Source organism: Callospermophilus lateralis, chromosome 12, assembly GCF_048772815.1.
Source record: "Callospermophilus lateralis isolate mCalLat2 chromosome 12, mCalLat2.hap1, whole genome shotgun sequence".
In the NCBI taxonomy this organism is placed as follows: Eukaryota; Metazoa; Chordata; class Mammalia; order Rodentia; family Sciuridae; genus Callospermophilus; species Callospermophilus lateralis.
The window spans coordinates 70,085,576-70,229,754 of record NC_135316.1 but is presented as its reverse complement, the minus strand read 5'-3'; the positions used below and the strand labels follow the sequence as shown (position 1 = coordinate 70,229,754).

The window sequence follows — 144,179 nt, the reverse complement described above, 5'->3', positions numbered from 1 at the left end:
CCTTCTACCTCTCCCTCATCACACACACACACACATACACACACACACACACACACACACACACACACAAACACACACCCCTAGGGGAAGGTTATGGTTTATTTGGAATCATTTTATACATACTTCACATTTTTGCTTTTCTTATTCTTTTCCCTTTTTTTTTTTCTTTTCTAAATACTCAAAATATCTCAGAAATATTTCCAAATCAGCCAGTGTGGCTGCGATTCACTCTTCATGAGGGTCACTCAAGATAGATACTGTGGCATGGCCCATTCACTCTCCATTCAGTTCTCTTCCCAGTAAGAGAAGTTGAAAAGCAGGAGTCTTTGTTTCCTTGGTGTTCGCCTGTTAACCTAACTATGGGTTAATCAAGAAAGTTAAGTCAAGCTAACTCCATTCTGCCCAGACACTCCCCCTGCTCCCCCTCCCCTTCCTCCTTCCTGTTGGAGTCCACGCACCCAGAGGCTGACACCCTCACCCCCTTGCGCCCTGACCACAGCACTCACAGACTTTCTGAATATGTTCAGGGGTCTGCCACTTCCGGGAGCTGGTGGCAATGTGCCTGCTCCTCCTGCCCCCTCCCCTTTGAGGTTCCTGAGGTTTGAAGCTTGTTCTCCACCTGCCTGGCAAGGGCTAAGCCCACCCCCAATGCATAACCCAGGCTCTGACTTAATAAGAGTTTACTTCAGAGGAGTCTGCTGCTGTTCTCTCTGCGCAGAGGCAGCCTTGTCCAAGTTCCCGACAATAAACTTGCTGCTGCTTAGCTTCCGTGTGTTCGAGTGATTTAGTCCCATGGCACTTTGCTCATGCGTGGTGTTAGGGTTCCTGATGCAGGTAGATTCCCCCCATTCACATCAGGTTAGAAAGGCAAAGGCAAGGTAGAGCCCATTTTCCTGCCCCTTTGCCCAATGCCAGACAAGATCATGCAAATAATGATTCTCCTTTTGGAGTACCCTGGTGTCCCTTATCCAGCCTCCCAGGTCCCAGGAAGCGTTCATAGTGGGACAGTAGAAGCCACATGCTGGATGGCAGCTGTGACTTATCTCGACCTTCCTGGTGTCCAAAGATGATCACAGCAATGACAGTACCAGTGGGTTCTTGACCCCCTCGTCACCTCAGGGATGGGCTCAGATGGGGCTCCCTCCCTGTCGGGTCCTTCCTGGTGTTGCTGGGCTGCTAAATGAACACCTGGAACCCTTGCTTAACTCCACGTTTCTTGTTTCAATTTCAATCAAGTTTTCTGTTATTTCAGCCAGGCACATTATTGACTTAAATCAGAAAGAACTTATTTTAAAATAAGGGAGAAACTAAAAACCAACAGCAGACGTAATTCCAGATAATAAAACACAGAAGCTATTCCAATTAAAATCAAGCAAGACCCACTTAAGGACGCACCCTCCTGCCATTATTACCCAACAGCCTTCTGGAAGGCTCTAGGGAATGCAAAAAGGCAAATTGGAAACAGCAAACAAACAAAAAAATCCCCACGCATACAAAACAACGTAAAGCAGGACAAAACTAGTAAGACCCTGTCATAATATAATCAACAAAGCCCCACAGATTCACCGTCTCAGCCCTCCCACGATTGTGTGAGCTCATGTTTGCTTGTATTAAATCCCTTCCTGCTTAAAATACATGGAATACTTTCTATTTCCTCTACTGAATCCTGACTGATACACTGATAAATTCAACCCGTCCTGTACCAATGTGTATGCATTTTGCCTCACATTTTTCAATATGAACACAAATCATAAACATCCTTGACTAAAACCCTTCATCTGTACATAGGACACTCCTAGGCGATTGAATTTTGAAGAGGCCAGTTTTGAAAGGCGGGCATGTTTTATTAGAACGCTTTCTAAAAAGGCAATAACAATTCCTATTTCTAGCAGCAATTCAGATTTCCTTGCATACCTGCCAATAATAGGTGTTATTATCGTTTTCCATTTTTTTGTCACTCTAACATAGGATTAAAATAGTATCTAAAGTGGAATTTGTGTGCTAGCAATTCCTTTTCCTAGTGAATTTAAGCACATTTTTATGTCTCTGAATATCAGTGTTTGCTCCTCCAAAATACTGACTTACATCTTTTGCCTATTTTTTTTATTCTGAGCTTTTGTTTCTTTATGCTTTTTGTCAAATTTGTAAGAGGTCTTTGTACATATAGGTCTGAACACATTGTCAAATGCATTTTTAATCTATATTTTCTCTGTTCTATATATCAAACATACCCCCTTTCCTTTTATACATTCTGGGTTCTCAATCTTAATTAAGGAAGTTTCCCCCACCAAATCCTGCATTGTATTTACAGTTTCTCAAATTCCTTTTATAATTTGTATTGTTCTTGCTGGGCATGGTGGTGCACACTAACTTGGTAGCCTGAGGCAGGAGGATCACAAGTCCAAAGTCAGCCTCAGCAATTTAGAGAGAGACCCTGTCTCAAAATAAAAGATAAAAAAGCCTGGGGATGTGGCTCAGCAGGTAAGCATCTCTGGGTTTAATCCCAAGTACCCCCCTCAATTTGTTTTTGATTGCTCTCTTGTTATATCAATTTTTAGTCCACTTGGAACTTCATTCTAGACCATGATATAAATGGGAAACCAACTTGGTTTTCCTCCAGTTGTGCCTTTGATTAATATTTGATTAAATAAATCTAGCTTTACCTACTTAGCAAAAATCCATTTCCAGTTCTCTTCTTTGCTCCACTTTCTCTATATCATCCTGCTTATATCAGGTGGGTTTTATTAATGTGGCTTTAAAGTGTGTTCTGAAATCTAGTTGTGGAAAGACCTCCTCACTATTATTTCTCCTATTTTTTAGCAACCTGAGATATGATTATTCTCCCAAATAAGTTTTAAGATCGCATTACCCAATTCCAAACCAGCAAATTAACCAACATGGTACTTGAGGCTTCTAAATGAACTTGCATTAAATTCATATTAACTTAGGGGAACTGACTTTTCATTTGTTCAAATGACATTCTTTCCTCACAGGTGCTGTATCTTCTGCTAACTTTTCTCACAGTTATGCTGTAGTCTTTACATCCAAGGTCAATGAAAGTTTTCAGCCCTACCTAGTATTGCTAAAATGGAGAAAAGCTATGTTTAGACTATATTTAGCTGATATCCAAATACTTTAGCAAATTTTCTATGGTCCTAGTAGTTTTTTACTAGAGACACTTAGATTTCTGAGAAGTCACAGGGTAAACAAAAAAAAAGTTTTATCCTTTGTCTTTTTTTAAAAAAAACCTAGTCCTTTTTAGGCATTTAAAATTTTTTAAACTGATGCATAATAACTATATATAATAGTTGGTTTCACTGTATTTTTCTTGTTGTTTATATTGATTATTAAAATATTGTACTCTCTGACAATGCAAATTCTGCTGTAGGACAATCACAGCTAAGCTCAAGTGAGACTAAGAAATGGATGGCAGACCCCATATCCTCATTATCTTCCTGGGCCAATCTCACAAGCAAAATGGGAACTAAATAACTCAGAAATTCTCAGATTTCTGTATTTAAACTGGAGCTGACAGGTTCTGCTGAATAGCACCAGAATTGGTTTAGACAGCATAGTCCAAATCCCAAATTCCCAGCTGGTTATACAACTGATCTTTTTCCATTAACTTACAAAAATTCAACTCCACCTTCTGCCCAGCTGAATTTGAGGGGCTTTGTTTATTATATTATGACAGGGTCTTACTAGTTTTGTCTTGCTTTACGTTGTTTTGTATGCATGGGGATTTTTGTTTGTTTGCTATTTCCAATTTGTCTTTTTGCATTCCCTAGAGCCTTCAAGAAAATTGTTGGATAATAATGGCAAGAGGGTGCTTCCCTGTGTCAGTCTTGCTTGATTTTAATTGGAATAGCTTTTGTGTTTTATTACATAGAATAATGTGTGCTGTTTTGTTATTAGTTATGGGTCTGCCTCGTTTTAAAATAAGTTCTTTCTGACTTAAGTCAATAATGTGCCTGGCTGAAATAACAGAATATTTGATTGAAATTGAAACAAGAAATGATGAGTTAAACAAGGATTCCAGGTGTTCATTTAGCAACTCAGCAAAGTCAGAAATGAAATATTTGTGACTGGTTTGGTCTTTCTCTACTTGTTGCCTCATAGTTACAGAATGGCTGTACCAGCTCCAGGCATCACATCCACGTTCAAGGTAGAAAGAAGAAAGACAAAGACAACACCAACTATGTTGATCCCTTTTTATCATATTAGCAACAGCTCTATCAGAAAACCCACAGCAGATTCCAGATAGTATGAATCACATGACAAGCCCTAACTGCCAGAAGCAGTAACTTGACTTATCCAGTCTCAGTAATGGAAGCAGTCAATGCAAGGAAGATTAGAAATGAGTTAGCATTAATCAACCTACTGCATCTGCCAGATATTCTAAACCAATTATACTTCATTTTAACCCAGAATTAGCTGCTAAATCTATCAGAGGACTTTTCAACATTACTGGATATGATCCTGTAGGGTTGATAAACTTCCCCATAGTTTACTATCTTTGTGCACTTTAACTAAACTTTACTTGGTGATAGTTATTAGTTATTTTTTTCCACGGCTGGATTACATTTGCTAATGTATACTTAGAATGTTTGCATATATATTAAGTAAAAGTAGTCTACAGTTTTCTCTATGTATCACCACCCATTTTTAACATTTAAATTACATTGGGTTCACATAATGAAGTGAGAATTTTTCCATCTTTCCTCTTGATTTGAAATTACATAGTATTGAAATTACCTGGTCTTTAAGAATTGGATAGAATTCACCAGTAAACTTATCCTGGTACTTTCCTAGTTTCTCCCATGATCATTAACTGGTCTGATCAAGTTTCCAACTTTCTTAGTTAATTTTAGTAACTTAAATTTTGACTACGTTTGTGCCACAGTTGTGAAGTCTAGAATATACCCTCAATCTCCCCCTTTCCTATGCCCCCAGTATTTTATTGATTGTTTAATAGAATCACATTTGGAGGTGTTCTGTTTCATTAATTTCCATTATCTCTCTGTATTCTAGATGGTTTTATTGTTGCTTTTTTTTTAAAAAAAGAGAACTCTTAAGATGAAACTAAAATCCTTTATCTGTCTCCTTTAATAATAAATATTCTTTTTTTCTTTGTCTTTTAAATAATTTGATTTCTAGAAGACAAAGAAAATCATTTTGATTTCTTCCTTATTTCAAACTTATCTAGAAAAGTCTTGATTTACAAGTAATTACATTTTGGGGGAAGAGGCAGTGGTGAGAAGAATCTCTATCATAAATATTAATGTTATTGGATTGTGACCTGTAATATCTCTACTTTCTTCAATTTGGAAGGGCTTCTTTATAGTCAAATACATGATTGATTTTTTTCCTCCATGGACAAACAAAAACTGTGTATTTGCTTCTTGAGAAAGAGAGGGTTCCGGATAAATCTATTAAAATAATTATGTTGATTATACTATTCAATTCTTTGGTTTCCTTATTCATATTTGTCTACTGTGCCTGTTCACTGGTTTTGAAAAGAAATGTGAAAATAGAATTCCTGCTCTACTTGCTTTTCCTGAATTTCTAATAGATCGTACTTTGTAGCTGATGTATTATTTTTTTGTGTGTTTTCTAGTGTAAAAATTGAGACTTCATTCATTCCCAAAAGCCCCTATGTGTCTTGCTTAATGCTTTAACCTTATATTCTACTTGGGCTAAAGTTGATACTCCTCTTTGTTTACCTCTGTCTTCTTTCTCTTTGCTTATTCCTTTATTTTTTTATTTGTTCTTTTTTGATGTACATGACAGTGGTATGTATTTTGACATATCCATGTAGGACATGTCAAAATGCATACATGGAGTATAACTTCCTATTCTTGTGGTGGTACGTGATGTGGAGTTACACTGGTCAGGTGTTCATGTATGAACACAGAAAGGTGGTGTCCTATCCATTCTACTGTCTTTCCCATTCCCATCTCCCCTCCCTTCCCTTCATTCCCCTTAGTCTAATCCAATGAACTTCTATTCTTCCCTTCCCACCTTTCCTTGTTGTAGGTCAGCATCTGCATATCAGAGAGAACATTTGGCCCCTGCTTTGGGGGGATTGTCTTATTTTACTTCGCAGGATAGTCTCCAACTCCATTCATTTACCAGCAAATGCCATGATTTCATTCTTCTTTATGGCTGAGTCATATTTCCTTTATTTTTTCACTTTTATCTTCTTAAGTGTGTTTTTAATAAACATCATAGGACTGAGTGTTCTATACAAAGGCATTTTGTAATGCCCTTTACTATCCCTTCCTGTCCTCATTCCAATTTCTAGATTTTCACAGGATGATTTAGCACTTTATTTTTTTCAGAAAATTATTAGAATTTTCTTTGCAATATCTCTCTTATTTTAACATACCCCCAATCTGGCACTCTTCAGGAATTTCCAACTATATAGTAGGTCAGGTGAAGCTGCTGTAACAGACAAACCTTGAGATCCAAGAAGCCCAAGTCAGCATAAGCTTATTTCACACTGACACAAAGTGAAGTCTAAGGCAGGAGGCTCTGTCCTGTGCAAACCCTCAGAAACCTAGGCTGATGGGAACCCTTTCGCCATCAACTGCTGGCTTCCGAGTCTCCCCGAGTATCAGCATGTGACGGCAAGTAGAGGAAGAGACACAGGGACCAGCCTGAGAGGGGCTAATGTTCCTTCCAGCTATATCCCAGTGGTAAGAACTCACTCACGTGGCTCCATCAAACTTCGAAAGAGATAGAGAGATGTTGTTTTTCTATGTCCTCAGGGAGAAATAGATTTAGCAAACAAATTCTGGTCATTCGATGTCCAGATGATTAAATAACCAAGTGACACTCAACAACTCTCCGGGAAATGCAGCCCCAAGTCACCTAGTCATTGCAATCAGCTCTAACCCTAGAACCTCCCCCAGTGATGCTCAGCCTTATCCATCGGGAGCAGCTGAGACCCTGAGTGGCAGTTACTTAAATTAAAAGACAAGGTAACTGTCCCCACACACATACATATCCAATCTGGAATGTTCCCAATAAAAACAGAATAATCCCAAAAAAACTCCCTTGAAGACCAAGAAAGCAACAGAAGTCACATGGTAACCGACCACAGAGGTTGTGGAGGCCTGCTTCACGGGAATAGTGAGGTTCAGCCCTGGGTTGGGGAAGTTACTAGTGGGTGCCCTGATTCGGTTCCCTGAACTTCCTGTTCTTATTTTCCACAGCCCTTGGCCTCCATGTCTCTCTGTCAACATCTCTGAAGTAGTAAGTGGAAAAGCCATCCCCTCAGTCTAATCTTTTCCAAAGGATTGAATTTTAATGATAATTAGTTGTTCAAAGTTTATGTAAAAGTCTAGAAACAGATTGTGTTTTCAACTTTGCAAGTTTTCCAGTTCCTGGACTCTTCCTGTCTTGCTGACTGGATATCACGGGCAATATTGGGAGAGAGAAATTGAAGATGGAAGAGGCTCCATAGCCCAGCCCCTGTTGGAACAGCATGCCCCCCACCCCCACCCCCACACCATCACCATCACCATCACCACAGTGCATGGGTACACCTCTGAGGTTTACCATGTCACCAGGAGCCGTGTTTCCCTAACTGCACATGGAAACGTTCACGGCTAATCGTTGTTTTTCTTTCTTCATTCTCTTCCATCTTTCCATTCTGACTTTTGGGCTTGCTTTTTCTTTTTTCAGATATTCCCTTTGGATGTGCGTTATACATTCCCTGGGTCATTGCATTCATGTAAAATATCTTTCCTTCCACTTGAAGTATGAAATGTATTTCCTTAAAGCTGAGATTCCACCTATTATAAGATCTACCATCACTTGGATTACCACTGAGAAAGCAAAGACACTTCAAATCAAGTTGTAACATCATGCTTTCTTATAATTTAAGCTTTATTTTATCATCATTGAAAGAAATTTTTCAGGCTTAGTTAGACAAAGATTTTTATCATAAGAATGAAATTATGTCATTTGCTGGTAAATGGAAGGAACTGGAGACTATCATATTAAGTGAAAGAAGCCAATCTCAGAAAACCAAAGACTGAATGTACTCTCTCATATTTGGATGCTGACACACAGTAAGGGGTCAGGGGTGAGGGGAGGAATAGAAGTTCATGGGATTAGATGAAGGGGAATGAAGGGAAGGGATATAGAACGGGAATGGGAAGGACAGTAGAATGAATAGGACATAATTTTTCATTGACCCATGTAACTCCACATCATATATAACCACAAAGATAGGAAGTTATATTCCATGTATGCATGATATGTCAAAATATATATTACTGTCATCATATCTAAAAAGAACAAATAAAAAATCTGATAAATGATCAATATGGTTAAAATATTTGAAGTATTATCCAAGGGTCCTGTTCATATTTATTTTTTCATCTGAAAGTTTACTAAACCTTTAGTTCTTTAATATGTTCAGATGATCTATTTCATTTATTAAATGTTCTCTTGAAAAAATGAAAAAAAAATTATCATATTTTATGCTTGTGCATTAACTAAAGGGAGAACTGAACACAATAAATTGGATAAGGCACTTTAAAGCTTCTTCACAGAATCCTACAGTACTCTTCAATTCAGAGTTATAATATCATGTTTTAATCTCTACCATTGAGGGAGTCCTTGGGAGAGTGCTCCATTATTATCTCCAAGATTCTCATCCCAGCCTCTCACCCTTGCTCTGCAAGCTTTGAGGCCACTATTTTTTTTTAAGAAATCTTTTCAGAAGATGCCAGCAGAGTTTCACACGCCCAGGACTCCTATTCCTTCCTGGTCATTAAATGGTTTGTCCTAAGATGTTGCTCCAGTCAAAAGTGGGCCATGGAGTTCTGTGGTCACCAGCTGAGGACTCACTTGCAGCTCCAAACCTGTCCCATCAGAAGGGGCCGAAGAGCTACAGATGGAAATGGAAGGAACTTAGGATGCAGTGCACTCTCCAGCTGCCCCTTGACTTTTCCTGTATGTTAATTATAAAAGGAGGAGGTGATCTAAGTGAAATATAAAGCAACGGTCAAGCTACACTCCCCCTCCATGCATTCCTACCACTGCAACACCTTCTATCCCACGTGGCAAGAAATAGTTCTGCATCTAAACAGCTCTCTGCCTATGGGAAGCCCCTGTCAGGTAAAAACAGAAGACCCGGAACAAGAGAGGATTAGCAGTTCGCGCCTAGGACTGGTTTGGGAACCAACACTCTCCACCTGAGTAGACTTTCACATAAGAGCAACAAAATGGCAATCCCAACTTCTCAGGGAGTCCATCCAGAAGGAGGTCAGGCCAGCCTGGTCTAGACAGTGGCGACAGAGCTGTGGGTGAAAATGTGATCTCAGCTTAAGTGTGGACAAAAATTCTCATATTTCAGGAACAAATGAATATAACCTGTGAGCCTTGCCACCGGAGATCTAGAAATAAATACCCCCCACACACACACACACACACTCTCTCTTTCCCTTCTTCCCTCTTATTTTTTGTTCAGTTTTCTTTCTGGGTACTAGAAATTGAACTCAGGAGCTTTTTAGCACTCTATATCTCCAGCTCCTTTTATTTTATTTATTTGCTTGTTTGTTTGTTTATGTCTTTATTTATTTTGAGGCAGGGTCTCCCTATGTAGCTTAAGGCTTCCCTGAGTTGCCAGGCTGGTCTCAAACTTGCAATCCTCCTGCCTCAGCCTCCAGAATCAATGAGACTACAGGCATGTGACCCAGCAAAATTAAGGTTCTCTAAGATTGGCAGCACCAGATCCAAACAGGCCTGGAGCAGAAACGAGTCTTCATTCAGAGCCCTCTGCAGTGGTTTCCCCAGACTTTCACCAGCATAAGCTGCCATCTTTCTAACAAGATGAGGGAGCTGGCCCCTGGGGCTTCCAAATGAAGTCTCGGCTTGCCCGGGATCCCAGCACACTCAGGATTTATGCTCAGCATTAAATGCCTCATGCAAAGATCATGACCTTAACTCCTGGGGCTTCTGCTCCCTCAGAAGCAACTCAAGCCAAAGTTCCAGGTCACTCATGCTACCACCAAAAGGGGACGCAGATTAGTACACCCGGAAGCAAACCATTTCTGCAACTTCAAGTTCTCTTTCATTTAATCAGCATGGCTGGTATGCGCTGAGTCATTTAGAATTCTTTATAGCCTCCTAATGGAAAAGTTAGATCCTTAGAAAACAAAGCCCAGACGTCTTGAAGCTGAACCTTGGATTGAAATAAAATACAGGCTCTGATTTGTCCTAGGAATATCATCTTCCCAGCTGCAGCCAGAACTACTCTCTGACTTGCGTAGCACCCTTTGAAGTGTTATGTGCAGGACTCATAAGAGCTAATGATTCCTTTGTGAACTATGAAAGAAATCTATCATTGAAGACTTTGTGGTCAGGAACACAGATTTAGGGGGTCAAAACACCAAGCATTCCCATTCATGACCCTTCCACATGAACCCTTAATTAATTAGAGGTGTCCTCATGTGAAAAACACTTTCATAACTGAAGGGTGACCCGTTCCCATCCATAAGCAGACCACAAATCAGTCATAATTCCCTAAACACTACAAAAGAGCAGCTCGATTTGTATCTATGTTGAACTTCAAGTGTTGCATAATTTATATCTAAAATCCACTCTCATACATCTACTAAAATACCCACTCTGACCTTCGCTCCCAATCCCAGCTGCATTAAAAGGAACTATAAATCACTGGAGCACAGGCGCCCAGTCACAGCCCGGCTCTCTCAATGCCTGGCAACTTCTCCCCTTGATGAGTTCATCATCCCCTAGTACAGGTTATAAAAAATTGTTCACATTTTGAGATAATAATTCAAATAACAGCTCTTCATTTTATGCTGAGGCTCGTTGTCCACCCGGCTGAACCCAGTGAACGTGCAGACAGACGTGCATCCAAGTTCCGTAGAACCTTCCATTTATCCCTGCCTGAGAACACCACCCTCGGATCCAGGCTCACACCCAGCCATGGCCTGTCCTCATGTTAGCAGAGCTATGCTTTTGTCACAGAGCTGGGGCCTTTCGAGAAACTAAGGCGCCGTGAAGAACACCCCAGTTTCAAACCCTGATTCTCACGACCACATCAGAAAGATCCCAGATGTATTGCTCAGAGGAATAGGAATGAGTTTATTAAAGGGATAGGAAAAGGGAAAGGGGACACTCTCAATGGGGAAAGTGGGTCCTCTCGGAAAAGGGACAATATGCCCCTCCTGCACTCCAGTTTTATTGGGGATCCCAAAGAAGTTTCCAGAGAGTCTTGCCCAGGTCCACGTCTTCACTTTTGTCTGACAGCAAGGTGACACCAGACTTTTAATCTCCCTCTGCCATGACCACTCTAGGTCATGTTGGCCCATGCTGACCAGTTCTAACTGAATTCTTACCCATACATTTTTTACAGATTTTATGGTTAGGAGGAATTATTCTGATCTCTCAGATTTTCAGGATCTGGTCACCAGAGTCTCCTGAGTTCCTCCCATTGACATTATCTTGGGTCTGCATTTCTCCTGCAGCTAACAGGCAGTTTGCTGAGGAATATACAGATCCTGTCCACTGAGGCCAAGCAGGGCTGTGGGTAAGTTACCTCTTGAAGAGAAGCACGTGGGGGTCAGCACAGTGGGCCCATTTTATAGAATTATTCTTTAACTTTGTGTTCTCAGTATCATAGTAAGAGACTCTCACCTCCTTTCTTTTCTCTCTTCCTCTCTCTCTCTCTCTTATTTTCAAGGGATGACTTTTTTCCTTGTGACATTCTCAACTGCGGCCCAGGCCTCTCTCCACGAGAATCAAGTCAGCAATGTGCCAATTTGTTTGTTCCTTCTCCATTTCTGGGCCTCGAGATCATGCCTGGCCTCTTCACCTTGGAGGACAATTCTTTGCTGCCTGGGCAGGGTCAAGAGCCAGGCAATGCACAAACACACTACTCAGGGTCAAAGGTGTTCTTCCAGTCTTCAATTTCAGAACCAAAAGGAAGGAAAAGCTGAATACATGAAAGGCCCCCCTGTCTTCCTTCAGGAAGAAAATCCTCTGAGTCCTGATCGTCAGGACCAGATGCCCTTGGAACAGGAAGGTGGGAATCCAGATGAGAATAAGAATCAGGAAGCTCTCGGCAGAACCTGTGCACAGAGGCCAGGAATGAGTAAGACCCTGGCAAGGGTTAAAGCAAAGCCGCTTGCTAGATCCTAAAGGAGGATAAAGGTGGTGCCCAGCTTTGTAAAGAGAAAAGGCGCCTGTGGCAATGGCAGAGTGCTCTGTCAAAACTATAATCTCTGAAAGATGTTAAAATGGATTCTCCCTGAGTCCATTTACAGTCACCTGGAACAATATGCAGTAAAGGGAAGCCACCCGCATGGGTTTATGAAAACAAACTGTTATCAGCCTCACCTCATTTGGCTCTATGCTGGAGTGACAGGCAGGTGCTGGAAAGCAATAGATGTTATCTCTGGAGACTTCTGTTAGGCTCTGGGTTCGCTTATTGCCACCAGCAACCTAAAGAATTGGCCTTTGATTGAGTAATGTGCAGCCAACAAAGAACAGAAAGCCCTGTTTGGGAAAGAAAGGGGGACAGAAGGCAGGGAAAAAGTAAGGTCCACTCACTCTGTCCAGCTTCAGGGGCATGCAAACAGTGTCAGGCTCAGAGTGCCTGGAAATTTGAGGTGGAGGGACCCATTGTCATTCTGTGCCCATGGTGGCTCACAGCGGCTTTTGTTCATCCTGGTAATGAAATCCACTTCACAATTATGATTACTTTTCTGAACTTGTGTCTAATGAGTGATTTTTTTTTTTTAGAGATTCTGTCCTGAGTTGCTAACAAATCCTGAACAAGTTTTGTTAATGTGAAAATCTAAATAGACTCAACTCTGGGTCAAAAGTGATAATGCATTTTTACTCTTTTTGATAAATATTAACCTTTGCTAAAGTGAATATTTGTCCTAGTTTACCAGGGAAGCTTCCACTGCACGCCTATTATCTGAACAAAATCATTCCTGTCTCTTCTCTAGCTGCCATCGGGGACCCAGGCTAGTGACAAATCATATGCTTATCCCAGCCATGGATCACATATAAGGCTTCTTTCCCCACCAGGCTCCTGTCTCCCAATAACCCTTCTGCCTTCTCTAGCCCATTACTTTTCTATTGCTCCAAAGATCATTAACAATTCATTATTCATATCCCACTTACTTCCAAAAGGAATTAAAATTGTATACAAGGCATTCACTTGACAAATATTTACCAGGCGTCAAAAGTTTCCATGAAGGCCACCTGAGGATATACCTACCTATGCACAAACTTGTTCAAATAAAAGTTTAAGAGGCAACAAAATCCATCCAGAAGTGGAAGATTATTGGATTAGAGACAATGAGTGAGACAGTAATTAGAACTCCTTCTATATTTGCCTTTAAACTTCCTGGCAGTGAAACCAAAAAGTAAATTATACAGTGTGGAACACTGGTCATGTTGCCAGAGGACATGAAAGACACTGAGTCCTAGAGAATGCAATCACGTATTCATTAAATATGTACGGAGTACCCACTGTGTCCTAGGGATTGTTCTGTGTATCAGGATATGAAACAGAACAAAGAGACAAAAATCCCTGCCTGCCGGGAGCTTATATTCCTGCAGAGTTAGAAAATAGATAGAGACTGTGCCAGATAGTGGTGGTGCTATGGAGAAAAATGAAGCCCAAACTACAGAGAGCTTGGAGAAGGGCTGCAGTTTCAATAGGATGGCTAGGAAGTCCCTCACTGAGAAGGTAGCTTTTCAGGAGAAGTGCGAAGAGGGAGTGGTCATGGGGATTTCTTGGGAAGAGTCTTCCAGACAGAAAACAGCAAGAGCATTGACACAGCTGGGTGTGGTGGTGCACGCCTGTAATCTCAGCAACTCGGGAGCTGAGACAGGAGGATCACAAGTTCAAAGCCAGCCTCAGCAAAAGTGAGGCACTAAGCAACTCAGTGAAGCCCTGTTTCTAAATAAAATCCAAAATAGGGCTGGGGATGTGGCTCAGTGGTGAAGTGCCCCTGAATTCAATTCCTGGTGCCCACTTCCCCCTCAAAAAAAGCATTGACACATAAGACCAGAATGATTCCAGAACACAATCAGGAGCAGATTGTGAGGACATCAAGTCAGGAGTGAGGCAGAAAGGGACACAAAGTGGAAGTTTTTTCCTCCCTAAAGATGGAAAGCCACAGGAAGATTCTTGTTGGAGAAATATCATGACCTGACATGTTTCACAGGCTCATTCTGGCTGCTCTGTTAAGAATAGATGCAAAGGAACAAAGGACAGAAGTAGACCAGTTAAGAGACCAGTTAAGGACCAGGTGAAATTATCCAAGCAAGAGAAATTGTTGAGCAATGGTCAGGTCCTGGGTGTCAAGGTAGAGGCGACAGTATTTGTTAGCAGATTGCACATGAAGTGAGAGAGAAAGAGAGGATCAAGATGGGCCTGGCACTGTGGGGAAAGAGCGGGAGTGTGGTTCGAGCCATGTTGGGTGGGACATACCTATTGGACATACGCAGAAATGTCAAGTCGAGCAGGTGGTCAGATAGGAGTCTGGGGTTCTTGAGAGTCCTTACAAAAGGACATGGAATGGTAAAGTGGACAACATCTTTAATAGATATTTATGCCAAAATACAGAAACATTTGTTTTATAGCCATTCTCCTATCAGCCTGCAATAAAAATCAAGGAATATTTTTCAACCATAGCTAAGTGAGTGTACTGAACCCAGAGGAATGGGCAATTCGTGCAGATCTCGGCCTGCCTCTCATCACTATGATTTCGAGGTTGCCTTGGGCAAGAGTGAGTGCTTTGATTGGACTTATTCTCTGGGGCTGGTGGTCAGGCAGCAGAGCTGACACTTTGCTATGAAAGGAAGAGAGTCGGATGAATTCTCACCCAGCTCAAAGCCTGTCTCACCCTTACTTGAAGGCTGGTCACTGGGATACCTGAAAGACATAGCTGCATTTTCCTTTAAAAAGATCCATGAACTTATAAAAATGGGCAGATGAATCTAAAACTGAAAGCCCAGAATGAAAAGCCAGCACTCAGCAACAATCTGGAATTATCCAGATTGGGTAAATCTTTTCTGGCAAAAGTTGGGATCTCAGCCAGTGATTAGCATAGACATTATAAGTTCATTCCTTCTCCAGACAGTAACTGAAGAGTCCAAACCACACCAGTCTAGAGGAAAAAAAAGAAGTGTGCAATTGTCAGAAATGTAACAGAACTATCAAGAGTACATATCAGTAACATAAACTGGGAAACATATCCATGTTTGGTTTTGCCTCTGAGAGTGTAAAAATCACATTTTTAAAATAACTTGAAACCAGGGATTTAATTTGTCCTGCTAAGTCTGTATCCCCAACATCTCCCAGAAAAAGATTAGCATTTAGTAGGTGTTCAATAAAACATTGGCCAAGGATTCAATCAACATAAACTTCTAAAAAAACAAAACCTGCGAGCGCCATCTTGTGGAAAGCAACATGGCAACATCCCAGATTCCAGTCACCAGTCTGGGGGTGGACACTGGCACTTACTTATGTGACAAAGTGCTAAAAGGCCAGGAACTGCTGGAAGTGGGAGTCTAAGAAACTTGTCTTGAAACTGTATTTGCATACCAAGTACCAAGTTTGTCTTGGATTTGGGTGAAGTCCGTGGAGATTGTAGGGGGCTACGTAATCTCCCACAAGTCAGCTCTTGACACTGCCCCCTGAGTATAATTGAGAATGTCCATCTCAGAAAATGTCTTTAACCAGTTCCCCCTTCTGCTCCCAGCAGTCTGTAATAACCCAACCTTGCATTCTTCCTGGGTGCTTCAAGAGACCCCTGGGATGTGCTCCAAAGAGCTCTCTGGACGCTTCAGAGCATCTTCTGTCTTCTGGCTGCTCCTCCACTGGGCCCTGCACCCATAGGCTGGTTTAAATTTGCCTCTCTTCTGATTTCCCCATACAAGTGTGGGGAGGGGCAGGAATAGTCATCTGGTCATCATCCACTTGCTGATCTCAGGAGACCCCCAGACCCAGCACCCTTGAGCTCTGCGTGTCCTCTCTGTCCCACTGGGCTTCTCTCTTGTGTCATGCCCACCCTATTCCCAAGAGCCAGGCACAGGCCACCAAAGGACGATGTGAAAAATCCAGTAACACACATGGTACACCCGAGTTCTTTAGGTTTTGTGGCTAAACTGGAGCTCTGGTGGAACCTCTTCAAAAGGGTAAAGAATAGTAATTACAAATTTAGGTTCAAACGTGATTATTTATTTAGACTGGAAAATCACAGCAGATTACAGGCACTTCAAAGATGCAGCTCCTTTTCCTCTGAATCCTCTGACAGCTGACCAGAAATGCCTAGGTAGTAATGGATGGCGGGCTGGCACCCTCTTCCGCGGAGGGTCAGTCTGCAATTTCAGCAAGTCCATTCACAGTGGCCAGAGCATGTGAACGTCACTGGCTTCCCCCAGCCATGAACCCACACGTGTGATCTGTCCCCTTCAGGGCCGCTCCTTGCCCACCTGGAACAGTGCTCAAGAGGGTGAAAGGGGAGGTCATCCGGGCAGTTTAGGGGTCTTTGTCCTGGGGAGCAGCATAGATACTTGGGATGCTTTGGGAGCCACGTGTCCCAACTCTTCAACTTAGCAGCCACCCACAGACTCGGCGCTGGGCCTCGAGATTCTGCAAGGATGTGTACAGTCCCCACAATCCACAGGGCTGCAACTTCCACCTGACACAAGCAATGACAAAATCTTCCTGGCCAGTCCCCTCCGCTAGGAGACGGGCTGGGAAAAGGAGGTGGAGGCAGGTGCAGAGTCTCAGAACCCCGGCGACCGCGCAGGTGGGGTGAGGCTGCGGTGAGGGGCGGGGCGCTGTCTCCATGGTAACAGGGCTCCAACAAACGCCCCGCGAGAGCGCCGCGGACGAGCGCGCGCCTGGCTCGGGTAAGGGCTGCGGACCTGGCTCCCTGCGCTCTTGGGGAGACCGGCCCGGGTGCCTCCAGCCTTCGAGGCTTGGCAGATCCCGAAGGAGGAAGGAAGGAGCACTGTGGAGGGTCAGGGTAACAAAGAAGCGTCAACTCGACAGACTCCTTTGTTTCTCTCTCCCCTTCTCTGCGCCGCCTCCGCCTTGCCCTCTGTTTTCCTCTCACCCCATCTCTCACCTTTATGACGGGCAGTGTTCAGTTTTGATACTTGTACCAATAAAGGAAGACCCAGTCCCTTGCACTCCAGAACACTGGCCTTGGGTTGAAAGGAAAAGTGTAGACGGTGGTGCATCTTCCTTACCCCCTGCAAAGTCCCGAAGATCCACCAGGAAAAAAATCCCAGACCTGAAATCTCAGGCTTGCCCAACCCTATTCCTGTCACCCAAAGCAAGTCACTAAGTTTCCCCGTGTTCCTTCCTCCCAACCTCTGTAAAAAGGGAGGGAAACAGCGGTCCTCACTAGCCTTCAGGGACATGGTGAGCATTGGTGTTTTACAAGTATTCTATGCCATGTGTGGGCTCCAAGTCTCTCTGCTTGAAAGTTCAAACCCGAATACATTTGAAGTTTTATATATATATCTCCATCCCTAGGAAGTTACATTTTAATGAGAGCACTGGGTGTCTATACTACTAACAACTGCAGTGATTGGTCCAAGGGAGTTCAACAGAACTTTTTGACCTTCATATTTGCCCCTCCCCATATTTTAAAGTGGATCCAGATAAGCCCAGGCGTGGCACAATGGAACTTTCACAATAGGTCATCTTGTCCCCCCTCAAGAGGGAAAGCAGCTGCTTTCCTAGAGAATCCTGGCAGGAAGTTAAAGGGCTTAGTAACAGCCACGGAAGATAACAGCAACAAACATGGCTTGCTTTGCAGAGCACTTGTAGGGTTCCCTGGGATCCTTTACAGAAATGAGATTCCTCTCCTTGCTCCAACTAGGATTTCTAAAATCTTCTGGAAGAAACCCAGTGTCCCACAAGAGCCCCATGACCCACCCCGATCTCTTCTCTAGCTCCTCTTTGCTGTCTGAGCCCACCCAGCACTCGCCCCTTGGGTTTACACAATGAAGGAGGGTAGGTTAAACACATGGGAACTGAAATATCCAAGGCAGAAATCTGATTTGCAGTCAGTCTCCTGTGGATCATCCATTTGGTCTCCTGAAATCCCCCTATGTGCCAGGCATTGTAGTAGGCTACCATCTTATGGATGAGGCAGACATAGAAGCAAATAAGTGGACCAGTGGCAGCGCAGAGAGAGCTGGGGGAGGAGACAGACTTTTTCTGCAAGATCCTGCATGTCTTCCCAGTAGAAGTGAATTTGACTTGAGTTTTGAAGAATAGTTGCTGCTTTAAAGGGATAGGAAATTCAAAAGCAAGGCTGGGACTCCAAAAGAAATCTCACTGTGGAAGAGTCAGCAGAAATATATACGCATCCTCCAGAAAACAAGCAAGATGATGAATATTTTGGAGCAGAAAAGCGAGAGCCTGGAAACCCCAGTGTTATGGATGTGCAGGCAGGGCGACTCCTGCACTGGCTCCAGAGACACAGCGCCCATACCATCCAAGCTAAGGCACGACCAGCCCAAAGGCCTGGCCTTTCTAGGCTGACTCTTAATGTTACAAAATGTAACATTGTTAATAGGCACATCAGGAACTGATAGGAAGTGGGCATGGTGGCATACACACTTAATCCCAGCAGCTAGGGAGGCTGAGACAGGAGGATTGCAAGTTCAATTTTAAGGAGAGCACTGGGTGTCTATACTACTAACAACTGCAGTGATTGGTCCAAGGGTGTTCAACAGAACTTTTTGAATGAGCTTTTCAGTCCTGAAAATTTAGCCTCAGCAATTTAGCAAGGCCCTAAGCAATTCAGTGAGACCCTGTATATAAATAAAATATTTTAAAAATGGCTAGGGATGTGGCTCAGTGGTTTAAGCACCCCTTGATAAAATCTCCAGTACAAAAAAAAAAAAAGAGAGAGAGAGAGACATGAAAGATACATGCAGAGTTTTGAATAAACTGATCTGTCCTAGAACCAAATCTCTCTAGTCTCCTCCTGGAAGTTCCCCCCACTACTCTCCACCAAAGCCAGAGGCTTGTCTTGCACCATGAGACAGGGTGTGAAGCCCTGCCCTCCCATTTCTCCTGTTGGAGACAGAACCAAGGTGTCCTGTTAAGAAGGGAACTCAGATGAAGATTCCCCCCACACACACACCCAGAACTTAGCCAGTGATCTGCATTCATGCATCCTCAGCCCACCCCTGCTGGTCTCCTTGATCTTGCTGGTTTGTTTGGCCTCTTCACTATCAGGACATGCAGCTCAGAATCTTTCAGCCTAGAAGCATCTGCCTAGGTTCTTTCTGTTCTACCAAAAAAAGAGATGCTGGCTTAATAATGGAGTTTACTCCACTTAATCCCACTGTGGTGGTTAATTTGGGTAGTCAACTTGCCTGGATTGAGGATGCCTAGAAAACTGAACTGGTAAATAGGCTGTGTCTGTGAGGATATTTCCAGAGAAAACTGGCATGGGCGACCGTGAGCTGAGTGGGTAGACCTGCCCCGACTGGACGGCACCATCCTATAGATTAGAGTTCTGGAATGAAAAGGCCGAAGAGAGAAGCTAGTCCTGCTCCCGCTCTCCCTTTATGAAAGGTGTGCTTTCCTGCTGCTGATACCCACGGACATCAGACTCTAGGTTCTTCAGCCTTTGAACAGGATACACAGCCGCTCTCCAGGGAGGCTTTTAGGACTTGGGCCTCTGACCGAATCGGTCAGGTCTGCACCTTCTTCCCCTCCCCCCCCCCCCCACCACCACCACCTCTTTCTCATCCTGAGGCTCCACCTTCTTGGACTGAGCAACTACTGGTTTCCCCAGCTCTTCAGTCTACAGATGGCCATTGTGGGACTATTCAGCCTCTGATTGTGTAAGCCAATCTAATAAATCCCTTCTTAGAACTACATATGTTCTATTGGTTCTGCTTCTCTGGAGAACACTAATACAGCCTGTACATTCCAAAAGTGAGACCAAGAATCTGTGCCCCGCCATGATGCTTTGGAGAAAGGGATGGGTAGGCAGCCCAGCCCAAGTCCTGAGCTGCTTCTCAACTCCAGGATGAGCTTTTCAGTCCTGTCCTGATGGGGGTTGCGACACACTTCAGCTTTAGGCTGGTTTGCAGCTTCTAGCCATCTTTCAGAGCTGATGTACGTGTTCCCAAGGCTGGGAACTTATTGCCCCAGGAGCGAAGCCTGAATGGTTCATGGAAAAGACCTAAGGAGACAAACACCAGTACTTCCCACCCAGGGCTGAGCTCTCACTTTTCTGAACTCCTGAAAACAGGCGGAGCTCAGCAGCTCTCAGCAAATCAGTCTGTGAAACCAGTTTTCCATAGGGTCTCAGGGATCCTAGGAAGCACTGGGGAGAGATTCAGGGACAGCACCCAGTGACATGAGGCACTGGCCCAGAAGCCACTAGATCCCAGAACTCTGGAGCCTCTTGGCTGCAGACATTTGTTTCTTTAGAAAGGACTTACTGCCACAAGGCTCTCCCTCAATGAACAAGGATATGGGTCAACGTGGGTTAATAGGTCTAGCAAGGTCACCCATTCTCTATTCTGCAAAATTCCTAACTTCTGGAAACGTGCAGGCTGCTAACACGATCCTGGGCCCTATGGCATGTGCAAACTAACCATCTCACCTGGACTTCAGAGGATTCCAGTCTTCACATTGAGGATGACTTCTAATTGACCTGAGTAATTAGGCTTGGGTAGTTACCTGCTCTGGTTTGGGGCAATCATACCCCTCCCTAAAAAAGTCCCCTTTTACTTGATCCTACAGCCTTCCCCAAAACCATTTTCAAGTCATAAAAGATGCCTTCCTCTCCTGATCTCTTGATTCGGTCCTTTCAAGTCCATTGTGTGGAAACTTGAACCCTCCAGCCAATGCTGCTGCCCTTAATTGTTTAGGGAGGCGGGCAGGTAGAGGAACAGCCTACTATACCACTAAGGGAGGGATGGGGAAAGGCTATGACACTGGGCAGTAACAGCAGAGCCTCTTCCCATAAATAAGCTCCACTGGAACTGCCTCTGGCTAGCTTTTAATTAAGTGGGGACTGTCCAGCCTCTTCCCAGGCTCAGTGCTCCAGGAGCACTGAGTGTCCTACACTGGTTTCCTACAGGTCCCCCATTGCCTCCTCTTACAGATAATTACTCTTCCAACTCATGTTAAAACTCTCCTCTTTTTTCATTCATTACATAATCACACTATATTGTAGTTTTATTCCTCTCTGCTTAAGCAAGACACTTTCTTGAAATGCTTAGGTATGCCTTATGCAAACTGCTACCCAGTGCCTGACATAGCATCTGGCACATAAAAATGTCTGCAAGAAATGTTTATGGGAAGAAAGAGAAAGGAAGCAAAGAAAAAAGAATAGAAGGTTTATCATTTTCAGAAGGACTTTCATTACTGTCTGGTTAATACACTGAATGATAAAAATCAGGATTCACAAATGTTTGAGCGGCCTCGGAGGGTGAGACGAAACCAGCAAAGTAATGGCAAATCCATGTAAATACCAGTTTTAGGTTCAAAAAAGTAAACACAAGTTTAGCAGAGAAAGAAAACACACATAAAGGACACAAAAGCTGCCTTCAAATATTTGCAGCTCACTATGGAGCAAATCTGTTGTGTATAACTTCAAAGAGCAGACCCAGGAAGGCTGGCTGGAAGCTCAAGGAAAGAAGATAGTAGTAGAAGTTCTTCCCATTTGCTAAGTACAGTGCCTGGCACATAGAGATTGCAGTTGCGATCTTAGTTATCACTATTATTACCAGCGTTGTAGTCATTATTGTTTGTTAGAGCTGCCCAACTGTCTGCCTCAGTTGGAAATCCAAGGTTATCCCCTGGAGTGACCTGTCTGGGCTATTTGCAGTCCTGATCCCTAACCCACTTGTGGCTACTCCTTTTGCATAACCCTGAGATTCTAGGAACAACGCCCTCTATGTCCTGGGTAGTAAAAGCCACAGATGCAATTCCTGCCTGAGGAACCCATTTTCCCACTCCCAGCATTCCTTGCAGTGTCCCTCCTACCCACTCCTCTGCAGCATCTTTGAGGTTGGAAAATAAAACTGCTTTGTGTGAAAGCTCTTTCAATCTCATATAGATACAAGTGCCTTGGATCTTTGGGGATATGCCAAACTGCTCTTAGTATTTCAGAATTAATCTTATTAGAGAAAGCTCTGTTTAATCCCTACTGCTGTTTACCAGAGAGGTTCAATAATTCTGCACCTGTTCCTATGGCTGCTTTACCACAGACCCTTCTCTGATTCACTACTGGGAGGAAAATGAATCTGCAGACCTGGACAATGGGAATCTCGCCTTTGGTTTAATGACGGTGGTGTATACAGTGGTGTTTAAGTCTTTATCTGAATCTCTTAGGAAAAGAAAAGAAAAGTAAAGGGCAAGGGGAGTGTGCCAATTGTGAATCATAACCAACGATATAATGAAGTCACTTCATGAACTATCCAACTCAATGTGATCATTTATGATAGCTATCAGTATTGCTCAGAAAAAATGGAGTCCACTAGAATATCTGCTGTGTCTTCCCAAAGAATACAGGAAACTGCTGTCCTTGACCAAATTACTTAGTTCATAAAATATACTTTGTATATAAATGAATATGTGTGTGTGTGTGTGTGCATGTGTGTGTGTGTGATTTTTCAAATGAAATTACTGGTTCTCTCACTCCCAACACACTTCTGGACCTTGTCCATTTGGAACCATCCATGAATCATCCAAACACCCAACCATACAAGATACTCGTTCATTCTTTTTGACAAATATTTTTGGGGAGCTCCTACTAGGCACCAGGCACTATTCTAGGTAGTATAAATACAATGGTGAACAAGAAAGCAAAGTTTCTATTCCTAAATATACAGAACCATGGACCTGATACCTTAAGGACTGACAAAGTCAGGAGGAAAATAAAACAATGGGAAGAGATGTATGGTGGCCAGCTGGAGAGGGGGCAGAGGAGATCAACAGCTCAGGGAGGCCTCAGTGGACAGGTGACATTTGAGCTGGAACTGGAGGAGCAGGAGCCAAGTGTTTGAAGATATTCAAGAGGATGAAGACCTTCCCAGACAGTGGGAAAGGCTAACAGAAGATGCCTCGGGTGGGAACAGGCTATATCCAGCAAGGGGAGGGAGCAGGGCCAGTGTGGGTGACCTTGGAGGTCTTTCAAGGTGAAGTGCGGAGGTGTGTTTAAGCAAGAGAGCAACACAATCTGTTTGATGCTTTCACAAGATCACCTCTGAAGAGTGGATTGTTAGAGCACAAGAGCCAAAGCAGGGGAACCATTATAGGAAAAAACGGTGATGAACACACGGTGATGGAAAGAAAAATGGGGAGACAAACCAAGACGACTTAAAGATTTAAAATATACTGTGGCATCCCTGTGAGTTCGCCATAGGGATGACTTATTCATGAATGTTTGGGAGGATGAAAGAGAAAAGGCTGCAGGTTTCTTCATTTTAGCATTGGGAGAATTACATAAGAGGTTCCCAAACTTTCTCAGTTCTTGGTATCTTCAGTTTCTGAGTTTTTCATGGTGCCAGAAGTCCAAAGGAAATCTTTAACCATCATTCCATTCTAAATAGTTTACCCAAATAAATAAATATTTGTGGCTCATCCAGATGTCACATTTATTTTTTGGCAGTACCAGGGATGGAACCCAGGGGTGCTCTACCACTGAGCTGCATCCCCAGTTCTTTTTATTTTTTTATTTTGAGGCATGGTCTCACTAAGTCACCCATGCTTGCCTTGAACTTGCAATCCTCCTGCCTCAGTCTTCTGAGTCATGGGGATTATAGGCCTGTACCACCATACCCAACCTTTGGTCACATATTTATGTCCCAACTCAATACATAGAAAATGAAGGAAGAATTAATGCTTTTATTTCATTCTTAAATAGCCACAACAGCTTATAATGGAGAATAACTGAGAGATGTGCAATCTCGGATCTTGGAATCACATGGGGGCATGGCCAACCTTGTTTCCTCTTCCACATAGATTTTTGCACATACTTGGCTTTTGATCTCAACAACTGCCAAAGACTCAGCTTTGCAAAATATGCCATCATCAAAAAGAATATAGCATAACCTAAAGTTGATAGTTCCCATGATGTTCAACAAATGTTGAGTATGTTTCATGTCCTTCAAAGACTTAGAATATACTGTGGCATCCCTGTGAGTTCTCCATAGGGAAACTGGGTGCACAGATTGGTCATACTATTTAGTAGTGGAGAAGGAGGGCTGGCAAGGCAGATACTGTAAGAGAGGGCTGCTTAGATTTGATTTGCCTGTTGGACATTCAAGGAGAGTTACTGACCAAGGGGTTAAGGAAGCATAGGCATTACAAAATAAATCTTATCCAATGGTAGTATAGAAAAAGTATCTATTGTCCAGTATTATTAGGAAGTATAGTGTTCTCTGCCTAATTTTTTGGACAACTAACCAGAAAACTCTTTTCTTTCAGCTGTTGTTACTGAGAAATCTCTTGGCTTGGACTCAAGTCACTCCCTGACATTGTAAGTACTGAACCCCAATAACATGATAATGACCTCAAATAATTCTTAAATTGTTCTCACTGTGAGTCACACTGTGATCCCAGAGAGAGCAGTGTCAGAATGCATCTCCATGAAGTAGATTTTATGTTCCTGAAGAAAAAGCATTTTAAATGCTTCACATTTCCTGGTTTTTAATTGATTTAAAAAATAAGTGACAGTGGAATGCATTACAATTCTTATTACACATATATACCACAATTTTTCATATCTCTGTTTGTATATAAAGTGTGTTGACACCCAATTCCTGTCTTCATACATGTACTTTGGATAATGATGTCTATCATCCACCATCCACGCTAATCCCTTGCCCCTCCCTTTCCTGCCCACCCCTCTTCCCTATCTAGAATTCATCTATTCCTCCCATGCCCCCTCTCCCTACCCCACTATGAGTCAGCCTCCTTATGTCAGAGAAAACATTCAGCATTTGTTTTTTGGGGGGATTGGCTAACTTCACTTAGCTTAAACGCATCACATTTCCCATCGAGTCGGCGACATTGGGTAAATCTTGCATGCTCCCACCAACGGGGCATCCAAGGAAATGTTCCTACAGGATTCTAAGCCCTGGTCTGCAAATTTTGAAATCCAAAAAGGTTTTAAGGCTGAAAACTTTTTTGATGAATTGGTGGCAAACTTATTTGGCCCTAAAACCTGACTCACCTGTTTCAACACTGACATCTTAATCCACTGGTGTTGTGGGTGGGGTGCACCCCCAAAACAACTGACTCAGAGCTCAACTAGAAGGGTAATAGAGGAAAGAGGGCCAGTGTGGGTGGTCCCTGGAGGGCTTTCAAAGTGAAGTGGAAACCATCAGGGGACTTTAACCAACTTAAACCTATGTGGGACTATTTTAAGTTTTTCTTTATCCCATTTACTGTGAAATTTTACATGTTTGCTGCATAAACGCTATGAATATTCATCATGGAATGTTTCTCTGTAGGGTTGTTCTATATCTACAATATATCTGGTGTATTTGAATTCCACAACACAACTGGCCCCAAGGATTTTGAATAAAGTAGTCTTAGAAACCTAGGGTAGGAAGGCACCTAGAGATCATTTAAGTCATCTATTAATATAATAAATGAGAAAAGAAACCTATAGACTTATATGGCAAAAGGGAATGTGTTCAAAATCATTACTGGGTTTGGAACAGAGCCAAGACAGGGTGATTTTTACAGCTGTCCCCAACTCCTTCAGGTGGCCTATACAACTACTTGCAACTGTTTCAACACTGACATCTTAGTCTACTGGTGTTGTGAATGAGGTGCACCCCCAAAACAACCTTCTAGTGAAATAAGAAATCAAGCTGTCTAAAACCAAATATGCCAATCCCCCGAAATCCAATCCCCCAAAATCCAAAGGCCAAATGTTCTATGCTGTCTGATTTAATAGTTACCAATAATCCTGCCTTGTTGACAATACTTTCAAATACATTTGAATATTTGAAGGAGGTTAATTAAAAAGCTCTCTGTAGAACCTTGAAAATCAGTGCAGTAAACTTTTAACTAGAGATGTGTTTTCATCTAAATGAATTTCCTTTTAGCAAGTAGGAACTCTAAATATTATTTCTATGTTCTTTTAAATAATTGCCATGAAAGCCTCTAAATATTTGAAAAAAAAATCTCTCTAAGATGTTGAATTGTAAAGATTAGAAAAAAGATATAGTTTGCTTATCTCCTCTTGCAGAGTGGTTGATTTAGACTAATCAGACATAACTAATTTGAAATCCCAACTATGGTGCTTAGTAGCTATGGCCTAAGGCCAGTTACCTAACATCAGTGAGCCCTGGTTTTCTTAGTTGGCTAATAGGATAATCACACTTTGCCAGATTGCTGTGAATCTTTAAATAGAAAGGAACCCTCCCCCAAACCAAAATACTTTATTCTGTCCTAGGCACACAGAAAGTGCTCAGTAAAGGACAGAACCTCAACTGCTCCCTCCTCTCCTCTTCTTATCCTCTGTACTTTCTTCATCAAGGAGGATTATTGTTTAGCTGGAGCAGGTAGAATAGGCTTTGGGACAACAGAGGCCAGCAACCAGGAGGGAGCCCTAAAGAGGACCCCTAGGTGCCCTCCCCCACCTCTCTCAGCCTCCATGAGAGCAGACCTGGGTCCACACCCTGGTGGGGCCACTTGTGACTTGTCTACGCTTGGAGGGGTCATTTGACTTTTCTGAATCTCACTGCTGTCACTGTAAAACGGAGATGATAGCGTTCCCTGCACAAGGCTGCCGTGATGACCAGAGGGCAGGTGAAACCCAGCAGCTCAGAACACTGGACAAATACTTGCAGCCTGGCGGAGCACGGCAGCAGCGCCCGATGGGGAAACATCAGCCCAGTCAGTTGGCATTGATGCTGGACAGAGTTGGAGGACAGTTTAGGGTGGTGGCCTGGGAGCCGTTGAGAAAGGTAGCAGCAGAGACTGGACCTCTCTGACCACCTCTTAAAGAAAGGGGAAACCCTGAAGGGCAGGAGTCCTTCTGGAGTAGAAGGGGAGAGGCCTCGGGGACCCAAGAGGAAGGGTTGAAAGGGTGGAGAGGGAGGGGCCTCCGAGATTCTGAGAGGAGCCGAGGCAGTCACCCGAGCCCTAGAGGTTCTAGGAGGAGGGGCCTAAGAGATTCCGGGGGAGGGACCTCGGAGGTGGGATCTCAGGGGTGAGGGGTCAAGGGGAGGGGCTTACTATTTTGATTCAACCCCCCGGTGTTAGAACTGGGTTCATCCTGACTTTTTTTTTTTTCTTCTTCTTCTTTAACACAAAGTATTTATAGTAAAATCCTCTTCCTCCCCACTTTGGTTCATTTTTGATGCTCAGGAAGAAATCCGTATTTTTCCTCAGATGACTTTTTTGACACCTGTAAAATCTGGGCTCCGTTTCCCATCTGTCAAATGGGAATAAATAGCCTGCATCAGGACCTGCTGTGAAGGTTAAAGGGCCCATACTGTGGCCCACGCCATGGAAAGGTCAGACCCTTCCCACAGCCTCTCCTGACTGCGGACAGTCAGACTCTTGGGGGTCTAGAGCCAGGGTCCTCAGAGAGCTGACATTTGTGTGGATGAGATATTTGGATGAGGACACAAGATGCGTTGAAGATGGAAGGACAGAAAATGGCTGGCAGACCAATGAAAAGTTCTTTGGACAAGCTGGAGAGAATGAAATGCCTCGATCTGAGGGGAAAGGAACACCATGGCCCTTTGGGAGTGGGCACTGTGAGCTCAGTAACTAAGTTGGCAGGGTCCGTTGTTCCCAGACCACCACAGGGTGTGGAACACAACACAGTGTCATCTCATCTCTGCACAGTTGCCTGGGCCTAGGTTTTGTTCTGGTCCTGCTTCTATTAGGAAGCCCTTGACCCAGGACAGTGTCCCCAGAGGGCAGCCAAAATGTGGGGAAGGCCCTGGAAAGTCCACCATCTACTGAAGAGTAGAGGAACTGCGAAGGGGAGGAATCACAGTCCACACATTCACTCAGTAACTATCACCCGCTTTGTGCTGGGAAGGGTTCCGGGTTCCAGGCACTCGGGTCACATCAGTGAAGGAAACAAAGACCCCTGCCCTCAGGGAACTTACCTTTTAAATGAGGAGACCGAAAACACACACCGTAAATGAATAACATCCTTGGTACGTTCAAGACATGCTCTGAGAAGAGAGCAGGGCAGGTTAAGGAGGATCCGATGTGCACAGCAGAGCAGGTGACAGGGAACAGGGCACCAAGGACACCTTTCATTAGGTTGGCAGAGTGCAGGAGGTGTGGAAGTGAGCCAGGCAGCGATCTGGGGGAAAGGGCCCTGGGGACAGCAGAGCAAAGGCAGAGCATGGTAGTGACAAAGAGCCACCTCTTTGTTCCAAGGAAACTTGGTTCAAATGAAGTCCTTGGGCTGCTTCCCCAGAAGAACATAGGTTCTTGTGGTCAGAAAGGTAGAAGAGACCCAGGGGACGCATGAGAGAAATACAGCTATGTCGACCAGGCCAGCAACCACATCCCTGTCTGTCTCACTATTCCTCTTAGCCCAGAACGAGCGCCTAAGGACCACAAGAGTTGCTCAGAGGATACCTGCTCGTCCTTAGGGTGCAGTCTGCTCTCTTGCCTCTTTCCCTCACCCCAAAGACCTTGTTCTCACCCAGCTTCATTTGGTTTCTGGAGCATGATTCCTTTCAGTAGGGCCACAGCTCCTGGGAGAGATGTGAAGAACGGAGGACAGCACTGCCCTCCATTCACAGAAACCAGAGGAGAGAGACAGGCCCCGGTAGCTCCTTTGCCTTAATAACCACAACCAGAACATGGAGTCCTTCTGTAGGCTACTCAGCTGGAACCTATTATCCTTCCTCTTCTCATTTGCAGAAGGAGTGTTCTGTTCTGTTTGTTTACTTGTCAGCTACTTCTGTCTTCCTCATTTATTTCAACTAAGCATGTTCACCTTAGAATAAAAAATGAGATCTAGAAATAAACCTCACCTTGTGGAAACCTGTCAACCTCTCATTTACTAATGCAGTGTGGAAGGTTTCTGGAAGTATGTTGACCTTGACATAAAGCTTTACCCACTTCACTAAATAAGCATATACACATCATCAGTAAGTAAGCTTGGCAAAGCCCAAAGCACATGATTAATACTCTCTTTATTTGTTCATTTATTCTTTTGGCAGATTTTAATGAGAACCTGTTACATACCCAGCACTATACTACTGAGAGCAGGAAATAGAAACGCGTTAGGCAGACAGGGTTAAGGGCCCCTCCTTAGGTGGCATTTTGCTTCCGCACTTCTGCCATTGATCACAAATGGAGTAGACAGCTCATGGCCAGTGACTCCATCGGAGCCTGAACATATGTGCCAAAACCCTGAGGCGAAGTGGCATGAAATCAACATCCTGATTGGACAGGAGGTGCATAAACACCAGGTACCCTGGTGTGACTGGACTTAAAGACCTACTTCTTTAAAAATCTCTAAGCCTGTGGTCTTCAAGTTCACCTAACTCCCCTCCAAGGTTATCAATATAAGCCCCTAGATGATAGACACCTAGTCTTCTTGGGACCCCTCCCCCTATGGGAGCCCTGTTTTCTTGCTGTTACTTTAATAAATCCTGTTACTTTGCTCTCACCCTTCATGTCCATGGATTTCTTTTCACAAGACAAAGAACCTGCACGTCTTCGTGTCTCACAGTGACCATGGGTAGGTATTTGGTGGTGAGTATATGAACGTGGCACTTACCACCACCAAACCAACAGCCTAGAGCAAAGGTCCCACCTCCCGACAGGGGCCGGAAAGAGAAGCCAATGCATGCGTAAGTAAAAAAAGAATCCGACCTCTTCATGTGTCTTTTGTTTCCTCACCTTTGATAGAGATTTGGGAACAGAGAACTATTGCTCTACCATAAGAAACACAACAGGACTGTGTGATAATAAGCCTGCCTGCTAACTGGCCAACCAAGGCCGTGGCAGGGCAGAGGCAGAAATGGAAAGAGTACCCACCATTCAAAGACCTCGTCTTTCATCCAGCATCAGTGTTTCCCTATGGGGAACTAGCCCAGAGTTGATGCCTATCTCCACGACCTCAAGACTTCGTGAATGCTTCCAGTTTTTAGAAAAGCATTATTTAAACTGAATAAAAATATCTGCCAGCCTGATTGGATGGAGGCAGCCATCTTGGGAAGCTGGTCAAAAAAATGAATGAGCTGCAGTTATTCAACATAAAGTTGCTTTTCCTGTTGTAACCACAGAAATTAACCTGCAATCTGCCAGAAACTATGATCAAAATGGATCAAGATCTGAATCACAAGTCAGAGCAATAATGTTTGCCTCAGACCCTGGGTATCAGGTTGCTCTTACTATTTATTTCTGCCTATAGGCTTTTTGTAGAAATTTCTAGAAGAGTTAAAGGGAAAGTGTCTAGAAGGGAGTTTGTTTTCTGATCTTTGATATGAGAATGAAGCTGACTAGATCCTCTTTTACAAGGCCTGAGGAGAATATGGAAAGAAAAGGCTTCTAACCCTGAATGACGGCATGCTGCCGACAGGCAATCTGGGCTGTCTAGAAGAACAGCTGAGTCTGATCTCTTAAGCAACTAAAATATCTGAAAGGTGAGAAGCCCTGAAATGTAAACCTTTGATGGAATGGAGGTGCCTATGTATGATCCTCTCGCATCCCAGAGTGTGGCCATCAAAGAAAACCAAACTGAACAGCCACTAAAGCAGTAGGAGAAAGGAGACCTCAGTACAGAACTGGACTCAGTTCTAAATGCAGCAAGAGCGAGTAGGAATTTGTAGCCAAGGAGCTGAGTGGGACCCCTGAGTAAAAATGTACATCAAGATGCCAGGAGAATTGGGGCTGGGGCTGGGGCTCAGCAGTAGAGCTCGCCTCGCACGTGTGAGACCCTGGGTTCCATCCTCAGCACCACATAAAAATAAACAAACAAAATAAAGATATTGTGTCTATGTATAAGTAAAAAAAAAAAATTTAAAAGATGCCAGGAGAATGGATGGAAAATTAAGAAGGGGCATCAAGAGAGGGAATTCTAGTTAAACTTACCTGACAGCATTTTTCTTCCTTTCCTTCCTTCCTTTTTTTTTTTTTTTTTTTAAATCATACTAGGGCTTGAACTCATGGCTGTTTTACCACTGAGCTACATCCCAGCCCTTTTTTACTTTTTTTTTTTTTTGAGAGGGGGTTTCCATAAATTACCCAGGCTTGCCTCAAACTTGCCATCCTCCTGCCTCAGCCTCCAGAGTAGCTTGGATTACAGGCAGGTGCCTCTGCATGAGTTCTGACAGCATTCTCATTAAAGACAAGCCAGGTCAAATGTCACCTGGGGGATAGTGGGAGATGAGGAACCTGATCAGATTATCATCAAGGGTGATTGCATGTAGATAAGGAGGGGCGGAGTTCTGGCTAAACTGACTTAGCAGGGTTCTTGGTACAACTGGTTTTTATAAGGAAATGCACAGATGGGCCTGCCTGGGAGCAGGTTCAGGAGTCTGATAAAAGTTTGGTCAAGCAAAGAATCCTTGTCACCCTTCCAACTCCTCTCATCATCCCAGCGCTGGCTTGTGGGGAAGGCACGGGGACCGAGGGTAAGTTAGACGTGAATGGCAAGAATAGCTGGTGTGTTTAAGTTTTAAGTGAAAATAAGGCTAGAGCAGCTTCCCTTAAAGTGGAAAAGGTTCTAGAGCCGCTGGTCACAGGGCAGAGTCTCTAGAAATAGACCTGAAGGTGCAAATTGGGGAGGTGCAACCTGTTGAGATGCAAAACATTTCTCAACCCCTGAGAAAGGAAGCAGCAGCAGGACTGGGCCCAGGGATGGGTCCTTGTGGTGCAGGCTTGATAAGCTTCTGCCAGCCTGGTGGGCAGCTCTAGGTGAGTTCTGCCTCTCAGCATCCCACCTGGGCTGACTGGGCTTTCATATCCACCTTCCTCAGTCATGAGGTGAGACGGGCCATCCCAAGAAAGACAAGAGACTCTGTAGCCAAGGCACACCCCGCAGGAGCTCTCTGTTGTCCATGCTCCCCACAGCTGGGCAGCAAATCCTTCTTTGAAAGGAGGTCTGAGTAGAGCACCTTTGAGTTCACCACACCAGCTGATCCTAGCGGAATCTGTCCAAGGGCTCTAACAACACTGTGGGTGGACAGGTGTGCCCACTGGCCTATGATAAATGCCCTGGCCCATCACATCCTCATCTTGAACATCACACTGCTTATGTTAGAAGTGATCCTGGAGATGTCCTCTGAATGATTCCCTAGAACAGAACTTCCCAACTGGCCAGGAAAAGTAGGCCAAGACACCTATCTGTTCAGGACTCTGGTTGGGGGGGGTGTCTGGAGGGTTAAGCAAGGGAAGGCCTGGTATGATTTGTATTTCTACGAGACTTTCCATGGAGAACAACTAGCAAGGTGGTGGCAATGGTCTCAGGAAGCTCAGTAATCCAGACTAGAAATGCTCGGGTCACTGTGGAGAGTCACAGCAGAGACGGAGAGGCAGAGGGGAATGTAAAATGCATTTTTGAAAAAGAATCAGCCCTTCCTGCTTTTGAGAAGTTCCCACTGTTGGAAAAACGAAATGATTACTTCAATAAAAGTAAAGGCCCAGATGGATGGGCATAGGATGGATCCTGGAAGGCTTCCTGGAGGAGTCAAGATGTGGGGGACGAAATGTAAGTTTTTCCCCAGTGAGACGGGAGAGGGGACTTTAGCAGAGATGACAGCATATGTAGGAGCTGTGAAAATGAGCCTTGCAGACCTCCAACTGCAGAGACCTAAATGACCAGGGGCCCCACCCACAGTGTCTACTCCAGCCTGCTCGTGCTGGTCACTTTGTGTTTAGACGTCTGTTCGCATGACTCTTTTTCCTCTCAAAATTCAAGCTCCTGAGAGCCTGTCTTATCTAGTGCGACAATAAATATTTCTTGACTAATAAATATTCATATTCTCTAATAGTCACACTGCCCAACTCTAAAGTGCCCATCACTTCTTCACTTTCTGGTCCTCCTTGGTGACGTCATATGATGCAGTATTTGCAAAGTCTTTGCCTCCACGTGTGGCCTCCCCATCAGCTCGTTGAGGGTAAAGCCTCTGGAAGTTCTATTTGTGTCCCTTCTCAAGGGTCATGATATTTAAAGACTCCCAAATGAAATGAGAGAACAAGTGGATTAAATCTCTGTATAGTTAGCTATTACCAACTAATGGAATTCTGTTCCTTTCTTTGTTCCCAGGGTGGTAAAGTGACTTCACCTGCTGCTTCTCCAACATGTCTTCTGAAAACAATTCAGTGTCAGGAGACTTGTCTCCTCCCTCTCCCACAACGTCTGAATTTTCCACACAGAACTTCCCTTCAGCAAAAGAGGATACCAAGGTAGAGTTAGATAGGGAGAGTTTGAGGGATAAATCTACACCTGGTAAAACAAAAAAGTCTCTGAAAGGGAAACATTACCCAGGAAAGGAAGAGTATCTGGAGAAGAGAGAGCATTCAAGGCAGGAAGACTATCTGGAGGAGAAAGACACCCTGGAGGAGTATGAGTCTACAGAGGAGGAAGAGTATCTGCAGGAGGATGAGTATCTAGAGGAGGACAAGTTTATAAACGTAACAGACTACATGTTTAAAGGAGAGAATCTGAGAAAAGCACATCCATTTGAAAAGCATCTGGGACAGGGTGAGTATCCAGAGGGAAGGGAATATCTAGAGGAGGAAAAACGTCAAAAGGGAAACAATATCTAACAGTATCTTTATAAAGAAGAGCATCTAGAAGTGGGTAAGTATCTGGAGTCGGGCCTCTCAAAAGATGGTCACCCCTGGAAGAAAGAACAAGCCCCGGAGGCAACCAAGCCCAAATTATTAACTCTGTCCATGGTGCTGACAGGTAGGAAGACTCTTATAGGCAAAGTTCTCACAACTCCAACAGCCATGCCCCAAGCACTGTGCCCAAGACGGGGAGACCTCATGAAATAAAGTGCCTGTTTAAAAAAAAAAAAAAAAAAAGATAATTTTTATCTTTTCCTTATTGTACCCATTCATTGTGGGTGTTTTAGATAATATAATATAAATTTTAAAAGAAAGGAAAGAAAGAGAGAAAGAAATTACCATTGCTCAGAGATGATAATCACTTTTCACACTTTGGTTCTACCTCCCCAGTATAATTTACTGACTAGTGATATTTTATTCCTTTCTCAGTTACCAGGTTAATAAAGGTGGAGATATATATATAAACATATGTATGTATATGGATCAGAGGGGGGTTTTTTTGTACCAGGGATTGAACCCAGGGGCACTCAACCACTGAGCCATATCTTCTACCCCACTTTTTTTTATATTTATTTTGAGACAAGGCCTTGCTAAGTTGCTGAGGCTAGCTTTGAGCTCATAATCTTCCTGCCTCAGCTTCCTGAGCCACTGGGAATACAGGCATGAGCCACCAAGCCCAGCTGCATCAAACTTTATTATAGTGTTTTAACCAGTTTTTAACGTTTCTTTGTTTATATACTAATATGCTGTGGTCATAAATAAATAGTATGTATTTATATGAATATAATTTTATATTTTAAATTTTGAGTATTATTTAGCTTACTTTTCTTTTTTAATTTTTATTTTTAATTAACTCAATAATTGTACATAATTATGGAGTACAACCTGACATCTCAATGCATGTATTCAACGTGTAGTGATCAGATCGAGGTGATTGGCAAATCTGTCAGCTCTGTCTGGCATTTGTCCTATCTTTGTGTAGAGAGCCTTCAAAATCCTCTCTATTAATTACTTTTAAATATTCAGTGAATTGTTGTCAAACATAGTTAACCTACTGTGCTATGGAACATGAAAAGTTATTCTTCCTATATCCAAAGGCACCTCTGTACCCAATAACCATCCTATCTCCACCTCTTCTCCCCCACTTCCTTCCAGACTAAGTCACAATATTTCCAATTGATCCCCTATTATCGACCATTCATTGTTTCTGATCTTATTGTTACTTTTGTAAAACAGCATTTTGGTGAACATATAACTAAGTTTTTTCAATGGTCTCTAATTATTTCCTAGAAGACATTCCTACCATCTGATAATAGATCAAAAGACTCTGATAAAGACCCTGCTATGCTTCTCAGGGTGCCCATTCAAACCCCCAGAAGGAATAGTCTTTCGATGCAGCTGAATATTTGACTTTGGAGTGATGCCTCTCATCCCAGGGCTGACGCTTTTCCAATACTGTCTCTGCAATTGGCACCACTTCCTTGAGTAGAATTTCACCATTTGGCAACTTCCCTCTCGTGCTGTTCACCAGCAGTGGTTAATGGGATTCACAGAGGTGCATGGGGTGTCTCACCTTGATGTCGTGATTACATGGCCATATCCAACAAGGTACAGAAGCTTTAGTTCCAGGCCATCTGTATCATCTTAAGTCAAGCTAGAAATAAAACTAAACTATTCTTCTGCCTCCGTTCTGCTACCTACTGCAAACATCCCAAGCAGCTTGAATAGTTAGTCCTAAAAATCTGATTCCACACACACAAAAAGCTGGGCGTCCTCAGCAGATATTTTACCTTTATCCTTTTTTGTCTAATCATATGTATCATTCTCCATTCCTACTCTCTTCATGAAAGTTGAGTTGTTGTATTGGAGAGGTAATTGCTCTATTGCTGGAAAATTCTTTTCTGTGTGCCTTTACAACTAAGCTCCCTCTTGGGATCCTAATATCCCCGCTGTTCAAGTACCAAGCGCAATTCTAATACTGAAAAATAGCATTCAGGGTTTTTCTCTTGCACAGTATGAATCAAGCATTCTTAACATGTCCTCTCTATGTGCTGAATCTTTGTAAATATATTACCCACTAGAGCAGGACAAATACAATGCTGTCAAGTGAATGGAACTGTGTATAAAGCAAAAGCTTTGAAAATAAATGGCCTGCTAGCAAAAATTGGAAAGGCACTGAAAAAAACTGTAGGGGAATGCTAAAATGGATTTAAAGGTACATGGAAGAATGCCTTGGTCTATGCAAACCCAAAGTACCAAGCTAGATTGTACAAAACAGGTTAAGAAGGGACTTACAAGAGAATTCACTCTTTGAAAGAATTTATAGCAAGGTTTCTCTTTAAAAAAAATTTTTTTAGTTGTTGATAGACCTTTATTTTATTTACATGCAGTGCTGAGAATCAAACCCAATACCTCACACATGCCAGGCAAGTGTGCTACCGCTGAGCCCCAGCCCCAGCCCCAGCAAGGTTTCTCTTTTTTTTTTATTTTTTAGTTTTAGGTGGACACAATATTTTTATTTTACATTTATGTGGTGCTGAGGATCGAACCCATTGCCTCATGCATGCTAGGCCAGCACTCTACCACTAAGCCACAACCCCAGCCCCTCCAGCAAGGTTTCTTTATGTAGAATATTCTTCTAATATCTTTAAGATATAACTTTGTTTCCCCCTTGTTTTGCATCTCAGTGCCCAACAAGAGCACCTTTGTGACCCATAGCAGATGTTCCATACATGCAAATTGAATCAAATTATCAAATTCATTTTATAAGGCCACACATGAGCACACAGAGAGACATTTATTTAAAAAAATATATATGGCTGGGCACAATGGTGCATACCTATAATCCCAGCTACTCAAGTGGCTGACGCAGGTTGATTGCAAGTTCAAGGCTGACCTGTGCAACTTAGCAAGACCCTGCCTCAAAATAAAAAGGCTTGGGATGTAGCTCAGTAGTAGAGTACTTATGTAGCATGTGCAAGGCCATGGATTCAACGCTCCATACTGCATGAATTAATTGGCATTTATAGTATGTTCCCTAGAGAAGACAGATAGGCTCCTATCCCTCATTATGATTGGCTGGTTTCCAGATATTAGTGGTGGATCACTATGTGGGAAGGATTGTGAGGCTCCATCTGGGCTCAGCAGGAAAGAGTGCTGTGCTTGACTAGCAATGTCTGCCACAGGATCCGTCAGTGAAGGGGGAGCATCATTACCCTTTATTTGCTTACTTAGGGGCAGATGGGAGTCTGCCACATGAGCACATTTTTCTTTCTATCTCTGGAGTTTGACTGCCTGCTCTCTCCCACTTTCTAGTGGCATGAAGTTGAACAAATCACTTACTCTCTCTGTATCTTGGTTTTCTTCACTGAAATTAGCAAGAGCAATAGACCTACCTTATTGGATGCATGTGAATATTAATGGGGTCAAGTTACCTAAAGCATTATGAGCTATGCCAGGTACTTAGCATTTTCATGTAAATGTTAGCGATTATTAGCATCATTCCCCTGCCATTGACTTGTGAGTGGCCACACGCCCTGGCAACATTTCCCTACCCCGTGAAATGGACATAACCCAAAGACAAGACAAGAAATGGTGTAGAGGGTGTGAGAGGGATCTGCACCCTCCACCCTCTACTCTGTGGCAGGTCAATTCTAGTCCTTCCAATACTCTGCACAAATCCAGTTGTCCGACCAACAACCCCCACCCATCTCTTTCCTAAAGACACGATTTCTTCCATGGCTGTGGAAAAATCCAATAAAATTAGATGTGCAACTAAAATAAAAATACAGCATCAATTGCCACTGAATAATCGATAGTCACATTTATCTGACATCCCCCAAGGGGTTACAAACACTGGATGTGGCACGTGAGCGTAAGCCCTGTGGCACCAGCATCAGAAGACCCAGCACATGGTGGGGTCTATGACCTGGGCATGTCCCTTCCTTTCTCAGGGTTTCAGTTTCTCCATGCACAAAAACATCTTTCTTCACAGGGTAACTGGGATGATTAAATAAAATAATATACCTGAAAATGCTCTGGAATCTCTCCCACACCAATAAAATTGTAAGGTGTGAAAATATTCTTCTGCACTCATGAGAAGGAAGGTGCCAGAAGGAAGGAGTAAAACCTACCTGCTGCCACAGGACATGCTGTCAAGAGGAAGGACCCCATGAGGAGGACCCCATGCACACACACACTTTTTTTAAACCCCAAGAACTTCCTAATGAGAAATCTGCTCCTTGGCAAAAGACCTCACAGTATGTTGATTTTGGTTCATGAAGGTTTTGCCTATTAATACTTTGAAACATAAAATACGCTGGATTTGGTTTTCTTTACCTTTGCTAGCTCCTCCTGGAGCCTCTGACTGCTGTTTGTCCTAAATGCTGTGACAAGGTTGTCAATCCAGTTGAGAGTTGATGTCCAGACTGCTATTCCCGAGAGGAAATCTAGCTATTAAGAAAGATGCAAGAAATACTCATAAAGCTGGAGGCGGGGCCAGCTGAGTTCTGATGCAGGAAGGCTTCCCGTTTGTAGATTTAAGTTGGCAACTGGTGGCAGGGGATGCTGGTGACCCAGGGCTGGGCAAATCCAGCCTCCACTGTGCTTTCTACAGATCCCTGCTGTGTATTTAGCATGTGACCCATCCCAAGGAAGGTCAGGCAACACAATCCAATGGCACAGGGTGTGTATGGTTCATTTCACAGATTCTATCTCCTTTGATGCTCCCAGCCATGATCCCCCATCCCTGCTTTACAAATGAGGACCTGGATTCAGAGGATATGTGACTAGTCCAAGACCACAGGAAATAACAAGACCCAAGACAGTCTCCCCAGCTCTCTCTCCTCTCCCAATCACTTCTTTCTCTTCTCCTTTCCATCCTCCTTTCATCCTTTGTTTCTATTTAGTAAGCTATGTGCATATCTTAATTTTCAAAGAAATAATCTATTCTTGCCCATCTCTTTTAAAAGATGAACTGGACACAGTGACCCACCCCAGCAGCTAGGGAGACTGAGGCAGGAGGATCGCGAGTTCAAAGCCAGCCTCAGCAAAAGCGAGGCACTAAGCAATTCAGTGAGACCCTGTTGCCAAATAAAATACTAAATAGAGCTGGAGATGTGATTCAGTGGCCAAGTGCCCCTGAGTTCATTCCCCAATACCAAAAAAAAAAAAAAAAAAGGAAATTTGAAAAAAGTAGAAATACCTCACCCTATCTGCTAACATCCAAACACAGGTAAAGCAAACTCACATTTTAGTGCTTTGTATTCTGTCTCCTACCCTTATCATCTGCACATGTGACAGTGATGGTTGTCATTTTGTGGTAGTGTCTTGTTTTTAACCATCTTAAACATGTTATATACCCAGCTCATATTCTACTTTTATAACTGAGTATAACAGTTTCACCATTTGCCCATGTTGCTTAATTTTTGTAGACATCACACTTTCATAGGCAAGTCACTTCCTGAATCCCATTCTGTCCCATGAGTAAACTCTGGGTAAGTATAATTGTTAAACATTTAAGTTTCAAGTTGAACTGTTTTCGTTCTCATTTCCTGACTGCTTCCACTTTGCCATTCTCTATTCCTTGAATTCATGGCATATTTTATCCCAATGTGCATGGAATTCTTGATGTTATACCATCAAGGCAATCAATCAAGTAGTTAAATGATATGAGCAATTTCTTTAAAGTTAAAAATAATTCTTAATATTTTTATATCCTCTGTACCTTGGTCATCTCTGGTAGACAAATGTCTTTTGTCCCTAACAGAGGGAGGAATTTGTGAACACCTAAGAGATTAGCAAAAGAAACTCAAATTTCCAAAATCCACAGTTTCTTGAAAATTCTGTTCTTGAATTCTGTCTCGTTTTATAAAGTTCAATCTCATAATGTATAAGACAGAGGTAAAGTGAAACTAGAAAACTGCTGTAATTCAAGCCTCAATTTCAGTATCAGGGATTTTAAGAAAAAAAAATTAAATACAAAGAAAAATAGTTTTTTTTCCCTATTCCTGCCAATATTGTCTTTCTGTTCTTCTGTTCTTTTTTCCAATAGACTTCAAATCGGTTTATTCATCATTGATGTTATCTCGTCTTAATGCAAGGTAAGAGTCTTTGCGGTGGTGTGGGGATGGGTAAGTGAGGTGAAAACTCACACTTAGGAATTCTGTTTGAACCTTTGGAAGACCAAAGATGAGGAGGGATGTGGTAGGGCTCCGGAGCAGGTCTCCTGAGAAAAAGGTGGTTGAGCAAGGGGCTTCTGCTCACCCCTGCCACAGAGTTGCTCACGGGGGTGGGTTCCAAGATCAGGGTCCTAGTGCCCAGAACTACCAGAGATAGAAGGGCAGGGCATCCGAGTCTGGAGATAAGAGCTCAACCCACCAGAGACAGCAGAGGGCTCATGGGCAGTGTCCTTGTGTAAGCAGAGAGTGGACGGCCAAAGAGAAGGTGCAGTCTATCCAGGGAAAGAAAAAGGCTGGGCTTGTTTCCAAGGTCAACTATCATTCAGGGAATATTGATTAAATTTCTGTGACAGGACTTGACACACCCTAGACACTCATTATGGAAGAAATGAATAAATGCTTTCTATGTGCCCAGCTCTGAAGAAACCAGTATGGGAGTGTCCCCAAGCCTTCTGATCCACAGTCCTGGTCCTCGTGTCTCATTCCCTACAATATCTCCCCAAAGCCCCCAAAGGATGATCGTGGTGGCCGAGGTGGGCAGTCAAGTGTCTCCACTGGTCAACTGGGTTGACATGAGATTTAAAAAGTGCACAAGGCCAGTTTGGTTTTAGTGAGAAGCAGGAATTAAGTCCCAACTTTGTTGTGTAGGAAAGCCCCAAGGACAGCTTGAGGGGACTGGGCCTCCTGTTGGCCTGGCAAGGTGGCATCCTGCTCCTCCTCTGCACCACCTCTCTGGCCCACACTTCAGGCCTCCAGAGGCTCAGCCAGGTTGATCTGATTGATGCTAACCACCCCTCAAAGGCCTTGCACATATAAGGGAATAGCTTTTGAAGACCCCTTCACTTCACTTCCTGGCACCCAAAAGCAAGTTCAGTGATATGGCACTGCAGTGGCCTAACAGTAAAGTGATTGCTTCAAGGTGTCTGTGAACAGGGACTCCGGAGCCACACTGCCTGGGTTTGAGTCTCAGCTCTGGGTTTGAGTCTCTGCATAGCTTAGCTAGCAGTACGTTATTATAGGGCGGCCACTCCATCTCCTTGTACCTGTTTCTCCACCTGTATAATGGAAGAGGAGGAGAGTCCGCCTCATGCGTTGTGAGGCAGAGTTGTAACGTGTGGCTAGCACGCAGGACACCTCTGCCAGCGCTAGGGATCATTGTTATTCTCTATTCTGCTCCCACACTTGCCTCGAGCCACTTAGCAACACCTAGAACACAAATCATGACTCCAAGTCAGCTGTATTCCAAGTGATGGGTCTATCCTTTATTCATATTTCACGGGGAATATCTTCTGTTCCCAAGAGCTCTGAGGAGCAGGGAGGACCTGAGGGACCTTCCTGGTGTCCGTATGCTCTTTGGCTGGGTCTCTGGGGATAATGTCCTGGATTTTCCTCACACAAGATAGCTGAGAGACTGAATCCTCCCCGAACCCATTCGGGCAAGAAGTGTTATGTGAGTGCACATGGGTGTTAAGGCAGGCATTGGGAAGGGGAGCAGCGACAGAGCAAGCATCCTTATAAACAGGAAGGCCACCCGCCACCCCAGGCCTGGAGCTCCTCCTCCCATTTCCCAAGTTCCCCCAGGCAAGAGCAGCCCCTTTCCTGCTCTGTAGCAGCTGAGGAAGCAGGCCTTGAGCAGTCTAAGCTCCCCAGGGGCTGGAATATGATGAGTGCTCCTTGTTCTCTCTCCCGTGTGGATGGAGCATGGAGCTCTGTTCAGTCCAAATAGGCCGGGACCATGGTTCTGCTTCCTGAGAACTGAGGCTGCAGCAGAACCCTGGCAGGCTCCACAGAGGCCCTGCCATGTCCCAGCCCAGGCAACGGTACAGAGAGGGTGTTGGGGAAATGTCCACCAAGATGGAAATAACCAGAGTTCCCTACCTCAGCTCAAGCATAACCCGCTCTGTTTGTTCAACGGCTTTTCAATGTCCTGGCATTACCTCTTTGGGTCCCGATGCACACTTGGTGAATGAGGCAGGACAGGCATTATCTTGCTACAAAGGTTAAGAAAAGTCTCTGGAGGCCTGGAGGAGTGGCCTGACCTGGCCTTGAGGCCTGGAGCAAAGCAAGAGGACCTCACCTAGGACCTCACCTGTGTCTGCTGGTTCTTGACCCCTGTGGTCACCCAACATAGGACCCAAGCATCTTGCCCCTAAACCCAGGGCACCTTTCCAATATTGTGCCCTGAGAATGTAGTGCTCTGTGGCCACAGATCAAGGCCCTCCTACTGTCCCTGAGCAGGTGCCTGAAAGACCTGCCTGTACCTACTACAGACAAGGAAGGGAAAACCCCATCCCACAGTCCCCACCACTAGGACAAGCAGCCTCCTCCTCTCACCCCAAGCCTCAGAGTCCAGCCCTCACCCACTCCTCTGTCCCTACATCAAGAAATCTGTCCCAGATCAGGAGAGGTCCCACCTGACTTCCCCTATATGAACAATAGCAGATAAGTAACTTAGCGGTCACTCCACTAGTATGCAAAAGCCGACATGTAAGTTCAGGTCATCTGACACCAAAGTCTGTTTTTTCCACCTGTCAGTTTCTTCCACTAGTCAGTTCTCCTGTATATACTGGACATTTTCTCAAAGGCCTGTTTCTGCCACCTGGGCCAGTAACACATGAAATGATTTTAGGGTCAAATTGCCCCCCAAAAAACTCCTCTCAATTCCTTACAATTATAGTTCTTGGGTCCCAGTTAAAAGCCAGAGATTCCTGAGAAAGGACAGAGTATGGATCAGTGTTTGGGGGTTGTGTGTCTTGATTCTAAGCGTCCAGAGAGCAGGGCTTGTGCCTCATACCCAATGCCCGCCCCCCTCGGGCCCTTTAGAAAACTCTCCTGATGGTGGAGGTGTTCATGGTAGTTCTACTGCAGGAACAGGCCTCGGTGCTTGATTTAAACTGCTGTGACACCTTCAGTGGTTTTCCACTCTGCCTTGAGCAACAGTGAGGAAGAAAGGGCAAATGGAATGAACAGGGTTGTGAACCAGGAAGAAGGGGGAATGTTCTAGAATGTTCTGCTGTCAGTGATGGCAGAAGGTATTTGAAGGTACCTGGAGAACCTTTCATTTTGTAGGAAGGCAGAAGTCGGCCCCACATGGCCTGTGCTACCCAGAGTGGCACGCAGGCCCATAATCCATGATTTTCCAGCGAGTCCTGTCTAATCCTGTGGCCTCCATCATCTGTGACTGGCAGAAGTCTGAAAAGCAGCCACCTCCCCCCAGTCTCCCAGCATGCCATGGACCTGAGTCCTAACCTGGTGTCTGACTAGAAACTGACCACCCCTGTGTTCCCCTCTGACAGGAGCCCAATTGCCAGCACCTCTCAGGCCACCTTTTATTATGGTGTCCCACGTTCTGCCACTATCTCTGCCGACTCAGAACAAGCCGAGGTTTCCATAAGACACCAGGCCAGTCAGACGAAATGGGCCTACGAAAGCAAGTTGGGTAAGGAAGGCTGTACCCTGCTGGGTCCCCTCACCAGGCTCCCTGAGGCTCAGGAAAGAATGGGCTCACAGTGTTTTCTGTGCCTGGGGGACTATGTCCCATGCTAATGGTGTGACACTGCTCCCCGGGTCATCCCACGTCATATATGCAAAAGAAGTTAATTTCTCCATGAGTACTGCCACTCCTTCCACCCGTTCCAGACTCCCTCTGCGCTGAAACAGATGCCCTCCCTCAGTCTCCTCCCTTGTAGCTCATTAGTCTTCCTGTCCTTGTTCTACGTGAAACAGGAAATCTTTCCCTCCGGGACACAGGCCATTTCCTTCCCAGATTAGAGACAGGTTCCCTGGTGCGATCGGCCATATCCAGATAATCATGAGAACAGCGAAAGCAACTGAAGTCACCTCAGACTCTGTCTCAGTGTGCAGTCGAAGCCAGCCCTGACTCTGAACCAGGCAAAACCATCTGTACAATGAACTTCCATAGCTACAACTGGGAGACACACAGGAGAGGGTTCAGCAAGATTGCACTGGGGGTCTTAATTCTCCATCCAATTAAGCCCAAAGGCCTTCCACTCTAGGGTCCTGGGGATGGAAGACTGAACAGCATTTCTCACCATTATTAATCATTTAAGTCTGGCCTTAGTGGGATCGATCCATCACTGATTCACAGATTTATTTCACATCTGTAGTCATGGCAGCAATAAATTAGATTCCCTGGTTGCCTCACCTCCCTGCCCCCAACTATGCCTGCTAAATTTTGTAGCTCAAATATGGTTAAATGAAATTAGGAGCCAGAAACCCTTTAAGGAAGAATGGAGAGGCCGAGGACAGGCCCAAATGAGCCGGTGCATGACCAGGAGTGTTTTACAGGCTAAATGGTTTCAGTTGGAACTTGTGTCAGCATGTGTGCCCTGGTGAAGCCCAAGAACTGGAATCATTTCAAAATCAGGAAGCATGACAGCTGGGGGAAATCTGAGCATTCATCTAGAAATTCGTAAGCAGGACTCTGAAAAATCATTTCCTGAGTAATTGCCTATGAAGTGCCAATGCTAAGCTTGAAAGGATGTGAGAGAGGAGAGAGGGGGAAGAATGAGGCTGGAGTGGGAAGGAAAGACTCAGGCCTGTACCTACCACTGTGAACCCACCCCAGAGAGACCCTGCTGAGATCACTGCTTTATGTGCTGTGTTCACTCATGACCCTTTTGTATTGAAGCCTAATTTGTATACTTGTCGTGTCTGTATTTAATTTAGGTTATACGTGCCACATGTATTTGATCTGGACAGGCAAGTTTCACAGCTATCTGTCCCACCAAAACTGGGTCCCTTAAAGCCAACACAGGTTGAGTGTCTAGTAAAAGTCAAGCCTCCCATCATTAATGTCTACTGATCAAATACTAGGACATTGGCAGCCTGAGACAAAGGTGTGGACAGTGTTGGAACCTCCAAGCAGGGCTCAATGACACACCCAAGTTCCTGCAGTTGCTTTGGGGGAGGGTCATGAAGGAGTGCAGGGAAGGTCACCCTAACATGTAGCACTCTGGTATGCTGATTGTTTTACGTTACAGGAACTTAGAGAGCAGCAGGTGCAGTAGAGTCTTGGCCATGATGCCGCCATATTGACCTTGAATCCAGACCCTCCGAGGAAGAGAACAATTCCCTCCGGTCCCTTCCCTGAGCCTTCATTAGCTAAACTCTGCAGGAAGAGAGGCTGAAGTCTGTCAACTCACCTGGACAGACTTTTGTCATACACCATTGTCTTCTATTTTGGTCTCATTCGACTTTCCAAAGAGAACCACTTACAATCCATTGTCTATTCTGCAGACTTTGTCCCAGGCCACAGTGTTTCTCCAAGCCCACTGGGTACCCCTAGAAACAATATACCCCTAGAAACAGTTTCCTCTTGAAACTGTCTACATTCCCCATCTGCCCCTCTATGGAAACGGGGGTACGCAAGTTTCTGAATCGTGGGCTGGGGGTTACATGTTGTGATCTCCTCTGTGCGTGAGAAGTTCGTGTCTCTCTTCTCTTTGGTGTGTCTATAGTCACTTCATTACTGGGAACCTTCAGAGGGTGGGGGAAAATCTTGCCTGTTGCTCTTACAATCATTACAGCAGAAATCAAAACTAAGGAAAAGTAAGTCCCTAAAACTCATGGAAATTTCTTTACCTTCCTTCCTATGGCTTATAATTTATCTTTCTGGAGAGATTTGGTGGTAATAGGTTCGTGTTTTATGTCTGGTATGTGGAATGGAGCCAGTATGATAGAATGACAAGGCACAGGTATATTTAGCAGCTCTCAGAGCCTGGGTCACTGCCTCAAAGGCAGGAGTTTATGGGCCAGCAAACCAAGCTGGTTGAATAATGCCACGGAAGGAGTAGACCATCTCCAGCCTCCCAGCCTCCTGGGGTCAGGGACCCCAGACCTGTGATCCAGGCTCAAAGACAGGGAAGGCTGTAGGCGAGCCAGCCAGCTGTGCTTCCTGCCAAGCTGTTCTGCATACCAATTTCAAAATGGTTCCAGGTTCTCACCTCCATCAGAATATGTATCCAGGGAGCACTGAGGAGGAACATCCATCTTCCAGCTAGTGGTACAAACACAGGTTGGCTTCGGGCTGGAGGAAGAAATGAAGAAATGTGAGACTTCGACATGAGGTGATGTAGGAAGGGCAGGGGATGCAGCCAAGAAGCATGGGGTCCCAAGAAGGCCGAGGGCCTCAAAGTCAAGAGGAGGGGAGGAAAAGGGCCCTCTGTCAGTGTATTAAGGAATCCTAAGAGTAGTAGACACGAGAAGGAATCTGCTTTAAGCCCAGGGCAGAAGGCACCCATGTACTTGTTGGAAAAACACAGGAGACCATGACAAAAAAGCAACCTAAAGAGCTGGTAGTTCAAGGCCTCAGCAGCAAGAGACTGCCGCCCCAGGAGGCCTGGGTCTGCACAGCCACACCACGAGATGCTTGCAGAGACGGCCGCCCAGCCTTTATGAGAATCCCTGCCTGCAACAACTTGAAATCTTCCTTCTTAACAAGATCTCCAGAGAATTCTGGGGAACCCAACTGATAGAGAACTGAGAACTCTAGCTTAAGGTGAATTTTGTGGGTGTCAGTCTCCTGTTTCCAAAGCATTTTTTTCATTATGGGATTGCTCAACCCCAGTGGGTCAGAAACAGTGTTTTACATGGCACAACAGGACTGTGAACTCGATATGGAGCAAATTCTACCCAGATAAATCCTTGAAAGCTGTTACTGCAGAGGGTGGCAGGTCTGATGGGGAGAGAATGCTAAAGGTACAGGAAATACCTTGTGATCCATATGAGGAGGCATTCCGGAGGACCAGAAGGACTATTTATGGCCCCATGTGTCCATCTATCTAGATACAAAGCAGGATCATAAACAAAGGAGAACAGGAATTACAACACCAAGCATTCTATCCATGCTCACAGAAATCCTCCAGATTTAGTGCCTGGCTCATAGGAAGCACCTATAAATATTTGTTAAATACTTTTGAAATTGTTGTTGAACTCCTCCTCTGATTCAAGATTGGATAATGGATATAAAAAGGTACATCCTGTCCAAAGAAATAGTCTTGGTAGAAAAGGGGCTAGAGTCAGAGACACTGTATGTATAGAAAAGTAGGTAAGGCTAAATGAAAGTGGGGGGCAAGTGATCCTTCAAGCCCCCTGGCAAGACAGAGGAGAGGAAAAGCTCCCCAAAGTGCAGAGTGTGGAAGCACAGATTTTCCTTTAGAGAACTTGGATTTTGAAAGATCAAGTGAAGAAGTTACAACAAAGAGGATGTTCCTGACAAAGAATTGTAGAAAAATGATTCTGAACTTTTAGTGTCAGGAAAGCTGAATCCCAGGATAAACATTCTTACCAAAAATAATAATAATAATACTAAAGAGAATACAGGAGGCAACAAAAGACCCTTTGAAAATGTGATTGGACCAAAAAGGTTAAGGCAGAGCTGCCACTGACACAGTGTGGATGAGTGATGCAGAGAAAGTCAAGTTCTTCAACGGCTGCTGAATTTTCACTTCACTGTGAAAGTAAATTATCTTCAGATTGGAAAGAGTGCAACAAAATCAGGTAGGAAGTTTCAGAAACCAAGGATTGATGGAAAAATCAGAAGAGAATAGTTAACCCTAGATAAAATATGCTGCAGATTATAGAGTGAAAATGATTGAATCGTGTTTCTGGGTTTTGAGTCATTGTAAGAAATTAGACAAATGAAAATGAAAGTTCACTTTCACTTTTTTGCTGGGACCTGCTTCTCTATTACTCCTAAGAATGAAATGTAGGGTGTATGTGTGTGTGCGTGTATGTGTGTGTGTGTGTGTGTGTGTGTGTGTGTGTACACCCATGTGTCCACATGTGTTTGGGAGTGCGAAGAGGCGGTGGGATGGGGCAAAAGATAAAAGGAGCTAGGATTACAAAATTACAGAAGATACAGAACAAGGATAACCAAGAACTTAACAAAAGTTTTTTAAAAAAAAAAACACAGTAGCCTCCCAGGGCTAACTCAACCGATTGATATTAGTCAGTCCCCACTCCCATGTTTCCCAGCCAGCCCCCATTATACACCTCTGAGAAACCTCTTGGCAAAGAATGCCAGAGATGGCCACTTGCTACCATGATAGGTCACACCCTACTGTGTGTCCCCACGGTCTTGGTGCCAGCTGACTCCATAGCAGGAAGGGTATTTCTAAGGTTGCCCCTAACCCCAGCCATCCTAGAGACCCTGGGGACCCAGACTAGTCCCACAGTGACCATAGGGGAAAGCCATAGAGAGGTTACCTTTTCCACCACTGATTTATTGCAGTCCTTGTTCCCAGAGACCAAGAGGGGCAGAGGGAGTACCCAATCCATGCCCATGGAGCCCATCAGCCCTGGTTCATCCCCTTCCTTGATGAGCCCAGAGAGAACCTCAGATCCCAAATGTCCAACATGAGCCCATGGGAAAGCATGATTAAAATTGTAATGCTCCGGGCTGGGGATGTGGTTCAAGCGGTGGCGCGCTCGCCTGGCATGCGTGCGGCCCGGGTTCGATCCTCAGCACCACATACAAACGAAGATGTTGTGTCTGCCGAAAACTAAAAAATAAATGTTAAAATTCTCTCTCTCTCTCTCTCTCTCTCTCTCTCTCTCTCTCTTTAAAAAAAATTGTAATGCTCTATCTTCCTCTGTTTTCTTTTTCCTTTTATCAGTTTTTATGAAGCCTGAATTAAAACCTGATGAAGACACCTCCATGAGCTCTTATTCAGAAGGTACAATTTGTAATGGTTTTGATGACCTGTAGTAGTCACTTATCCATCCGCAGGAAGATGAGAAGCACAGAGTTAGCATGCTCCCAGCCAAGCAGAGCCTGCTTGATCACGGCAGACTGAGGCAGCCTTGATCAAGGCCAATGGCCAAGGCACTATCTTTGGAACTTAAGTGTCAAGATCAAGGCTCAGATAAGACATTGAACCAAAGAGGCAATTGCTATGGCACTCTGAAAAGGAAGGAAACAACATTTATGACTGGTGTTAGGAGGGAAAATAATGAACTATCCATATGCAGTTCATTCAATGATATTAACTACACACCTACTATATACTGGGCAGGATATAAAAATGGAAAAAAACATCTCACACTCTCAGAATTTAAACTCGAGTGGTCAAGAAATAGCAACCCAGGGACTATTTAGTGAGCATAGGCCACAGGCCTTGACCTGCTCAAGATCAAGGAAATCTCTTATTCCAAATCTTGTGATCTCCACTCTGTTCCCCCAGCTATTTAGGAGGTGACTTTAAAATTGATTCTCTTGGGGACTAAAGGGTCCCAATTAATTCACCACACCATACATCCTGTTCATAATGTTGCCCATTTTTTTTCAGTGAATGTTGTCTCTGGATTGCAGCCAGCGGATGTAGCTTGTAAGTGTCCACCAAAATCTATCTTCCTGCAGAGTCTCCTAGGCTGGGGAAAGTGTCCCAGGTGAATGGTTCCCTTGCTGTTTGTCCTGCTGTCCTGCTTGTTAAGTCCTGGAAGGACTGCGGACATTCTGGGCACACAGCCTCAGAACCCCCAAAACAAGAAATGAGGGAGACAGAATGATGGGACAGGCCCTGAAGCTCATCTTCCTACCCAAAAGCTCTGGATCAAGAGCCTCTACATTAAAAGATGGTTCAGGCTATTGTTGGGTCCCCTGAGGTCTAGAAAGCAGGACTTGACTGCGGTGTGGGCACCCTCAGATAGACTCATCCAGTGGCACCTTGGTAGCAAATAACTTAGAACTCCTAAAAATTTTTTAAAGATTTATTAAAGCTTTATTAAATGTTATTCAGGCAGGTCTGGTAATTCTAGATGGGGAAGGACAGGGGAGAATCCTTATGGTGCAGAATTCCAACTTGCACAGCACCACCACAAAACAAAAGCCCACATGAACCAGACCCATCCTCATAAGGAAACAGTTTAAGAACTATTACCTGTTGTACTGAAGCATGAAACTTAAGGGTATTCTTACACACACACATACACACACACACACACACACACACACACACACACACACATCATTCTACCCCCTGTCCCCATAGACTTATCAAACAGACTCAAATTCTGGACTATGCATGCCACCCACATCTCTGCAAGCCCAGAAGGTACTTCTGAATACAGTTTTCTCTGTCTTGTTCCATTTCCAAGGGTGTTCTAGAGAGGTGCTGCTAAAATGTTAATGCACAGTGCAGTCCCCTGGAGACCTTGTGTGGATGCAGATTCTGAGTCGGTAGGTCTGATATTCTTCCTCTCTAAGCAGCTCCCAGAAGCTACTGCTGATCCACCAATCACATTTTGGGTAGCCAGACTTTAGAACAGCTTAAGGATTTGTGCATGTTGCAACGGGCAGCCCAACTGGTGTCCCACCTGCCTAGGTCAACAAAAGTCACATGAAGGGTGCATGGGGTGAAAAGAGTATTGAGTTTCACTTGGGTGCTTGTTAATCTGTGCTGATTGCTCATTTCTCAGAGCTGGCCCTTGGGCTAGTCACTTTACTTCTCTCCTCCTTTTCTTCATCAATTGTCAAAGAGAAAATCATTTAATGGCATTTGTTAAAGCACGAGACAGGCCAAAGTAATCAGACATCACTGGGAGCTGGAAGAGCTGAGGAACGTGATCAGATACCTAAAATGGTCAGATCTTGAAGGTAGGGGGTTCCTACTAAAGTGGTTTAGCAGGGTTTTTGCTAAAACTGGATTTTACGAGGAAGTACACAGGCAGGCCTTGAAGACTCAGGAGCCTTTGGTCAAGCAAAGAATTTTTGTCATTGGAACATGGGGACTATTGTTATCAGGGCAAATACAAATGGCTCAAACGTTTATCCTAAATTCAGGAAGTGCCATTGTGTTAAGTAAGCTTAATGAGGATGCAAAATCACTCTTAGAGAATAGGCACTTTGAGTGAGGAAGAATTAAGATTTGTTCATAATCAGACCAGGAAAAAGACTCCATTCAGCGCAGAGTGTGTGCCAGGCATTGACCCACATTAGCACTGATACTCTGAGCCACCCCAAAGATGAGTCTTACTGTCCGCATTGCACAGATGAGGAGCTAGGGTGCAAGAAGGATGGGTGGTATGTCAGAGGTGGCTCAGGTCTCATAAGACAGAGCTACAACTTGAACCTAATCTGACACCTCCCCATGCTCTGTGGGGCCACTTCAGGAAGATAATGATCTCACCAGAACAGAAGTAGTTGGGGGGACCCCAAAGGGTCAGTAAATCAGAAATAGTTTTCTTCTCATTCAGTTCCAGCTATAGCTATGCTACTGCTTATTTACCATGCTTAACTTGACATGTTGACAAAGCCCATGGATGTTAATAAGCTGAATTATTACATTGAATCGAACGCTTCTGAGCACTCCTGTTCAGTATTTAGAAATGCCAATTTCACCTTCTTCCTGGATAAACACCTACTTTTCCTTCCTCAAATTAACTGTGCATTACTCAATAAAGCCTATTAAAATATAGCCCTCACAAATGATGGAGCTCTGGCTGAGCTGTGAGGGCCAGAGCCAGGCTCACTCTGAGGGAGTCACACAGAAGGCAGTGCCCTTGCAGCTCAAAGCACCTTACACTTGTGGCTTGCACCTTGGTCTCTTAGACCCCTGTTCTCCCTGTTCATTCACGTCTCTCCTCTGGTGCCACTCACAGGGAGCTTCCCCAGTGCTTGCTTGAATCCCTGTGGGTCCTTGTTGGATTTTCCTAAATGGCTTTTGAAAACTTCCCATGCTCCTCTCCCCGGCAGACATTGCCACTGTCACATTAAGTACCCTCGTGGTGGAGATGTGTGTGCCATGTGTGGCGGCTGGGGTATTGTCAGATGTGGCAAGTGGACAGAATCCAGTGCAGACGGAGCTGCAGTGGGAGGTTTGCAGACAGACAGGCCCCTGGGCCTTGTGTCGCTGCACTCAGTGGAACTCTGTCCCATCCCATCAGGAGCCCCAAAGAGTCAGGGCTTTTCTTACTGAATCAAACAGGGAAGCAGGGCAAAATTAACGAGGGTGGGGATCACAAAGAATGTCCCCTCTCTGCCCACAAAGACATAATGAGGATGCAAAATCAGACGAAGTCAGGCAGCCCTGGGCCAACCTGGTGGGCTTTCAAGGCTCTCTGGATGTCCCCGCTTGAAGGTATCATCCAGAAGCTGAGGCAGTAGGCCACTGTCATTTCCCTGGGGAACCAATTACCTTGTGAGAGCCACTTCCCCCAAGCCCTCACCTCAGAAGCCACACCTTCCAGGGAGTAGGGAAGAGAGATTCAAGTTGTAATTATCAATCCCACCATTCAATTTGCACCCCACTGCCCTGGAGGCTTTGAGCAGCTCTCCTGGCCCAGAGAGCCACCCGCGCAGCTGACCTTGAAGAACAAAGACGTTTGCTATCTCTGGTAGGCTCTAACTGACTCGCTTGGGGAGGCCTCTCTTCTGCCTTGACCAGCGATTGTAAACCATAGGCCATTCCAGAAACAGGCGATGGATGACAAAACTGGTGGAAGACAGATACATTTTGTGAGAGTTCCAAGAAAAAAAAAAAATCATCTCCCTTTAGTTCCTCCCACCGCCTTCCAAGCCCTCTGAGGGGCTGGCCTCGACTCTCTGTGTGCTCTCTAACTCCCCTTCTGCCCTCCTTCATGTTCGGCTCCAGGCAGACTGTGCTTTTTGTGGCAGTCGGCCTGTGAGTCTAACCACTCACCCCAGGGCCTTGCCCAGTCATCTGCCTACTCCCTGCCTGACTTCATCTGGGACTCCCCCAAACATCACTTGATCGAACTGACATTCACTGGACACAAGAAACACACACACCTGCTTCCTTAAGTCAGCCACGGACACTGACCTTTATATTCCTATTTTGTGAGTACTTCCAAGTTGAACTTTAGGTAATTTAATGGATTTATTTAGTCTCATGGATGACTTAGGCATGTTTTTTAAAGGACAAGGGTAAATGTCATAAATCCATTTCTTTCCTATTTTGCTTTCCATTCCAATGACCTTCCTTTCGATGTGCCTTCCAAACTGAAAGCCTTGGATGAATGGGCCAGCATCATAGATGAGGCTGTGGACAAGGAACTTAAGAACTACAGCGACAATGTAAGTTGGGTGAAGATTTGAGAGCACCTTCCTCCAAATATCAAAACAGGTGACACTCACAGGCTAGGCACATCCTCTGCATGGCTGCCCCAGCCTCTGAAAGAGCAGGGCCCATTTAGGAGCCTTCCAGAATGTTCCATGAGACAAAGGGACTGAACAAGAGAGCTCCCCTTGCCAGCACCTTCACATCACAGGGCCTTGACACTAGGGGACGTTAGTTAGACAGGGATGTCGCACTACCAGATTTGTGTTTATTTTTTTTGCTTTGGTATTTTGATTCAGCCTAGCATTTGAATCTCAAATCAACTGTGCATTTTTTTTTAAATATTGAAATGGTAAAGAAGCTGTTAAATAAGTGTTTTCAAGTCCCTACCTCCCAGAAATAGCTACTGTGTTTTGCTCTTCATGTAGCCGTCTGGAAATTTAATGCACATAAACAATATAAATCATACATATCCATAAATTAGATGGTAATATACATTCTATCCTATAGCTTGCTTTTCCCTTCATTCCATTTTTAGAAATCTGTGGTGTTCCATTATATCTTACACCAAAATTTAACCGGCACCCTACCAATAGATGTTTATTTCCAGTATATGTACATGTGTGCAGATACATATGTAGAGAGGGAGAAGAAATAAATTAAATATATATGTTATTACCTGTGCAAGAATATCTAAAGAACAAATCCCTTGTAGCTGAATGCCAAATCCAGTGTTACCTGCATCCTTAACTCGAATGGCACTGACAATTTCTGCCCGTATGCATTGGGCCACTTTCCTTTCCCCAAGAGGCCACCACCCTCACCCACCAGGGAGCACCATTTGGTCCATCGGACAGGGTGAAAATAATGCCTCCTTGTTGCCTGGGCCTATCTTTCAATACAAAAGGTGCAGGGCATGTTCACATTTGTCGGTCACATTGTGTCCCTTTCTGTGAAACGGCCAGCTTGTGTGTTTTGTCCCCTCTTCTATTGTGTTACTTCTTTCTCGCTTCTTCTGATTTGTAAAAACTCTTTATATATTGAAGAGCTTAAACCTTTTTTTTTTTTTTGGCATCTAGGTTGTAAACATTTTTTTTTCAGTTTTTTGTTCCAAATTTCTTCATGGTATTTTCCATGACACGGTCAATTTTCATGTTTAAGAAGGTTCATGGAACAGTTTTTTTTTTTTTTTCCTCTTATGACTACTGGGTATTGTTTTAGATTTAGAAAAGTCTTTTGGCTCTCAAAAAAATTATAATTTATTTTTCTAGCTCTCTAAGAGATCTTTAATATATATATAATTTGAAATGCATTTGGGGAAAACAGCATGGCATAGGGGAGCTGGCCGAAGTTCCCAAGAGTATTAATCGAGTTCCTTCACGACTGACAGGATCAATTTTGCATTTTTAAAGGGCCACTCTGGTGGCTCTGGTGGGAGAGTGAAGACAGGAAGAAGAGTGGTTCTACAATATCAGTACACATGAACAAAGGATAAAATCTGGTTGCTTAGGGCTATGTCCAATCACCTGCTGGGACCTAGGACATACTTATCCTCTGTGGCCTGGGAAGCTGAAGAGGAGAAGAAGGGCTGGCATATATGTTGGGTAGAGTAGAAAGCTCCATTTGGGCACAAGTACCTGTAATACATCCAAATGACGTCGAGTTGAAAACCAGGAACAGTCCATCTAAATTCTAGGAGAAGGTTCTTGGCTAAAGGCTTCGATTTGGAATCTGTATTAGTTTGCTAAGGCCACAGTAAAAAGTGTCACAAATGAAGTGGCTTAAACAACAGAAGCATATTGACTCCCAATTCTGGAGACTAAAAAACCCCAAATCAGGACACTGGCAGGCTTGGTTCCCCCTGAGGACTGTGTGGGAAGAATCTGGTCCACACTTCCCTCCTTGGCTTGTAGGCGACATCTTCCCCCACCTCGTATCGCTTCCTGTTGTCTCACCTCTATGTGTGTCTCTGTGTCCAAATTTCCCATTGTTATAAGGACACTAGTCATACAGGATGAGGGATCACCCCAATGGCACCATTTTAATTTGGCAACCTCTGTGAAGACCCTATGTCCAAACAAGGTCACTGTCTAAGTTACAAAGAATAGAACTTCAATATACGAATCTGTGGGAGAGGGATACAATTCAGTCCACAACAGAATTCTTAGCATATAGTTGCAGCCTGGGAAATAGAGGTGATTATAGGGCATAATTATTATTGTTATTTTTTTTTTTACTATCACAGATAGACAGTACCTCCTTTCCCCAAACACATAAAAACATGCCAATGTTAGTTTGTTTTCCTAGTGAGCCTATGAGCTTTTGGTCAGCATTTAGAAGGGCTTTTAATAAGTGAAGTGGAATCCAGGGGAAAAAAGGGGTGAGGGGGGATGGTACCACATATGTTTCTTATCTAAATTCTATGGACGGTGACTGAGCCCCTATGGTTAGAGTATAAAAGCCAGTCATGGATGGAGACCAGTTATGAAGCACATTGCAAAAGTCTGGACATGAGCCACGCTGCTCTAGAGTCAATGTGACAAAACTTGGCACCAAGTTGGGGGATTCTTTCCTCTCTGATTTCTGTACCATTCAAGGTTTGGGGCATGGACACCAGCATTATCACCCAACATAATGTATTAGTGAGTTCCACATCACTGTAACAAAATACCTGATACTGGCTACTTGTAAAGTAAAGACTTTATTTGGGCTCACAGTTCTGGAGCTTTATGTCCAAGATCAGGCAACCCCCATGGCAAGGGCAGCACGCCATGGGCCTCTGGCAAGGGCAGCACGCCATGGCAGGAGCCTATGTCAGAGCAAGCAGTCACATCTTGAGCCAGGAAGCAGAACAAGGGAGAAGAGAAAACAGATACACACAATCCCTAGAAGGTGCTCCTCTAGTAACCCAAGCAATTCCCACGAAGCCCCACCTTTTGCAGGTTCTGCCATTTCCTAATAATGTACCCTGAGACCACGCCCTTAACAGATGGGCCTTTGGTAGACATTCAATATCCAAACCATAGCAGTCCATAACATGCCTTAGCGACACAATACTTCTCCAAACAACTTGGTAGGCAACAAGTAGAACCAGAGCAAGAGAGGAAGAACGGAATGAATGCCACTTGGTCCCTGCAAGGCTTATTTTTGTGAACATACAAGTTCACACAAGTTCAAACTGCAAGGACCCATCTATGGGTCAGTCATGATAAGAAGCACAGACCTGAGACGGAGGATCAAATTTACACAGTACAAAGGCAAGTCCTTTGTAAAGCCCTTACCTGGGAAGAATCTTTCAATGCAGAGCTGTCCAGTACAATGATGCTCTACTGCTCCACGGCTTCCCTCAAAGACTTCAGCCTTGATATTGAATAAACAAGCCACCACCCCGCGGAGATTGGCCATTTGGGGATCAGAGAACCCGCTACACTCTTAAAATGTGAAATCACTTTTACATTTTATAGCCATTTTCAGAATTGAAAAAAAGAGGCTATTGTATCTCAAAAGAGTTCTTGAGATACTGATATTACAAACAATTCGTAAGGCAATCGGGTGGGGGGACAAGAAGAGAATATAATGAATTCTATAAAAGAATTCTTGCTAGCCACCCTACTGCTCCCCCACTTTGTGTCTTTTGAATCACATGTTGAAATGTCACCTGGCACGTTTGGGAGTCCAAAGAAGGGATTAACTAATGAATCATTAATTCTCATTTTCTGGGGGTTTCATTTGTGATCCTTTTTTTAGTTTTTTAGAAGATCCTATCAGGCAGTATTTAAGAGACTTGTCAGAGAAATGTATGCTGCCAATGAACTGGACGAGGATCTTAACATCCCCCTGACTCTGATGATGGAGACTGAAAACAGGAGGAAGCTGGGGATGCTGTGAGTGACTGGAGAGGTGGGATTCGTGGTCTGTGGGTTTGGGGAGACAGGAGGTGACAGCAGGCAAAGTTGTAAATGGAACCACCAGGGGAGAGAGCAGAGCCTGGCAAGTCCCCTTGCAGGGAAAGCAGGCCCAGGCCAGGCCCTGATACCCAGGGGTCCGACAGACACAGCGATCATCCAGCTGCCAGACCAAAGTGAAAACCCAAGAGCAAGGAAATCACAAACATGGGAGGCACGAGAGAGGATCAAACCAGGGGCAGGGGTTGGAAATCCAGAGCAAGAAGGGTCATTTAAGGAAAATGAACTTGAACAAGAGTCTAGGGAATGAGGCTCAGATTCCTTTTAAAAGAGGGGGAAAGAGTTGTCAAGATGCTGAGCATCTTCCCCAACAAATTCCCTGGCTTCATCCTAGGCTGGCCGATGCTTTTCTTTGCTTTCTCAAGGAGGGAAAGCTATGAGCATCACTGAACTGGGGGTCACACCAGAGCCTCAGACCATGACATGGGGAATGAGAGGGTTATTGCAAACCCATTGCTGGCACCAGCTCTTTCTTGCTGGCAAGGCTCCAGTTCCCAAATATTCCAGAATCTCATGTATACATCTAGCCTATGATACGATGTGTCCTCTCAGCATAGACACCTGGGTTTACTCTTATCCACTGTCAAATATCTGGAGGAGCAAGGGGTGTGTGTGTGTGTGTGTGTGTGTGTGTGGCGGTGGGTAATGGGGACGGAGGACCCATGGGTTTGTGGCTGACTCTCCAGCAGTGGTACCAAACACAGGCTGTGGAAACAAGTCCCCTCCATAATCACTGTAGCAAGTTCCATCATTGACCAATCAGGAAGAAATTGACTGCCAGCAACTTCCGTTTGGGGCTCAGTAGTCACGGGCAACAGAACCTCAAGGCTTCTCCAGAAAAGGGGAAGGCAGAGGAACAGAGCAAAACACAAAGATCTCCCAAGAGCGAAACAGAAAGCTCTTCCAAGCTCTCAGATCAGCAAAAGCAAATACCAGACAGCATCTGGGTAAATCATCCTGCCGCCTCAGTTCCGTCTCTTCCCCTTTCTTCCCACTGTAGCCTATAACAGAAGCTCATTTCAACCTGACTGTACGCAACGAGTATTTCCCCTGGGCTATGGGGATACGGTCGTGTGTACCTCACAGCCTCACATTTTGGGGGATTCCACTTACTTGCAAAAGACCAAGGGAGGCACATCCAGCCATTACGGAAAGGGCCTTGGAGCCTCTGGCTGGATCCCTCCACTAGAGTTTAACACTTGTCTGCATTTGGCATCCTGCTCACAGGCTTCCACCTCGCCACACTCTGTGGTCCTTATTCTTTCCACAGGTGCCCGTTGGCAGCGATTGCTTTGATTCCGATTAGAGAGCTTACGAGTCAAACCAATAACATTCTGTACAAATGGGCCACCAAGATGTCATTCTTTGTTCCCCCACTGCTGCTTGTGCATAAATAGTAACCCTCTGCTCTCTGCTAGGTGACACAGTGTGGCCCTGGCCCTCCAAGGGTGTTTGCTCACTGAGGTTGCTCTGGGTTTAATTTTCATTTCTCTTCAGGGATTAAAACCTGCCAGGTCAATGGCCTCCTTTTCAGTTCCATTTAAGCTTGGGGACCTCACTCTTTCTGACACCTTTCCTTTCAAACGAACTCAGATCTGAGAACCAGGAAACCCAGCTGCCCTGGAGACCACCCTTACTTGGGGGCCCTTTTTTAAAAATATATATATAATTTTATTTAGAGACAGAGTCTTGCTAAGTTGCTTTGGGCCTCACTAAGTCGCTGAGGCTGGCTTTCAACTTGCGATCCTCCTGCCTCTGCCTCCCCAGCTGGGCCACCATGCTCAGCTTCAAGATAATTCTTGTTGAATTCTTTTTCAAGGGTTTGGGGGTCAGCCCATGTGCCCAGGATGAAAATCAGTAAGCCACCAGGCGGGAAGAACAGCACGGAGGCCAAAGGCCAACCTTTTCTTCCTGAACATGGGCTGGAAGGAATGCTGGGTCAGACAGCAGAGGCTCCACTTCCCCCACCCCCACCCACCCTGATATAAAAGATTCCTCAGGCTCTAGCCCCGCCGCCCGGCTCTGCGCATCATGACATGTAAGCATACATTCAGTCACGGTTTTCAAAGAGGATTCATGTTCCTTTTAGGTTGAAGGCAAATTTTGAAGCATTGGAAGACCCAATCCTATGGCTTATGAAGAGACATGAAGGTAAGCACCAGACTACCAGTCTCTCCCCATGTCTAGTCTCTGACCAGCTAGTTGCCTTGTCAAGGAGGCAGAAATGCTTGTTTACTCAAGTACCTACTGGGTTAGCAAAGTCCGAGCTGCAGGGAACAAAATATCAAGCAAGGTAGACACAGTCTAGGACCGGTGGACCGCCTGATCCCTTGGAGGAAGGGGACAGACAAGCAAGTGGGGAATATAATGGTTAAGTCCTATGATGGGTAGGGATGCTATGAAGCACAGGGAGGGGCATCTAACCCAGATTTGGGGGAAAGGGTCTCCACTTGTGGGACCCAGCTATTAAGACAAGGCTGATCATGGAGGTTACCAGGTTTGTGGGTTGAATCATGCAAAGTTTGGGTCAGACTGCTTAACTGAGGAACCTCAAACCACAATAGGGAGTATCTTTCAGGAAACCAGAGAAAGCTAACCCAGAAAGGGTGGGGGTACCCATGAGAGACAGCCGTTCAGCCACGATCCTCTTTCCCCCTGAGTCATGTCACACCCTCAGATTCCCTCTCAAGAGAGCGCTCTATCCCCTAATAGTAGCATGGGTCCCAAATCTTAAGGAATAACGCCCTGTGGGCTAAGTACTTGCATATGCAATGTCTGATTCAAAGTCATCTTCATAACCACGTGAAGAAGGATTAAGAAACTAAGGCTCAGAGAGATTAAGAACACCAGTCATTGAATGGAAAAGCCACACTGATTTTTTTCACTATTTCTCAGGCCAAACCTAGGACTCATCTCCTGGGCACGCTCAGGTCAGTGTGTCTAGAGAAGAAAAAGGGATGGGAACTGTCTAAGCCTAAGTCTCATGTCCTCATTGGAGTTAGAGGGTAGGGAAAAGGAGAAATTGTCACCTCCAGTTACTGAGGTGAGAGGACCTGCTCCCCACCAAGGTTCACACAATGGGGTACCCCCAAAATAAGGACAGGAGTTCACCTTCTCTGTCGCCAGGAACATAGAAAGTGTCTATTACACTTACTGTTTTACATTTGTCTGCTACTTACCTTTCTTTTACCCTGTGGCTGTAGATACTTATGTGTTTATTTTCTTGGTACCTTAGCAAGGCATACAATAGGCACTCAATCAATGTTTCTTGAATGGATGCATGCATGCAAGAATTTTTGCTCCTTTGAGGGAATAAAAGCCTTTCAGGATAATCTACTCTGCCATGTCCAGAGAAGGGCTTCCAGTTGGAGAATGAAATTTGATATAATACAAGTGACCGGATTCCTCCTGACATCATCTCCGCCCACTCCCTGCTTGTTCCGATAACTGACCCCTAAGAGATGTGAGCTTCTTACACAGAAATGTAATATTTGTGATTGTGTTAGCTTTTCATCATTGTGACCAAAAGACCTGACAGGAACAACCTAGAGGAGGAAAAGTTGATTTTGGCTCAGAGCTTCAGAGGCTCAGTCCACAGATGGTCAACTCCATTACTCTGGGCCTGAGGTGAGGCAGGACCTCATGGAGGAAAGGCTTGGTGTAGAGGAAAGCTATCCAGCTCTCGGCATCAAGGAAGCGAGAGCGAGGTGCTAGGGACAAAATATCAACCCCCAAGTGACCTACTTGCTCCAGCCACACCCCACCGACCTTCAGTTACCACCCAGTATAGTAGTCCTTGCAAATTTTTAATCCATCAAGTGAATGAATCCACTGATCAGGTGACAGCTTTGATAACCTAATCTGAATGCTCCTCTTTGAAAACTCCTGTATCGTTTCACACAGGAGCTTTGGGGGACACCTTAGATCGAAACCAGAACACTAGTTGATAAAAGACATCCACTCCAGGCTCCTGTTGTAGCTCGTCCCCAAGAAGCTAGAGAACTAGCTGCCCTTGAGAGGCAAACTCACTCACTGCCAGGGTCCAGCCTGGGTTTTTTTGTTTGTTGGGTTAGGGTTTTGTTTTTTTTTTTTTTTTTGTACTGGGGATTGAACCCAGGGGTACTTAAACACTGAGCCACATCCCCAGCCCTTTTTTATATTTTGTTTAGAGACAGGGTCTCACTGATTTGCTCAGGGTCTTGCTGCTGAGGTTGTCTTTGAACTCACGATCCCCCTGCCTCAGCCTCCTGAGCTGCTGGGATTACAGGTGCACACCACCATGCCCACCTACTCTTTATTGTTAGCACACAGCCCAGGACTCTGAACACTTGAATTGCCAAACCAGGGCCAACTTCCCACGCAGTTGGGCGGGGCTCTGCACAGAGAGGGACCCTATGCTTCGGTTAAAGCTTTCCTGTCACTGTCCTGAAATTCTTAATAATTTTAGAAAAGGATCCTGCATCTCCATTTCACTCTGGGATTCTCGGTTGATACGGTCTTTCCTGTTCAGAACCATCTGGTCTGGAGTAATCTTGAAAACTCTCATCGGGCCTCTATGGCCTCCAAGAAAATGTCCCTATTCCTCATGGGACTTGCAAAGCTCTCAGCTTTTCCTCCCAGTCATACTGTTGTTGTTGCTGTTTTCCTCATTTACCAAATGGGCCTAGTGTCTCTTGCCACAGGGACTTTGTTCTTGCTGCTCTTTCTGCATAGAATGCTCCTGATCCTGATATTGTATGGCTCTGTCCCTCTCTTCAGAGGGAATGTTACCTTCTCAGAAGTGCTTTCCTTGGCTACCTTTGACCAACCAGTACTCACCTGGTGGCATGTACCCTGGTCCCAGCTACTCAAGAAGGATCACTTGAGTTCAGGAATTTGAGGCCAGCCTGCTCAACATCCCACCTCAAAAAAAAAGAAAAAAAATTATAAACCAGTGTGTTCACACACACACAAACAATATACATGCACACCATCACTTTCCATCCTGCTTGCCCTATTTCTTCTTAGCACTAGTAACCACCTGGCACATTACACTATTATCTGTTCACTTATTTAGCATCAGTCTCCCCTGAGATAGCAGGGACTCTAGCATGCTTGATACCCAGGGCAGCTCTGGGCGCACAGGTACACAATAAGCATGTATTAATGAACCCATGATCTAACCCTGTTTGCCTCTAGAATTGTCTGTCACCACTAGTTCTTTCTCCTTGGAGCCTTAGACCACACCGTGCTAATGCTAGGACACCCTCTTGACTGCTGGACACTTACCTTCCACCAAAATTTGCTTCAGTTTCAAAGCCTGGTTAAGTTCCCTCCTGGGTGTTCTCATGGCACCCTGTGGTGGGACACCCAGGGCTCTCTTCACTGGCTCCCAAACCCAGTTGCCAAGACAGTCATGCTCCTCCCTCCCACCCAGAGCATCCCAGCCTTGACGGCAGAGAGAAGCTCTTCTCCCCAGCCCCCTTCACTGCAGCTCCTGTAGCACATTCAACACCCTCCAGAAGGCACTTGGAGCAGAGCTTCACTTGTCCTTACTAGTTTAGTTCCAAAATTCAATTGTTGTAAAAATGGATAAATATAAAAATGGACTTTTTGCTATGAAAACTAGTTGATGCATGCTTTTTAAAAAGCTCAATAAGAAAATACTTTTTTAAAAAATTATTTGGGGTTAGTTGTGAACCAAATGTACATAAAAAAAATGGGTAATGTGTAGAAATTTTTTTTTTTTAAGATTGTACCATTCTGCACTCAGTCTGTTAGAAACTGCCAAACCTGAAGGTGATCAGTAGTAAACTATGGGTGTGGTTTGAGCACAAATGATTACAGAGCCCCAGGGATCAGATCTCAAAGGAAAGACTTTGCTCTACATTTTAAATGACATATTCTTATACATTTAGGCTTTAGGTTAAAGCAACATGTTTAAGGTGTGTTTCCCTTTCGTGTTGACCCTCCCTTTAGCCTGTTTTTTCATTTAGCAGCCACCACCTTTGTCTGAGAACATGTCAGTCACTGTCCCATACTTTGCATATGGCTGTCTCCCACTCTAGTGCCCATGTCTGGACTGGGGGGTCTTCACCATCGTGTCTATTATTCTGCCCTTGACTGCTACACATGAAGCCCTTAGAAATATGTGTTCCGTGAATGATTGAAAAAAAAACAGAGAGAGCTGGAATTTCAGCCCCAGCCTTGCGAGCTTCAGAAACCTTGCTCTTCCTAGGACCTGGCCTCCTTCCTTATTTGGACAATGGCTGAATCTCCAAACCCTGAAACCCTCCCTGGCACGTTGAGAGGGTCATCTCCATTTCCTTTCTCTTTCCTACAAAAATCTTACTCAATCCAGTCGCTGGACTGAATGCAAACATCATTCACTCACTGAATGGCAGGTCTAAAGTCGTTTGAGACTCTCACATTTCATCTCCCGAGTATGATGGAGCCTGAGCCAGAAGGCAAGAAACGGGTTGGTGGTAAGAAGAAAGTGGAACTAGATACAGAATGGATACAGGAGATGAAGGTAAAGATGGCCTGGTGTTGAAGCGCTCACTTTGGGTACTTGTTGTTGGGTTTGTTTGTTGTTTTTTTTTGGGGGGGGGGGTGCTGGTTTGGGGGTTTGGGTTTTTTGGCTCAGATGAGGCACACACACCATCAGAGCTGGCAGCACCACACACAACATGAACACAAACAAGAAAAAATGTGGATACTACCTGGAGGTTCACCAGACTGGTAGTGTTATTGGCAGCTCCAACAGGGTTTTTATTAGGATTTATTGAGATTCTTTGGCCTGCTGGGCCTGTAATGGACAATTGGATGTAAAGGAGGAGAATAAAGAAAATATATGATATAGGTCCCTCTCCTAAATAAATTAGAATCTATATCAAAAATCAATTACACAGTGAATGGATACATCCATACAGTGGAATATTATTCAACACTAAAAAGAAATGATCTATAAAGCTATGAAAAGACACAGACGAAACTTAAATGCATAACACTATGTTAAAGAAACTAACCTACAAAGGCTACAACTGTATGATCCCAACTCTATGACAGTCTACAAAAAGTGAATAATCAGGGACAGTACAAATATCAGTGGCTTCTATGTGTTAGGCAGAATGAAAAGAGAAATAATCAGAGAGAAAGGACTTTTAAGACAGTGAAACTATTCTGTAGGAGACTACTACAATGGCAGGTGCATGTCATTACACATCTGTCCAAACCTACAGAATGTATGACACTAAGTGAAGCCTGATGTAAGCTAAGGCCTTGGAATTAGAGAAATGCAAATCAAAACTACTCTAAGATATCATCTCACTCCAGTCAGAATGGCAGCTATTATGAAGACTAACAGCAATAAGTTGGCGAGGATGTGGGGGGAAAGGTACACTCAGGTACATTGCTGGTGGGACTGTGTGAATTGGTGCAGCCAATGTGGAAAGCAGTATGGAGATTCCTTGGAAATCTGGGAGTGGAACCACCATTTGACCCAGCTATCCCTCTCCTTGGTCTGTACCCAAAGGACTTAAAAACAGCATACTACAGGGGCACATCCACATCAATGTTTATAGCAGCACAATTCACAATAGCTAAACTGTGGAGCCAACCTACATGCCCTTCGGTAGATGAATGGATAAAAAAAAATGTGGCATATATACCCAATGGAATATTACTCAGCAATAAAAGAGAATAAAATCATGACATTTGCAGGTAAATGGATGGCATTGGAGAAGATAATGCTAGGTGAAGTTAGCCAATCCCCCCCCCAAAAAAAAACAAATGCTAAATGTTTTCTCTGATATAAGGAGGCTGATTCATAGTGGGATAGGGAGGGAAGCATGGGAGGAATAGACGCACTCTAGATAGGGCAGGGGGTGGGAGGAGAAGGGAGGGGGCAGGGGGTTAGCAAGGATGGTGGAATGTGATGGAGATCATTATCCAAAGTACATGTATGAAGACATGAAAAAAATAAAACTACGACCTTGGGGTGTGTCAGTACGTCGTCCACCAATTGGAATAAGTGTACCACTCCGGTGGAGGATGTTGATGGTAGGGAAGGTGAGGGTGGACATGGGGGTTGTATGGAAATCTCTGTATTTCCACTTAGTTTTGCTGTGACCTGCTCTAAAATGTGAAGTTTGTTTTTAAAAACCAATCATGTAGTATATTTACAAAGAATGATACTATGAAATCACAAGGGTAAACAGGTCTCAGAACGTTAGAATCATTAATCATGAACTAATAATTATGACCCAAGTTCAAAAAATAGACATTAGAGTGGAGATGGGAAAGATGCAGTAGACCTGGTGCCTTCAGTAAATATGTGCTGAGAACATACAATGAATGCCCCAGGTCCTGGAGACACAGGGGCAGACCAAACAATGTCTTTGCTCCCAGGGACCTTATGTTCCAGGCAAAGAGAGAGCCCGAGTCCAAAACCACTATTCAATGCCATGGCAGCTATTATTGCATGGCACAAGGAGAAAGCAGCATGAGGACTCTCCAGCTGCTGGGCTGAGAGAGGAGTTGCTCCCATACCCACAGGGCATTTGGGGAAGGCCTATGGGGCCAAGTGCCACTTGAGCCTGAGTCATGAAGATACCGAAAGGAAGGGCATCCCAGGCAGAGCCAGGAAAGGCCCTGAAAACTTCACCTCAAGGACAACTGTGAGCAAGTGGCAGAGAGATGGGGAATAGGTACCTTAGGCACCGAGATGTGTTAGTCAACTTTCCATTACTGTGACAAAATACCTGAGACAATTCATTAAAAAGAAGAAAGTTTCATTTTTGTTTGCAGTCTAAGGTCACTTGGTCTTGATCCTTTGGGCCTGTGGAGAGGAGAAACATCACAGTGGAGAATGTATGGTGGAGCAAATCCTCTCACCTCATGGCACCCAGGAAGCAGAAGAAAGGAAGGGAAGGGCTGGGGTCTATATATCTCCTTGAAGGGCACACCCCCAATGTCCTACTTCCTCCAAGTAGAACTTACCTCCTGAAGTTTCCACCATCTCCCAGCAGGGCTATCAGCTGGGGACCAAGCCTTCAACACATGAGCAAAAAGGGGAAATTTAAGAAGTTAACCATAGCTGGGTGCCATGGCACACGCAATAATCCCAGCAATTCGGGAGGCTGAGGCAGAAGGATCATGAGTTCAAAGCCAGCCTCAGCAAAAGTGAGGCCCTAAGCAATTCAATGAGACCCTGTTTCTAAATAAAATACAAAATAGGGCTGGTGATGTGGCTCAGTGGTCAAGTGCCCCTGAGTTCAATCCCCAGTACCCAAAAAACTAAAAATAAAAATTAAGAAGTTAACCATAACACCAGCTCATTGGGTAGAGTCAATGTCTCAAGGACACAAAGCCTGTATTAGATCATCACCTGCTGAAATTAACAGTCTTTCCCAAAGCTCAGAGGCTTAATAAGCAGATGTGTATATCTGGCTTACTTCACATCTTATTTTCAGTCTTATTAGCTCTTTTGAGTGACGTTCCTCCAAAGTGGGTCTCAGGAATCTGGGCCCTTTTATCAGGGGTCCCCACTATCTTGGAGGTTTTTTTGTTTTGTTTTGTTTTCAGTCCAGTTTCCTGGACAGATAGTAAAGCCAGAGTCCAGGCTTAAGTTCCAGGACCGAAACGAGTCACATGACCCCACCTAGCTGCACAGGAGCTGGGAGATATTCTTCCTGCTGCACCGAGAGGAAAAGCAATCAGCCACCCTCACTCAGCCACCTTTATGTAATGAGGTGGCCCCCATGTGACAGAGTGGAAGAGAAGAGGAAACGGAGGCTGGGTACCAAGGTGCAGACTCTTCAGGCCTCCAGTCAGGGAACGGGCTGCTCAGTACTCTTTATCTCCTGGGCCTGGCTATAGGGAGGAAGTCCATAAATAGTTCAAACTCTCCAGGTTGTAAGGGACAACGGGAAGGATATTGGAAGCCCTTACATAAAGTCTTCAGCTTCCTCATCTAATGAATTAAAGAAAACTGACTTCCTCTCTTACTCCAGCTAGCCTAGCTCACTCCACATTCTTCCTACACTCCGATGGAGGACACACATCCTTCCCAACGGTCGATCACACACAAGGCCACAAAGCAAACCTCAGCAGACACTAAAGAGCTGATAGCACATCATAGTCCCTCTCCCTAATGAATTTTAATTAGTAATGCTAACAATGTCAACAAAGGCAACTCTATACATTGGCAAATGTACCACTCTTAAGTAACTTGTGTACAAAAGAACAACTCGTATTGAAAGAAAAAATAAATGAATTTTAAAAAATAATATTGGAAATTTGAAAATATTATGAATGGAGTAAAAATGAAAGGTAGATATCTCCACTCCTGGGAAACAGCTAACACAGTATTTTGAGAGGAACCTCGTAGTCCCGCCTGCTTATGTAAATAAGGAGGACGGTTATAAAGAAAAAGAAAGATGAAGATCAATATGTTCAGCATCCAATTCAAGGAATTAGAGAAATAAAATAGAATAACCTAGAAGACCATCAAAAAGTTCTTACTGGTAACAAGAACAGAAATCGTTTATTCTGTTCAGTAGAACAATTAAATAAACAATTCAATAGAATAATATAGTAAACAATATGTTTTAGTCAGGTTTTTCACTGCTGTGACTAAAGGGCCCAACCAGAACAATTATAGAGGAGGAAAAGTTCATTTGAGGGCTCACGGTTTCAGAGGTCTTAGTCCATAGAAGGCAGCTCCATTTCTCAGGGCTCCAGGTGAGGCAGAACATGGTGGAGGAAGAGTGTGGCAGAGGAAAGCAGCTCACAGGGTGATTAGAAAGCAGAGAGAGAGAGAGACTCCACTTGCCAGATACAAATATGCACCCCATAGCCAGGCCTCCACTGAACCACTTCCTCCAGCCACACCCCACCTGCCCCCAGTTACCACTCAGTTAATTTCATCAGGGATTAATTCACTGATAGGTTAAGACTAAAACCCAATCATTTCTCCTCCAAACCTTCTTGCATTATCTCATATGTGAGCTTCTGGGGGACACCTCACACCCAAACCATAAAATAAATAAACCATAAACTTGTTCTTTGAAAATATTAGTTATAAAATAGGTAAAGTTCCTGACAAGTTTGATACAGAAAAAAAAATAAAGAGAAGGCATAAATAATATAAGGAATGAAGGAGAGGATATAACAGAGGCAGTGGAATATTTCTAAAAAACAGTATATGACAAAATTTTAATGAAAAAAATTGCATAAAATGAACAATCTCCTAAAAAATATAATTTACCAAGATTAAGAAGAAAATTGTAAAAACCTGAATGGACCAACATTATGGGTTGAATTGTCCCCCTCTCCCTCCCCCCAAAAGACAGGTTGAAATCCTAACCTCCAGCACCTCAGCATGTGGCTGTATCTGGAAATGGAGTCTTTGGGGTGTAATTAATGACATTAAACGAGGTTGTGCTGTAGTAGGGTGTGCCCCAGCTTCAACACCACTGGTGCCCTCCCAAGAAGACACAGTGAAGATGCAGGGATGGGGTGATGTACAGACAAGCCACAAAATGTCAAGTCGCCATCGATTCCTAAGAGTCGAAGGTGGGAAGAGGATCTTCCTAGCAGCCTCCAGGAGGAAGCAACCCTGTGGACACCATGGTGTCACGCTTCTGGCCTCCAAGGTGGTGAGGGAATGTATTTCTGTTAAAATCGAGCTGCCAGCTGGCCGGACTTGGTTCCATGCTGCTAGGAAATTAAAAGGACCAATAAGCGTTGGGGTGAGTGAAGTGAGCACTTCAGTCTGTATGGGTGTGCATGGGTGTGTGCATGCACGTGCGTGTGCCTGCAATCAGAGCAGCACGTGGTCACACAAAGAGCAAGCAGATGCACGGTCTGAGTGCTTTAGTGACCTCACCGCGCTCCGAAGCAGGACAGTCAGCACCTGCGTGCTTTTCACAGACATCTTTTCTTTCCCAGGTGCGTAAAGGTGATGGAAAATTAATTCTCTACCCCAATGAGAACATCTTCCAAGTTCTCTTTCCTGATGGGACAGGACAGATACAGTATCCACTGGAGCAGAGACATGCTCATATGGACACATGCTGGCACCTACCATGTCTGATTCGGGGCTGGGGTAGGGTTTGAGGACGGTGTCCTCCGCAGGGGGTCCCAAGGGACTGCTTGTGCCTTAACCAACGCCCAGCTATCCATCAGGAAGGCTCGCTCTGCTCATCTCCTGCACTGATGGTGAAGAGTTCACATACATCATTCTGGAAGACAATCTAGAGGCTAGCATCCGGGCCCTCGTCAATAACTCTGGCCACGCCACCTTCAATGATGAAAATGGATTTATCTGGTAAGCTTGAGTCCTGGGTCCCCAGTACCCTGCCCGCAGGGTAGTAGTACCGTGGAAGTTTGATCTCAGTCTGCACCGCCCTCCTACCTCCCTGTCTCTAAACTCCTGTGTGCTGGGAACAGGACAAAGGGTAACACGGGGGATGAATACAATAGGTCCTGCCCTCAGAGAAGGAGCAAGGTCCTTGTGGCACCACAGCCTCCTGGCAAGGGGTGGGGGTAATGTTAAAAGCAATCACAGACTTAGTTTCATCTCCTAAACGCCTCCTAAGAGTTGAGCCCTCTATGAATTACCTCTGATGACTCAGGGGTGCCGGGGCGGAGGGGCGGGGGGGGGGGGCGGGGGGGGCCCAGGAGCTGCTGAGAGCTTTGGAGATATTGTGTTGCATACAGAATCCACAGTGAAAAGGGCAACTTCTAAATATTTCATTAGAATCAAACTTAGTTCTTGAAGTTCCCAGTTCTGGTGATGGTTGCATCTGGCAGTGTGCAGCTGGGCCTCTCCTCCCTAACAGCATGCATTTGGAGGACCAGAAGAGAACTTGGAGAAATCTAGCAACTACTTTTATTATATTAATGAAGAAACTTAGTGCTGGGGCCATAGCTCCATGGCAGAGCACGTGCCTAGCATGTGTGAGGTACTGGTTTTGATCCTTAGCACTGCATAAAAATAAATAAATAAAATAATTGTTTAACAAATAAAAAAGAAACTTGGGTTCAGAAAATGATAAGTCACTTGTCCCATGTCATACATAAAACTATAGGCAAGAAGTTTTATGGCATTTTGACTCAACCTTTAAAGAGCATTTTTAAAAGTCATCAAATTAGGTATAAAAGAGAGATCACATCTCCATCTCTGAACCTCAAAGCCCATCAAAACCCAAGGGGACAGATGATATTCAGAGCTGGGTCAGGACAGGTCCCCTCCCCAAGATTCTGGTTCTGTGGGTCTGGAGTGGGACCTGGAAGTCTGCACTCTCTAAGTGCTTCCGGGTGATTCTGGGGCTTAGACGAGTATGGTTGCCAAGGTCTTAACTCCGTGGGGGGACAGCAGCAGCCAGTGCTTTAAAGTCCCTCTTTCTCCAGAGCAGCCTTGTTCCGAAGTCTCAGGCCCTGGCCTCATAGCCAGTCCACCACCCAGCCATCCCTAACTCCTCATCTCCCATCTCTCTCCTTGGGACCTGCTTCCTGTTTGCTCTTTGAAGATCTTCAAAAACCAGGCTAACCCGCACTCAGGTGCTGCCAAGAGCTGGAGAAATCCCAGCAGCTTCCCCTTCTGACTCTGTGCTCCTCCTCAAAGGAGAAAATAGGGCAGCTAAGAACTGGGAGGCTTCCTGGCATTCAAAGCTAACTGGTCAGAGTAGGAATGGGCTTCGCACTCACTGGCAAATGGCGCTTGCAGTTTCTAGGCCATGGGGCCACAGGCCAGGATCCAGCACACCCCGCAAGCCCTTGACTCTTGCCTGGTTCCTCTGCCTGCTCGCCGGCAGCTCCTGCCTCTCCCTTCTTTCTCCTGGCTGCCCTACACGAGGAGAAGCCCCTCGGTGTTGTTCCTGGTACTGCTCTTGCCCTTTCTCAGCAGGCCTCCAGATGAGAGACAGACTCTGTATTCCCCACACACTCATCACCCCAAACAGTCACACCACAGGGCCAGACCCTCTTCCCAAATGGGTCCCTCCACCCTCTAAGCTGGTTTCTTTCCTAGGGACATCTGCACCACAGAAAAATGTGGCCCATAGCGAGTCGGTCCAGTCCCTGAGAGAATTCTTCAGCAGGACTGTGTCCCATGGTCACAAGGAGATTTTGAGCAAGATCTTCTGACTCATTTGGGAACACAAAGCTGCTGGCCCAGGACCCCAACCCCGGCCTCCAGGAACTTCTGTACATCTCTGTAGCCTTTACACTGGAAGGAAACTTCTTGTGGTGCCTCGGACACAGGGCAGGATCTAGAGCTGAGCTGTTTGAGGACTGAGTACTTCTTGAGTCATTTTTTGATTTCCATTTCCTCAGGGAGGGTAGAAGAAATGAGCTGTGATTTGCCAAGTGTGTGGAAACTAAAACCCAGCCCCATCCCCAACGTGGCCCCCAGTCTCAGACTAGGCTTCCCCCAGGCTTCAGGGTTCCCAAACAGCAAAGGGACAGACCCACCTAAACTCAGAGTCCATGTGGGCATAGTCTGCCTTCTCCACGGTACGGGGCCTCCACTTCAGGAGCATCCAAATTCTGACCACCTCTGGCTGTTCTAGATCTGTCTCTGGAAGTCTTAGCCTAAAGTCGCTAACCCTAGAGCTTTGGGGAGCCACTTAAAAGATTAAAGGGCACTGGGCACGGTAGGTAGAGCACACCTGTAATTCCAGCAGCTTGGGAGGCTGAGGCAGGAGGATTCCCAAGTGCAAAGCCAGCCTCAGCAAATTAGTGAGGCCCTAAGCAACTCAGCCAGACCCTGTCTCTAAATAAAAAAACATAAAGAGGGCTGGAGATTTGGCTCTGTGGTTAAGTACCCCTGGATTCAATCCCTGGTCCTAAAAATAAAACAAACAAAAAAAAATCTACCTTCTCCTAACTTGGGTCTTGGCATCACTTTCCCACTTCCTTCCATTCGTCGGAGATATTGCAGCCCCAATGGCACTGATTCCAGGGACAGCCCTGGTGAGGTTCGAAAAGCAAAAGGCAGAACAAGAAAAATACTGGAAGAGGAGGGAGGTTAGGCTGAAAGGCCAAGAAAGGATGGTTTGAAGGTTAGGCAGTCCCTAGAGAGTAGAGATGGGTGAGGGGGAACCCACCCATCCTCCAACCCAACATCCACTCATTTGACACCTATCCACGTATGTGCTTGCATAGGGCTGGGCAGTGAGAATTCAGCAGGGTCCCCACCCTTCAGGAGGTTACATTTACTATTTGTGGCAGTTTGGTCCATAAAGTCACTAAGTACTGAATTAGCCAACAGACCCTATCGTTCCTTGGGACGATATGTGCTTATACACACGTCACATGGTCAAGGACAGGCAGAGCTGCAGAAAATTTGAGTTGCTGAATGTGCACATTCTCAGCTAAAGTGTGTGGGTGGGTGGGGGTCACCCTGCCTCCTCATCTCAGTTTTCACCCAGAAATGACCAGAGGGCACAGAAAGTGGGAGCAGGGCAGCACGATCCAGGAACTTCCAGCTCCAGGGCCAGTTGGCCAGGGTGTGGCTCAGCTCGGACCCTAGTCAGTGGAGTGGCCTCAGACAAATCACTTGACGTTTCCCAGCCTTGTTTTCTTTTAGTAAACTAAAGAAAACAGAATTTTGCAGGATGGGTTGTTTTTAGGATCTACGATATCATGTTCTGTGAGGCGGGTGTGTTCAGTAGAACCCCCTTCTCTGCAGTTTCGCTTTCTGCAGTTGCAGTCAACCATGGGGGAGAAGAGGGTGAGTATAGTATAATATGATATTTTGAGAGAGAGAGAGAGAGAGAGAGAGAGATCGATCACATTCACATAACTTATTTCAATAAGTTGTCTTAATTGTACTATTATTAGTTTTTGTTGTTAATCTCTTACTATACCTAATTTATAAATTAAAAATTTATCCTCAGTAAATATGTATAGGAAAAAAATGTGCACAAGGCTCAGGAGCCACCTGCATTTCCAGGCGTCCCCCCGGGTCTCAGCATGTGTCCCCTGTAGATATGTGGGTGTCTACTTGTGTACAGCAGTCTTCCTGAGGGGCTATGGGTCCAGTATTTCCTAAATCAGTGACTTTACAGAACATAACTACCATGAACAGTGAGAATGGAAGCTATGCAGGAAACTGACAAGGGTGGGCCTGGAGAGTCCTGGAGAGAACTGGAGGGGCTGGTCCAGCTGAGACTTAGTGAGCAGTGCCAGCTGTCTCGTGTAAGGTGGGAGAGCTTCCTGGAGAGAAGAGTGTGGAAGGAGATAAAGGGTGCAGGGGGCCCTGGAAGAAATGTCGGTCACCATTGTCCAAAGGCAGGGAGCAAGAGCCACCAAACAAGGCTAAGCAGAGGGTATGCAGGGGCTGATGGCAGCTCCTGCTCTTGGGTCTTTATTTGTTGGAACCTCTCCTGCCCGTCAAGACCCTGTGGGCATTTCTGTGGCCCAGGAAGAAAGGGAAAAGGCAGGAGAGAGAGGAAGAGAAGGGCCGAGCCCCGCTCTCGCACAGGGGGGCCGTTCCCCAGTCTGCAGGGCTTGGCTGCAGCTCCTGATGCACCTTCTCCTCTAGGTCAAGCCTGAGCAGCAGCCTGGGCTACTACTTCCCCAAGGGCAAAAACCAGAAGGCCTGGAACTGGTGGAATCTGCAGGTCCACGTCCACATGCCCCCTTTCCAGCCCATCTCCTTGAAAATCAACAGCTACATCCAGGTACACATAAGAAGCCAGGACAAGATCATCTTCAGCTTCCTCCACCAACAGAAGCAGTTTCGTTTAAACCTGGGCACCAAGTTCAAGGTAAGTTCTCCACTGCCCCCACCCTCTGTTGGGTGGTTTTTCTACCTGCACACAGGCTGCAGCTGGCTTGGCCTGCCCGTGCCGTGGGCCTCAGGGCCACCTCTGTGTCACACTAACCCATAGAAAGACACGGCCACCCTCACTCACCTGGTGCTTACCCATATGCACACGCTTCTCTGATAATTTTCCAGCACCATGAGTGTGAGAATGGCGGAAACCGACTTCCCAAGAACTCACTGTGAAAAAAGATGTCAGTAGGCATCACCTCACTCGATGCTCTCAGCAGCCCAGTCAGATGGCAGGGCCAGAGACAGGGGGGGTCTGTTCTCTCCTCCCCCAACACACTCGCCCCAAAACAAATGGTCACCTGAAAGTCTGTTGCGCCCTCGCAGGCCAGGCAGGAAAGCAGCGGTGGTTTACTCTCTCCCAGAGCTGCTGGATGAGTGACATTATTGACTATCAGTTTATTGTCTATCAGTTCTAGGGGCTAAAAGTGGAACATGGGGATGTCAGTGGGGTCACCAACATCCAAAGGCTTTGATGGAGGATGCTCTTGTGTTTCTCTAGCTGCTGGGGACTCCTGGTGTTCACTTGTGGCTGCATCCTCTGACTCCATCCTCACCCGCCATCCCCTCTGTGTGTCTGTGTGAAAAGATCTCTTCTCCTTTCTCTTATGTGGACAGCAGTCATTGCAATTAGGGCCCATCCTAAATCCAGGAAAATCCCATCCCAAGATCCTTAATTATTCAGGATATAATAGTAAAATACGGTATTTCTAAACAAGGCTACATTCACAGGTGTGGGAGCAAGGGATTAGGTCTTGGGCAGATCTTTTGGGATGATGTAATTAAGCCCCCCATAAATGGTGAGTCTAGTCCCCTGGATTTCTGACTGTAGAAGATGAGCTCTTGAGACCCTTTCTGAGGACTAGAGGCATCGAGGGGAATAAGGGGGTCCTTAGTACCTCCAGTGAGATCTTAACAAGACCCTTTTTTGCTCCAGCTCCCCTTCCCCATTCCACATGGAGGGCTCTATTCAAAGATCCCGCCGGGGAGGCACATAGGCCTCCAGAAGTCCAATCACCAGGGAGATAGAGACAGACATGTCTCCTGGAGGTGAAGCAGATGGAAAAGCAGCCCAACAGCAGACTGTAGCAAAATTAAACTGCCCAAATATATTTGAGAGGAGAGGAGGGAACACGGTAGGTTTAGGGTGACCAGTCACCCATTTGCCAGGACCAAGGAGTTTCCCAGGACATTAGACTTTGAGTGCTAAAACTGGGAAAGTTCCAAACAGGCCTGGCCAGCTGGTCACCCCGGTTCCCTTCCTGGCAGAGCTTGCCATTTTGCAGGCTAAGTAATGATGTCACAACATCCTTGCCTTCCCTGGATTTTCCTGAGCAGCCTCCCCTGGAAAGAAGAGGCCAGCGCTGCTGTCCTGGGTCACCCACGCACATCCATTGCACACATCCATTGCACAGCCGCTGCAAGCTGAAGAGGAGCCACCTAGGGCTGGAGAGGGCATGAAGGCCTTAGAATGGTGGTGGGTTTTCCTGAGGGAAGAGAGCCATGAAAAGAGGACTAACCAGAAAGGGTGGAGACTGGGAGACCCAGGGAGCTGGGGTACCCTTGGGGAGCTGCCCCAGTGGTGGGGTGCAGAAGAAGCAAGTCAGCACAAATGTAACTTGTTAGAGCAAAAGGAAGGAGACAGAGCTGGGGCCCAGGTTGGGCAGCCAGGGGGCCCTAAGAAGAACTTGTCCTTCTACACCCACCTCTCTACTTCCTGGGTGATGTTAGCTTCTTGTCTGAGCCCACCACCTTCTGAAGAGACGCAGGTTGTTATATGGCTTAAGTAAGACACTTTGCATGAAAACATTTCATCAGCCTCACAGAAGTAGAACATATTGGTGTTATTCTCCCTCCGGGAGTCTCTTTATCAGCTTTCGACAAGCCACAAACCAAGGCAGAAATGGACATTGAAGTGTCCTCGCTGGGGCAAGGCCTCATTCCAACAAAACCCGGATACACTCCCAGTGAGCCTGTGGTGGAGTCGGGCTCACTGGCAGACACTGGCCCTGGAGAGTGCAGCCTTTGGAAGGCAGGCCAGTCCAGGGCACAAGAGCTGGTTTCTCTCTGGTTTGGGGTCAGGCTGACATGTGGCTACCACCCACATCACCATGGTCCAAGTGGCCATAGGCACAGGCCAAGTGAGTGTGTTTGGTGAACACCAGAAAGGCCATGGGTGGCAGTACTGGGGAGATAGATCAGCCCCGAGGGTGGAGAGGTTCCAAGGGGGTGGCAGGACTGCAGAGGCACTAATGTCACCTGGCCTTCTGTGAATCCCACAGTTCATAAACTCAGAGGTGCTGCAAGACCTGAAGGAGAAAACAATCCTGGAGGTAGATCCTGGCACAACAGCTCGGAAGGTCCAGATCCTTCTGGGAAAAATGATTAGGATCCTGAACTTGCTGACCGTGTCTGATTTGAAAAACTTCACAGAGGCCTCCAAGATGTGTCTCATGGCTTTAGGAACCAAGAAGAGATCTCGATTCTGTTTGTAGGGCAGTCACCAAATTCTCCCAGGCCTTATACATCGTCCACTGAATGTCTTGGGAAGGGAGGATCCTCAAGAGCTTCAGGAAAGTCCCCAGATCTATCTATTATGTCTTTGAGAGTTGGTTTGTAATTTGGGACCTGTTACAGTTCCTTGGTAAGAGAAAAAAAAAAAAAAAACAAGAATGAAAGCAAGCTTTGAGGGACTGACAGTATGTGGCTGGGCACAGAGAAGATCTCCTAGTCAAAACCTGACAGCTTTGGGAGCACACTGTCATGTCAGTAAGCAATACACATCCACACCCGCTCTGCATGCTCCTACCAGTCACTGCCATCCAGAAATTCTTTTGCAGTTCATTACCTGCCTTGACTCAGGATAGTCTGTCCAGCTCTGCCCCTTATTGGCTGTGTGCCCTGGGTCAAGTAACTTTATGCCTCAGTTTCCACATCTGTAAAATGGACCTAGAAACAGTATCTACCACTAGAGTGGGGAGTAGTGAAGAACTTATTGCATGTAGCAACCCTAGAATAGGGTCTGGCCATTAGAAACCTGTCAGTAAGTGTCTCTAATTACTGTCACCCGGCCCCTCCCTTTATACCTGGGCAGTTCCAGGGAGGTATCTGTCCAGTGTGCATCTCTTAGTAAGGTTGGGGGGTCTGCATTTCCCTTGGCCTACAGGGACAGCCCCACCCAGCTTTCTTGGGTCTTCCTGGTCATGAAACTCACCACCATGAACCAAGCGTGCAGCACGAAGGAGGTGGGTCCCTGGTGCTGAGCACTACACTTTTGCAAGTTCCATCCCACGTGGCTTGTGACAAAGAGTGTTTTCTTGATGACACTGGTGTTCACAGAGGTTAAATGACTTACCCAGGATCACACACGAGTAAGTGACAGTGAAGACTGGCATTCTGATCTACCTAGCTACAAAGTGACATCACTCTGGTGATAGCACTTTTTTTAATGGACTACCCATTCCAGGCACATCAATAACTCCAGGCCACTCCAGACACTACTACCCTTATTCTACTTTGTGGCAGGGTCTCTTCCTCTCCCTCAGGGAGCTTGGAGGCCAATCCCAGCCTCCCAGCTGCCTCAGCACAAAGCAGGTACCCACCTCCAGGAGTCCAGCCACTCCTCCTGACTTAGGAGAATCTGGGTATTACCATGGAACACAGTGCCCTGGTCCTCAGCTGAAAGAGTGAAGGATAGAGGTGGCTCAGCTCCTGGTCCCCATGCTTTTGCACTGAGCCTGGAGGCTCTGACCTCCTCACACACACACCCTTGACCACCCACCCCATCACAGGAGAGGAAACCCACATGGAAAACCAAGCCAGCCTGCACCTGGTTCCCCAAACTAGGAGTCAACTTGGTACTCAAAAGGACCCACATGTCAACTCCAATACCTAGGACCCTTTTGGTCACTTAATAGTCCATCAACTCAGTAGCTAAAACAAAAAAGGGAAATGTGAACCTGGTAGAACAGTGATCCAAATAGAAGATGCAATGGGTCTCAGGATGGATTGGAGCCCAGGAGGCCTGCAGGGAACAGGAGAGCATACCATCTTTCGATACCCGACTCATCCAACAGACACCTCAGTTCACACACGTTTGTCTGTCGATTATTCTCAAAAGTCCCTAGTGGTCTTGGGCACCCTTTTTCCACTCCAGTGTGGTAAGGGATATGGGATTATATCTTGTAACCACAGCTCCAGATGAGGCCTACGCATGGGTCATGTCTAGAAAAGGTGAACTTGAGCTAGGAGCAACCCCAACCCACCTCAGGGTACCTTTTATACATCCCTGGGATACTCAACTCCCAGGATGGCCTTAACTCTAGCCTCAACCAAGTCAGTATAGGAAAACCCTATTCCCAGTACAGTCTGACAATTAGCCACTCCCTACTGTGAAGAGTGATACCCAAGTACCATAGTCATGGACTTCCGAGTCAGCTTTTTCACAACTGTGACCAAAAGAACTGACAAGAAAAATTAGAAGAGGAAAATTTTACTTTGAGGCTCAGTTTCAGAGGACTCAGTCCATAGAGAGCCAACTGCATTCCTCAGCGCCTGATGAGGCAGAACATCATGGTGGAAGTGTGTGGTGGAGGAGAGCAGCTCAGAACATGATGATCACAGAGAGCTCTGTCCAACAAGGACAAGCTATAAACCCCAAAAGCATGTCCCCAGGCACCCACCTCGTCCAACCACACCCTATCTGCCTATAGACACCAGTTAATCCTTATCAGGGGATTAACACACGGATTAGGTTATGGCTCTCATAACCCTTTCTTGCACTGTCACACAAGGTGAGCAGCTCTGCTCCACCACATGTTCGTTCCATGATGTTCTTTCACCTCGCCACTAGTACAAAGAACAGGTCCAAGGTGACCATAAATTAAGACTCTGAACATGAGCCAAAATAAGTTTGTCTTCATAAGTTGGTGTGTTGTCACAGTCATGGAAAGCTGACTGATGCACTTATCACCTATCAAAGACTAAAGGTCCTGAGTGGGCCTCAGAACATTGTTCCAAGCCCCCAGCCATCTCAGTCTCAGCCCCAGTGCAACATCACCACCCCACCCTCCTCTGCCCCCTCACCACACATGGAGATCCCATGATATCTGCCAAGAGTGGAAGGCACATGGGGTTGGGGCCAACAGGGCGTGCCAGGAGTTCCAGGGAGAGGCAATGGCATGTGCAGAGACACCAAGAGCCAGAAAGGCAAGGGTATGGCACTGGAGGTATTTAGGACAAGTTTTTTTTGTTGTTGTTGTTGTTGTTTTCCCTGTCCTGACCCTGTTCCTCCTTTTGGGGTGGGTTTCTCCCTTGAGAGAATTAATAGGCAGCAGTCACCTGCCTCCAACCCAGAAAGCAAAAAGGTTCAGGATCCAGATGGAAACCACACCAGTAATCAGAACAGGGAAAACATAATGTGCATTATTACCCAGTTAATAAGAGAAAATTCACAAGAAATAAAAGAGCAGCAAACAGCACCGTTCCCTCTTCCCCTCTCCCCTTCTTTTTCTTCTGCTTTTCTGGCACAGAAAAGACCCTCTGTTCTCTGCTTCTGTACTCAGAGGAGGCATAGAAAACCAGACTGACAGAAAGATCCACACACCACAGGGAGTTAACTTGGCCAACATGAAAGCAGAGGCAGCAATGCCCAGTCCAAGCCCTGCCACAGCAGTGGGAAGAAAAAAAAGAAAGAAATCCAACTCTTTTACTCAAAAAAACAAAAAACAAAACAACAACAAAAAACCAACAATGCTGTGCTCACTCTGGTTCTCCAGCCTCTGGTCTGCCTTACGAGGGACAACAGCATCCTTTTTCATCCTTCCAAGGTAGTCCTTTCCTGCTCAAGTTAGACAGTGACGTCTTCTGTTGCTTCTCATCCTGATTCAGGAGGGGAAGCAGACAGGGTCGGCTGAGCCTGTGCACCAGGCAGAGTTCAAGGCTTTCTATTCCAGGAGCAAGGGGGATGGGAGCCATCTCTCACACTGGGGACTGGGATCTTGTAGTAAGAATGTTACAATATTCCAAGCCAGAAATACTGAAAATGAGAGTTGGCCTAGGGCAACTGCTCTGAAACCACAGAAGGAAGGAGGGAAAGAGCTATGGGGGTGGGGGGGTGGGGGGGTGGAGAACAGGCAGGACTTGGCAGGAATGGGCTGGGTGGGGAATGTTGAGTGACTTGGGCACTAGCTCCTTCAATAGATGCTTATTAGGTACCTATCGCAGGCACTGGTCTAGGTGCTGGGTATCCATGGAGCTTCTAAACGGGGTCGGTGGCAGAAGGGCCAGCAAAAAAACAAAACAAAAACCCCCTCAAGCAAATTGAGTTGTGTGTCAGGTATGAGGGCAACCAGGCCAGGTGAGGGAGCAGTAGATGCTGGGGTTTGAAGAATGCCATCACATGGAGCAGGGTGTTGCAACCCCTGCACTATTAACATTGTGGGCTGGATAATTCTTCCTGTTGGGAGCTGTTCTGGTATCGTGAGATGGTTAGCAGCTCTGGTCTCTAACCACAAGAAGCCAGAAATAACCACTCCCCCACCATCAAGACAAAATGAATGTCTTCAGACATTGCCACATGTCCCCTGGTGCTGAAACTACTACAACAGACCATTTGAGGGTTTTTTTCTTTTTTCCCTCCTTTTTAATGGCCCAACACATATCTACTTTGGCTAAAGTTCCATGTATTTGAAAAAAATATTTATCCTGCAGTTTTAAGGTATTTTGAATTTACTAAAGAGGAAACTCAGTAATATCCAGGTATGGTTCATTGTATAAGGTAACTGGTCTCTTGAAGAAAATGAAAAGAACAAGGTCTTTAACAAAAAGTCAATGTCATGAAAACAAGCAAGCAAAAAACAAATTAGAAAGGACTAGAGAGTGAAAACCAAATAAAAATGTGTAAACCTGGACTTTTAAAAATGCCATAAGAGATTTGGGTGGTGGGGGGGGGCGGTAACTGGGAAAACTGAAATCTAGATACTCAATTTTTTCGCTTATTTATTTTTTGCAGCACTGGGGATTGAACCCAGGGCATTATTCACATTAGGAAAGTACTCTACCACTGAGCTACATCCCCAGCCCCTGAATTTTTTTTTTAGATGTGAAAATGCTATTGTGATTATGTAAAAGAATATTCTTGTTTGGAGGTAGATACTGAAATATTTAGGAACAAACTGTTAATGAAGACTAAAACTCACTTTCAAATAGTTCAGCAATAGACAGTGTGTGTGTGTCTGTAACACTGACAAAGCTTACTTTAATTCATTAAAATGTGTTCAGGAGCCCAATTGAGTAAGAAAAATTATTTTAAAACACGCATAGAAAAAACCTGGAAGCTGCATTCCAAACACCTAACAATGGTTAGAGGGACTAGAGAGTGAAAACCAAATAAGGTTTTTTTTCTGAGGGCTCATTTATGAGACTTGCATGTTTTACAATAAAATTCAAACATTCGTGAGCATATATGTATCATTGCAAAATGTGTTTTTAAAAACACACTCATTATTTAAAAAAAAAAAACACATTTAGTCTAAAAGGAAAAACGGACATTTAACAAATGACTATTTAACAGGATGCCATTGTCCCACGTTCAGTAGCAGCTTCCTTTCTCCGGGGGTTCATGCCCAAGAACACAATATAGACAAGTTAGCTAAAGAACCACACGACAAAGAGCCCCAGAGAGGAAGCAATAAAGTCCCTCTTTTCTGAAAAGGATCTCTCATTATCTTCAGTTCCTTTACTACAGCTTCTTTTTAAGGGTTTAAGTCAACGAGTCAACCTCTTCGGTCTTTCTTATAAGATAGTCACAGAAGAGAACTTAAAGATATGGGGTTGTTAAGCCAGAGAAAAAACACAAACCTGTTTTTATTGTTATCATAACACTACTGAATTTCAATACAATTATCTCTGCTGGCTGTGCTCAGGAAATTGGCACTTTGCAAACAAACAAAAAAATTTTTTTGCTAGTTTGAATCCACAGTGACCCCCAAGGCATGGAACCAGCCCATGGCGCTACTGAGAGGTAATGGAACCTTTAATAGGTGGGAATTAATGAGAGGTCTTCTGGTCACCGGGGTGAGCCCTTGAAGGGGACAGGGGGGCCCCAGCCCTTTCCTCCTCTTTTTGCTTCTCAACCATGAGGTGAGCATCTTTGTGATCCCTCCATGACATGCTGCCTCACCACAAGGCCAAAAGCAATGGAGACAACTGATCATGGGCTGAGATCCCCAAAACCGTGAGCCAAAATAACCCTTTTCTCTTCATAAGTGCTTTATCTCAGATAACTGTAATGCAAAGCTGACTAGCACATCTTTTAACGAAGGAAGTATTAAGATGCTTCAAAAATGTCCTTTCAAAATGATTTATCTTGTCAAAGAAATTCATATACTACAAATAAAACTGGAGAAGTCTGAGTTAAAATGGGTAAAGTGTATTGATGCCAATATCCTGGCTCTAATACTTTGCTACGGTTTGCAAAATGTTGGGAGGAATTGGATAAAAGGTACACAAATTGCTATTATTTCTTACAACTGTTTATGAATCTGTAAGTATCTCAAAATTTTTTAAAAGATCCACATATATACCAAACACACAAGCACAAAAGTAGGAAGCAAAAATCTTTATTTTTTTAAAAAATTCATTTATTAAAAACAGCAATTTCTAGCCAAATAATATAAAGCATTTTAAATTAATTATTTGAAAGTATGTACACTCTTTGTATAAGTAAACACTTGAAACTGTACAGATTTAAACAAATATTCATTTAGCAAACAAGTTGGATCACTATCACCTACTTAGCACTTTGTAAGGTGTTTGAGTGTTCAGAAACAAAAGATCAGAACACAAGAAAAAGTGCCATTAAATATTTTTATCCCAAAGAACAAATCTGCTCTGTACATCAAACTACATCAGTCACAGTACTGTACAATAATCATGCCCTCATTTCTTTGGAAAGGCTATTTAAAAACCAAATGTACATATAATACACTAGCTGGATATTTTACAGTTTCATTAAACATGTATTTAAAAGAATAAGTGGAAGTAAATGCAATCTTCCTAATTCATTCATTTCACGGCAAAGAAAGAATATGGACCCTTTTTCCTTCTACCTTCCCAAAACATAAAGAGTGGTAAGTTCTATCGAGCAATTTCTACCTCTGACAGGGCTGAAAACAGATGACCTGTTACAAACGACAGACATCAGTTTAGGCAGACCACCCGCACACTGTGCAAGAGCCTGCCTTAAGCGCACAAGGAGCACTGCTACAGCCGCACTACCTGCACCACAAGGCCGCTGGCCCCATTCCAGAATCCTCGGCAGTGTCCCACCTCCAGAGTTTAAATGACTCAGAATTCTTTTTGAACCCCACAACAGGTTACATTTACTATAACAGCAGAGAGAAAACCAATCCAACTCCAAATTCAAAAAGGAATTTATAGAAACATTTACAGATGTGCACAATTTTTGATCCCTGATATGGTATGGTGGTGCTAAAGTGTGGGCAGTGTTTGTATCCTTGTGTGTGTTGATAACATGTCCCGCTGCAGCAGGGCTAGAGATCCTCAAGGCTGGTGCACAGCATAGCACAGGTGGCTGAAAACACACAAGTGTTCACATTTCAAAGAATGGCTGGAATCGAAGGTGGCGTGCAGAAGGCTGTAACCCTAAGCTTCACTCCTAATACAGGGTACTCATCCCATGCACCAGTTTCCCTTCTCATTTTTATGTGCCAGATTTAAGATACCTCACTGGTAATTCCTGCTCCCTCATACTCACTGAGGCTCTGGGAAGACCCATATTAAAGATCCCAAACCTATCTACACCAGGAGGTTGCAGCTACCTGCTTTTGAACACTCTGCACCTAAGCAGTTCAAGGAGTAGAGATGGCAGGCCTTACCCAAGATCCTTGATCTTTAACCACCTTACATCAAAAGAAGAATGATAAGACCCTGAATTCCCAAGAAAGCAAGATGCGTTCTCAGAAGCAACCAATATACTCCCAACTAAACTTCAAAATGACAGGAGAAATATTACATTAAATAGAGTATAGAAATAAGATTTCTGGAAGTAAAAAAATAGTCACTGTGGAATGCTGGGCGGTTAAAAGTGTTGCAGTGTTTCACGTATTAGCAAACCTTACCCTTAGCAGCTTTCTGGATAGCTGGATATCTGTAAAGTTCTTTGCACTACTTATTGTAACCTATTTTTATTGCACAACTTTTGTGAAGAAACATTTCACTGTGAGCCCTCCATGGCTACGTCTTAAAAACTTACATTTCTTGTTACCATAAATAAGGCAGCTATCACTGCTCACCAATTAATCTTTGGCATTTTGATGTTTTTAAAAGGGAAACACCAAACTCTAAATACTTTATGTTTCCTTCTGTAGTCAGCACTGAGCAGCACGCATTGAGGTTCTTGGGGACATTTCATGTAGGATCCTCAGTGTCCTGGCAGGCTGCAAGACTTCTCATCCCGTTCCCACCAGACAGACCGCTGACACGAACAGCCCAACCAGCCTGCTATTTAGAAACCGAAAGCAGGAGGTTCAGCTGAAAAGCAAGGTGAAGGGCTGTTAGTTCTGCTGTGGGACCACCCTTGAGAGAAGTCCTCTAGAGCCTCAAAAACAAAATGAGGGGAAAAGTCCAAGATTTTTATAGCTACTGGGCCCTGAGCTTCTGGAGGAAGTGTGGGGAGCTACCACCATCATGAGATCCAGGCCCCTGAGTCACTTAAAACTCCAGGGACAATGATGGCAAAACAGAACACCAACACTAACAAATGACAGAAATGGATCTGTGTCACCAATGGCACCTTTTCCTCTACCCTCCGGCTTTCTCCTCCTATTCAACTCCTTAAAAGTTCCCATTCTCCCCAGTCTCTACTCACTTCCACCAGCTCTCCCAGCTTTACCTCTCTATTCAACATTCTCGTTCTTACTATATACTAAATTTCCAAATTACACTAAACTTAAGACCATAAATAAATATTCTCCCAAGCACTAGGCCACTCCTAATACATAACAGGTACTCGGTAAAAAAACTGCTGGCTGAATTGAATAAATGAATGATAACTAACCCAAACTGGACTCTATATTCAGTTTTTTATAAATTTAGGAAGAGAAGAAAAAACAAATACTTCAAGCATCTATTCTTATCTCTCAAATAACTTTTATTTTTATCTGAAAATTTCACATTATGAATATTCTGAACAAAATGATTCAGTACATTAAATGCCAGTATTTGAGTCCTCCACAAGAAGGTCATTTGTCTTAAACAGCAATTTTCACCACTGGAAATGACTAAAATGCAACTGAAAACTCTAAAATCATCCCCAAAAGTTAGAGTAATTCAAAGTTTGAATTCTTGTTCATGAGAATAAAACACTGTGCAGTTTTTAAAATTAAAACTAAAAACATGTTTGCTCAAATATATTACCTACTGTAGTGAAAAAAACAAGGGGCATAAAACTACTAACGGTTTTCAGTCTGTGCTTTACCTGTTCCATGGAAGGACAAGCAATGATCTGGATGTCTTCAGGACTGAACTCTTCCTTTAACAGAGCATGAAACTTCTGGAAGACTTGCTGAATGTTATTCTTAGAAGAGGAGATTACATCAGATAAGTCAGAAAACATGCACATCTTACACATGAAGTACTATGAAAGCTAAATCGTCATAATGTTTGCCAAAATGAATGGAAGAAATCTTTCATAAGATTGCCACTTAATATTTAAGATCGCACTTAATATTTCACATGTCAGCACAACCTGATGAAGACTTATCAGTTAACATTTCCTAGAAAAACTAAACTCTAGCAAGCCCTGTCCCCCCAGAGAATAAGAGTCGTCAGCTATTTCTTACATAAAAGATAAAGTTCTAAGACATACAAAATGTACTTTAAAAATCAACCAACGCCTGGGTTAAGATGTAAGCTCAACAAAGAACTATAAGTTATGAAATTTTCTCTGACATTTATCCCTCGATGGCTGCCGCACACCATTTATTTCCACCACTCATTAGAAAAACAGGGTTCCTGGAATATTGCCTTCTCCAGTGCTGGGCCACAAGCAAAATATGAGGGTCTGACTTTTTTATTTATTTAATTACACTTTCAAAATTAACATTAAAAGTCAGCCTCAGCAACTCAGAAAGACTCTATCTCAAAATAAAAAAAATAAAATGGGTTGGGGATATGGCTTAGTGGCTAAGTACCACTGGGTCCAATCCCTAGTACCACAAAAAAAAGACAAACAAACAAAACATACAAAGTTAACATTAAAAATAGAAGACAAAGTGAAAGTTGGGGGAAAAAAAGACATAATCAGAAGCTGGCTCTGAATGTCTTTCAAGAATCACAGCAATTATTAATCAACTTCACTAGAATAGTATATCAACAGTTTTAAACATCTACAGGAAAAGAAAAAGAACACTAGAAGTCTAGCCAACTTTCAGATAAATTATAGTACTACTCACCCTAACAGGTTTAAACAAGATGAACTCAGTGTCTTTATTGGACAGGTATAACGACATACTTCTCAACGTCAAAGGCAGCTTTGCTTTTATTGTCTTATAGGCAGTCACCACAAGGTCACTGACCTTTGCTGTAAAGCAATTAACCTGGTTAGGGTCACAAATTCAGAAAGGAAGAAAGAGAAAAATAGCAAAAGTCTCATTTCCCCAAAGAATGTGTCTCATTTTCCTTGTTTGTTTATCAAGTTTAACAATTAGCTCTACAAACATTAAGTATCTGCTATATACAAAACTCTAATCTCAACAACTAAGGCAGTAAAGAACTCTCCCAGCATGCTTTAAGACATTGGTAGGGGCTGTAACATATGCGTTTGGAATTTAGATGAGAGATAAGTGAGTTTGTTTTTTAAAGAAGTCATTCTTAGATACTTGTGAGAAACCATACTAAATGAGCTTATCTATCTACAGAACTGACTCACAGTCAGAGGTGCTGTCTAACAGTCTCACTCAGGACACTGAGAAGATATCCACACATATCTAAGGAAAACTAAATATCCATTTGTTGTATTCTTATACCACATTATCAGACAGCAAATAGAATTCTATAAGTTTTTAACTAAAATAACTATTTAACCTGAAAGAGCTACCTGGAAAGGAAGAGTAGTCATCTGTGAAGAAACTACCTAGATAGCTACAGAGGAAAAGATGGTTCCACACATATTCAACATCACTCAAAATTAAAGAAATGCAAATAAAAGCAGTGAGATATTTACAATTGACAATGATGTGGGGAAAGAGGTAGTTGGCCCTCCATATCTGCAAGTTCCACATTCATGGATTCAACCAACGATAGATCAAAAGTATTCAGAAAAAAACTGCATATGTACAGATATTTTTCATTATTCCCTAAACATAGTATAACAACGACTTATATAGCATTCATGTTGTATTAGGCACTATAAGTAATTTAGAGATGACTTAAAGTATACAGAAGGACAGTCACGGGGTTTTTGCAAATAACCCATTTTATGTGACAGACTTAAACATCTTGGATTCTGTGGTGGGAGTCCTGGAACCAATCCCCAATCAATATGGAAGGACATCTGTATCTTCATCAGTTGCTGATGAGTGTCCAATCTCTCTGGAGGGACACTAGGCAATTTCTAGCAAAACTGAAAATACACATACTCTTTCACTGATTTTCACTGCTAAAAATTTATACTATTTACATACTCACAAAATAAAAAGATGTGTGTATAGGGATATTTGTCAAATAATATATAGAAAAAACTGAAAATAATCAAATATCAATTAATAAATTTCTAAAGCGATCATGCTATACTGATGTGTTCCATGTGTCCATTAAATACAGTGGACACAGAAGGATATGCTGGTACAGGAAGGGCTATAAGACACACAGTAAGTGAAAAAGTGAGAGGTATAGTACAATCTCATTTGGGTAACATTTTCTAAGTCCATATGTGCTAGTATACACAATGCTGGGAAAGAAACTACCTTTGAGAACAGCACTAGTATGCAAGTGGAAAAGAGAGTTATTTTTTATTTTATACACCTTGAAAATTTTTAGACCATCCGAAAACACTTTTTTTAAATTGAGGAGGGTTGTGTTAAGACAAGGTAAGAAAGTGCATTGGCTCTTAAGAAGAAAGAGTCCAGAATTGTTTATTTTTTCATTAAGCAAATGAAAGCTCTTCAAGACATTTCCTTCGTGGGTTCTGGCTCTGTGTGTTAACAAACACACTTCAGAGATCACTAAATGAGTTTTCAGAGCCCTTGATAAACATAAAGTAGCTGTATAGACTAGTGAATATAGTATCCTTTAATTGTCTAGAATCAATTAACAAAACAGCATTCTCTCCTATGAGTTCCTTCATTACGACTTGATCCAAGAATCTGACAGTCTACATAAACCATTCACCCTGGGTTTCTGGGGCAGAAGAGATTGCTCCTGGACTGTTCTTGATGCTCCCGCCCCAACAGGCCCATAAATCTCTTTTGACACTGAAGTGTGGATGTCATGCATTACAGATCATGAAAATCGAACTCCACCCTCCACTGTGGCTAAATGGGCAGAAGATACACAAGACAAACTGAACTGTCATCTCTATATACACTAAGATCTCCTCACTAAGAAAGAAACCAAATGAGTTATGTGACAAAACAGCAAACCCATTTCAATCTGTCCTTTTCCTTTTATCGGGGAAACTGCTGCTTACTGATAATTCTAGTAATGCTTAAGGGTCCAATACATCTAACACTAAATTCTATTAGAATTCTGCTTGAGAAAATGACAACCACTATTTTGAGAGAAAGGATCTTTCCAAAAGGGAAAGAATAATATGTTAATTATACACCAAATCCCTGGGCTTAGTGTACTAAATATGTCTGTGCCTATTTGCTGTTTTTATCTATTTTAAGAAAGATTTAAACAACCAACAATAAAAAAAAAAAAAAAATCCCCCCCCCAAAAAAAAGAAAGATTTATTACATCCAAGAGGTTTCATTTACATAAACATTCAAAATACAAATCAACTCCTATTTCTAAATAAGCCCTATAACTGGCTGAAACCTTAAGCCAAAGGCTCCAATTCATCCAGAGACCATGAGAATGACTCCAAGAGTTGCCTTGAGTTGGGAACTAGGAAGTCTGCTTCCTGACTATGAGGAATAGGTGGCTGACAAAAAGGCAACCTATGATCAGAATTCCCAATATTATTGGTAAAAAAAAAATCTGATTTTCTTTTGACAAAGTGTACTACTCCATCAAGTGTGCTCTGCTTTTAAAAGATGTTTAAGATTTCACTCTCATGCACAATCCAAATGTTTAAAATAATGAAGACAAAATATTCACAGTTTCCATTAAAATATACAAAAAGGTATTTGCAATAAAACAAATCATTGCAAACCTGTATTGACATCCTCAAAGTGTACATGAGGAACATTTGAAATACAATTCTGTCATCCTTTCAAAGATAATATTTACACATCTTCATAAGAAATACATAGCTATTCTTAATTTCTTGGCCCAACTTCAGATTAACCTGAGGGGTTCATAATAACTGAAAAATCTGTATTACAAGAGTTTCAATCCTTTTTCTCAAAGGAAATGAATACCTGTCAACACAACATCCTTTCAATAGGAAAAGCAATCATATTAAAAAGTTGATTCCAGATTAGGTACCTGCAGATAGCTAATTTTTATGGGTGCAAACCCTACTCTTTGGAACTACTTTTTGGAACTCTCACTACAAGCAAAGAGCTACTTTCCAACTTGGGCACTGCTTACACATAATTAAAACTGTTCTTTCACCATTTTGTTCTTTTCATTTTCAAAATATGGGTCAGGGGAGCCAGAAATATGCTTAACAAAATTATTTATTCAGGTTTAATAGCAACTTAAAATGTCACAAAATGTACCAGAACAATCCACAAGTTTAGGTTCAGTTTTAAATGTCTATCATATAAAAGTAAAGAACCCTCCCATTAGACTGGGGGTATAGCTTAATGGTACACTGCATGTGCAGTGTGCACAAGGCCCTGGGTTCAAACCACAAAAAACAAAAATAAAGGGAAGCTGGGCACAGTGGTGCACACCTGTAATCCCAGCAGCTCGGAGGGCTGAGACAGAAGGATTGAGAGTTCAAAGCCAACCTAAGTAATGGCAAGGTGCTTAGCAATTCAGTGAGACTCTGTCTCTATAAAATACAAAATAGGGCTGGGGATGTGGCCTGGTAGTTGAGTATCCCTGAGTTCAATCCCTGGTACCAAAGGGGGAAATTTAAAAAAAAAAAAAAAAAAAAAAAAAGCAAAGGGAAGGGGACAGGGCAAGTAGAAGGGAGAGGGGAGAGAGGAGCCAGGAGGATAGATATAACCAAAGCATGATATATGCATGTATGGAAATGTCACAGTGAAACTTATTGATATGTACAATTAATAAAAGTTAATCATAATGAATAAAAAAAGTCTCTCCCAAAACAAAACCTCTAGCACACACATACACACAAAAATTTACATTCAGGGAAGTGTAAAATTGGAAACACCTCAAATATATCTATGAATCAGGCAATGATATTGCCTGCCAACTCCCACTGATACCTCAATTTTTATGATTCTTTTTATAAACACTCCAAAATATCAACAAAGAATAGAACTTAGAGAAAATGTGTAACAAAATAGTGGCCCAATATTTCTTCATATACTTGAAAATGGGTGTTTTTCTCTCCACAATTTCACTGTGTCAAATACAGTATTTTCAGAAAGCTATAAACAAATGAATGGCAAGAGTACAGAAATCAGCAGACTCAAAATGTTTCCATCCATACCAGATTTTACTTTTAACTAGGTAAGTTTATTTTTAATTCTTCCTTCCTTGGAATGCTTATTGAAATACCAACAGTGCTGGCCAATTAAGATCTGTTAGCTCCAAACTGAATCTAGATTAACTCAGATGTAGAACCCCAAAGTGAATAAGAAACAAATCCAAGCTGTCCCTGCAAGGACTATATAAATGCAAATTAATAATATCTTAAAAAAGAAATCCAAAATATTAAAATCTGATTACCTGGTTGTGCCCAAGGCTGCTGTGAGAGGGTATACTTGGGGCCTCCCTGACTGGCCATTGTTTTTAATGCTGAAACCTAGTAGAGGAGACAAGAAGAAAAGCTTCATTTCACAGGTGACAAATTAAACTGGTATCACTCTCAAAGGATACAAAACACCATTTAAACCTACTAAAGCATACTGATAATCAAACGTGCAACTGCAACAAAATTGCACCACATCTCATATTCCTTTAGAGCTTATACAATTTTTCAGCAAAACTTTTTGTTATTTCAAGGCATATGTTAGCTTGCAAAAAAAAAACCCAAAATCGTATATGACATTCTGCCTAAGACATTTCAGGATAGGAAGATAAAATTGAAATCCTAGAGAAATGTAAACACAAAATAGATCTCTCTAAAATGGACTGTTAATATTAAATTATTATTGTATTTTATTAGAAATGTCATCCCAGCTGGACAAAAATCTCCTTTATATACCAAGAGGATCTATTTCTTACTATATCATAGGCAGAGAGAATGTCATTAAAAAAATAGGATTTTTCAATACCATCAAAAGGCACACTTGACTATAAAAGCTAAAAATACAGACTTGGGAGCCCATCTTCTAGTCATCTCTTTCCATTTCGTAGCAACAATATAGAAAAGTGAATGTAAAAAAGTGTATTTAGCTGCTTGGACAAGACTGTTGTGTCAAGAGTCATCACACACTGTGATGGGAAAATGGGTGGCTACATAGGATGAGAGACAGAAACTGCATAAAACATTTTTTGTTTGTTTGTTTTAATGGACAGTCATGTACTGCCAAAGCCTTGGCCCCACTGGAAAGTCTCATTAGAAAAACCTTAGCACAGACTCTAGCTTCTCTTGAAAAGGGGCAAACAAATAGGAGGGAAGAGACAGGCATAAGGTTAAAGCTGATCTCTCCAGCCTTCTTCACTGCTGGTTTCTGTGCTGCCCATGTGCGTGAACTCGCCCTTTCCTCCTCTCAATTCTTCTCCATGTCTTTATTTTTTCATTGTGTGATTTGTTTTTAAAAGACACATTTCACGGAAGATTACAGTTTACTTAGACAATGCTAAAAGAAAAAAAATCCACAATTCAGTGTACATTATTTTGGGAATACATTCCAATTTAAAAGTATATATTCATGTTTATACATTTATAAAAATGAGAATGTATTTTTTCCCACTTAAATCTATATTCTGGACATTTTTCTGGGTCTGACAGTTTTAACTGTAATGGCTGCCTACTATTCCACTGATTGTCCCAAAATTTAACCAATTTCAAGATGATATATATTTAGGAAGTTTGTTTTAAAAACAAATACAGATTTGTACATTCATTTTGTGTTTTCTATCCAGATAATTTACTTATCTTTAAATCACACCTCAAGGAGTATTCCCTTCAAAAGTTTTCCTGAGTATGTAGAGTTCATGTCTCCTGAGAAAGAAACCCAGAGAAGGAATAGGAAAAAGAAAAAAATGTCTGGTACTCAGGGGAATAAAAAATGTTCTCCCCAATAATTCTCATCTTTTTTAAAACCCCAGAGATGAACAAAGACCCACCGTCTCATGCTGACATTGCCATATACATTTTAATGTTCAGATATCTTCCTATCTTGATTTCCCACCAGGTTATAACTCCTTGAGAGCAGGAATTAAATTTACAGATCAAATTCTATTACATGCACTACATCAAGAAAAATTTATAGGGTTACAGAAGAAATTAATAACACTTCAAAAGGAATATTAAGAATAAACTTGCTTATTAAACTGCTTGAGAAAAAGTGGTATTTTTTACATACAAGCCTGGGTTTTTAGCATAAACTGGTCCCACCAGAAATACTTATAGCTTAGCTATAAACCTAAAATTATACTTCCTTTAAAATGCCTTAATTTAGACTTTTGGCTAATGTAAAATCTTTACCTCAACTTTGTCTACTTTACTTTAAAATAACATTTCCACAGCACTTTACAATTACAAAGTGCCTTTACACATGATATTATTTGGTCCTTGCAGTAATCATAAGACAATAGGATGGATTCTACAGTCATCCTGATAGAGGTTAGAAAACTGAGTCTCAGAGGAACAAACCTACTAAGAGTTTCATTCAGCAAGTAGAGAAGAGGGCCTGGGACCCCGCCTTCCCAACTCCAAGTTTTTAGCTCTTTTCACTACACCTACCACCATCCCAAGTCCCATTTAAGAGTTTCAAGCAATATCCAGTACCATAGAATTCTAAATAGTAAAAATGCATCAACAGTTTTTAAAATTTGAAAAAAATAATAATCTGACTTAAATATTTTCACATGTACCTCTATCCCCAACACTCAGAATTTTTTTTTTTTTTTTTTAGGCCATTCAAATACTTAGAGAAAAGGCTATTTTTCCAAGGACAGGAAAAAAGAAATGAGCATGTGTATGTTCTTCTTGTACTCATTTTATTTTTCTCAAGAAAAACAATAATTACACCAAAAATCAGGAAAGCAGCAGATGAAAAAGACATAGAAAAGTTATCTCATGAACACTCAGCCACTCTGTGAGACGTCAGTTTCTTAGTCTATGAAATGAAGATGGCTTCCCTTGGGAAGCCAGGGTTTGTGGGTAGAACTAAGGAAAATGAAGCATCTCAACAGGAGAGCCTAGAGAGAGCCATATAAAAACAAAAAGGCCAATCTACAGCAGATAAAAGGGCATCAGAATCATACACTGAGTTTTTAGGTTAAAAAGTCTTTGACATACAGAGAATGTTCTCTACACACAAACACAGTTTGTTTCATTGTGCCAACCCATATATATAAACAATCTGAGGACCTTTGTTGATAAGGCTTACATCTAAAATGGTAAGTACTGAGACCTACAAATTTACATTTAAATGAAAAATGAAGTCCTGTCTCCTTTCTATACCTATGGATATTATAATCATTTATCAAGGTACAAGCACGGTTGCCTTATAAAATACTAATTAAATAAAAAAGCCTGAGGTTCTGAACCTGCAGGTGATAATGCTGAGGCATACCTTTAGAGAAAAGCATTTTGAAGTTCTAAAATCTTTTTTCTCCTCTACTACTCAGAATGCTAGAAACAGTCACCAGATAAAAAAGTAAAAATGCTGGGTCAACAAATTCTAAAACATAATGTCTTAAATGATCACATATGTCAGTGTGAACTCCAGTGTTTGTGTCTGCCTGCCTGCCTGCCTATCTCTCTGTCTCTGACTGACTCTATGCCCAGCAGGACTAGAAGGAACCTGAATTTGGAATAAGACAATACATAAAGGATGTTCAGTCCTCTACCAGGCTGTAGTGTCTACTAAATACCAGGTCTAGAAACTCAACAAGCAGCAGCAAGGGACAGAGGCAACTGTGTCTGATCTGAGCAATGGCACAGTCAACTGACACGTGATGTGACATTGGACTCTCCATGATGATAAGACACAAGCCTTTCCCTTCTTTCCCCATAGCGAAGGGGATATAAAAAGAGGTCCATAAGCCAGAGGCTGAGGCAGAAAGATAGCAAGTTCAAAGCCAGGAAACATGGTGAGAACCTGTCTCAAAATAAAAAATAAAAAGGACTCAGGGTGTAATTCAGTGGTAGAGCACCCCAACATTAGAGAAAGAAGGGGAGTAGGGGAAGAGGTGCATGAACAGCTAGCTGTCCAGGGAATTGCCTTTATGTATATACAACATGTCCATGGTAAACTAATATATAATAGTTTCAGACTTGGAAGATTTTTTTTCTATAAAGACATCCATTTCAGGGCCAGGGCTGTGGCTCAGTAGTAGAGCACTTGCCTAGCATGCGTGAGACACTGGGTTCGATCTCCCGCACCACATAAACAAATAAAATAAAGGTATTGTGTCCATCTACAACTAAAAAAAATTTTTTTAAAAAGCAAAGGAAAAAAAAACCTCTCCATTTCCTTTTTAAATGCTCTTAGTCCAGAGTCTTCCAAAATATACAACTGTCCTGTTAGACCAGATTTATCAAGCTTGTACTAAAGCCAACTTGGACAACTTTATTAATAAATTTTGACTCTCTTGATTTCTAGAAAACTAATCTAGAACAAGTATTTAATCCTAGATTTCATTATAATCAACTCACAAATTTCAGAAGATTCATTTGACTGCTATTATTGTATAATGTTTGTCTATAATATTTCCTATCAGTACTAATGTGAATGTCCTCTCAGAAATACACATTACAGTTTATAAGCCAATTTTCCTTGAGAATAATTTCAGTAAAAATGATAACTTTTCTGTAAACTATAAACTATCAACTCTTGTACACTCTCCCTTTTTTAAAATCAAAATTTGGTACAGAATATTTCTACCACCTTTCTTTGTTTTGTGGTAGGAAAAAAATACACAAATATTCTAAATACTTCATATTAATGACTAAAATCCATTAATACAATAAGTATTTAAAAAGTGATTATTTTATCATTTCTGCATTTGCTTTTTGTTCTTTTTATTATTTTTAACTTAAATCTTCTTCCTTTTTTTTTTTTTTTTTTTTGATACTAGGGATTGAAGCCAGAGTTGCTTAACCACTGAGCCATTCCCTCAGCCCTTTTTGACACAGGGTCTCAATAAATTACTGTAGGGCAGGCCAAAATGGCTGTAGTTAGGCTCTCTTGCTGAGGCTTGGGGATGGGATTGGGGCTATGATTTTAGTATGAAGCCAAGGTCAGAAACACCCAGATTCAGCACACTTACTCAAGGTCAGAAACATTTGCTTGTGAGCATGCGCCCACTTATGTAACCTGTTAGTAATGTGACTTCTTTGTCTGGCCTGCATATAAAAAAAAAAAAAAAGGCTTATAGAAGTGGCTGGGGGCTAAATGAACTGGCTGAGGGTTAAATGGGACTGGTTGGGGTTTGTTGCTGTCTCTAAATAAAGAAAGTCAACCATCCCAATCATCCCAATAGTGCCTTCTCATCTTTTTTCAACTGCAGGAGCCCCCTAACCTTACATCCTGAGCCTGAACCACAGTCGTGGCAGGTCAGTTGCTTAGGGCCTCACTAAGATGCTGAGGCTGGCTTTGAACCTAAAATCCTCCTGCCTTAGCCTCCCAAGTCGTTGGGATTACAAACATGCACCACCATGCCAAGCTTAATTTATATCTTCTGTCTATCTAGGCCTCAGGCATATTAGAGTTGATAATCCACCAACAAGTTACTAAACAACAATATGCATAGCTATTTATTGATTATTTTATAGATACATCTTGCCTAACCAGTTAAGACTACCTCAACTTGAAGAAAAGGCCATCATGTTTTTATTCTTTTTATGAAGTCCTTTAATACAAGTCTGGGGTAGACACTAGAGATTTAATAAACAAAGGTTAATTTTAAGACTTTTTTAACATCTTTAAGACCTCAGTGATGACACTTTTTAAAAAATAATTAGGTTGAACAAAAATGTTAGAATGATCATGATCTGCTCTGCTCTTTGCCAATCGACAGATTTTCGCTTAGGAGACAGAGAAAGAGTCAGCCTGTCATATATATGTATATTAAATCCACTTATATGACAGTTTACAATGTAGTGATAGAAAATCTTCAATTCTCAATTATGCATGCAAAAATGAAAGGGGCAAATAACAAGGCAAAGCAAGAAGGAAAATAAACCCTCCATTTTAAGTAACAGAAAATCTGCAGTTGTTGCCATGCAGGTGTAGGAGGAAGTGAGCGTCCAGGAGACTGTGAGCGGTGGCCCACATGCAGTGGTGGCCCACATGCAGATCACTCAATGCAACAACAGCTATGCAGCATTTGCTATCTTCCTCTTCAAAACAAAAACTCTCAAGCATATCTAAAAGTCCACATAGCAAAGCTCTTGTAATAGGAAACAGAATGATTTCCTAATCACTGAGACTTGGACTACCATCTCCTTCTGCCAGAGTTTTCACAAGAGGGTAATTCAAAAGCAAAGCCAGGGAAGAATGCAAAATGACTTTACCAAGCAGGCACCCAGTCTCTACCTTTGTCATGAACTCCTCCAGCTGCTCTACAAACAGCTTGGTCTGCTGCTGAATAAACTGCTCACAGGCCGATTTCAGATGCCGGTCTACATCTTTTTTAGAGTCAAGATAATGTTCTCTTATCTCAGGAGTACCCTTAAAAAGAAGATGACAATTTCCTCCTGTTTTTATGTGCCTAGAAATTACCAGACACATAAAGAATGTCATTTATCCCACCACCAATGAAACAGACTCTTCTCACCTCCAACAAGAACTCTATCAAGGCATTGTTGCTATTCAGCCTAAAAAATCTTGGAACAGTCATAGGGTTCAGGATTTTAAATGCTGCATCTGTGAAACAAAATTTCTCATCCAGTAAACATGTCAGTTTCAACAGAGAAGCTCTGTGTAACATCAGTTCTTTACTACCATGAAGCCACAAGGCATTCGTCTTCACCAACCCACCTCCACAAATGACTAAGGGTGAGATGAACGTCAAATATGGCCACAGTACCCACACAGTTATTTTCTAGAAGTTGAATTGCAAAATAACTATTAATTGTAATTTGCCATTTACAGAAAAAAAAGAAAAATGATAAATTATACTTGATATCATAAAATTTCACTTCTTTATTTTTGGGATGTTAAATGGTTTTTAAAAAACATTCACATACTTACCCAGATTTTTTAAGATCCTGACTGGCACAGAAATTTATTCACTTGAAGGAGTGTGAATAAAACAATGTGTCAGCCAGAAAGAAAACACCAAGAGGACATATTTACCCCTTAACCTCCAGACTAACTAGACTCTACACAAAGTACTAACTGAGGTCTCATTGATGTTCAAATGCAATAAGATATAACATTAGTCGTGAGAGGTTAGAGGCTTAAAAGTGAAGATAGCAATTAAATTAAGTGACAGGAAAAAAAGGCCATTTCTTTGCTTTGCCCGACTAGAGAAAACAAAGCATGAAATGCTTCCAACCCTGGTTTTGCAAGCACATGCCACAATAAATACTGCCTTGACCCTGGTCTTAATGAAAAAGAACCTCTCTCTATCAGATTCAGGCTTCATAGAAAAATGTGAGTGACTCTTTGTGTCTGCTATCTTTTTGTAGGATACCAGAAAGATTCTGTTTGCAATAAATAGAATCAAATCACCATCTGGTAGGGTTACATAAGCTTCACAATACATGGGGAAAAACATTCTTTAAACCAAATTTTGTCAAAATCTTAGGATGTTTCATCTTCTCACACCTCAGTGAATCTAGACTATCAACAAAAACTAAAAAAACAATAAGAAGAATTAGAAAAAAAATAAAAATAAAGTAAATTAACCTCTTGTCTATCTCATTACTTAAAACAGACATCAGCAGCCAGGAATTCTTCAAGACAAGAGCACCATTCCCATATCTCACACTGAAAAAAAAGAAGGAAATCACCTGGAGAATTGGGAGGTAAGAGCCTCAAAGAAAATGCCATTTGAAAATTATGCATTATGTAAAGGCAAAAGCCAGAAAATCTGGTTCCTAAAAAAAAAAAAAAAAATGATACACACAAGCTTTATAAACCAAAAAAGTATTCTCTGTGGTGGACAGGTGAGAAATTAGGGGAAAAGAAGCAAATGTTTTAATATGACTCTGCAGGAGCCACAGTGGATCTCAGCTGAGTTAAACCAGACAAGCACAGTAATTAAGGAACTAAAATCCTGCTATATTTGGAATTTCTGTATTTGGGGTTGCTCTGAATCACAGAACACAGAAAATAACTTCAGTGACTACTTTCTCAATTGCCCCCATACACTAGAGAGAAAGTTAATTCATTATATAAGCAGACAGCTTAAGGCATAAAAGCATAAACCTTTTAGAAAAGATTAAGAAAAGATAAAGTTTACAAAAAAATTGTAAGTAATTAAGAGAAATGAGTGATGTTTATGGTATACCCTTAATTGCTGAAGACCAACAGCTTGGAAAGTAGCTAATCTTTTAAAAGCCATCTCTCATTAATTCATAAACAAATCATCAGGATGGATGAATCATCTTTCCCACAATGAGTCAATATTTTTTACCAATTCCAAGACCTCATATCTACATGATTACTTACCAACCAGCAGATTTAAAAATACTACATAAGCTCACTTTAGTACCCAAAACATAGAAAACACCTTAACATATTTTCATTCTTAATGATCTTGACAACCCTAGAGAATCATAACGAGTTCATTATGCTCGTTTTACCTAGGAGGAAGGTCAGGCAGGGAAGACAAAACACCCATCCAAGATCACACAAGAGCTAGGAAATGATGAACAGGAAAAAAAAGAAAATCAACTCTCAGACTCTTAAACAAGTACTCCTCCCATTTTTACTCTGATTTCCTGAATTTTCACAAACTGACAAACTCAACTCCAGGTTTAAAACATACCAATTAGCTATCAGGTACTATTTACTAAGTAGCTATTATACTGATTTTTCATTTTGTAACTGGTTGTAAGTAATATGTGGCAGAGTCTAAGACGGTAATAGTACATCACAAATTGAAATGCTCATATAAAACTCTCTTAAAGAAAATACAGCAAGTTAGAGTAATTAGGATATTGATAGCTCAGCTTAGTGAGAACAAGATACACACTTAGCAAGCAAAGCATGCAAAAACATTGCAGATGAACATAAAATAAACCTATAACCTGTGCTGACACATCTGGACAGGTTCAAACATACCCAGGTGTGCCAGCCAGGACAACAAAGTACCTCTAGTTTTCTTGAGGTCCAGGGAAATTTCCTTAATGGTGAATTCAGTGTGAAAAGGAGCAATTTGTTCTCGAAGAATCAAAAGGTGCTTAATTAAGAAAAGCTGTCCATCAATCTGAGTCTAAATTGTAAAACAGAAAAATTAATATTATCACAGATTAAATCAAAATAGGAGCATATAAGACACACATTATTAATCAATACTAATCTACCTAATTTTATAGCCTTATGGCACTAATATGCCTCTAGTGTGCAATGAGCTCTTCCCATATTACCCATGTTAGAATTACATAGAAAAATCTTGTTCAAACTCTTTTTTAAAAAAAATATTGTTCAGTTGTCAATGGATCTTTATTTTACTTATTTATATGTGGTGCTGAGAATTGAACCCAGTGTCTCACACATGCTAGGCAAGCACTCTACCACGGAGCTACAACCCCAGCCCTTGCTTCAAACTCTTAATCCACCTGCTCTACTTAGGAAATCCAAGAAAGTAAATTAGACAGAAGACAATAAACACCAAATGTAGTAAGAGAAGTCAAATCTATTTTCATATGGTGCAGAGGTAGAAAAGATGATGCTATCCAACACTAGCACAGAGCAGGAGGTACATAGGAACTCTAAGTATGAGCATGATTCTGCCCTCTCTTGGTCTTCTAGTTCTTTCTCTTCAGGAAGATAGCTTTCATTGTTTGATCAAAGCAATTTCAATATCCAGAACATCAGACATACTCGATACTTTTTTATAAAAGTACAAAAGGAATCTCTAAATGTAAGATGGCTTGGGGGTCACCATTTTGGATTATCCTGCCACCAAGAGAGTACTAACTACCTACACCCTTGAGAGTTCCATATGCCCTTTCACCCTGTCAGAACCTATCTCTAAGAACCCCGTGTTGCAACTGAGTTCTCAAAGTTCACCCAATTCCAAAAAATAAATAACCACAGCTCTTATTTTCAAGAGTCTGTATCTTAGTAAAAGCAAGATCAAATGTGCACTTTCTTGCTGCCTTTCAAGGCAAAATCTTATCTCAAAAATACTTCAAATGAAATATTTTACATTAGAAAAAGTTATCCTTCAGTAAAGCATTATAAATTCAAAGGGATTATTAAATAAAGTGACACCCCATTAATATCTCCCTCCTTACTTCTAATAAGCTTCTACATTTGACTTATACAATGAAAACTCACTTCGCATTCTGAACACAGGGCATCAAGTAAGTATAAATGTTACACTTTAAGATACTTTTAAAAGAACTAAGACTTGAGAGCAAAAATAGTATCAAATAAATCTCCTCTGTTTTACTAAAGTTATTGTAACCCAATAAATAGTATCATGTGAATTTACTAACAGACTAGGTGATCAACTTAAGAATGTAATAATTATTTCCTGCCTTAAAAACTAGAAAATCTAAGACCCTCGTTGTTATACAAAATTACATATAAGATGGTGTGAGGGGGAAGGAAAAAAAAAGAGAGAAATGTGTTACAGTAGATGCAGTAGAAAGAGGTGATGGGAGGGGAAGGGAGGAGAAGGGAGGGGGGGATATGAAGGGGACAGGAAGGGCAGCAGAATACAACAGACACTAGTATGGCAATATGTATAAACGTGGCTATATAACCAATGTGATCCTGCAATCTGTACACGTGAGAAAAATAAGAATTCATACCCCATTTGAATCAAATGTATGATATATGATATGTCAAGATCATTGTAATGTTTTGAGCAACTAATGAAAAGAAGAAAAAAAAAAACTAGAAAATCTTTCTAGGGGGCTCCAGATGTGGCTCAAGTGGTAGCAACGCTCACCTGGCACTCATGAGGCACTGGGTTTGATCCTCAGCACCACATAAAAATAAAATAAAGATATTGTATATCCACCTAAAACTAAAAAATAAACATTTAAAAAAAAAAAAGAAAATCTTTCTAGCACATCAAGCCATTTCATTGTTTTGTTGTTGTTACTGCTGTTTTTGTTTTTTTACCAAAAACTAAAAGGCAATAGTATACAAACTCAGCAATGAAAATAAGTAAGCTAATGCTTACCAAACTTAGGGCTTCCTCACACATACCTAAACCTCTTATAATATCTAGAAAACAGAATTAAATAAAAGAGCATGGCCTACAGATAATGAAGACAGAAGGATGAATGATCAAAAGCTTAAAAGAGAAGACAATGATACAAGAGACATCAGCACATAAACTTTTTCTTAATTAGACCATTCTTTTCCTTCTGGTGATCTAAGACACATATGCTCCTAAAGAAATGTGTAGGAAATAAGGGCAAAAAGCACCCATAGTCACACAAATGTTTTTACTATCACATATTTATTTTAATACATTTTTCATTACCTAATTAGACTATATATCTGATTTGTATCCTTTCTTTTTGCCTGAACATACTTAAGTTAAATCTTGTCTCATTTTTTAAAAATTTAATGGCTGTATAAATCTCCACCATATAGAATATGCCCCAATTTACTTTACCATTTTCATAATATTAGATAATTCCCTAATTTCATCTACAAAAAATGTGAGAAGTCAGACTTGCAAGTGCTATTTAAAACTTAAATCTTCCTATCTATATTCTTATTCTCCATCCTCTTTTAGTCCCTTTGTCAAATTTTAATTGCAACTCTCCATTTCTGACTAGAATATAATGGTTACAAACAAAGGTAGAATCTGGAAATTAGAGAGTTCAAACCCTCTAAGCAGTAATGAAATTCTGGGTGGAAACAGTCCCCACAGCTCCCTCCCTGAAGGTGACAGGTATTTTAAGTGAAGAGTTAAGCTGAGCAGTGCTGTTGAACATGCTCTACTTCTTGGAAAAAAAATACAAATCTCAGTGCCATGGAAGAAGCACAGCCACCAGCAGTTTTCAACATCAGATCCCATCCTGATTGAAAACCTTAAGCCACACAGTCATGGCAACTCCTTCTATTCATACAACCCAAGGTTGACAATTGCCTTTCCTCAAAATTGACAGGCTAACTTCCTCCTGGTAAGACTATTCAACTATTTAAATCACCATTGCAGAGATAGTTAAATTGCTAATATCCTTAAAAACGGTTTCTTGGTATTTCAGGGAATCAGCAAGAAACCTTTATCCTATAGAACTGATAAACTAAGTACCAATTTTGGTTTAGCAAAGCTGGACTCTCTTAGGGCAGTCTTTACTGAGCACTATAATGAAATACTAGCTTCTCTCAAAGGGCCTCAAAATTCAATCATATTAAACAAATCTTATTGTCAAAACAGCTTTAAATTTCTGTGCCTATAAATAAATGCTATATTGCAAAATATTATAGGTAATATAATTTCACCTAACACTTCGTCAAACCTTGTTTTTGCTGATAGACTCTGATGCTCCCAGTAAGGACTGAATGCAGGCAGACAATGCTTCCTGTGATAATCCCTGGAACACCGCCCTCTGGTGGAATAAAAGAGAACATCAGCCTGTGACACTTGACAAAACAGATATAAAAGGAAAATCCTAGGCCCTGAGTGCAGCAAACCAAATGCATGCTTGCCTTCACTACTGTTTATTACTGATACCATTCCTCTTGGAGCTTTCTATTCCCATGCAACCTTTCTAGACCAACATATAGTTTTGAAATGTGCACTCACGTCTGGAAGCACTCATGTGATCTTTAATAAAAATGTTCTACCACTTCTTGAATGCCATGCTAGATGCTGGGAAGTCATGGATCAAGAGGCAGGCAGAGTACTGACCTCATTCCAACATGATCTCATGTTGTAAAGTGTTTTATTATTATTATTATTATTATTATTATTAATTTTTTGATTTGGGGTGGTTTTGTTTGTTTGTTTTGTCTGTACTGGAGATGGAAATCAGGGGCACTCTACTACTGAGCTACATCCCCAGTCCTTTTTGAAACAGAATCCCGCTAAATTGCCAAGGGGAATCCTCCTGCCTCAGCCTCCAGAGTGGCTGAGATTAAAGGTGTGTATCACCATGGCTACCAGTGGTCTCTTTTTAAAAGCTTAGAAACTAACTGTAAAACAAACCTTCAGTGCATCTACTTCTAAAAACAAATCCCAGGCAATTAGTCAGCACTGCATTTTAAGATTCATACACATTCATTCATTATATGGTATTATTTAAAACGGCAAATAAATAAACATAATGGAAATGTTCAATGATCAATGATGGGAGATTGACAAATAAAATACCAGTAAATTAAGTTACAAACTACTGTGAATAAATAAAAAGAATGCTGAAGTGGTAAAATTCTTATAATTAAGTGGGGGGAAAACAGGTTACATATAATTAAGTGGGGGAAAATATAATTAAGTGGGGGAAATATAATTAAGTGGGGGAAAAACAGGTTACAAAATGGAATATGAAGTATGAATCCTAATTAGGATTAAATTAAATGGCAGTGGCATTTTGGTCAGACAAGGATTCCCATCAGTCCCCTTGCTGCCCTCCCTACCTCCATTCTACCAAAGACATGACATGGTTATGGTTGGTTATGTATAAGACATTTATTATGAGCCACAGTCCTGGCCCTGGCCCCCTACTTGATGTTATTCTCTCTGTATTGCTTCAACCTGTACAGAGGCTACTATGGGAAGGAAGGATTAGAGCTGTCCCCTACTGTGTCACTGACTTGCCCAGAAATCTAAAGATGTGCAGCTTAGGAAAATATCCTCTCCCTCCCCTGCTCAGTCTTAATATGGTTTGTGTTGGATATGTCTTTCCTCACTTTCAGTAAGACTGAAAGTTTAAGACTTGGATGTGAGCTGAGTGAAAAAATAAGTAGGTAAGCCTAAGGCATAAAACAAAATCAGGCAGAGTAACTTCCTTAGGCCTACTTCTTATTGGGCTACAGACCCTATTAAGCAGCTCAGAGACTTCATTCATTGGGGTCTGTGATAACAAAAGATTCTGTGTGGAATGGCCTCCTGAACATTTCTCTTGGGATCTTGGCTCCAACTGTAGGAAGTTTAAAAATTCCAGTCTAATGCCATTATTCGATATACCTAATGTGGAGTATGGGAAAGAAGAGATGCCAAATGTCCACAGTTCCCTCTAAAAGAGATCTGACAAACTATATAGTTTAAGTAGAGCAGTAGGATTCAAATGCCCCATGTAATACTGTGCAACCATGTTCAGTCCTAGTACTCTGCAGTACAGAATACCTTTGGCACATGAGAGCATATGCATACTCCTTCTGAATGACATCCTAAAGAAACACTGGTACCTGGACAATTCACTACATGACTGCTGTATGTAGTCACTTCTCTCTTTTTATGCAGTTGGACTTACAGCAATCAAATTAAGCAATGAAAAAGTGAATTTCAAATGGTCAAATTTTATGAACTATTTTGGCTTAGAAACAAACCACTGACAGCAAATACAGACAAATCGGCTGTTACAGGAATGACAACTGTGTATGATTAAAATAACTCTCTTCTGGGAAATCAATGCACAATCTAAACTGGTGCTTTAAAAAAAAAGTACTGCCAACTTTAGCAATAACTAAGTTTATGGCTAAAACCACATGTGATCTTAATTATTTGTTAAGGATATCAATTCAAATTGAGTGCAAAACTAAATTATAGTAACTGCATTTAATACTAAATGTAGATTATAACTACATGATATTGAATATATCACTTTCTGCACCTCTTTTTCATCATTTACAAACTAAGATGAACAAAATGAACAGTGTTTTTAAACTTACTGGTGATCTCAGACACCTTTAAGAATCAATGAAAGCTAAAGTTCTTCTACTTAAAAAGTCACAAATACATATATACAAAATTTAACCATATTTACAAGGCATTCATAAAAGTCCTTTAGTGGATCCTAAGGGCCTACAGAATACTCAAATTAGGAATCTCTAGATTGACCTTCAAGTAATCTCCATATCTAAAAATTAAAATTCTAAGAATAACAAATAAAATACATCAAGATCTTACAATAAAAATTTTAAAATATTCTAAGTGAAAGAGTAAATAAATTCACAGTAAAGATAAAAGAATTTACACACATACATCTATGCATCTGTATAATTTGGAGAGACAGACAAGAGTTCTTCGAACTGTAGGATACCACATTCCATGAAGATCTGCTGGAGAAATAGTGGTATGTGGTCTAGGATTGAGGGATTCTGTTGAACCTAAAACCCAAATGGAAAAGAAAACACATTTCACGTATGTGGATGTCTGTATTACAATAACTTACGTGGAAACTATAAACTACTCCTTCTTGTTAGCTAACAATAACTGGAATGGTGTCAATTTTTTTCTAGCCTTTAATCAAGAATGCCCTAAGAAATCTAAGTGAGATTTAACACAGTCAATGAGAACACAAGAGTATATACATATATTCCAGCCTCATATATATGCCCAACCCAAATTGCTTATGGAATAAACACAATTCCTATTTTAAAACAAGATAGAGATCGAGATCTGTATGTGATACAGATCTGACAGGGAGAAATGTCAGCAGTGTTGTGGGTTAATGCTTTCAACTTCCTACTTCATAATTTTTAAGTTTTTTTATTATTAAGTAAGCACTATATGTATAATTTTAAATCTCTTCCATAAGGCCTCAAAATTTAAAATAAGATCTCCTTTATAAAATTTCTTAAAGAAAAACAATACTAAAACAGATATAAAAGAATATTAAGCATCTACAGTTTTGCTAAGGATTTTGCTATCTGTAGGACCTCTCCTTCAAAATAAAGACCCAAAGGGCTGTGGTTGTGGCTTTGCAGTAGAGCACTCATCTAGCACGTGCAAGGCCCTGGGTTCAATCCTCAGCACCACACATAAATAAATAAATAAATAAAATAAAGGTATTGTGTTCAACTACAATTAAAAAATATTTTTTAAAAAAATAAAGAGCCAAAAAAGTAACCCAAATATAAGTTTAGTGAAATAAAGCTGGAAGTCAACTTTTGTGTTCATTTTTTTTCATTGTCCTGTTTAAACAGCTGTTGACAAGCAGTGGGGGTTGGTTTACTTCCACAGCAAGCCATCGAAAGACAAGGGTCTCCTGGTTGCCTCTTCTCAAGAGCACAGGTCCTCGTCTATCACCCTTTGTGCCCTCATCTCCCTTCACTTTTCTACACATAAAAGAAAGCCAGCTTTTTCAAGAGACTAATAATTATTCTCTTTAGAGAATGGTCTCTCCATCAATGTGCTATGTTACCTCATTCCACCCCAAGAACCAAATCACTAAAAGCGCTCATTTTGAAACCCTCATGATATCATTCTCTCATTTCTGACATACCTAGAAACCAGAAAAAGTGGTTGTTATGTATTTCAGAGTTGCTTTTGGTTTGGGCTCTGCATGCCACCTAATTCAGAGTCTTGCTTTCCACCTCAAATTCTATCACCATTCTGGTAACACCAATAAGCATATGGATGAACATATGACCTTATGACCTTGACCATTTTAACTCCAAAGATTTTTACTCCCATGATACCTGCTACTCAGAGACAAGTTTTCTCATTACTTTCAGAATTACATTCTCAATACTTAAAACAGACTTTATTCTTACTCCAAATTATTCTAACTCATATTATGTGAAGCCTTCTCTATCCAAAATGTCCTTGTAATTTCATCTTTCTCATTTGTTTCCTCAAATAGCTCTGCCAAGCCCTCCTCCCTGGTTTCAGTCATAACCCTCTCACCTGCCTGTCTCTGATCTCACTGGCTGTTCTTTCTCAGCTCAGTTCACTCCTCTGCCCCAATTCGCTCCTTAATGTTGGCACTGGCTAAGTCTCTCTCCAGACCTCGGCTACAATCAATCGCTCAACTGTATAGAGTGGGGTGATCATATAAAAGCCCAAAGCATCAACTGCTTCTCCATTTTTATCTCTATGCTGGTTCTACTTATAACTCTAGAGCAGTGCTGTCCAATAGAAATATAACATGAGTCATGAATGTGACCGAGTAAAATGCCACATTAAAAAAAGGAAAAGGGGGTTGGGGATGTAGCTCAGTGGCAGAGCATGAGTATTGCCCTAGGCTCAATTTTCAGCACCACCAAAAAAAGAAAAAACAAGTGAAATTAATTTCAATATATTTTCTTTAATATACCCAAAATACCATTTTAACATGCAATCAATATAAGTTACTAAAAAGACATTTTCTATCCTTTATTTCATATTAAGTCTTTGAAATCTGGTGTATTTTTAACACACTTATAGCACATCTTCCACACAGCACATTAGAACGAACTAGTCATATTCTACATACTCAATGGCAGGTGATTACTGTATTGGCCAGCACAGCTCTAGATCCATATAAACAGATCTTCTCAGTGATTCCACATGAACTTCCTCAACTCTTCTCTTAGCCCTCACTTCTAGTGTGTCATGAAATTCTTTGGACTCAAGACTTCTAACTGTATCCCTCTACTTCACACTTATCTTCACTGGCTCATCAACACCCTGATTCAAATCACGTGTGTCTTTCAAATGGCAAAACACAACAGCCTCCAAACCAGCCTTTACAGTTCTGTCAACATAGCCTCATTGTAATGCCAGTCATGCATTAAAGAACAGGCTTTACTGGGAAGAGAAAACATACAAAGCCAGGGTTGGCAAGACAGGGATATACTATTTTCTCCAATAACTCTTAGAGGTTTACTAGAACCAAGATATAGTGGACAAAAGGGACACTACAATGTGACATGGTTCTACTCACAGGAGGAAATTTCCCCCACAGTGAGTCTCCCCTTCTATGTGGTGTGATAAAAATGTCTTTATCAGATAGGGAATGCCCAGGCTGCCTGGCAATATGGATTTGGGGTACCAACCATCTCTAGAGCTGACTCAAAATACCTGATAATGCTCTAAAACTAGGGATCTTGGGGGAGATTGAGGCTTTTTCAAGCCCATGGAGTTATTGTTCCTCCTCTCCTAACCAGTCCCACGGTAAGCTGAGTTTGAGTGTCACCCTTACACCTGGGGAGGGGGTGTCTTAATTCCTATGCACCTTGTTATCTAGGTCACTCCTGAGTGCTTCTTCAACAATTTTCCTCCTTGCATAACACACATTCTACTCCAAACTATCCCAAACATTTAACCCCAATCCCAGCCACACAATACACAAAATGCAAATCTGATAGTACAATAACCTTGATATACTACACTAATAGCTAGAAGTATAAAAGCCATGGGACTATCCCACAACACTTACTACAGTCTGGCTTGCCTTACCTGCTTCTTCCCCACAGACAACCTGCGTCCAAACACACTGAGCCACTGCACTTTTCCACAGCAGCCCTGGTCTTCCATTCTAGCATGCCTTTCCACATGCTGCTCTGTGTATCTTAGACAACCTGAAGTCACCTGACTCTCACATTCTTCATAAAAACCAAAGCTTTCAGACGCCACACCTCACCCCGACTCCACCCCCTTGAATTCACAGTGCATTCCCTTTGTAATTTCCTTTGCCCCAAAGATTATCCATGATCCAAAAGATCCCTGTGCATCCTCTGAGCATCTCACTCAGCAATGAATTATGTCAATTATAGATCTTCCCCCCATAAAGTGTAGGTTCCTCAAAGATACAAACTGTTTCATGCCTGGGACACAACGAGTACTCAGGAGAGGTTTCTGAGCTGAATGAATAAATGCTGGAAGTTAAGACATGATTACATACCTGATTTTGTGAGACTATTAGACTCTGTTTCTTCTAGCCGAACATCTGAAAATGAAGCTTCTGAAGGTAACTTCTTCTGCTCATCTTTTAAACTCTGAGCAATTTGCTGCAAGAGAGAGATCAGAAAGAACATTATGGTCTTGTTTTGAGGAGTGTGTGGCAATATGAACTGGCTGAAAAGATGTTGGGGAACTCACATAAAATCAAAACATCATGCTATAAATACTTCCTAATTATAAAGGGGGAAGTATACTTTTATAATCATCACCTAATCATTCATGAAACAACCTGTCATTACGTGCCTTTGATGTATGGAAGTAAAAAGTACACATAAGCAATTTGGCATTCTTACAAAAAATAAATAAATAACCTGAATTTAAGCAAGAGGAAACCATCAGATAAATCTATATAATGTGGCATATTCTACAACAAAGCTGGTCTGGTCTCTCTAAAAAAGTCATTCTATAAAAACAAAAAAACAAAGGAGGTGGGGAAGGAAAGGAGTCTTAATTTGTTCAAAAGAGATTAAAGAGACATAAAAACCAAATGCAACACAGTAAACTTGATGGATCCCATTTCAAAAAGCTTTTGGTCCAGTTATAAAAGACATTTAAAGGACAAATGAAGAAACTTTAATATGAACTATATGTAAACAACACTGCTGAATTAATGTTAAATTTCTTTTAAGTGTGCAAAATGGTATTGTGGCTATGTGGCAACAATTCTATTAGAAAAAGTACTTAGGATGAATTATCAAGATGTCATCAACTTACTTTCAAATGACTGGGCAACAAAGCATACATTCAAAGACAAACAAATGTGATAAACATTAGCAACTAGTGAATCTTGAAAAAATTACAGATTTGACTGGATATGTGATGATAGCAAGGAACTAAAATGTAAACTCATTTTAGGTGTGAAAATGGTATTATGGTTATGTTATAAATAAAAGGGCTGGGCTGGGGCTGTAGCTCAGTGGCAGAGCACTTGCCTAGCATGTGAGAGGCACTAGGTTCGATCCTTAGCACCACATAAAAAATAAATTAATTAATTAATTAAAGGCATGCTGTCCATCTACAACTATTAAAAATTTTTTTTAATTAAAATGCCTTTTAGAGTCACCTACTGAAGTATTTACATATTGAAATGATGTTTGAAACTTGTTCTAAAATAATTAATGCGAGCAAGAAGAAGTAAGGAGGTACAAAAAAAATGAGACTGGCCATGTTGAGGGTTGGGTAATGGTATGTAAGAACTCATAACAGTATTATCTATACTTTTGCTTGTGTTTAAAATTTTCCATTAAAAAAGTTCTAGGTTCTAATTACAACAATAATATACTAAGCATTCTTTAAACTCTGTCCAAAATTAAAAGAAAATGAAGGTACAATATGGAACAGAAAGACCAGAAGATAAACCTAGGCCTTCAAACCATATATAAGAACTAGATATTTTCTAATTCTGAGATGACTCCATGATTTAAGAGAATATGACACAGTTCTACAATGTCAGCCAACTACAATGGCTCCTATTATCGACTCTCTTCTATGACACTTATAAAGAAAACAGAAAAATCACAGAAAGCACCAATTCACAATTTAAAAATTAAGAATGCATATGTTCTGGCAAAGGGGGAGAAAACTGAATAGAATGTTTAAAAAACAGAACTTAGTGTTTAATTCTTCAAGGTTTTAAAATTATTATTTCCTATGATTTTCATAGCAAGTTTAACTTGATTTTACATTTTGAGTGAGAATTAAAAAGAAAAATCCTATTTTAACTAGCATGAAACATTCAAAAGCTGTGTGGGGGTAGGAAGAAGATAAGGTGTGGAGCCCCTACCTCCATCATGACTAATTTATCAGGATATGCCAGGTCTCCAGGAGCTGGTTTATAGCCTGTGATGTCTGTCTGAATGTAGATGTGAGTTCGGTACACAAGTCGCTCTTGTACATCTTCCAACATCTGTTTTACTCCAGCTGCAAATGCCCCCAGTTGTTCAGCTAATAAAAAAAAAAAGAAACACATCATCTACTCCTTTAGGCTCAGGAAACTATTTTCTTCTCATCAAGCAGAAACAGTATGAACCATTTTTGCTCCAGAGACTGTGGTTGATTCTATTTCAGAATAACTCAAATGACCTAAAATAAGTTTAATAAATGTTTTCAATTTCTTCAATTTTAAAATTGGCCCTTGTATCTCCTTCCTGGGACTCTGCAAAATTATTTTTATTATTAATATGAATAATAAATATGAATTCTAAGAGTGCTTTGGACTCTTCAAAATTCTTTTAGCCAGGTGCAGTGGTATATGCCTATTATCCCAGTAATTTGGAGACTTAGACAGGAGGATCACAAGTTTCAGGCTAAGCACCTTAGTTAGACCCTGTCTCAAAAAAGGGGGAAGGGGTAGTGGAAAGCAGAGGATGTAGATCAGTGGTAAACTGCCCTGAGTTAAATCCCAGTACCAGAAAACAAAGAAAAAAAAATTATTTTATATAGCTTCAGACTAATCCTAAGAGATAGACCTGGCAGCTTATTAATTGGGTTATAGTCTACATCTTATAAATAATTTATATACTGACTTAACATTTTCACAAAGACAAAAAGTAAAAAATAAAAAGACATATGAGTTTATAAAGACTTCTTCATTTCTAAGATGCCATCAATGTTAAGACAACCAGTATTTCAGTAATATCTTTCCAAGGGATAGACAGTTGGAGACAGTATATAATAACATACATAAAACATTCATTTTAATTAAAAAATTGTCTTATGAAAAAAAAATTGTCTTATGTTCAGAAGCATTAACAAGGGAGAAAATGTATATATTAGACTAACTAAATACAACAGGAATGATTATAAAAGAATAACAAACTCATAGAGTCTACTAACAAAAGCCAAGGTAAAGACAATAAATTCTGCCAGTTCGTGAAGGGTATTTTTTATAAAGGTATCTAAGTATATGATTAAGAAAATCATGTTTTCTATGACAATCAAACCAAATATCAACAAAGTAATCAGATGGATAGAGCAGAGATGTTCCAGAGAACTGCTTTCCTTTATTTATAACTATTTGAGATTATTTGTAATTTCAAAAATAATGAATCATTAGAAAATTGCTTTTATTTGTTATTTCAAAAATTACCTCGTATAAGTCTGCTAAAATAATTCCAATTTTTAATCAAAAGTATGCGATACAGCCAGGCACAGTGGCACACACGCGTAATCCCAATGGCTCAGGAGGCTGAGGCAGGAGAATCTTAAGATCAAAGCCAGCCTTGCAACAACAAAGCACTAAGCAACTTAATGAGATCCTGTCTCTAAATAAAATACAAAATAGGGCTGGGGATGTGGCTCAGTGGTTGAGTGCCCTTGAGTTCAATCCCCGGTACCAAATAATAATAATAATAATAATAATTATTATTATTATTATTATTATTATTATTACATAATATAGTGAATTGCTTTATATTCTGGTAACACTGTAGTAGAAATGCCTAATCCAAAACTAAAAGTCAGTTCTCTCTAGATTCCAGATGCCAGAATGAAAATTGACTAATTGGGCTGCAATGTAGAAATGGATGGCTTGCCTGCCATGTGCAAGGCCATGGGTTCGATGCCCAGCGCCACAAAAATAATAAATATGATTCTCTATTTTGTTACTAATTTTGCCCAGGTTTTAAAATTCTTTTCCTATTTAATTTGTAACTTTAGTCACAGAATGTTGCATCTTGATTCAAAAGGGGGCAAGGCATCAACCAAACCTTCAAAAATATTTTTAAAAAAATTAAAAATTAAAAATGCATAAGTATTTATGCATTGGGATTATGGGAGGAAAAAGATCTAACTTTTTTTCAAATTCACTACATCACAGACATAATTAAAAGACTTTTAAAATATTCACTTCTACTTATTTACCATTGTTCTGTACATGATCTTCAAGCACTTCATTTTTAAGAATTCCACAAAGTTCTGACAGAGTCTCTAAGTGAATAACATGAATTATCAGTGGCCTGAAGACATCATATAATGACACACACAGTTTCTCCAAAAGCTCACTAAAATGAAAAAATAAAATATGATTATTAGCAGTAATCTTTTCAGGACTTTCTAATACTTTAAAAGCTTCATTGATTACTTCTAGCCAATAAAAATAATAAATATCTACTGGAAAACAGCATCTGGGAACATTATAGAATGAGAAATGATAGGCTGAAAGTATTTTTGTGAAACTTTTTTCTTTAAAAGCTCAGAATCAATAAGCAATCCACAGAAGACAGTTCAAATTTAGCTTTCTACAACCAAAAGTCAACCTATTATAACTTTTATTTATTTTAGCAATAATTTTCTGTATGTCCTTTCAAAAACAAAACTATTTCAGTAGAATTTGATTACCTTTTATATTTCACTTCACTGTAAATCAAATGGTATGTTTCCTCCTCAAAACTTTTTAATATGTACAGGTTTAGATAAATAAAACTCAAAGTAATATAGACATATACCCAGTATTTTGAGAAATTTTAAACATTTTAAAAGAAAAAAATTAGGCTGTCTATATTCTTCATATTGTCAACAGTACATTTCTATATATAGTATTTCATCAAAAGTGATCCCTCAACCAAAATCATAAAATACATTTTTTCTCTTCCTCATTACTAAAGTCATAAATAAAAATCTTTAAGAGTCAAAATAGCCAACATGAAGAAACCAAAAGGGACTAACACAAATGAAAGACACTTTCAGAAAAAGAAAAAGTTATTAAATAGTAGCTGTATTTTAAGTACCTTATGTTAGAATCATGAAATTTTTTAACTAGAAGGAATTATTTTACTAAGTGCAAACAGGGGATCTAGATTCCTTGCATAGAATTCTTCCTGTTGTACCAAAAAAGTCTCCATAATCATACTATGTCAGCCTTTAAACCACATATTTATTTTAAGAAAATAACCTACCCCATCCATCAATATTGTGTTTACAAACATAAAAAAGTTAAAACACTGCAGTTAATTATATAATACTCCTATAATACACTACTCCATCATGGCCATTAGCAAATTAAGTCTTATCAACAAGAGTTAGATCCCATGTACTACCTACTCTAATTTTGATGTCGGTTTTGTAAAAAATTCATTGTAAAGTTGGTGCTCATCCTGGCATACATGGACCATAAAGGCACAGCCACCGCGAACCTGCAGTAAACACATACACCACCTGCAGTTAGAGACACATAACATTCCAGCATTTGTGATATAAAGCCAACACTTTTACTGCAAAAAAGAGTATGCATACATTTATAAAACAACTTATCAAAGAACAAAAAAAAAAATGATTCGCTTCCATGGATTAATGCCCAATGGGATTACAGGTGATTTAAATTTTTTATTAATGCTTAATTTTCTCAACTTCTGATAATAACATAAATTTCTAGTTGAAAAACAGAATGTTTTTAAAAAGAACCTTTATGTTTTTAAAATTGCAACTAGCCAAAAAAGTACTTCTGCAGCACAAGTGAAGCTAAAATTAAACTGTCAAAATAAATCCACTAACTTTGAAGCCTCACCTTTCACAGAACAACACTTACTGATGAATCTTCATACCTCAAAAATAAATTAAAATGAAAATAGTTTGCAAAGTTAAATAAGGCTAATACTAAACTAGATTTATAATAACTGAAAAAAAATTTTTTAGTTTTCTGACATGGGAACCAAAACTGATTTACCCAAGTAAATAAGGGGGGTTATCAAAATAGCTCAGAGGAAGGATTAACATTAAACCAAAACAAGGAGAAACTTACCAAGGCACAATGATCTCTGTTATTTTGGCTGGTTAACTCTGTGACAGTACAGGCAATACTAGGGCCCAGAAGGAGCTCCCGCTGATCAAGGTAACACTGGTGGATATCATTAAGCAGTTGCTGGTATCTGGTGGAAAGCAAGTAAGATTGGGATCTGAATCTTTAATTTCTAATATGTAAACTAAATCTGGTCTTAAATCACAGCATAGGTTATTAAATCTCTAAAAGCATAATGGTCACCTCTCAGTTGCCTCTCAAACGCTTAGAAATACAGATATAAAATAAAACCCATAATTAAGTGATGCCGTAAGCTTCAACTTTTAAAGGATTTCGCTTCCAAGAAGAGAGACATCAGGTCTGCCCAAATGAAAAGGAAATACTGCTTTGGGGAAATCTGCTGCCATTTAAACTTTCCAAATCAGGTCTGAAAATTTGCTCCCCCAAGTAAGTTATATACTGCAAGAACAAGATTGGAGGCGTCTGCTCAGAAGATATTAGTGACACAACTAGATCTGGGAAAAATAGTACAGGAGGAGATAATCAAATCAAAGAACATCTGAGTACTTACTCAGGTATTTTTTCAGATCGCTGTTCAATTTGTTCAATAAGAGTCTGCAGAATAAAGAAAAATATATTGAAAAGCATCTTTTTAATTGTACTTTCAATTACTTTCTGATTATAACAGTATCACACACTCAAAAAACTTTTTACATACAAGTTAAAATAATAAAAAACTCCTGGATAGTACTAAAAAGTAAACACACTTAATAATATAGTCTCAGTTCTTTGTACCCACTGTTACTATATTTTTCTTTAAATGTAACTGGAATTATACCATATATTCGGTTTTATAGTCTGTTTTTAAATTAACACTATTTCAAAAGTATTTTCCTATCAAGTAAATCTGGTATTAGATGAAAATGTATAGAAAGTCTTAGCATGGTACCTGATACCTGAATGAATGAATCATCATTATAAATAAACATTACACAAATTATTACACAATATTCTATACCACCCTATTGAGTAGATATATTCTGAGTCAATTATTCCACTGTTCAACATTTCAGTTGTTTCCAAAGAATCACAATCTACTGGTCAAGAGCCTGAAGTGAAACTTTGGGGGTTTGAGTGTCTGTTCCACATAGCTTTTTGAGCCCAGGCAAGCTGGTTCACATTCTGAGACTCCACTCCCTACCAAATAAAACAAGTATCATAAAAGCACCTACTTCTCAGGTGGGGACCCCAACAAAATGGATCAAGAGAGATGTATATTAGGCTTTTGGTCTTTTCTCCTAAAAAATTTTTAGAAAGGAATCCACATACATGCCTACCAGCAGTCCTGTCTGTCTCACCAAATCCTCAAAAGCACTATTATACCTTAATGTGCCAATTTCTGACAAACCAAAAACAAACTAAAAAAAGCCAAACCTTAACTTAATTTTTCATATTTTCTGTGAGTACTCTGGTCTTTTTATAATAGGTTTTCATCTTTCTTATACTGATTAATAAGCACAACGAATATTTAAAAATATTGACCTTCTTACCTGTTGTAAACATTCTAGTGTCTGCCTTTGCTTCTGCTATTTAAAATTCAGAAAATTTAAATTTTATAACCTTAATCTTTCCCTAATTTTTTCCAATAATTTTTTTCTGGTTTTTTTTTGGGGGGGGCAGTCTGCTTATTACTTTTTTTCTTTAATTTATGGGTTCACTTATTATAATGTGAAGAGCTTACTTTTTTTTTTTCCCCTCAAATACTTAGCAAATTTTCCCAATGTGCCATGTAGAAAACTCCAGTCCTTTTTGATTTGGGATGTTTGGGAACATATAGAAGAAATTCCATTGGAATTTTTACTAGGAGTACCCTCCAACCAATAAGTTACCATGGGAAAGAACTGATATTAAAAAACAAGTCTCCCCAACTAGAAACAAAATAGTCTTACCCTTCATTCAGTCTTTCATGATTTTCAGTCTAATTTTATCATTGTCTTCATCTCTGTAATTCCATTAAGGTTACTGCTAGGTGAATGTTATGCTGTCACTAAATGTATTGCTAGGTGAATGTTATGCTGTCACTAAAATAAATGGGACCCCATTACTCACACTAATTGATTTCTAATAGTACATAGGAAAGCATTTTGTAGTCACCCACCACACTAAGCTGTGTTATACATACCATTTCTTTCCTAATCACATTTTGTCATTGGTATTTGGCTAATAAACAAGCAATCAATCAGGTACAATCTATATCTCAAACTACCAATTAACCACTCTTTATATCTTTTATTTAAAAAAAAAAAACTAAGTTAAAAAAATTCCCTTTAATTGGCTGACTTTTAAGAAAGAAACAAGGAAGAGAGTGAAATCAAGAGTCAGCAAAAGTAAATTATTCTTTGTAATAACTTCACAATGAGTAAAATTAACTGTATCTCAGATGTGTCATATAAATAACACACGCGTGGGCGCACACACGCGCGCACACACACACACACACACACACACACACAAACTCTCTCTAGATAGGTAGACAGACTTTTGCTCCCCCCATTTCCAATTGCTTTATCAAGATAAATATAAAGTGAATTCCTTTGCATACCAGATGTGCTAAGGAAGCACATTCCCAACCTCATGAAATATACTGCCAATACAACATCTACTTCTCACTGAATGACTGCAAAAATTTTCCTTGTTAATTATGCCTCCCTATCTCAAATCTCTCTTCAACATAATTCATTTTTATACTGCATCCTTAATCTTATGAGATGGCAAATTTGAACAAATCACTCTCCAGATTAAGACATCTCACTGGGGGCTGGGGATGTGGCTCAAGTGGTAACGTGCTCGCCTGGCATGCACGAGGTGCTGAATTCGATCCTTAGCACCACATAAAAATAAAATACAGATGTTGTGTCCACCGAAAACTAAAAACTAATATTAAAAAATTCTCTCTCTTTAAAAAAAAAAAAAGACATCTAACTGTTCTCTAATTTTCCTTAATTAGCCTGACATTTAACGTCCCTTGTGAGATGGTCTTTGTTATCTTTATTGTCATCTTTCCCATCACACGTCACTAATGTCCTGTGTTTCAATGAGAAATTGACAATAAGAAATTACATGGAGTCCTCCCAAAATACAAATCTTTTGTCTCTAACAACCTTCTCTATAACGCCATTCTCTCTATATATTATTAAAAAAAAAATTCTTTTATCAACCCTCTTAGGTCCACTAAATATCTGAACTTTTTAAGCTCAATTATCACCTTCATCTAGAAAGCTTCCCCAAGCATCAGAGAAGAGCTAGGTGTTTCCTGCTCTTTGGACTTCGCAGCACCCAGCACCTAAGACACACTGCTGAAATGTGAAAAGACAATGCCTATATTTCATTCATGTTCATTTTCCCAGGATAAGCAAAGGGCTGGCTAAATAAAAGTCATAGCAAAATATGCTACTTATGATAACAGACTTACTCGGACTTTGGGGGCAGCAGTTCGAAATTTTACATAAAATAATGTGAAGGCATTGTCTGCATTAGGTACAGAAGAAGGATCCTAAAGAAACATGAGGGAAGATAGGGAAGAAAGATAATTAGCAAACAAATAGTTATTCAGAAAATGTAACATTAACCATATCACAAGAGTCTTAGTTGGCATCCAGAACAATCAAAAGCTTAGAGAGAAAAATCTCAAAGATTGCATATTATTATTGTTATGATAATAATATGCAATCTTATTATTGTTATGAGAAGTAAGTAAGTGAAAATGTCACCTCTCCTCCCTTATTGTCATTAAAATTTGCCTTATTATTTGAATATTAGCGGTAAACAGACCTAAAGTCAGCATATGACAGTGGCCAAATTATTTAACCTCATTTTGATTCAGTGCATTCATAAAATTTCCACAATACATACTTAAAGAGGTTTTCTGCAGTTCAACAGTAAAGCACTAGTGTAGTAGGTACTAGTACTTCCTAAACTCACTGAAAATTCCACTAAATAGAAAAGTACAGTCTGGCTGTTTCATCTCATCTAAAAGCAATGTGAACAGTAAAACAACCCAAATCACTGGCTTTGAATTCAAAATTAAAGACACTCCATGTTCTTCAGAAAATAACCTTAAAAAATAAAACATAAACTTTATGGTTTTATTTTCTTAGGAAAGAAATATGCTCAATGACCATGGTCCTAGCTAATTCCATTCTTGTTTTCTAATCTAACACCCTGCTAATTTCCCACTGTAACTAATAAGTGCAACCTGTAACCTGTTTCCTTCTTTTACTGATTAGTTATCCTATGAGTCCCTTTTGCTACTATTCTCCTGAATATGAGTTCCTTTTGATACTATACACCTCTTAATACTACCAAGCATTAGAACATACTCAATAAAAATGTTTGGTAAATTTAAAAAAATATAAAGACTACCAAAAAATAGATAATAAGGTAAAGAAAACGATTTGGGGCTGGAGAAAGGGCTCAGTAGTACAGCACTTGCCTAGCACGCACTAGATACTGGGTTCAACCCTCGGCACAACAACAACAACAACAAAATTAAAATTAAAATTATTCATCACACAGACTAAGCCACCTTTACTATTTTGATATATTTTCCAAAAAATATATTTTCATGAGAAAGAAATGTTTTAATATTTTTCTCATTTTGTTACTTATTATGTAATTGTATATGCTTACCACACTGTTAAATATTATTGGAAAATAAGACTACAATGGATACTTATAAAATAACCATTTTCCCTGTTATTTAATAAAAGGTTAAAAAATTTTTGAATAAAGCACTAATTTCAAACAAAGTTTATGGAAGATAAATGTATCAATAATAAAAAAAAACAAGCTGACATTGGGATCAGTTAACTCACCCTTCTTAGTAACTGATTTGTGAGGGTCTGTAGTGTATTCACAGTATATGTCTTCATGAGATGCAAAGCTTTAGAAAGACATTGTTTAAACTTCAGTAAATATACAGGGTAATCTTTAAAATTAGGCTGTAAAAGAAAGGGAAAGATTTACAAAGAGGAAATGCTAACAGAAAGCAAACTTTTAATGAAAATCAAGGTGTCTTTTAAGTAATATATAAAACTCAAAAGTAGGTTTCATGTAGATCATAAGCTTCACAAAGACAATCAATCTGACCGACTTGGTCTCAGCCAAATACCCTACATCTGGCACAAAAAAGAGGTTTCAGTCAATATTTGTATTTGTGAGCAAAATATATTTTTATCACCCAAAACTTGGAATATGTAAAGTCCGTATAGAAAAAGGACTTAGGAGACATGAATACAGCAGTAACTCCTTGGGGGATAGGTTAATCAGAGAGTTTTGTCTTTATTTCCCCCAAGTAACATTTCCTGTTTCCAAAGAAAAATCTCACACATCAGGATATTAATAATTTAAAAATGGCTCATCCTTTTAGATAGGATAAAGTTGAGTGAGCCAGGACCCTTTCCATTCCAGGAGTCACCTTGGGAGCTAAAATTATTTTTTATATCAATACTGATACCAATAAATTTACTAATTTTCAACATGCTACAACACATCTAGCCATCCCTCAGTATCCAAGGAGGACTTGTTACAGGATCCCCAAGAATATTAAATCCATGGATGCTCAACTCCTTTATATAAAATGGTGTAAACTTTACATATATCACCTTCATACAACCTCCTGTAAACTTTAAATCATTTCTATATTACTTATAATACCTAATACAATATGATTCCTACATAAATAGTTGTTATACTATATTGTTTAAGACCTAATGGCAAGAAAAAGTTTGTGTGTGCTCAATACAGAGACAATTTTTTTTTTCTGAGTCTTTTCAAGTCTCAGTTGATTGAATCCACAGGAGCAGAACCCTGGATACACAGAGCTGAATATATTTTTCCCTTCAGGAGAAATAAATATTTTACAGCACAAGAAATAATAACAGGAATGTTAAGATTTCTTTAAAAAGATACTAAATACCATGACTTACATGAGATGAGATATATGTTATACAATCATCTAACTTGGCCAGCATAGGTATAAATCCTTCACTATTCACAGACAATGTAGGGGAATTCAATTTCTTCAAGGAGAAAAACAACAACAAAAACAAATAATCAATTGACCAAAAAAAAAAAAGTCACATAAGGAAAAGTTAAAAATTACAAATTAGAGTTAATATATATATATTCCTTTTGGATATGATAAGTGTCTTTACATTTTAAAAGTCATCAAAATATTCTTAAATATTTTCCATGTATAAGAATAAAGAAACAAACAAAAAATATTGATTCTGATTATTCCTAATAAGCTTTAAAGCGGCTCTGCATATATTAGAAAATATTTATATTAAACACTGCACAATGTTATATTGAAATAACACATCAAGTATCCAAATTTCCCACTTTCTAGCACTTGACAGTGTGTATACAATGTGTATATTTCTACTTTTGAAGACTGATAATTTTCTTATAAAGGTTTAACTAGCAGTCACACTAAATTCAGCAATCATACTATGAAAGTAAAATATTAACAGATAATTATGTCTTATCTTGAATTCAAATAGCATGGCAATAAACTGTTTCCCATTGCATTTCATTGTTAACTATTAGTTTTATTTCAGTGTCTTTATTAAACTATAATAATTATGATTATTTTAGTAACTCAACACTATTTTTACATAATTATTATGATTAACTTATGGTTAAGAAACATAATTTACACAGCAGTCTTTATTGAGTCTATTATTTGAGATATAGCATATATTATGAGAATTATACATTTCTTCAAACCAAACATGAGAAACAGTTTCTAAAACTTTGACTACCATTTACAGTAATACAACACAGCAAGATTTAAAATTGAATATTTTTTATTATAATCCTTACAGTTTACAAATAAGATGTTATAAGAAGAAAAAATAAGATTTTAATAACAATAACACAATTTAAGAAATACTGCTTAAATCATGCTTAAAAAATTCTGAACTAGTAAAGGTATCTCCATTGGTTACAGAAAGGAATATCTATCAGTAAGCTATTACCTTAAAATATCACTCAAGCCAATTAATAAGTTTGAAAAACCAATTTATAAGTTTATACTAAAAAAGGAAAAGATGAAATAAAAATCATTAACTTTATTAAAAAGTTAAAAAAAAAAAAACTTACTGTGTTAATAGTTTCCAATTCATTAAAATAAGAAAGCTTTTGTTGAATGTTTTCAGCCAGACTGACAAGTTCCGACTTGCATTTTTTAAAAGAGAAAAATCAATTATTATATGACAACTCTCCAGTCATAAAGTTACTTTCAACAAATTTATATTAGACATTTAGGTTTATATCAGATAAAAGATTTCACAATAATGCTCAGATATTTCTGCAGTCAGGACAAGAATTACTACAAATTTCATATTATAAAATAATAACTTTTTTAAAAACACATAAGCTGAGCACAGTAGCACATGCTTTTAATACCAACAACTCAAGAGATTGAGTCAGGAGGATGCCAAGTTCCAAGCAGTCTCAGCAACTCAGTGAGGCTCTAAGCAACTTAGAGAGATCCTATCTCAAAGGGGTAGTGATGTAGCTCAATGGTAAAGTGCCTCTGGGTTCAATCTCCAATACCAAAAAAAAAAAAAAAACCACAAAAACACATGGAGAGAAAAGTTTGAGATATACTAACATCAGTGTTCTAAGTTACAAGTTTAAGTGAAACCTTGATCAACTGATCTTTTCAAAATTTCCAGCATTGGGCTGGAGATGTGGCTCAAGCGGTAGCACACTCGCCTGGCATGCGCGGGGCGCTCGGTTAGATCCTCAGCACCACATAAAAATAAAATAAAGATGTTATGTTCACCGAAAACTTAAAAAAAATAAATATTAAAAAATTCTTTCTCTCTCTCTTTAAAAAAAAAAAAAACTCCAGCATTAATACAATCATTCTGTTTGAAAAAATGTTACTGCTAAAGAGTAGACAGAACAAACTAGTGATGGGTTTACTAAAATCCATTAAGCTCTGACATTATACTGAGACCTACAAACTCAAAACCTGGGAAAGCTTGTCTTTGCCCATATTCACAAGCTTATTTGGAAAAAAGTAGGTTGTTTTCATAAGGACCTGCATATTTGTCACAAGGCCTCAAACAGAGCAGGGTTCAACATCTACTCCAAGAAATTAATGAAACTGTAATTATATTACATTTATAATACAATAATTTAATATAATTTAATTTACTTAAAAATAAAGTATTTACTATAATTACTGACCCTCTCTCCTTCCTACTCCAAATTACCTGTTCTTTTAGGAGCTGTTCACAGGCTTCATGTAGGGTTCCTGTCTTATTGGACACAAAAAGATACTGTTTCTGCAATGACTCCAGATGCTGAAGAGCACTGTTTACATCATTCAATATAGCATCACACTGCTCCTGAAACCCAGACAAGTAATCCCTCATCTGTCTAGAAAACAGAACCAAAAGGGGATTGGCAATAATATTTTCCCCCAATAAACAAAGTCAATAAATAACAATTTCCCAAAATGCTTGAACTTTAGGAAGAAAGTATAACCTACTAACAAAATATTATATTTAAAAATGTAGCAAAAGCTATGTCATAATCTATAAGGCAAATCACTGATACTACAAGCAATGAAAGGAATCAGCCTTGAAGCCATAACCTGACTTTTTACACACAAGACAATAACACTGACAACTTTCAAAAGCTGGGACGCTAAGCCATCCTTAGGAAGCAAGTAGGGTTGATTCTTCAGATCACTGCCACCTTTGAAAGATGATGTGATGTTGTGAAAAGAACTCTGGATTTAGAATTACAAGATCTGGGTCCAAGTTCCAGTCTGCTTCAATCTACATGACATTGAGCAAGTTACTTAATATTCCCAGGTCTCCGTTTGCTCATTTACAAAATAAGAATAGTATTGTCTTTCCTCACACAGCTACTATGAAAATTAAAAGGAATCATACACCATACAGCTTAATGTACTGTCTAGCAAAACAGCCATCAATAAATGTTAACTGATAGCCAGGTGCTCACGCCTGTAATCCCAGTGACTTGGGAGGCTGATGCAGAAGGACTGCAAGGTCCAGACCAGCCTCAGCAACTTAGTGAGAACTTGTCTCAAAATATAAATAAAAAAGGACCCAGGTTATACCTTAATGGTAGAGCACACCAAGTTAAATTGCCTATACCTCAAAAAATAAAATAAAATAATAAAATGTTAACTGAATGTCAGTGTTCAACCTACAGTTCCAAAGTCAGCTAGAAAATTGTACACTGTCCTTTTTTCCCATATACATAAACAGAAATACATAGCTACACTCGATCTAGATGGTCATCCTTAAAGCTTCCTGTAGATGTTTCTCCTTCTACAGAAAAGCAACAAACACCTTGTAAAAATCCTGTAAAATCCCTACTACCCAGTCTTCTCTGGAGTTATTATTTTTTAATCATACTAATGCCAGCTGTAATGACCCAAAGCCTCTCCAGCAAAGAAAATGTGGTTGCTTGTGTTTTCTTTGCACCTTAGTGTATTTAAAGACAGAATATGGAATGCCTGAGATGACTATGGACTAAAAATTAGTATATCCAACAAATACAAAAGCCACACATACCTATATTTAGTTCCTTCATCCTGATCCATCTGAGTTTGCAGTTTTGCAAACCATGAAAAAAACTAGAAAAATAAAGAGTATTAGACTGTGAACCAAAGTAAAAAAGATAAAATGAAAAGTGACTAGATGCTAAATAGCAAGTTAAAAAGGCAGACACTAACTCTTACTGTTGAGGACTCAGTCATTTACCATTAACTTTAAGACAAGAGAAGATAATTATTACATATGTAATATCTATATGCTAGGAAAAGCAAGGAATATTAAAAACATTGGCCATCTCCAGAGTAAAATAAGAGAAAGTATTAAAAATATAATATGTACAAAATAAATTTCTTCCTAAGAAGGTAATGCCTACTATTTGCCAAATTTAAATAGTTAGCATAGGGTTTGGGTAAATATCAATATTAATGTTACCTAATCAGAACTGTAAAAATTTAAACTCAAAAATATTAGAGTGGTTTAAGAACACAGACTTTGGCATCATCCAAACCTTAGTTTCAATCTACTACCAATCTTAAAGAAAATATCTATTTAAAAACAGGTATATGGAGGTGGGGGTTCATCTTAAACAAGCATGAAGGAACTTTTTGGGGTGATATGAATATTTTAGATCTTGAAAGTAGTAATAGTTATACTAGTATATACAATCATTTAAATCACTACATTTAAAATGAGTACATTTTATTGTATGTAAATGATAACATATTAAGATTCTTTTCTATTTTTAAAGAGAGATATGCAGGTACAAATTTAATATAGATGATTTTGCTTTCAAATAGTCCCAAGTTTACAGACATGGTGCAAGACTGACTTCTACAATGCTCAGGGGGGATTCAATGTCAAGGGCATGAAGTCTGGCCGTGTACCTTGGCTGTCACTTAGCGTTTATTGTGTGCCTGCCACACATTGCATTTACATGTATGTAATGCATGTAATTATTAATTCTCACAAAAATCCTATAAGACAGGTATAGAAACATCCTTGTTTTACAGATTAGTTAGGAAACTAAAAACCCTAAAAGGTTTTTTAAGTGATTTGCCTAAGCTCATAAAGATGGTTAAGTGGCTTTCACATGCAAGTCAGAATAACTCAAGAGCCAGAGCTCCCAATTGCTATACATCACTGCCTTTCTTGACTTATTCTAGACACAATTCAGTACATTTGCTTTATCTTATGTGGAAAATGCCTTAGCTTTAATTCTTAAAAAGACAGAAAGAGAAAACAAGGGAAGCCTATGCATTTATGTCTGAAAATCAACAACAAGCAGAAACAAAGAAAAGATTACTCATGCTATATTACTGAAAAATAACTACCAACCTTGGTCAAAATAAATGTTCAGTAAGTGACAGCCAAGGTATGTATTTAGGTTTTTGTTAAAAAAAATAAAAATAAAAAAAAAAGCCAATAAGCCAAGGGGTGTGTGTGTGTGTGTGTGTGTGTGTGTGTAAATATGCATGTGCTGGAAGGATAGGTTTAACATTTATAATATATGCATTGAGGGAAATCAAATTCATAGTTCATGAAATATTAAAACCTTAATATAATCATGTATCAATATCCAAACTTGGAATATTCTATTTTTAGTTATATTTCCAATATAATTTGGTCATCAATTCATTTAAAACACTTAAGAAACAGCCATAACTAACAGAAAATCATGAATGGTCTAGAAAGATTTGATGTCAACAAGTATCAAATATTCAGACCCTTTAATCAGAACCTTTTTCATTAGCCTATTTTGAGACATCTAAAAAAATTAAACACCCTTAGAAAAAGTAATGCCATTCACCTGCTGTGCAGTTTCAATTCTTTCTTCTTCCATTCCTAAAGAGGTAAAGCCCTTCAAGAGAATGTCTTCTGTAGATTCAGGCACTACTGAAATCAGCTCAACAGGCAGGGAATGGGATGTTATGCTGCACAAGTCTTCAATTGGGAGCTTGAAAAAGAGAGCCACAAAATATTTAACTAAAAAATTCTCCAAATTTAACTCAAAGGTTGGGCTTCCATTTTAGTTGTTTTCAAAGAGAAAAAAATATCTCCATTAAATCATATGAGGCTGAATAAATGCTATACAATACAACACTTTTCACTAAGTTCTGTTAAATTTTATTCTCAAAATGTAAACATGATATCAATTTCCCAATATTAGTAAGGTATGATTTTTCAGTTAGCTTTCTAACAATGGACATAAATGTCTGCTAATCCACACTTTTTGTCACTTGAATTTCTTGTGTACCACCAGACAAAAGGGAAAGCCATGGGCTGCTGCAAGTAGACTGCTCTCCCAGGCTCTAACATAGAAATCTGATCAACCAACAGAATTAATAAATCACACCCAAGAACTAACCAACAAACTCTGCCTCTTCCTATCACTTCCTTCTACTGGCACACATCACCTACCTTTCCTGCTGACAAGTTTTGAAATTACAATGGAATAGGAAGAAATTTAAAATTTCCCATAATTTCATAATAGCCCCACAGATAAGATTTCACCTTGACACCAGTAGACCTCGTTCTGTCCTAGTTCTCCACTACTAAAGATAGCCCAGGTATTAATTTACCTGTAGCTGTACAGAAAAGCTGTTTTTAGACCTAAAAGAAAGGGGTAGCAGATGCTGGGGAAAGCAAAAGGGCCAACTGTTTAGGTTCCTTCTAGTTTTCAGCCCCTAGTTCATGGCATTTAAGGTATGAAAGACATGGTCCAAGGTCTTAGAAAATTGCTTTGTCACAGACATTTTATCTAAACAGTATTTTCTCTTCCAAGTAAAAATAAGCTAGATGCAAAATATACCACCTCTAATTTAGAAACATAATCCTTTAACATGGAGTTTTGTTGTAGATGGGTTCAAATGGTACTATACTTAATGGCATGGTACTCTTGTTCACTTATAAACTGTGTGATACTGGGCAAAATACTTGCTGCTTCTTTTTCTCAATTTCTTCTCTTACCTGACACAGATACAGTATTTGTATTATCTAACTATCATGAAGAGCAAAGAAGATAGCACAGGTGTGGGAAAACTGGCTTCTTGGGAGTGCTAGGAAGCTACAGATAGGAAGTGATCAGGAAAGTCCTTGATCCACTTTATCCCCATGAATGAGTCTGACTCAAGAGCCAGGAGGATACTGGGTGTAGGTAAATACGTCTTACTAGGGCATCATTTTTTTGTGTAAACTCTTCCTAAATGGTAAAAGAATCCCTGAACCACAGGACTGGGGCTCAGCAAGAATTAAGTTTCTCCACAGCAGTGAGAATATACCTGGAGTCTAACATGTCGCCAGCAACTGTGTGCTACCACTAGGGATTCTGTAGGATAGAGGGAGCTGTGCTGAGATAATGGCATGCACTCCTGCTCTGTGGAACCACCCCAATTACCAAGGAGCAATTTCCTGAGGAAGGAGTCATAATCCCCGGAGACAATGCTGCACGTAAAGCACTTAGTGAAAGATTGCCACGTAGTAAATATTCAATAAATTGGATCTACTGCTATGATTAGTATTTTTTTTTACTCTTCTTATTAGCAGCAGCAATAGAGTAAATTCATAAATCTGAATCTATACTGCTTCTTGGGAACAGAACAGTCACTAAGCTATCTTTACAATATTATATTAGTAGTAAATTTTAGGTGTATACAAGAAGACCATAACACAATTCAATCATCTAATTCGATCAGCACGGTTTAGAGAATATCTAAACAGACTGAAGGAATCATGGATGAGGACTAGATTTGAAAAGTACACCAGAAAACACATGGAGAATAGGCTAGAATGAAGAAAGATGAAAAGAATGTTGCTTGCAACCTAACAACAGGAAGAAGTCAAGTAATCTAGAAAATCCTAAGCATTCTTAAATCCATCAGGCTGAGGTTACAGAGTAAACTACATAGCTTAAAATCTGGGGAAAGAGGCATTTCCAGGAAACGTGGCTCACTTGTAGGAGATCACAGGAAAAATGGATGACAAGCACCACCCAATCAGGTAATAGAATTCAACTAAATTTTTTTTCACAAATTTTTTCACTGACAAAACGGGTGTTCACAACCACTAACGTGGTCTCCTCTACAGACTTCCACTGCCCAGTTTGTGAGTGACAATGTAAACACAATGGTACAGGTCTGCAAGAGAGCACTGCTGCTGTGTGGGCAAGCAGAACACAAAGCCCCACCTGAACCTTTCTCTCCAGAGGAACAAAAGCCTCAGGCCACTGGAAGTAGTAGGGATGAAGGGGCAGCAAATTCTGTCAACTGTAGAGCATTAGAGTGAAAAAAGGAAAAAGTAAACAACTGCTACTGTGGGAATGGGCCCATAAAAAGAATCAGTAAACTTGAATGTAGGTCAATAAAACCACCCAAGTACATGTATGATTGGACGTGCATCTCTACACCATGTACAACCAGAGAATCGAAACGTTGCACTCCATTTGTATACAATGAATTGAAATGCATTCTGCTGTCATGTAAAACTAAGTAGAACAAATAAAAAGAATAATAATTAAAAAATAACAAAAAAACATAATCACAGAAAAAATAAATTTAAAAAAACCACCCAAAGTGAAACATAAAGGAAAAACAGAATACAGCATTTAAGAACTACAAAGTGGTATTAAATGATCAGGTATGTGGGTAATTGGAATTCCAAAAGAAGAAAAGAGAAAGCAATAGCAAGAAAGAGAAGAGACAATAGAATAGTAGAAATATTTGAAGATATAGTCGAGAGTTTTCCAAAATCAATGAAAGACATGAAATCACAGATCCAAGAAGCTCAGAGAATCCCAAATAGAATACAACATGCACATATACATACCATGCACGCACACACATACATTTTCTAGACACATTATACTGAAACTCCTGAAAACTAAAAATAAAAATGTTAAAGGCATATATATTCTCTATATAATAATGTACATTATTATATAGAGAAGACAGACATGAATAACAGCAGACTTACCAGAAATTATGCAAGTTACAAGAGAGTGCCATCTTTAAAGGGTCAAAAGACATATATGAATACACAACCAGCGTAACTCTGCATCATGTACAACCACAAGAATAGAAAATTATGCTCCATGTATGTGTAATATGTCAAAATACATTCTACTGTCATGTATAACTAAAAAGAATTTAAAAATTTTAAAAAATAAAGTGCCAAAAGAAAAACCTGTCACCTCAAAATTCTACACCTAGTGAAAAGACCTTCTTATTTTTGTTTTGGGCATAGAAAAATTGAACCCAGGGCCTTACACATACTAGGCAAGCACTCTCCCACTGACCTATGCCCCCAACCCAAGAATATCTTTTTAACATGAAGGAAAAATAAAGACTGTTCAAACAAACAAAAGCTGAGAAAATGTATTACCAAAAGACCTATACTAGAAGAAAAGTTAAAGGAAGTTCTTCAGGCATATGAAATAATACTAGGCAGAAACCGAAATGAAGGTAAATATGACAGTATTTACTTCTTAATAATTCAGAAAAAAATGTCAAAAGGAATACTAGTGGCAATGTATTATTGGTTCATAACATACTTAAAAATAAAATGTCTGGCAACAATAGCATAAAAAAGGGAAAGGAAGAAATGAAAGCATTATAAGGTTCTTACACTATACATGAGTTAATATAATATCTAAAGGTAGACTATGACTAATTGAAGTGGTATACTGCAAACCTTCAGTTCTACAATACCACCCAGGCCTTGAATTCAATCTCTCTGAGAAAAGATTCTAAAACTATCTTTAAAGAAAATATAAATCAATGTCAAAATCAAATTCCTGGTTGTGATACCACATACTACAGTTTTGCAAAATGTTATCAAAAAAGAAACTGGCTAACATGTACAGGGGGAATTTCTTTATGTAGAATCTACAATTGTTTCAATTTCTTCAGTTGAGAAAAGTAATGTAATAATCACATTCTTCTGAGTTCAAAATTCCAGACAAAAAGTAAAATTCTTCTTGTTCCAGAATCATTTGGACTATAAAGAACAGTGCTTTTAAATGTGTTTATTTGAATAAGTAATAAATTCTCATAGCATAAAATTAAAGGAAAATCAGTAATGAGTTTTCTTTCCTTGGACACATTTCCCAGCCATTCACTTCCAAACTTTGAGTCAGGATATCAATGCTACTAGTTTATTATGTATCTTTCCTTTTCTTTAAAAAAAAAAAAAAAAAAGTACTCTTTTTTTTAACCCAAATAACAGTCCACTATACATATCTTGCCTTTTTCATCTAATATGAAGCACTTTCAATTGTCTCTTTAATAAACAGTAAGGGAAAGATGGAATTTACTTTTACTTTAAATTCATAGTTCTGTCACTAAACTATAAAAAGCTCATTCTTTTAAAAGTATAAGAGTACAGAATGTTTAAGTAAAAAGTAGATCTCCATTCTTCCCCCTCTTCCCTATCCTTCCAATTTCTCTCTTTTGAAGCAATACCAATGCTTATAAATTTGAGAACTACAAAATTTGAGGGCAGGATAAAGACTCTAAAAGTAAAAGAAAACCAGAGATAATTTTCAACTTTTATCAATCTTTCTTTCATAAATATTATTGAAAAAACATAATCTTTTAAAATCCAAATCAACAGCAGAGTTAAAATGAAAAATAACATTCTCCCCACCTTCATTTTAACCATTTTCAATATTTTTGATATTCTATAAATCTAAAAAACAAATTTACAGCTTCATGTATAAATTCATCAAATAGGTTCTATCCATTGACTCCTCCCTATGTAAGATAAGGAAATTAGTACCCCTATATTTTCTTCTATATTTACTTTTCAGATATATCAACTACACCATCTCTCTTTTACTGTCAAAATTTATAATAATTACACCTTAATCTGTGATTAAGTCTTTGGACTAATTTTTATACTATATGCTTATATATGTTATACTATATGCTTCTTGCCTTCTATAATCTGCCAGAATTGTAGGTTCACTGAGAGCATCTTTGGTTTTGGTGTGCCACACATTTTTACTGTCATTTCAAAAGGACCCAGGGGTGCCATATACGTGTGCTCAGTGTTATTTTGAATTTTAAAAAGTTTATCTTCTAATTTACTTTAGAAAATAAAATCATGAAAACTCTAGATAGCTGAGAAGCTGTCACAGATATTTCAGACATATTCTATATCTAGATGTTGTTAAGTAAACAAGGTAATTTATCAAAATGCTATCTGATTACTTCAAGCATAAATACTACTTTTCAATCATAAGGCCTTTAAATATCAGAAACAGAAGGCAGCTTCCTATTCCCTTATTCTAATATAAAACCATTTTCTCTCCAACCAAGCACAAGAGAAACCACAATATAACTACCTCAAATAAATCATTTTTTAAAGTGGCAAAACAAGTTGTTTATTAACAACATTAGAGAAAATTCCCCCATTAAATACATTTGCCCAGCCAACTACTTTTCTCAAAATAGCTGGGATAGAGTGACTAGTCGAGGAGGGGTGTGGTGGTGTCATGTGGTGATGTCTCAAACCTGTCTGTTCTGACCTCTCATTGGTTCTGAGGAGGAGGTAACTCACCACCTCTGGCTCTCTCACATTGTCCTGGCTTCTAGATGGAACAGATACCACAAGAGAGAGAAGAGCATAGATTTTAGTATGGCTGGAGAGGTACAGTATAGCTTATGCAAATGGAGACGCTAACATATTAAATAATGACAAAAAACTATCAAGCTTTGCTTGACCAGCTCCATAAATCCAGGGGGCAAGGAAATAAAATAAAAACAAGCTTTACTTCTTTTGTAACTCTGGGTTAGAGAAAAATCACTTTTATAATCAATTGGATCAATTGATTCCATAAATGAAGCCTGATATTATTTTTTCTCTTTGGAGCAAATCACTGAGGAGCTACAGATGAAATCTCAGAGTCCTCCTCTTCTTACCTTTGGTCTGAGTGACACCTATACCTGCTCAATCTCAGGCTTCAAATCTATTCTCTTAATAAGTCACAAATCATTTGAAAGAAAGCACATGAATAATATATTAACAAGAAGCTTTCCATGTGTACTTCACAAACCTGACTGCACTGATATTCTCATAATTCTCCATAAGTGTCCATTTTATAAAGAAAATAGAGGCTGTGTGTCTAAGCCACACTGTCTATAAGAAAACAACAGCTATAACAATAACTTACAGGTAAATTTCAGGGTAAATTATTTTAGCATTTACCAAGAATTACTAAATTCAGCAGAAATAAAAAGGCCCTAACTACTAAAAACTTTCCCCTGGATATAAGAAACTAGTCTACTGCAATTTTTTTTTTTTAATCTATGGGGAAAAGAATATATAACTCCTTTAAAAAAATTTAAAATAAAAAATTCCTTCCCAAAGGAAAGGATCCAAAAGAAAAAGCTATCTTCTAAAGAATTTAATGGCTTTATGATATTTACTAAGAGTTAGCTGGCCTCTTGCTATTCTACTAACCTGCCCAGCTCCAATTGTTCAGGAAGTAATTTATCTCGTGAAAACTGTGACACTACAGAAAATTCTTTAGGATATACAAAATGAAAATTGAGGCTTTTTTCCCCCAACACCAATGTTAAAAGGGTATAAAGAAAGATTTTAAAAATTAATTACTTCCCATCAGCAAACACTTTAGTAAAGGAAATGAGGGCTGCAGAGAACTTAGAAGCAATAGACTATCTATCTCCCCATAAAGATTCCAGGATGGGTAAATAACAGGCTGCTTCCTTCTCCCAGGAAGTCAATTCCAAGACTGCATTTACCAGGGAAACTCAATGAATTTCTGAATTTATAAAGCACATACCTAACCATAACTCGGCACTACCTTTCCCCCCAAGGCTGGCTTCTTATTTTCCATAGTCAATTCTCACCTAAGACTGTCAATTTCTCCAAAAGGCCTTCCTCATTGTCTAAAAGGGCACATCTCATTCCTTTTGGTCACACTATCATATTTGATTTATTTTTCTTATGTCATGGATCACTGTCTGAACTCACTTTCTTGTTCTTCTTATTACATCCTCATGATCCCTAAAACTATATGAACTTTCTTATTTATCTTCCTATCCCCAATTCCTAGTTCAGCATATAATTTATGTTAAATGATTACTACACGCAGCTAATAATAAGTATCACTGCGTAATGTGGAAGAGTGAGATGGAAATGACAAGATTCCACTTCCTTCACTCCAAACCTACCCCATGCTCAATACCATTAAAAAACTAAATAGTTTATAATCGATTACAACAAATTTTCCTGTAGAACATGCCCTCCACGCTCCTCTGGCACTATGAAGTACAAGCATCCTGCTTCGGTGACAAAGTCTAATCAATTATAAACAGACAGGAAAATTTACAGAGCAAACAACTTGAATTATCCAGAACATAAAAGACTGATGGCGAAGTCAAAGAAAATTCCACTGGCTTCCTTATTTATTTCAGATCCACTTCTTGCACAGCATCCTAGAGAACCCAAGAAAGAAAACTTATTTTATGGCAGAGCACACAATAGGAAATATGAAGAGAACCTTTCAAATCAAACCTCTTAAGTCTGAGAGCAGAAAAAGTTGAGGACACTGAAGTCAATCTGCACTTGGACACAAATTGAATAAAAAGAATGCTTTCAACATCAGAAGTAATCACCACTTTTTATAAGATAATCCTAAATCTGGCCCTCAAAACTAGAAAAAGTTGATCAAATATAACAATTTGTAAAATGTACTTCCTCCCCTTATTAACAGTTGGACAGAATCCCACATGCAGTCACATGCACAATACCCCAAATTAATTGGATTAAAAACTTTCACACTAAAACCGAAGAGTAACATTATTTAATAACGTACTGCCTCAGATTTTAAAAGAAAATTCACTTTCACTGCTTTGCTATGGGCCAAATAAATCTCCCATGACCTGTATTTGATAGAGCTCAATGATCAATGTGCGATGAATGAAAACTGCCACTCAAGACCAAGTTTTGGTCTATCCAAGTCTTCCCAAGGAAAAAGGAAGCTAGATTACTCATTAAAGTGGTAAACGAGCATCAACTGGAGAAAGTGCAGCAGCAAAGCACCTCAGGATCAGTGCACGTCCTGGGAGACAGTGGACTCACACCAGAGACACCTAGAGCAAGAGGCCAGGGGCAAGGCTCCGGGCCAACCGTCCCACGCCTCTGGGAGCGGGCTGGGTGCTGCCTGGCACCAGCGCCCAGACACTCTCGCAGCCCAACCCCCGTAGGAGCAGAGTCGGGGTCGTCGGAAGTGCTAGGCTGACAACCGGGGGACCTGCGAGGCCCCTCCCACCGGATCCGCCACCGTGGCCCGAGAGGAGTGGACAGACACCGGGGCAAACGGTGGTGAGGCTAGAGTGGCGCCGGGGCGCCCGAGGAGTCCCTCTGCCCCAGACCGTTCCGCCCATCACCTCACCTCGGCCGGCACCGGCAGGTTCTCCGTCGCCGCCTTCAACTCCAACACCGAGTCCGTCTGCCGGTCGGTCAGCGGCGCCGTCGTGTCGGGTCTCCGATCCCACAGAGCCAGCTTCTCCCGAGCGTCCCGCTCAGCCGCCGTCTCCGACAGCAGCAGCGCCGCCTCCGCCATCGCCGCGGCCCCGGCGGCCCTCAGCAGCAGTGGCGTGGAGGGGACCCCCAAAGAGAGGCCAGGACAACTTCCGGGAGAACCCGGACTTCCAGCACCACAGCAGTGGCGGGGCGGGGCGGGCCGGAATACCGTGACCCCGGAAGTTCTTTCATAGCGTGTGGGCGGGACAGAAACCAGGACAGACGTGGCTTTAAACTGGGGTACAAATATTTCCGGTTTGGAAATAGAAGAGAGTGAAGGAGAAAGGTTCTGACGGAAATAGAAATGCCCCTACCGGAAGTCTTTTCTTTAACATCAGTAACTTTATTGTTACGTATTGTTAAAAGTATTGACAACTGCCCTAAGTCACCTCGCCCGCCAGAGTCTTGGTGAACTCCGGCATCTAGTGCCTTTCTCCTCACAACTGAGTAGTCTGGGAGCATAGTGTGATTTTCATATTGGTGTTTCCGCCACTTAGATCAAAACCAATAACAGCACCTTTTCCAACATCCAATAATATCTCTGTTACAAAACCAATTTATGGAAACACATTTAAAAAAATGTGTGTGTTAAACCTTTTCTCTGTATAAGTTGGTTATCTCAGGAATTTATTATAGTAATGGAAAGACATGTAAAAGGGTATATTATTCTGCCACTAAGTCATTGCAGAGATTTGAGCCACAAAATAAATGATGATAGTATCGGATTGTAACCTATATAATAAAATAAATACCCTTTTGTCTATACTGATATAAAAACAGGGAAGAGACAACCTTCTAACTTAGAGAAGAATTCCAAATCAATAAACATAAAAAAATTAGAAAAATAGAAAATCATCATTAGGACATCAAAATAATAATTGTAGCAGGCAAGATAGATGAATGGATATTAAAATGAGTCAGCAAAAGTTTGAGGAGAAATGGAAATTTGCAAACACCCAAATGATATTGCCAAGGTATGTATTAATAGCAAGAGGAACAGTAACTTCAGAGGGAAGAAACCTGGTAAACCACCTGAACCATGTAATCTAAGTCAACATCATCATGAAACTCCTTGACATAACAATTTGAAAGCATGGTATACCTTCTGTGGCATTCCTACCAAAAATGGGAAAAACTTATTTTAATCATGAAAAACATCAGATGAATTCAAATTGAAGGACATCCTACAAAATATTGATCAGTATTCTTCCAAAGGTCATGAAAGACCAGGAAAGAAGAAGGGAGTGTTGTTACATATTGGAGGTGACAGGGGAGGCATCCCAATACAATGTGGAATCCTGGATTGGATCCTGGGGCAGAAAAAGGAAAATCGTGGTGAAAATAAATAACAAAATACAGAAATTCAAATAAAGACTGTAGTTAGGTAATAGTATTGTCCTAGTGTTAATTTCATGTCTTTAATTATATCCATGGTTAGGTAAGATGATAACATTAGGGGAAGCTGTGGGAAGGGCATACCTGAACTCCCTGTACAACTTTTACAACTTCTCTAAAGTCTAAAATTCTCTTCAAAAATTTCATGTTGTAGAAAATGTTTATCTTCTTGGAGAAAAAATTACTGGGTTATAATTAAGACAAATGAAATAGTGTGTGCTCCTATTAACCAAAGTGAACAATCCCAAAGCATTAACAGATGGTTCTTTTTTCTTTGTTTCTTGTGTGTGTGTGTGCGCGCGCGCGCGCGTGCCCACACACTGACTTTTACACTCGAGAATAAGGATGTTAATCAACTTTCCATTACTATAATAAATTCCAGAGATAATTAACTTATAAAGAGAAAAGTTTTATTCTGATTCACAGTTTCAGAGGTTTCAGTCCATGATCACTTGGCTTGGCTGATTTAGTGAAGAAACATCATGGAGGGAGCACATGACAAAGAAGAACTACTCGCTTCATGGCTAGGAAGCAAAAGAAGGAAGAAGAAGAGGCCAGGATCCCACTGTCCCCTTCAAGGTCATACCCCAGTGACCTAAAGACCTCCCAGTATGCCCAAACTCTTAAAGTTTGCAGAAACTCCTTAGTCAGATTGCCATTGCTGTGTCAAAATACCTGAGATAAGCAACTTAAAAGGAGAAACAATTTATTATGGGTCATGTTTCTGAGATTTCAATCCATGATTTCTTGGCCCATATTGGCCTTGGGCCTATTGCAAGGCGGCAGGCACATCTCAGCAGAAGTACTTGGCAGAAAGGAAGGAGGGAGAGAAAGAGATCAAAGTGCCCAAGTCCAGCTGTCTCCTTGAAGGGCATGCCCCAGTAACCACACTTCCTTTCACAAGGCTCCACCTCCAAATGGCACCACGGACTGGTGACCAAGCCATCAGCCCATGGTCTATGGGGAACATTTCAGATCCGATCTGTAACACTTTCAAGAGCATCTTCCTGGGGAGCAAGGCTTCAAAACATGAGCCTTCTGGGAGGACATTTAAGATAAATTGTTAGTTTTTGTTTTATTTGTTTGGAGGATGTTTCAATCTTCCTGCCTCAAACGTCTAGGTAGCTGGGACTACAGGTACTTGCCACTGAGTTACCTTTTAAATTATTCAACCCAGCTTCAAAACACTGTTTCTCTAGCACATTAATCCACCACCACTTCCTAAAGAAAGTCATCTTATAGATATTTACAGACATGTGACTCTATTTGTCTAAATGCCTAAAACTCACTCTCTTTTCTTCCAGGTAGGCTAATCTCTACAATCTCAGATATAAGATTGAATTCTGTGAAGATAATACCCCAGATGTTATCCTTCAAGTGCCAAATATAAGCATTTTTACAATGTGATTTTGGTTTTGGTTTGGGGAGGTTTTGTTTTGTTTGTTTGTTTTGGTACTGGGGATTGAATCCAGGAGTGCTTAATCACTGAGCACCATCCCCTGTCTTTTTTATTTTGAGACAGAATCTCACTAAGTTGCAGAGTGTCTCCCTAAATTGCCAAGGCTGGCCTCAAACTTATGATCCTCCTGTCTCAGCCTCCTGAGTTGCTGGGATTACAGGCATATACCACTGTGCTGGAGTCTCACAATGTGTTTCTACTGCAGATTTTCCTAAATCCATGATCACTGTATTTCGATCTAAACATTACTTTTAGTTCTATAAAAAAAATTTTTCAACTTGTGTTTCAAGAGGCTAACGGTGGACAGTGCAGATGATGATACCTAGGAAAAGACTTGGGCCAAGGCTAGATGGAATCCTACTCAGCTGGTGTGCAGTCACTTGAGGGGAGAGGAAGGCAGACAGGAGCACAGTGATGCCTGGCCTATGTGTAAACTGTGGAATTGCGGAAGCCAAGGGAGGGCAGCAGGGTCTGGAGGATCCACCAGTCACCTGCTGGCTCTGCAGAGAGGAGAAGGGAAGACAATGAAACAGAGACACCAGGTTTTATGGGGTATTTTTATTCTGTAGAACATTAGCATAGAAGTACAGTCATTTAAACAATATGGTGTTGCTCAAAATGTAGTGGAAAATGTGGCTTACCACATACGGTGGTTCACCCTCTGCCAGACTCTCATGTCTTTTCTGTATGGATAAACATTGTCTAGTCTCTCCCACCCCAAAATAAAAATTGCTTATAATGGATTCACTGTTGTACCAGGGAAGTGAAAGGGAAAGAGTCCTCTTGTATTTTATTTTACTTTATGTGGATGTTGAAATGTCCATTCAAGAAGGAAATTTTGTCAACATCTATCAAGTGAGTTGTACAAATCAAATTTCTTCTTATTATGTCATTATTGTAGGTGGTGATGAGCTTTTCCCTGAATCACTGGACACTATAACATATATAATTACAGTGTTAACTTCCTACTACAACTCTCATAGTATCTTTATTCAAGTGTTGGTAATTGTTTCAATAAATCATTGGAATTGACACAATAAACACTTCTATTGCCTATGTCCATAAGTACAAGGTACACATATATATTCATGATGTGTGAGAGAGAGAGAATGAGAAGAAAATATTGCATGGGCCATCTTCAGGAGAGGACAAAATGAAGCCAGAGCAGTCTCGTCCCCCTATCAGCAGGAAGAAGAAGAGAAAAAGGAGAGGGGGAGAGAAAACAACAAAGAAAAGGAGAACTGACCAAAAAGTGTAAAAACAAACAAAAAGGTGCCCCCCCATTATTGTGGATAACTTCTTGTTTCTAAGATCTTATTCAGATTTTTGTTGTTGTTGTTGTTTTAATACTGGGATATTGAGCCTGGGGGCTCTATACCACTAAACTACATCTCTAGCCCTTTTAATTTTGAGATGGAGTCTTGCTAAGTTGCCCAGGCTGGCCTGCAACTTGTAATCCTCCCTGCCTCAGCCTCTCTAGTAGCCGGGATTACAGGCGTGCACCATGGCACCTGGTTCCCAGATTTCACTTTTGGTCTCTTGATCATAACTATAAGTAGGCAGGGTAGGGGTTGCCATCTTCCGTTTAGAGATAAGCAAATTAAAAACAGGGAGATTAAGTGAATTATTGAAGAGTTAGGGGAAGGTAAAGGGGAAAGAATCCTATTTTATTTTATGTGGGTATTGAAATGCCCTTTCAAAAAGGAAATTTGCCAAAGTCTATCAAATCAGAGATTGGAGAAATGGACAGAGAGAGGGAGTAAAAGAGCAGAGCCATTTGATCTTGCAATTCTATCTCTGAGAATGTATCTTAGAGAAGGTCTCATGTATTTGAAGAAGAAGAAGAGGAGGAGGAGGAGGAGGAGGAGGAGGAGAAAGTATACACACAGGATACTTTGTAATGGGGAAAAATTGGGCATAACCTAAATATTTATCAACAGGGAAAGAGGTTTTATGTTTTTTTTTTCCATTCTCAATTTGCTACATAAAAACAAACTCAAACCAAGCATGGTAGCAGACACCTGTCATTCTAGCTGTTCCAGAGGCTGAAACAGGAGTTCAAATTTCAAGTTCAAGGCCAGCCTGGGAAACTTAGCAAGAACCTGTTTAAAACAAAATTAAAAGGGCTGGGGATGTTTCTCGGTGGTAGAATACTCCTGAGTTCAATCCCCAGTACCACCAGGAAAAAAAAAATCACGTTGTAAAACAGACACCACTTTACGATTACCCTTCATGATTTTGTGGGTCAGGAATTTCCAAAGGGCACATTGAGAAAGACCTGTCTGTGCTCACAGGGTCCAGAGCCCTAGCTAGAGTGACTGAAGTGGCTGAAGACTTAACCATTGAGGAGTGACCACGGTCTCCACATCTCCAAGTGGTCTCTGGGCCTCTCTCCACTTGCTCCCTCCAGCATGAAGACCTCAAGGCGTTTGGACTTAAATGGCTCAGAGTTCAAAGAGACCCCAGAGGCTTCATTTGACATTGACAGGAGGTCACTTGTGCTCATTGTCAAGTAAGTCACTAAGGTGGCCCCGATTCAAGGGAAGGAAATTCACTCCACCTCTCAATGAGAGGAGCAGCCAAGAACTTACAGTTCTTTTAATCTGCACAGATCCCATACTTTGTAATCATTAAAGGGAACAAAGATGCAAGAAGATGTGCAAAGCTCTGAGCTCCATCCCCAGAACTATGGAGGAGGAGGAGGAGGAGGAGGAGGAGGAGGAGGAGGAGGAGGGGAAAAGTATGATGTGGGTTCTGCTTCTACTAATCTGCAAATTAACTAGGGACATGAGGAAATTTTCAGAAGTATGGAAATGTGAGCTTGATGTTGGTGAGGGTGTTACAAGGGTACACATATTCCAAAACTTGATCCAAGTGTACACTTTAAATATGGATAAAGTCCATTATACACATGTACAGTGTACTTCGATTACATCTCAATAAAACTGAAAGGGAGGGGAGAATGAAGATCTGTAAATACTGACATGGAAGAAAGTTCACTATATATTGTGGAATTAAGAAAGGGCTTGAACAATGTGAATGTAATCTCATTTTTGGTTCAAAACATACCCTTCCACACACACACACACACACAAAAAAAAAAGTCTAAAAAGATTCACAGCAAATTTTTTGAGTAGTTTTCCTCTAGGAGAGAATTGGTAGAGCAAGTAGAAGAAGGTGGGACAATGTCATTATTTTGAGATTGTGTATTAGAAAAGGATTATTATTATGGGCTGGGGCTGGGGCTCAGTGGTAGAACACTTGCCTAGCATGCTTAAGGCCCTGGGTTCGAACCCCAGCACCACATTAAAATAAAATAAAATAAAATAAAGGTATTGTGTCCATCTATAATTAAAAATATTTTTTAGAAAAAGGAAAAGGATTGTTTTTTAAAAAAATGAATATTGGATTGGAATCAGGCAATGTGAATTTTATTTCCAGTTCTCCCACTAACTTGTAAATTTATTTCCTAAAACAAAATGTACTTGTTTATAGCAACATCGAAACTAATACAATACACCCTCTGTTCACTGAGTCCCTACTGGCTGAGACCTAGACAGCAAGCCACCGTCTGCAAGGCCAGAGGGCACAAAGAGTCACCTATAGTAGGGGAGCCCTCTGCTGTCCCCGCCCAAGTAGAGCCGGTAAGGCAGTGTGGGCCTCCCTTCAGCCACCGAACTTGCGTTCTGGGGATTATTTTAACCCACAATGTTCTACAAAATGTGTGCAACTATTGTTGAAAGACCTGTCATAAAGACAGGTTAGAGATGGTTAGAGATTTTTTAAAAATTCTGACATTAAAAATAGGCATTCATTATGGGGGAAATGATACACTCATACATTTTTGGTGGGACTGCAAATTGGTGGAACCACTCTGGACAGCATTATGGGGATTCCTCTGAACACTTGGAATGGAACCACCATTCGACACAGTTATCCCACTTCTTGGCATACACCCAAAGGACTTGAAATCAACATACTACAGTGACATGGCCACTTAGATGTTTATAGCAACTCAATTCACAGCTAAGCTATGGAATCAACCTAGGTGCCCTCCAACAGATGAATGGATAATGAAAATGTGGTGTATATACACAGTGGAATATTACTCAGCCATAAAGAAGAATGAAATTATGGCATTTGCCTGTGAGTGGATAGTCTCCAACTATCAAGCTAAGTGAAACAAGCCAGTCCCAAAAAACCAAAGGCCAAACATTTTCTCTGATATGTGGATGCTAACACACAATAAGGAGATGGGGGTGGAGAATAGAAGTTCATTGTATTAGACAAAAGGGAATGAAGGGAAGGGAGGGGGAATGGGAATAGGAAAGACAGTAGAATGAACCAGAAATAACTTTCATATATGAATATATGAATACACAACCAGTGTAACTCCACATCATGTACAACCACAAGAATGGAAGTTATACTCTATGTATGTATGATATGTCAAAATACCTTCTACTGTCATGTATAACTAAAAAGAACAAATAAAAAATAAAAAAACAACAACAGCATCCATGCCTGTAATTCTTGCTAATGGGAAGGTTGAAGCAAGAGGATCACAAGTTTCAGGCCAACCTTAATAACTTATCGAGACTCTTGTCTTAAAATTAAATTTTTTCTTTTTTTTAATTTATTCATTTTTATTTATATGACAATGGAATGCATTACAATGCTTATTACACATACAGAGCACAATTTTCATATCTCTGATTGTATACAAAGTATATTCACACCAATTTTTGTCTTCATACATGTACTTAGGGTAATGATGTCCATTACATTCCACCATCATTTCTAACCCCCTGCCCCCTCCCTTCCCCTCCAACCCCTCTGCCCTATCTAGAGTTCCTCTATTCCTCCCATGCTCCCTCTCTCTATCCCACTATGAGTCAGCCTCCTTATATCAGAGAAAACATTTGGCATTTGGTTTTTGGGGATTGACTAACTTCACTTAGCATTATCTTCTCTAACTCCATCCATTTACCTGCAAATGCCATGATTTATTCTCTTTTATTGCTGAGTAATATTCCATTGTGTATATATGGCACTTTTTTTTAATCCATTCATCTGCTGAAGGGCATCAAGGTTGGTTCCCACAGTTTAGCTATGGTGAATTGTGCTACTATAAACATTGATGTGGCTGTGTCCCTGTAGTATGCTGTTTTTAAGTCCTTTGGGTATAGAGCAAGGAGAGGGATAGCTGGGTCAAATGTGGTTCCATTCCCAATTTTTAAAAAGGGCTGGGGATAAAGCTCAGTGGTAGGGTGTTCCTAGGATTCACCCCACCTACTGGGGATTGGATGCTGATGGACATTGTGGTTTCCACAGCCTGTTACTGAGCTGAACTGCATGAACACTGAGGGAAGAAAGCAAGGCTGGACTTGAGGGAGTTGAGCAGGGGCTGGGAATCTAGGCCAAAGGGACTGGGCTGGTACCAATTGCCCATGCGGTACCCTCAGCTTGCAGCCTCGATGCAAAGGAGCAAAAAGTTATGCCTATAAAAACGCAAAACTCGTGCATATTCACTAGTGGTAAATCTAAGATAACTCGAGGACTGAAAGCGACCCAAGGCACTAAAAGCAGGTCCCTCCTCCTCCCGGGAGGTGAGGTGTTGGCAATCTTCCCTGACACCTGCGCGTTGGATCCTGCTCCTGGCCTTCTGCTGCAGACCTAACAGCCTGCCCCGTGAATTTTTTTGTGAATGAAAACAAAACAAGAAGACAAAACAAGTCATTTCTTTTTCCAAGCTAAGAAACGCTCATTATTTTGCCGTAGACTAGCAGGCAGATGCCCAGAATAATCTGAGCATCTTTACATCGTGCTTTTAAATTTTCATTTGCAAATGTCACCACACGTGGCTAGAATTTTGTTGAATCCAACTGGCAATCCTAAACAGAGGCAGGAGGTAGGGGGAAAAATCTTTTTAGTTTCTTTTTTTTATTGTTTTAGTTCCTTTATGTAATGTGAGATCCTTAAATTAAAAAAAAAAAAAAAAAACTGTGGGTGGACTCTAGGGACCGAGGTCGAGATATGGAGGTTCCTGGCTCCCTCCCTCGCCTCTCCCAAGTCTCAACTTTGAGCTCTTACAGGTTGTCACTCAGAGCCCAGAGATGGTGGCAGGTGAGGACGCTCATGGGTGGCGGTCACCAATTCGG

The 144,179-nt window shown here is 41.0% G+C and overlaps 2 protein-coding genes across 2 annotated transcripts; one reads left to right on the top strand and one right to left on the bottom strand.

The window, feature by feature from the left end:
* The first annotated feature begins 33,304 nt into the window (after positions 1–33,304).
* On the top strand, positions 33,305–76,297 carry Erich6b (glutamate rich 6B). The gene is made up of 12 exons (XM_076872216.1): positions 33,305–33,749; positions 39,849–39,897; positions 43,272–43,414; positions 48,615–48,674; positions 52,965–53,032; positions 56,763–56,899; positions 59,070–59,131; positions 63,364–63,491; positions 68,912–68,997; positions 69,138–69,290; positions 73,512–73,737; positions 76,085–76,297. Exons 1-12 carry the CDS (start codon positions 33,305–33,307, stop codon positions 76,295–76,297), a joined length of 1,770 nt encoding a protein of 589 aa, XP_076728331.1.
* A 6,176-nt stretch (positions 76,298–82,473) lies between these two features.
* Positions 82,474–135,274, bottom strand: Cog3 (component of oligomeric golgi complex 3). The gene is made up of 23 exons (XM_076872376.1): positions 135,034–135,274; positions 126,427–126,573; positions 124,638–124,699; positions 123,303–123,468; positions 122,179–122,253; positions 121,002–121,094; positions 119,889–120,014; positions 118,487–118,567; positions 115,586–115,629; positions 115,018–115,144; positions 114,321–114,412; positions 113,142–113,281; positions 111,064–111,224; positions 109,222–109,327; positions 105,597–105,721; positions 102,913–103,002; positions 99,572–99,692; positions 97,086–97,174; positions 96,845–96,979; positions 90,858–90,933; positions 86,279–86,406; positions 85,303–85,401; positions 82,474–84,356 (listed from the first exon to the last, which is right to left on the bottom strand). The coding sequence occupies exons 1-23, from the start codon at positions 135,202–135,204 to the stop codon at positions 84,327–84,329; spliced, it is 2,484 nt and encodes an 827-aa protein (XP_076728491.1). The 5' UTR covers positions 135,205–135,274; the 3' UTR covers positions 82,474–84,326.
* Positions 135,275–144,179: the final 8,905 nt, after the last annotated feature.

Excerpts from the sequence above, each read along its gene's own strand:
- Erich6b (XM_076872216.1), top strand. The coding sequence starts at position 33,305 with ATGTCTTCTGAAAACAATTCAGTGTCAGGAGACTTGTCTCCTCCCTCT. Across the intron at positions 39,898-43,271 it reads TTATCTCGTCTTAATGCAAG|GAGCCCAATTGCCAGCACCT; the intron begins GTAAGAGTCTTT and ends CCCCTCTGACAG. Across the intron at positions 63,492-68,911 it reads AATGGATACAGGAGATGAAG|GTGCGTAAAGGTGATGGAAA; the intron begins GTAAAGATGGCC and ends TTTCTTTCCCAG.
- Cog3 (XM_076872376.1), bottom strand. The coding sequence starts at position 135,204 with ATGGCGGAGGCGGCGCTGCTGCTGTCGGAGACGGCGGCTGAGCGGGAC. Across the intron at positions 115,630-118,486 it reads CTGCTGCCCCCAAAGTCCGA|ACTCTTATTGAACAAATTGA; the intron begins GTAAGTCTGTTA and ends TTTATTCTGCAG. Across the intron at positions 97,175-99,571 it reads GGACCTCAAGAAAACTAGAG|ATGCAGCATTTAAAATCCTG; the intron begins GTACTTTGTTGT and ends TTTGTTTCACAG.